This window comes from Protopterus annectens, chromosome 16.part0 (genome assembly GCF_019279795.1).
Source record: "Protopterus annectens isolate FY-2018-M chromosome 16.part0, PAN1.0, whole genome shotgun sequence".
Lineage (NCBI taxonomy): Eukaryota > Metazoa > Chordata > Ceratodontiformes > Protopteridae > Protopterus > Protopterus annectens.
Genome location: NC_056750.1, coordinates 620,061,199 through 620,205,377, shown reverse-complemented (window position 1 = coordinate 620,205,377; position 144,179 = coordinate 620,061,199).

Sequence of the window (144,179 nt, the reverse complement as noted above, 5' to 3'; positions counted from 1 at the left end):
CCTCTCGGTCTATGTCTTTCCTCCCCTACCGCTCATCATCCTTGAGGCCAGATGCCCTAACACCAGAAAGTCTTATGCAGATAAATGGAAAAGGTTCTGCACCTGGATCCAGGCTAAGGGGCCAATACGGCACAGCCCTCCATCCCTCTCATCCTGCATTACTTAGCTGACCTAATACACAGTGGTCTCTCTTTCTCCTCTATAAAACTTCCTGTGCTATTTCTGCTCATTTTCCCACTGAACAGCCCCTTTTGTCACACCCTTTGATCAAACAGTTCCTCAGAGGGGTTAGCAACTTGAGGCCCCCCAGAAGGGCACCAACACTAGCGTGGGACCTTAACTTTGTCTTGGAAAAGCTCACCCTGCCTCCTTTCAAACTGCAGAGCTAAAATTTCTATCCTGGAAGATCGCCTTCCTTCTGGCCATCGCCTCAGCCAGAAGAGTCTGAGCTGCAAGCACTCATGGCTGTGGAACCCTTCATCATCTTCCATGCAGACCGGGTATCCCTTAGGACTAACCCATCCTTTATGCCCAAGGTGGTGTCCAGTGTGGCTCTCAACCAATCCATTCATTTGCCCACCTTCTTTCCTAATCCCCAGAATGGGGGAAAGCATTCTTCACTCTCTAGATGTGCACAGACAGCTCAGATACTATCTGGACAGGACTAAACCCTTCAGAAATCTGATCAATTGCTGGTTAGCTTTGCTACAGGGGCAGAACGCAAAGCCATCTACAAGCAAACCATTTCCAAATGGGTAGCACACTGAATCCATTTCTGCTACAAACAGCATGGTAAGCCTCCCCCCAAGGGGGTCAGGACACGCTACACCAGAGCAGCCTCCACCTCTGCAGCTTTCCTCAGAGGAGTCCCCACCAGGGACATCCTGGAGACTGCCACATGGACATCTGTTCACACTTTTAGCAGGCCTTACCACCTGCCTCTCTTCTCCAAATCCAGGGCAGGGTTTGCCTCTACAGTCTTGCAGGGCATCCTAGCCAGCCCCTAGCTTCCTTGAGTGCCTCCATCCACTTTCTCAGCCTTGGGAATCTACCCAAATATGATGATTGCAACAGTGAAACATGTAGAACATTGTGCAGTTGTGTACACTTACCATAAATGTAGATGGTCGAGTGTATTCACTGTTGCAGTCCTGGTTTCCCTACCTCCATCCCCCTTTTTTCCCCTTCTCCTTTTGTTACCATTATTCCTTGTTGTTCTTTCCTTACAAGAGACATATTGGTATTTATTTTCAGCTACTCGGGTTCTTCCACCAAAATCTGGTCGTCTACTTTGGGAGCTCCTGACATGTTAGGGCATGGAAAACTGATGTAACGGCATTGGCTGCCTTCATTTATACCACTGACGACCTGAAATCAGTCCTCAAGCGACAGCAACTGATGCAGAAATATGTCTCTGGTATTCCGGCTGGCCGAGGGCTACCCTGGCACGGATAACCCAAATGTGATGACTGCAACAGTGAATGCACTCAGACATCTACATTTATCGTAAGTGTACACAACTTTACTTTACACCCCGTCTAAGCAATAAGGTTAATTGGGGCCCATATGGATACCACCCTGCAGGTTGCCAGAATTGAGAATTCTGGCAATAACCATTTTCTTTCATCAAAACCCCCCAGCAAGCTGAATATTATGACTCCTAGGGTCAATGGCAGCCCCTGTCACCCTAGTTCTTTAAGCCAGATTTTGCATAAGGGTTCTGCAGTGGATTTTTACAGTCCAGTGGTCAGTACAGTTTCAAACAATGCACTTATTTGCAGACAACCATGTTCAGTGGTGTTTAGACCCCCCCCCCCCAAGTTTCACAAGGTTGTCCTTTTGTTCTGTCATCTTCCCAGTTGGGTTGGAGGAGCATTTCATGGGAAAGACGGTCCAAGACACATGGTCCCCCACAGAGGCCAGTCTTCACATCAGTATGCTAGATGTACAGGAAGTCCTGCTGGTGTTGCAGGGTGTTCAGGACAGTCTCTCCTTGTGTGTGTGATCTTGATCCAAACAGACATTGTCATTGGTTTGGTACATCTGCAGGAAAGCGGGAGCACACACTTACTGTGTTGGAAAGCCATGAGGGGTTGGCAGTGGTTGATGTTTTTCCACCACTTTCTGGTAGCAATGCTTATCTTGGAGAAATCCAGTATCTTAGCAGACAAGCTGAGCCGGGTCCCTTAGAAGTGGTTTCTTCAATGAGTAGTGGCAGATCAAAATTTTCAGCCACTTGGGCCAGCCTTGCTACTTCCTGTGGCTACTCCATCCAACACCAAGTGCAACAGCTATTTTATCTTCATCTCCCAGGAGGGCAGTCCCCAAAAGATGTCCTTGATCAGAATTGGCCCCAGGGTCTTCTGTATGCATATCCTGTATGCATATCCTTTCATTCCCAAGTTTCTGCAGAAAAAAAGTGTGGACTGAGGCAAAAGTAATCCTCGTTGCACCTTTTGGCCTCAACAGGTTTGTTTTTCTACTCTTTGGCCTCATTTGGTATGCCCAGCTTGGGTGCTGTATCCCAGTTCAGACTCTCTCACCTGTCTGATGTGCTTCACCTGGATAGAGCAGCCTCAAGTTAGCAGCATGGTTTCTTCAGTTCCAGTGATGGCTAGGCAGTCCAAGCATTCATCTTAAGTTGTGCGTATTCTGACATCTTCACAGAAACCTACTAGAAAAGTGTATAAAAGCAAATGGAAGAGTTCTCTAAGTGCATCTAGCAGGGATATAGATCCTTTTTCAGCTTCTCTCCCTGCTATTTTATAGTTTTAGCTGTTTTTTTAACATGATGGCGCAAGTTACTCCACCATTAAGGTTCAAAGGTCTGCAATTTCAAATTTTCACATGGGGGATAACAGACTCCTATTGCTTCCTTGAAGTTATTTAAAACATTTTTATGGGATAATTTTCTCCTTTGTTCCCCCTTAAGAGATTCTGTTCCACCTTAGGACATTACCATTCTTTTCCAGACATTGACAAGACCCTCTTTAAAGTCCAAGGCTACTGTCCGCTTTAAATACCTTTCTTGGAAGACATTTGTTCTGATGGCCATTACCTCTAATCGAAGAATTTTAGAACTCCAAGCATTCTCCAGCAATCCAGCTTGCTTGTCTTTTTCACAAAGACAGGGTACCACTTATGACTAACCTTACCTTTCTTCCCAAGGTGGCTTTGGAGTTTACGTTGAGTCAAGCCATTAACCTTACTGTTTTCTTTCCACAGTTTTTCAATGAAGGAGAATACATTTTACATCTTATGGATGTTCACTGATAACTCGGAATGTTCTTTGTGTTTCAATGTTGCAGTCATCACATTTGGGTTATCCTGCCAGGGGTAGCCCTCAGCCTGCCCAAATACCAGAGGCTTAGTATTTCTGCATCGGTTGCTGTCACTACAGGACTGATATACGAAGTTACACCATAAAAAGTTTATTCGATAAAGCTTTTGGGTCTACACCCTTCATCAGTATAATTTTACAACAGTAATAACACATTTAAATAGGAGAATCAAATGAACACATGCTTCAGCCCAGCCCACTCAATCAACAAATTAGAAATAATTAAAATATTTAAAAGAGCAACACCATATGGCATAGAAATTATACATACTATAAGCTTAATATATCATTTAAATATAACTTAAAAACTATACAATTATATAAATATGCTTCATTAAATTTAATATAAACTATTATATATACCTATACTTGTGAATATATGCCTATAGTAACACAATATAAACATTCCAAATTCTAATACCCAACTTTTACATTTTACTTTGCTACTTCATAACTTTTCTCTCTGTTTCTTAACTAGTAAAGGCTTCAAGTTCACAGCATTATTTAAACCTGGACTTGCATCAGCTTGAAGCCTGATGATCCATTCCAGTTCTTTTAATTCTAGGAGATTATTAATATCTCCTTTTCTTATACTAATATTAACTGTTGCCAATACCCTAAATTTAAATACATGATTTATCCCTTTCTCCATGATATGTTTACTTAAAGCATTCGTTGGTATTTTTCTCCTAATCTCTGATTTATGTTCTATTATTCTTTCTTTAAGTTTTCTAATGGTTTTGCCTACATAAAATGAAGTGCAAGCTGAACACGTGGCTAAGTACACAATTTTTTCTGCATTACATGTTAATGTATTTATTTTAAAGGTTTGACCATCAATCGGGTGTTCAAAATAGTCTCTACCTTCAAATAAATCAACACAACAGGAGCAATTGTGGCATTTCCTTATACCTATCTCTTTCTTAACTGTAGACTTTACTTGAAAATCCTTATAGCATAGCTTTTGTTTTAAAGTTTCAGCACTTCTATACGCCAAACTGGGTTTAACTCCCACTATAGATTGAATTTCAGGCATAGCTAACAATATAGGCCAATTTTTTCTTAATATAGCATTCACATTATATGTATTAAGGTTATATGTGGTTATATACCTAACAAACTCCTTATCTTTATGTACTTTATCTCTTTCAGATGCTATGCCTCCTCTTAATATAGGTTTATATTTCCCTTCTCTCTCTATTATAACTTTACTTAATTCCTGATCAATAAATTCTTTAGGATATCCATTTGCTAAAAACTCTTGTGCTATGCTATCAACTTGCTCGATAAAACTCTCATCATCTGTATTTAACTTACACAGCCTGATGAACTGTGATTTCAAGATTCCTTTGTAAATATGAGGTGCATGCATACTGCTCTTTGTTATATATCTTAGAGTCAACCTCTTTCTTATACACCTTTGATATTAGTTTGTTATTCCTTTTTGAAAGTGTGACATCCAAAAAATTAATATTAGCATTGGATGCTTCCATTTTAAATCTCAAAAAGTCAGTTGTACCATTTAAATAATGTAGATATTTCTCAAGCTCTACTTGTGAGCCTTTCCATAACAAAAAACAGTCATCGACAAATCTTTTGTAAAAAATTGTTAAATGATTCAAAGGTCTATCCTTATGCATTAATACCTCCTTCTCCCATTCATATAATACTATATTAGCATAAGTATTTGCCACTGATGTACCCATTGCAACACCTTTGAGCTGTAAGAACAATTTCTGATCAAAAATAAATACATTATGCTTCAATACCACTTCTAAAAGTGCACATAGCGTTTCTATCTCCCTACTATGCATTTTTATCTCATTATTTAAAAAGTTTCTTATTGCACTAACTCCATATTCATTAGGTATTACTGTGAAGAGTGTTGTGATGTCCAAAGTAACCATAATACAATCATCCACATTGTTTTCAGATTGCCATCTATGCAGATTATCTATGGTGTAACTTCGTATATGGTTTGAGAATTGGTACTAGCACCACTGTTTTTCAAGACTACAGGACTGATGTCAGGTCATCAATGGTATAAAATCAGGCATCCAGCACCATTACATCAGTCTTTCTTGCTGAGGAGCCCAAAGCAGAAGCAGTTCGCATGAGTGCTGGTCAGCCACTACCTGAGTTTTCATTTCCGAGTTGAAGTTCAAGTCTTTTAGATCTATGTACCCCACTGGGGATCCTTTTTTCTTGCTCTAACCGATGTCAGAAAAAGTTAACAATTGTCTCATCTGTGGAAAGCAAATACCACACAGAGACTTCCATTCTTACTGCATCACCTGTTTAGGCCCAGACCACGACGTCCCTCACTGTTGCTTTTGTACTTCAACATCAGAACTATATATACCTCATTGGGCCCTTATTGTAGCTAGATATTTTCGCTCTCAGTCCTCGAATTCTGATATGGCTTCGGTAAGCCAGCCGACTACCGATCTTCTGAAAAAAACATAAAGATAAAGACAGACCACACAGATCCAAAACTGCCGATGACATTTCCGCTAAGCTAGTCGTCATTTCGGTCCTCAGGCGCTTTCACAGTCCCTGATGCCCTCTTCTGTGGATTCGCAAGCCACTACCCAAACCCTTTCAAAGTCAGGTATGCTGCGAGACTTCTTTAGCTAAGGATCCTGTGGATTTCTCTACCTTGGATGGTTCTGGAGCCGCTGAGCAGGCACCGGCTTATGAGGAAGTACTTGTCCTGGATGTTGTGGGTGGTGATGATATGGAATCCAGTTTGACTCCTGACATCCTTCCTCCTGCTCTCAGGAAACCTGACAGGTGCTACAGAGTCCGTGACTCTCTCAAATTCCTTTTCAAAAATCATACTGCTGACCAAGAGGTCATCTCTCAAGGACCTAAAGGAATTAAAGCAACCTCAGCTAAGGAATCCCACCCCCTCAGACAGAGATTCCCGAGCTTTAGACAAATAGGGTAAAAAAGTATACACCTCTACTATTCTTGCTATTAGAGCATTAAATTGTCAGTTCCACATGTTGAAATATGAGCAGCATACCATTGAACTCCTCAAACAACAAAATATCTTCCTTTCCTGCTTGTGCAGAAAATAAAAAATTACAAGAGCTTATGCATTCTGCAAGCCAAGTTACTAAGCACACCTTACAATGTGGCTTTGATGCCTTAGAGGCATCTTGCAGGGCAGCAGTCTCTGGTTCTGTCCTTAGAAGGCATGCTTGGCTTAAGGAACAGACCTTGCCAAACCATGTCAAATCCAAATTATTGGATGCACCATTGAACAAAGAGAATTTATTTGGCACCAAGGCAGAAGAGGTCTTAGAAAAGATGGAAGAAAAAGCTAAATCTCTGCAGACAGTTAAAGATGTCTTACAGGTCCAGCCTCCGAGGTTCAGTAGGCATTGCCCTTCCAAGCACTGGTCCTTTCCTTCCCCCTCCAGACCAGCTCAGCCCAGTCCCAGGGGAAGCAGACCCCCCTAACAGCAGCCCCAGGGAATGCAGAGATCTAAGCAATGGAGTTCCTCCTCTTCAAAAACAGGGAGTGCAAAGCCACCCCCTTATGGTAAGAACTCACAATGACTTTACACCTCCACCCCTTACCTCTGCCCACCTGCTTGTGCCCCTAGGAGGAAAACTCTCCTTCCATGCAAGCAACTGGGCCTCTATTACCACCGACCGATGGGTCCTCAACATAGTGTCTCGGGGATACAAATTTTATTTCTACACTCTGCCAATCCCAAAAGGGTTCCCAAATCTTCCTCCAAGCCAGTGGGCAGAGGCCAAAAAGCAAGTCCTTTCCCTGCTCTCCATGAGACCAATACAGCATGTTCCTGCAGAACAGATAGGCCAAGGTTTCTATTCCAGACTCTTCCTGGTACCCAGAAAAGAGGGCACCATTGCGCCCAATCCATGATCTATCCATTCTAAACACCTTTCTGGTGATACCAAAATTCAGAATGCTCACCCTCTAGCAGCTTCTTCCTATGCTATCCAAGGATGCTTGGTTAGCCACCCTAGACCTAAAAGAGGCCTACCTACACATCCCAATCAGAGAATCTTGCAGGCAATATCTACGTTTCAGGGCAGGAGCTGTACACTTTCAGTTCTCTGTGCTTCCCTTTGGCTTATCCACTTCTCCCAGAGTTTTCACAAAATGCCTGGCTCCAGCCATTGCTTTTTGCTGAGAAAGAAATATTCAGATTTACCCCTACTTAGATGATTTCCTAATTCAGGCAGACAGAAAAAGCTATTACAGCACCTGACCTTTGTAAAGGAACTACTGAACTCCCTGGGGATTACTATTAATGAAAAGAAATCAAAACTAGTCCCCGCATAAAAAAATGTATTCCTGGGAGCAAGCCTAGACACAGCATTCTAGATGGCATTCCTTACTACAGAAAAACAAGCCTATCTGACAGGCTACTTCTCTCAAATAGCCACCAGAATCCAGCTATCCACAAGGAAAATCCTGCAAGCTCTAGGGTTCATCTACTCATTCCATATGCCAGACTGGCCTAAAAAGCTTTTGGTATCAATGCTCTCAAGACCTGGAAACTATCATACCAATGATACCTTGTCTAAGGAAAGATTTTCTTTGCTGGGCAGCAGCATGCAACCACAACAAGGAACTTCCCTTCTCACAACCCCATGCTGCCCAGACCCTCACCACAAATACATCAGACTATGCCTGGGGTGCACACCTGGATGGCAGGTGCATTCAGGGCCATTGGAGCCCAAATCAAATACATCTGAACATCAACCACAAAGAGATGCTAGCTGTTAAGCACGCCCTGACAGCTTTCAGATTCCCTACTCTCCCCGGGGCCTCTACTGATCAAAACAGACAACACCACAGTGATGTGGTATATCAGCAAGCATGGAGGGACTCACTCTTTTCCTCTCTGCAGGCTTGCCATGACCCTTTGGCACACGGCCTCAGCCATTCAACTACACCTGCTAACACAATTTCTGCCAGGCTCCCTAAACTCTCTGGCAGACAACAAGCAGAAACCTGCTAGACCCACACGAGAGGCAGCTAGACCTCAGAACCTTCACCCTTGTAACCCAGAAATGGGGCACCCCGAAGGTGGACCTCTTTGCCTCCCATTCCAATCAGCAGCTCAGCAAATTCTGCATCAGGGAACCTCACAGCAAGGCCTGGAGAGTGGATGCTCTATCCATCCAGTGGGTAATCCTCTCAGTCTATGTATTTCCCCCTCTACCACTCGTATCAAGGGTACTGCTCAAAATAAGGGAGAAAAACTGAGGACAATCTTGATTTGCCCCAGACTGGCCACACCAGCACTGATACCCACTGCTGCACAGCCTGTCACCCCTGCCACCATGGCACCTACCTCAGATCCCAACACTCCTGACTCAGATGACTGGAGAATTCATGCAACCCCAATTGCAGACCCTCAACCTGGCAGCCTGGCTTATTCCCTAACCTCTCCTCAAGCTGCCAGCCTAAGCAAACAAGTCCTAGATGTTATACATGAGGCCAGATGCCCCAGCACTAGAAAATCCTATGCTGACAAGTGGAAAAGGTTTTGCACCTGGAGCCAGGCTAAGGGAACCAGAATGGCACAGCCCTCCTTACCTATCATCCTGGATTACCTAGTAGACCTACTACACAGGAGTCTATCCTTCTCTTCTATTAAAATTCATGCCTCTGCCCTCTCTGCTCATTATAGCACAGAGCCCCCTCTCTTCTCACACTCTCTTATCAAAGAGTTCCTAAGAGGGGCTAACAACTTAAGGCCACCAGAAGACCTCCTACCCTAGCTTGGGACCATAACTTTGTGTTGGAAAAGCTCACCCTTACCCCCCCTTTGAACCTGCAGCTTCAGCAGAATTGAAATTCCACTCTTGGAAGACCACCTTGCTTCTGGCCATCACTTCAGCTAGAAGAGTACCAGAGGTACAAGCACTCATGGCTGTAGAGCCCTTCATAATTTTTCATGCTGACAGGGTCTCCCTCAGGACTAACCCAAAAGTGGTGTCCAGTGTGGCTCAACCAATCCATTCATTTGCCCAAATATTTCCCTAACCCACAAAACAAGGGGGAAAGGATTTTGCACTCTATATGTGTACAGACAGCTCAGATTGTACCTGGACAGGACTAAATCTTTAAGAAAAACTGATCAGTTGCTAGTCAGCTTTGCTGCAGGAGCAGAGGGCAAGGCCATATCCAAACAATCTCCAAATGGATAGCACACTGCCTCTATTTCTGCTATAAACAACATGGGAAACCACCCCCAAAGGGGGTCGGGGCACATTCCACAAGAGCAACCTCCACCTCTGCAGATTTTCTCAGAGGGGTCCCCACCAGGGACATCCTGGAGGCTGCAACATGAACATTTGTTCATACCTTCACCAAGCATTACCACCTGCCTGTCTTCTTCAAATCCAGGGCAGGCTTTGCAACCGCAGTCTTGCAGGGTATCCTAGCCAACCCGCAGTCTTCTTGATTGCCTCCACCCTTTTCTTCAGCTTTGGGAATCAACCCAAATGTGATGACTGCAACAGTGAAACACGAAGAACATCGTACAGTAAATGTAGATGCTCGAGTGTATTCACTGTTGCAGTGCTGGTTTCCCCCCTCCATCCCCCATGTCTTTTTCTCTCTCTTCCTCTCTCCTTACAGGGAATTTTTGGTATTACTTTCTACTGGTGGTGTTCTTCCACCATAACCTAGCTCCCTATGTGGGGGCTCCTGACAAGGCAAGAAAAACAGATATAATGGTGTCAGCTGCCTGATTTTATACCACTAACGACCTATCGTCAGTCCTGGAGTGACAGCAACTGATGCAGAAATACTAAGCCTCTGGTATTCAGGCAGACTGAGGGCTACCCCTGGCAGGATAACCCAAATGTGATGACTGCAACAGTGAATACACTCGAACATCTACATTTATGGTAAGTGTACATAGCTGAACTTTCTACTTGCACCATCCTATAACTGTTTAGAAAGGCAGACCAATGTTTTTTGCATTTTTTTTCCCAATTTAATTGGGGAAAGGGGTGTCAGTAGTAACTCTCCAAGTGGCTATCTGAATGCATCTCGTGTATTTAAGAAAAAAGTCTGACATCGCCTGGTAATCCCAAAGCCTTGTCTACCAGGGTGGCTGCTACTTCTACAGATTACTTTTCAAGGGTAGTTATTTGCAGAACAGCTGCTTGGTCCAATGTGCATACATTTATATCCCATTACAAACGAGATTTACATTCTGGGTCTCAGGTTAACTTTGGTTCAGAAATCCTCCAAATTATCCTATGAGACCTCCCAAGGTTTGTAGTAGCTGTGGACTCTGAAGCATCAGTTGAGGATGGAAAGATGAGACTAAAGTTATGTACTTACCTTAACGATAGAGCAGTGTTGTTTTTCCTCTTCCTTCCTCCTCCTCAACTTTCCCCTCTGTCCTAATACCAAGTTGTCATTTTATCTTTTTACTCCGTTTTGAGTGCACTGCACCTACCAGAGCCTTGTCATACTACACCTGTAGTCTGTATTCCAGATATTTGTGTATTTTTGGATGCCTAGAAAAAAATATAAATTACATGTTTATAATGTATGGGGTCCTTTCAGAACATCGAACAGTCACAACATTGAACCGCATATGGCCAAGAAGAAAACATTGTTTCTTCACAGTGCAGCGGAAAAAAACAAATTCGGGTTCAATGTTGTGAAGAAACTATGTTTTCGTCTGTCATGTATGTGTTGACGTTGTGGCCTTTTGACTATCTGAATATTATATATATATATATATTTTTTTTTATCACTTCATTGAAATTTCACAGACACTCATTTTTCTGAGACCAAATCACCGAAAGTTCATTTCACCAACATGTAATTTCACCTAAAACACATTTCACTGACAAGTAGTACTCTAAGGCAAGTCAAAGGTTTATGTCCTTTTCCCCACTGTAGTGCGATCCTGGTGTTAGTATATATAGTTGGGGGGTGTGCGTAGCCCCCCCACCTAGCTGGGTTTTACTAAATAATGTAAAACCAAACCAGACAACAAAATACCAAATTAAGTGTGGGGCTATGCCACCAACACCCCCCTAACTATATATACTAACACTAAGATCGCACTACAGTGGGGAAAAGGACATATACCTTTGATTTGACTTAGAGTACTACTTGTCAGTGAAATGAGTTTTGGTGAAATTAAATTTTGGTGGAATGAACTTTAGGTGATTTGGTCTCAGTGGAATGAGTGTCAGTGAAATGGTCTTTCAATGAAGTGATATAAATCCATATATAGATAGTGAGAGGATGTGTATGTATGTTTCTGTAGTAGTCATGCAGATTCTGAGATATTCCAGGGGAGGAGTCTGAGCCTTAGAGCCAAAGTCTGGGAGCTACTGATATCTGATCCGATTGGATCAGAAGACCCATCAGTTGAAGAAGAGGAAAATAGAGATCTATCATTATAGTAAATACATAACTTTATTTGGGGAATGGTACTTCTTTCTTTCAAAGTGCCTACTACTATTGCTTCATGGTGTGGCAGTTCAACTCACTTAGATATGTTAGTCAAGACTTCCTATAAAAGTATCAGGTTAACAGTTCCATTAAAGGCCTCTTTCTCTTGGGTACTTCAACCTGTGCAAAAAAAGTTTCAGAATTTTTGATAGCAACAGGATAATTACTGTCACCAAATTTATTTCTTATTTTAGGGTACAGATTAACCTCTCAACAGAATATTTAAGGTCAGGCTGAGTTGACCATCATGAGATAGTACCAGATAGTGCTGGACAGTTAGATTTGCATAAGAAAGTTTGTGACTAAATTTCAGCTATAGTAGAGAAAAAAACACATTGGGGACTTTGTTAAAGGCCATCTTTGTGACAGAAGAGGGATGTGTGACATATTTTTTTAGGACATTCATGTGACCTATTTTTCAAATATATAATCATTTGTGAATTTAAATATCTGGGCAATTGAAACACCTAAAATCATTTCAGAGGAGATTTACTAATAACATCTGTCACACTTGAGTTAAGAAGAAAGATATCAACATGTAAAACTTTGTATTATCGATACTTTAGGGTAAATTAATATTAGCTTACAAAGCCTTTATGGTGATGTACTTGCTTTAAATTTACAAATCTATAAGTATAATAAAACTCATAGACACAACCTGAATTACTGTATTTACAGTAAGTCAAATTTAAGAGGATATTTGATTTCACAAGATTTTCCCGATGTTCTTCATTCCACATTGCTGCAGTCCTAACTATTGGGTAGTCCATCAGTCGGCGAATACCAAAGTATATGGCTGGCGTCGGTCAGGGCGCATGACGCGTCAATGCGTCAGGGTACTAATGCGCATGACGGCGTCATATCCTCAGTCTTTTTGCCGCATGGTCCGATGCAGAAGCAATTTGCGAGTGCAGGTTGGCGTTCTGAAAGTTTCTGAAGCCAGAGTTTCAGACCGAATCAAAGTTGGCTACCGTTGGGAATATTTTGTTTTTTCAGTATTTAACGGATGTCAGAAAAACTGTGAATAACTGTATTTCTTGTGGGAAACAGATACCTCATAGGGATTACCATACTTTGTGTATACCTTGTTTAGGGCCTCTTGTGCTAGATTTAAACTATTAAGAGAAGGTTAGACTGTGCCAGGTTAGTGGGAGCGTTGTAATTATAAGATGCGTCGGATGTTCCAACGCCGGCTAAACAAACGGCAAAGCCTAGAGTGGAGGAACCGACAGTCCCAGAAGTCGGTTCTTTAGAGGGCTCAGGCGGAGGTTTTGCCAGGTGTTTCTTTGGAGTCTCAGGGAGAGACTTTACTGTTACAGGATGTATCCTCTCAGGAAGTAGGCCAGGCTGAGGGGCTTCTCAGGTGGCTGTTCTTCCCTCTCTTCCTAAGGTGGTCAGAGCCTCCCCCTTCCAAGGCCTCTTTGAGGGGCAGGCGAGTTTTGCTTCAGTGGGAGTTTCTCCTAGTACTTCAGGGTCTTTGCCTATGAAACATATGCTTATAATGGCAGAGGATTTGATGACTATGATAACGGGTTCAATGGCCCCTCCTGATAAGAGGCCTGGAAATCTGAGTTTGAGAGTTTTGAGCAATGCTCGGAGGCTTCTGAGTCTTGGCTGAAGACTTGCAGGAGTTCCCTCTTATTCTGATTCTGATGTGGATGATTCTACTCCTTCAGCTTCCCTCCTTTTTTCATTTCAGAGACTCTGCATTCCATGAGGAGCATTTTTAAATGGGAAGGTCAAGATTTCTCTGATTAAAAGGCTTAGGGAATTCTTGTTTTACCCCAGCACAGGCCTTTACCTATACCTCCTGTTTTAAATGTGGTGGAAGATGTTTTTGCAGAGGCTTCCCTGTATCCGTTTTCTTTGCCTCCTGCCCCAGTTAAACCGGACAGGTATTATAGGGTGCCTGAAGCTCATAAGTATCTTTTAAGAGTCCAAGGGCAGACCGGAAACTGTCTCTCAGGGGCCTAAAGGTGTGAAGGCCTCAGTTGTTAAAAATCCTGTCCCTCCTGATAAAGAGGCTAGGGCTTTGGATAGATGGGGAAAGAAAGTGTATACTTCTTCCACTTTAGCCATGAGGGCGTTGAATTGTCAGTTTCACATGTTAAAATATCAGAATTATCTTCTTTCACAGTTGAAATCTAAGGTGGATGCTCTGGCGGAAGGCATTGAGTGTAAAGAGTTGCAGGATTTAGTTCATGTGTCTGAACAAGTGGGTAAACATTCCTTGCAATGTGGTTTTGATGCTGTGCAGGCCTCCTCCAGGTGGCTGCCACTGGTTCTGTTCTTCGTAGGCACGCCTGGTTGAGAGATCAGAACTTAGCTGAGCATGTTAAGACAAGGATTTTGGATGCTCCTTTACAGTCTGATGTGTTGTTTGGTTCACCTGTGGAAGCAGTTTTAAAGAAGATGGAGGACAAGGCTAAGTCTATGCAAACTGTTAAGGATTTTTTGCAGGTGCAGCCTCCAGTTTAGTAGAAATTGGCCTGCTAAGGGATGGACTTATCCTGCTTATGATTCCCAGTCTAGGGGTAGGTCTAGGCGTGGTAGGGGCAGAGCTCAAGGTGCTTTTAGGCCTAGGACAGGAGTTCACCTGCTCAGACTTCTGGTGAGGGCAGGGGTCAGTCCTTCGTAAGCAGACCCAATGACCTGCCTTTTCAGCTGCCAGTACCTTCTCGCCTGGCGGCACCTCTAGGAGGAAGACTGTCTCTTTCCAAAGAAAATTGGGATTTAATTACCCAAGACAAATGGGTTCTGGATATCATTCACCACGGTTACAGGTTTTATTTCCATACCTTGCCTCCTTTCAAAGGCATGCCAGACATTCCTCCTCTACAAAGACAAGAGGCTCACAAGCAAATTTCTCAGTTACTCCAAATAGGGGCAATTCAGCCGGTTCCTGTGCTAGAAAGGGGCCTAGGATTTTATTCTCGCCTGTTCCTAGTACCGAAGAAGGGGAACACGTGGAGACCAATTTTGGATTTATCTATCCTCAACACTTATCTGGACATTCCCAAGTTCAAAATGTTGACGTTACAACAGCTTTTACCTCTGCTGGGCAAGGATCACTGGATGGTAACTTTAGATCTCAAGGAAGCTTACCTTCATGTGCCTATAAGACTAAGTTGCAGAAAGTATCTGCGTTTTCGAGCTGGAAATTCTCATTATCAGTTCTCTGCATTGCCCTTTGGCTTATCTACTGCCAGAGTATTCACAAAGGTTCTGGCTCAGTGATAGCTTACTTCAGGCTAAAAGGAATTCAAATTTATCCTTACTTGGACGATTGCCTGATTCTGGCTCAAGAAAAGGAAGACCTTCTACAGCATTTGGAATATGTCATAGCAGTGCTAAGATGCCTAGGGTATTCTGTGAACGAAATAAAGTCCAGTCTAGTACCCTCTCAAGACATGTGCTTTCTGGGTGTGAGACTGAATACAGCAGCCCAGATGGCCCTTTTAACCCCGGACAAACAAAAGAATCTTTCCAGTTACTTCCATCAACTATCTCTTCAGTCCGGGCTGACTGCAAGGACAGTCCTTCAAGCCTTAGGGTTCATGGCATCTTGTATTCTGGTGCTTCCCAATGCCAAACTGCATATGAGGAAGCTACAATGGTATCTCAAAATGTATGGACACAGCACTGCCAGGATTTGGACACTGTCATTCAAATAATACCTTGCATTCAAAAGGAATTTTGTGGTGGGCTCAGGAATGTCACCTAAACAAGGACTCTCTGTGACCCGGCCAGAGGCGAGTCAAATTCTAACGACAGATGCCTCAGACATTGCTTGGGAGCTCATCTAAATGGAAAGTGGATACAAGACAAGTGGCCTGCCAGACTACAGCATCTACATATCAACATGAAGGAGATGTTAGCAGTCCAGTTTGCATTAATGGCTTTCAAGGAGTTACTTCTTCCAGGGCAGGTGTTGATTCTAACAGACAACACAACTGTCATGTGGTACATCAACAAACAAGGGGGAACACATTCTTACCCATTGTGCAGGCAAGCAATGATTTTATGGGAGACTAAGCTAAGCTTGCAACTAACTCTTCAGGCAAGGTTTCTGCCGGGAAGCACAGAACTCCTTAGCAGATGTGTTAAGCAGACAAATCATGGATCCCCACGAGTGGAAACTGGATCTTCATGTATTTCAAAAGTTGACAGTGTCCTGGGGAACTCCAGACATAGATCTGTTCGCTTCTCCACTAAACCACCAGCTGCCAAAGTTTTGCACAAAGAGGTTTCATCACACAGCTTGGAAAGTGGATGCTCTTTCTTTCAGTTGGAAAAATCTTCATGTGTATGTTTCCACCTCTGCCTCTTCTTCCAAAGGTGCTTCTAAAGTCAGACAAGACAAGCCAAGGATGATTTTAATAGCTCCAGATTGGCCTCGGCAGCACTGGTACCCATTACTGCGGAGTCTGGTAAAGAAGCCTCCATGGCCTTTACCCTTGATTCCACATCTGTTGTCTCAGAAGGCGGTCGTCTGCTCAATGTCAAGCTTCACTCTCTTCATCTAACAGCCTGGCATATTCTGTTTTGAAAGACAGCAGGTCTCAACTTCCTCAACAAGTTTTAAATGTGATTATGGAAGCCAGGAGACCTAGTACAAGGAAAGTGTAGAAAAATGGAAGAGATTTTTATTTTGGACTGCAGCAAAGAATTTGGAGATTTCGAGCCTAATTTGAGTGTGGCTCTTCAATATCTTACTGAGTTATTGGACAAAGGTTTGTCTTTCTCTTCCATTAAGATTCATGCTGCAGCAATTTCAGCTCACTATGATTGTGACCCACCATTGTTTTCACATCCTTTGTTCAAGCAATTTCTTAGAGGGCAAAGAATATAAGACCCCCATTAGAGCTCCTACTCCTGCTTGGGATCTCAATTTTGTGTTGGAAAAATTACACTACAACCTTTTGAGCCTGCAGCTACTGCTGAACTGAAATACTTGTCATGGAAGACTGCTTTTTGTTGGCCATTACTTCTGCAAGAAGGGTTTCTGAGTTACAGGCCCTTATGGCGGTTGAGCCTTTTTGATTTTCATAAGGATAGGGTATCATTACGTACTAATCCTTCCTTTATGCCTAAAGTGGTTTCTAGTGTGGCTTTAAACCAAACTATTCATTTGCCTACGTTTTATGCAGATCCCCAAAATAAAGGGGAAAAGATTTTGCACACTTCAGATGTACACAGGCAATTGCGTTATTATTTGAGCAGGACTAAGGATTTTAGGCAGTCTCAGCAGTTGTTTGTTTCTTTTGCTTTGAGTTCTCAGGGCAAGCCTGTGTCAAACTATTTCTAGGTGGATTGGGTTTTGCATTGCATTTTGTTATTCCCATCATGGCAAGGAGATTCCAGCTGGGATTAGGCCTCATTCCACTAGGGCTACTGCCACTTCAACAGCTTTTTTAAGGGGGGTGGCAACTAAGGATATTTTGGAGGCAGCTACTTGGAGTTCAGTGCATACTTTCTCTAAGCATTACCACCTTCCTCTCTACTCTAAGTCTAGGGCTGGTTTTGCCACAGCTATTTTGCAAGGCATGTTATCAGCTCCTGCTTCCTTATGATTTGCCAGCCTCCCTTACCTCTGCTTTGGGATTCTACCCAATAGTTAGGACTGCAGCAATGTGGAATGAAGAACATAGTACAGTTTTGTACCTACCATAAATGTAGATGTTCGAGATCCACATTGCTGCAGTCAATTACCCTCCTCCTTCCCCTCTGTGTTTAGGGGTGGTTGTGTAGGTGAGGTTATATTCTGCTAATTTTGTATGTTTTGTATATATATATATATATTTTGGTGCAGATATGTTGGGAGTTTTGGTTTTGGCCTTATCTTTTCAGGGTCTTCTGACATCTGGGGCAAGAAAAGACTGAGGATATGACGTCGGTCATGCGCATTAGTACCCTGACGTACTGACGTCAGTCTAATGCGCCCTGACCGACGTCAGCCATATACTTTGGTATTCGGGCCGACTGGACAGCGGACTACCCAATAGTTAGGACTGCAGCAATGTGGATCCTCGAACATCTACATTTATGGTAGGTACAAAACTGTACTTTATTTGGAAAAAGCTTTCTCTGTTTATTTGTAGTTCTGACTTACTTTCAAGAAAAGTTTGGATAATTAGATTGTCTGTAGTGTCTATAGTTATGACTTCAAGAGGTCAGGAAGATTACAATGAGAGGATATATGTATGTCTGCCAAATGTGCAACAACATTTAGAAGATTTAGGATTTTTGCTTGGAAATGTTTACACAGATATTTTCATACCCCAGGTAGACTCCAGAGAATTTTTCCTTGGGTAGATAGCAAATGTTGGAGGTGTGACTGGGAAGAAGGAGGTAATTGGGAACTTATTTTGTGGGAGTGCAGTGAGTTGGCAGACTTTAAGGATTCCCTGCAGGATGCAGTGTCTGAAATGCTGGGTGGGCAGATTCGTGTGATGAGGGAGATGATTTTTCTGAGTTATGATACACTATCAGAATTGCCTAGACATGGTAAGTCCTTACTGTGTCTAATTATGGTGGCTGCCAAAAAAGCAATTACTAGAAAATGGAAATCAAAATCTAAACCTACTATATTAGAAGTAGTGAATGTACTAACAGATAAAACAACTGGAAATGAGATTTTTAGAAAAGGGTAGGAACAAACTACATAGGTAAAAATGGGAATTGTGGGAACAGTACATACAGGGGAGGAATGAAGTTTAAAAGAAGGCAGGACTTAAATGAGCTGTGTAATTTTTGACTGAAAATTATTGGTTAGATCAGTAATGCATAATATTTGTATCTGGGAGTGGTCAGTATGGTTTGTGATGTAAAATGCTTGCAACTAGGATTGTGTTGGTGTGGTTTATTTTCATTTATATAGATGTATGATTGCTTATGTTGTAAGTGGATGGTTTAATAAAAATGTTTCTTGTTTAAAAAAGGGGCAGGCATTTAATAATTTATGTAATGTTGCTTGATATATAGCAGTATATGTGACACAATGTTAATTTTAACTTGTTAATACAGTTTGATTACTTTTATATAAGTGTAAATGTGTCTTTGTCGCAAGTGATAGTTCAATAAAGGTATTTAAAAAAATGTAAACTGAGAACATATATTCATATATTCTGGGAGTGTAATGGGTCAGCAGACTTTAAAATTTCCTCACAGAGTACTCTGTCTGGAATACTGGGTGAGCAAATGAATGAAATTAAGGAAATTAATTTTTGAGCTGAATTATCCAGGCATGGCAAGTCCTTATTAATTTTAATTCTGATGCCTGCCAAAAAAAAAGTTATTAGAAAATGGAAATCAAAATCTAAACCAACTATACTTGAAGTAGTGAATATTATAACAGAGAGGAGAGCAGGAATGGCGATTTGTGGAAAGGGGTAGGAGTAAATTACTTGGAGAGAAAGGGAAACTAAGGGAACAATACATGCAGGAAAAAATGTTTTGGAGGAGAAATGAGGTTTAAGAGAAGGCAGGAAATGAATGATTTATATAATGTATTGATTGAGAAATATAAAAATATATGTGATGCATAATGTTTGTAAATGTGAACTTGTAATACTTGAATAAATAAAAAATAAAATCCACTGCTCAGCAAGTAAACGCTGTGGTTCCGTAGAGTAAATGTAGTATAAATCACAAAGAAAACAGAGTACAGCAGAAGTAAGAACAAAACTCCAAATTTAATTCCAAGAATGTACACCTAAAACATACGGATGAGCGCTTTCACCATTACAGCTTCTTCAGATCCTTGTATAGAAATCACAATAGACCTCCCCTCATATAAGCAGCTCAATTTAATCAATTAAAAACAATGTTAGAAAATTTAAAGAACTCTCCCATATTTAAACATGCTGATGTAAAATGAGACAGAATATAAAAACATACATAATGACCTAAAAACATGTAAATAAACATGATGATAAGTGAATATTAATAGAATATTAAAAATATATATAATCAAAGACATATACAAATAGATTATGATTCATTTTATATTCCTGCGTTGTCTCAACTTAGGTTTTATAGAAGCTCTATCATTCAACCCATGCCCCCTGTCAGCTTTCAGACGGATGATCCAGTCAGTCTCCTTAGATTCCGTAAGATTCATAATATCACCACCCCTCTTATTGACAACAATTATCTCTAAAACCTGGAACAAAAAAGTATGATCATTATCATTGGAGGTTATATGTTTTGATAACGCATTGTGTAAGGTGCCCTTCCTCGTGGTAAATATGCATATTTACCACATGAGGAAGGACACCTTACACAAGGAGACTGACTGGATCATCCGTTTGAAAGCTGACAGGGGGCATGGGTTGAATGATAGAGCTTCTATAAAACCTAAGTTGAGACAAGGATCTGAAGAAGCTGTAATGGTGAAAGCGCTCATCCGTATGTTTTAGGTGCACATTCTTGGAATTAAATTTGGAGTTTTGTTCTTACTTCTGCTGTACTCCGTTTTCTTTGTGATTTGAACTTGTAATATTGTTTGATTACTTTTATATAAAATGCTATGTCACAAGTGATAATTCAATAAAGTGTTTAAAAAAAAAAGTGGTCAGGAAGATGGCCTCTGGGCCAGAACTATGTGATCAAAGTTATGCAACTACTAACTAAGCACCAAGAAAAAATTGCAGCAGGATAAATGGTGAAGAGTTTTGCCATGACAACCAGAGATTGTATGCTTGTTATTTTTCAGGAGATGTGCAGGCAGACCTAATAGCATGTGAGCAAAGCATAGGAATGAAAGCAGCAGCTAGGCGTTTGCTGTAGGAATGATGGCACAGGTATTAAAGGGCATAAGCTCTGCAGAGTTTGCATTTCTTAATTTGTCATGATGTTGAACAACACTCTTTGTTAACCCTAAGATGATTATCAAAGATGCATCTAAAGAGTTTAGCTGAACATTTTCAGTAGGAGATGAAGCTAGGGAAGTGATGCTAAGGTTTTTTTTTTTTTAAGTGTTAAGTGTATGGTTGTGATCTGTTATTGGTGAGGTGTGAAGGTTGAAATCATCAGGTTGTTGATTCTTAATTGCAGATAACATTGATTTAGTCTTATTGGCATTGTTATAATTCCATAGTGCTAAGTTATAAATGCAAGGAGAACTACAGTGTCTGTTAGAGGTAGCTGTCTCAGTTGTTTCAGATGCATGGATAATAGAGTCATCTGAACATTAGATCAACTATGTTTTCCCACCATGAATAATCATATTCAGAAAAAAAAAAAAAACAGAAGCTTCAGCAGTGATCCATGAGGAGTTCTAATGTAAACTGACAAGATAGAAGAAAGATGACACCAGACTGTCTGACCCACCTTCTTTCAGCTAGGTAGTTGTTAAACCACAATGGCACTGGTAGTAGGGTTGTAGCTAGCTAAGGTTCTCAATAAGCTTAGAATAACTGAACTTGTGAAATGCTTCAGAAAGTTGTTAAGTTAATCCAACACTTTTTGGCTTAGTTTGACAGAAGTCATACTCTACAACATGTAGAATGGCATTTTTAGTTTTGTAGTTTATCCTGAAACCCTGATGAGTAATTAGAATAAGACTGACATTTACTATGTTTTCATAAGTTATGAATGAACATATCTATGTAGAATTTTAGATAGTGGGTACAAAACAGCTATGGGTAAATTATTTAATCCACCTGAGGGTCCAACTTTATGACGATGTTCAGTGAGTGCATTTTTTTTCCAAATTGAGGGGACTTGCCAGTATTTTATGAGATGATTATTCTAAGGGAGTGTAGTGCATTTTTTTCATGAAACATTTTGTTGAGGAGATAAGTGTATTTGTTTGTTCCCTCTGATCATCTGTGCAAAGTTGTGTACCATTTTATTGATCATATTCACTGACAGAGGAGAAGCAGTTCTGCATGTAGAATACAGACCTCACTTTTCTTCATAATAATGTGCTTTTTGCTAAGTTAGTATTTTTATGTAGTCACTGGGTGTGAGACAGAGTCCCACATGGAGGGTGCTATGGGGCTTGACCTCCTGCAAAAATGCTTCCATCCTGCCTGTTGTTAAGCTTACAAGTTGAGATGTATCATTTCAACTTGTTAATGGGGACAGTCCTACTGACAGCTTTAACTCTATGAGCTTGTTCTCATCAAGTTGACTCTTGTAATAGTGGACCACATCTGTATGCAGTCAGTTTAAGTTCACTGTTCCTGTCATCTGTCCTGATGTTTGTATGCAATAAACTACTTAAACGAACACCCAAGCCTCAACGTCGTCTTATATACAAGACGAGCGAAGTGTTATCAGAATGTAATCCAGAGTCACAGCCATGAGGCAACTGGTTAGAAGTGGAGGAATATACAGCTGTAGATCATCCCAACTGCTCAAATGACTCGCAAACAGGTCAAAAACAAATTCCAGGTACTAAAACTTGCTTAAATGATTTCTTTCACTATGAATATAACGCAAAACATTCAGAATGCCTCAAAATTTCTTATTAAACAAAAAGTCTGAAACTGCTACATATTGATAAAAATATTCGAAATAATTAAATTAAAAAAATCTAAATCAATATCCGAATCACATAAAATGTACAAAAAAGGGAAAATGACCATTTTTTTTTTTGCAATATACTACTTTTTTTTGCATTAACTAAAGCTATTTGCAATATCCTAAGTGTGTGCAGTATTACAGTTATTTCAAAGAATGTATTGTGCACTTTAATATTATTACAAATACCTGGTGTGAATGCATGTTCATACATAATTATAAGGGTCAAGTTTGCATTGTTTTACTATAATCTGTGAGCATGGCAGAAAGATTTCGCAGACCTGCACCACTTGAGTTTGATAACAATATTGCAGAAAATTTAAAAGTTTTGAATATGAATGCAATATTTTCATACAGGCTGCTTTTCTGACAAAGGCACATGTACAAAGACATTTATTCTGCTTAATTTAGTTGGTTCAGATGCCACTGAAAGACGGCGTTCATTTGTGTATGTACCGGGTGTGTTTGCAGGGAAGAGGGGAGGCTGCCATATTTTGTGGTACTGGCTGAAATACGGGAAGTCCCCAAGTGGTTAAAACTTAAATTTAGAGAAATGTGTAACCCCCAAATTAATGTTACAATAGAAAGGTACTTATTGTACACAAGCGATCAAAAGCCTGATGAAACATTTGCAGCATATATGACTGACTTGAGAAATGAGGCTAAAAATGAGCAGATTTGATGACTTGAGAGATGAATTGATAAAAAGGCTTGTGTGTGGTATTAATAAAGACACAGTGAGAGAGATTTTGCTTCGAGACAGTGATATGATGTTAAATAAGGCCATTGAGATTTGTCAGATATATGAGATTACAGAGAGGCACAGAAGTATTCCAATGCCTATCACAACTCCTGTAGATAGTATGCAGCACAAGTTATAAGAGATACAGACTAAGGGTGTGACTGCCTCATCCCAAGCTTTAGCAAAAGCCACAGTATGAGCTTCAGCAAAACGCAGAGCAGCTTCAGTAAGGCCTAAGGTGCATGCAGCAAAGCACAGGGGTGACTCCGCAAAACCCATAGCTAACTTCATTTTCAGCTATTGTAATTGTGCTGGAAAACATGAACCCAAACAAGAAAGTGATTAGCTTTTGGTCAGCAGTGCCATTCTTGCAATAAGTGGAATCATTTCAAAAGGTTTTGTAAATCAAATAAGGCAGTATTTTATTAAAAGAGGGCATTCAAAGAGGCAAGCTGATCAAATAGAGAGCTGTGACCCTCTATGTTGATGACGTGTCTGTGCTTGGTGAAATGGTCAATGCAGTAGATTTGTGGGCAAAGAACAAAACCTTTTTTACAGTTTGGATTAATGTAAGTCCTGTAAAGCTCAAAGTACATACTGGCTCAAAGTGCAATGTTATGTCAGCAGAAATGTTTGCTAGAGTAAGAGCTGCAGAACAACTTGATTTGACAAAGTGTGCGAAGCTTGTTGCTTATGGTGTTATAGAAATTCAAACCGAAGGCTGAGTAGTGCTTTCATGTTACTCTGCTGGGAAAAGCTATGACTTGCAGTTTTATATAGTCAAAAGACACATGCAGTAAATTTTAGGTCTCAGAGACTTTCACTTAAAGAAGTCCACCATGTAAGCTTAAATGACAATGGCTCTAATTTCACTCAGACTATTTTATCTGAGTATGCTGATATTTTCACAGACTAACTAGGCAAACCAGAGGTCAGCCCAGTTATCAGACCAGCACAACAAGTTCTGGTAGCTATGCAGAACAGAGTCAAAGCTTATGACTTAGACAAAATGGTGCAGCTAGGAGTAATTTGTCCAGTAGAAGAACCAACTGAATGGGTATTCTCCAGGGAAATAGCTCACAAGAAAAGCTCAGATGGTATCAGAATATGTATTGATCCAAGAGACTTGAATAAAATATTAAAAATACCTCATCATCCTATGTGTACAGTCAGAGGTTATGGCCTCATGCCAAATGTCACTGTTTTATCTGTCTTAGATGAAGAGTGTTCATTTTGGCAAATTTCACTTGACCGAAAATCTTCTTTGTTAACTACATTCGGCATGCCATTTGGAAGATACAGATTTCTGAGAATGTCATTTGGAATAAATTCTGCCAGTGAAATCTTTCAAAGTGTGATGGAGCAAATTTTTTTTCTGGCTATCCATGTGCTATTATAGTAGATGATATTCTAGTTGGAGGCAATGGTGAAGTCAAACATGATAGAAACCTTAAGAAAGTTCTGGAAAGGGCATGTGAAGTGAATCTTAAGCTGAATCCTCAGAAGTGCAAATTCAGGCTACGAGAAGTTACTTATGTTGGTCAGTTTACCAGTTCAGGCTTACAACCAGATCCTTCCAAGCAAACAGCAATTCTCGAGATGTCAGCTCCAGACTATGCCCAAGCCCTGCAGCATTTTCTTGGCATGGTCAGCTATTTAGGCAAGTTCATTCCAGATTTAAGCCAACTTTCAGCACCACTAAGAGAGCTGGCATGCAAAGATGCAATTTTGTCAAGCTCAGAGCAACATCAAAGAGTTTTTGATGTCCTGAAACAGAAAATTACCAGTCCACCAACTCTCAGCTGTTATGATGTTCACAAGCCAGTTACTCTTTCCTGTGATGCTTCTAAGTTTGGTATTGGTTCAGTCCTTTGTCAAGAGGGTAGACCAATAGCCTATGCACCAATAACTTTTACCCAAACCAAGATGAGATATGCCCAGATTGAGAAAGAGCTTTTGGTACTGTGTTTGCATGTTTGATATTCCATGACTATATTTATGGTTGACCTATCCAGATAGAAACTGACCACCAACCTCTAGTTACTATTTTGAGAAAGTCAATGCACACAGCTCCTGCCACAGTGTAACACATGATGCTCAAATTAGAGAAGTACAATTTCAAGCTTGTTTACACAAAAGGTGAACTTCTTTATCTTGCTGATACCCTACCCAGATAGTCCAGGAAAACCACGCCAATGAGAAACCTGCTTTTGAAGTTATGGAAGTCAGAAATTTTTCTTCCACTGAGCTGAGAACTCATACAGCTTCAGATCCAATTCTCCAGAAGCTAAACCTCTTTATCAGTCGAGGATGACCTTCAAAGCACTCTTCTTTACCAGTAGATCAGTATTTTCCATACAGAGATGAGATTTTGTCAGACTATGGTATAATATTGAAAGGTCCAAAAGTGATTGTTCCAAAATCCTTACAACAGTACATTTAGATTTTGCATCATGGCCACCCAGGAACTGATTACACCAAAAGAAGGGCGAGAGGACTAGTATTTTAGCCTTCTTTGTCAAAATATATCAAGAAAGTACTTTCATGTTGTTCAGTATGTAATGGAACAAAGCTGCATCAACATAAGGAACCACTTCAGTTAAGCCAGGCTACCTTAGTCAACAGTAGCCACAGATATCTTCACGTGGAATGGTCAATGTTACTTGGTGTTAGTAGACTCTTATTTAAATTGGTTAGAGATTGACCTACTTCCTAACCTAACTTCCAATACTGTCATTACAATGATGGTGATACTTTTCTGTCCATGGTAGTCCACACAGAGTAACTTTTCTGTCCATGGTAGTCCACACAGAGTAATTTCTGACAGTGGTGCACAGTTTACAAGTCAGCAGTTCAAACAATTTGCCGAAGTGTGGGACTTTGTTCATATTACGAGTAGTCCTGAGTACCCGCAGTCAAACGGCTTGGCTGAACATGCAGTTCAAAGTACAAAACTGCTGTTAGAGAAATATAGATGTGACAATACTGATGTTTTTCTAAACTTGCTTAATCTCAGAAACATTCCTTGTGATAATCATCTTGGTTCACCTGCCCAGAGACTTATGTCGAGACAAACCAGAACCACATTACCAATCAGTAGTAATTTATTGGATCCATGTGCTAAAAACAACAAAGCAGTAAAAGCCTAAATGCAGAAAAACAATTTGTCCCAGATGTCCTACTATGATAAGACCAGCAAACCACTCAGTTCATTGAAAAAAAGGGAGATAGAGAGGATGCAGACGTCAAGGTTTTGATTGCATCAGATTTGTGAAAAGCTTGTGTCAAGAGCTGAAATTGTACATTGTGAAATCACAAGGAATGGAATTCAGATGAAATCAGAAGCATTTGTTACCAGTGTCTGAATCAGTGTTACAGCATCTTGCCTGTGCCAAAGACTCTAGTTCTCAGAGCGACTTGTCCAATGTTCCTGTTCCAGAGGACATTCTATTAGTAACCCCTGTTCTTGAGAAAGTCCCTGAGAGTCCTCAAGCAGAACATTCCCCAATGACTTTCCCTGTTGCTAAACTCAGTCCTAACTATTATGTAACAAGATCAGGTCGCATCTTCAAACCTAGTTCCAGGTACATGGCAACCGGGACATGACTTGTTGATTATTGTCTGTATAATTGCCTGCCTATTAAAATGTCATTACTTATATGAGACAGCTCAGTAAAGAGGGAGGATGTAGATAAGTGTGTGAGATGCACCTTTAAGAAGCTTTCCAGTCAGTGGGCACATCTATATGAGAACTGAGCATGTGCAAGCAAGAGTGCTATTTTGAGTGAGCAGCCAGAGTGTGAGCATGCATGTATGTAGTCAGTCAAAGTTCAATGTTCCTGTCATCCATCCTGATGTGTTTGCAATAAACTACTTAAATGAATACCCATGCCTCAACATCTTCTTCCTCAAGCTGAGCGACACTGACTGGAAACTGAGGTGGATTGCACACCATGGGTTTCTCTAGGTGTGGTGAGAGCAAAGTGAGATGATTTTACAGTCCCTGACATCAGTCAGTGTTAACCAAGGCATGTAGTACAGCTACTTTGCAGGCCATCAGACTGTCAGCTGCTAACATGCACTCCTGGACTGAAACCATCATGTCGTCAGCCAACTCTGAGGCCTTTCTGAGTGCCATAGTTCCCATCACTTGGCTTGCTACCAGCAAGGGAGATGACAATATTCCTTTAATTCTTGTTCATGAAGAGGTTCCTGAAGACTTTGTAGAGATTATGATGTTCCTCATGTTTCACTGTTGCAGTCATCACACTTGGGTTAAAGACAACACCACAGTGATGTGGTATACCAACAAGCAGGGAGGAAGTCACTCTTATCCTCTCTGCAGGCTCGCCATGATCCTTTGGCACATGGCTTCAGCCATGCAAATTCACCTGCTAGCACAATTCCTGCCAGGTTCCCAAAACTCACTGGCAGACAACTTAAGCAAAAACCTGCTAGACAGACACGAGTGGCAGCTAGACCACAGAACCTTCAACCTTGTAACCCAGAAATGGGGCACCCCGAAGGTGGACCTTTTTGCCTCCCACAACAATTACCAGCTCAGCAAATTCTGTACCAGGGAACCTCACAGCAAGGCCTGGAAAGTGGATGCTCTATCCTTCCAATGCGTAAACCTCTTGATCTATGCATTTCCCGTTCTACCATTAATTTCAAGGGTACTGCTCAAAATAAGGGAGGAAAAACCAAAGACAATCTTGATTGCCCCAGACTGGCCATGCCAGCACTGGTACCCACTGCTGTGGAGCCTGTCACTCCTGCCACCAACCTTAGACCCCAACACTCCTGACCAAGAATAATGGAGAATTCATGCATCCACAATTGCAGACCCTGAACCTGGCAGCCTGGCTTATTCCTTGATCTCTCCTCCAACTGCCAGCCTAAGAAAACAAGTCCTGGATGTTATACATGAGGCCAGATTCGTCAGCACTAGAAAATCCTATGCTTACAAGTGGAAAAGGTATTGCACCTGGATCCAGGCTAAAGGAGCTGAAACAGCACAGCCCTCCCTGCCTCTCATTCTGGATTACCTAGCAGACCTACTGCACAGGGGCCTTTCCTTCTCTTCTATTAAAATTCATGCCTCTGCCATCTCTGCTCATTACAGCACAGAGCCACCTCTCTTCTCTCACACTCTCATCAAACAGTTCCTAAGAGGGGCTAACAATTTAAGGCCACCTGAAGAGCCACTACCCCAGCTTGGGACCTTAACTTTGTGTTGGAAAAGCTCACCCCCCCCCCCTTTGAGCCTGCAGCTTCAGCAGAATTAAAATTCATCTCTTGGAAAACAGCCTTGCCTCTGGCCATCACATCAGATAGAAGAGTTTCAGAGCTACAAGCACTCATGGCTGTAGAGCCCTTCATCATTTTCCATGCTGACAGGGTCTCCCTCAACCAATCAATTCATTTGCCCACCTTTTTCCCTAACCCACAAAACAAGAGGGAAAGAATTCTGCATTATCTAGATGTGCACAGACAGCTCAGATTCTACCTGGTTAGAACTAAATCTTTTAGGAAAATTGACCAATTGCTAGTCAGCTTTGCAGCAGGGGCAGAGGGAAAAGTCATATCCAAACAATCTCCAAATGGATAGTGCACTGCATCCATTTCTGCTACAAACACCACGGGAAACCGCCCCCTAAGGGGGTCAGAATGCATTCCACCAGGGCAACCTAGACCTCTGCAGCTTTTGTCAGAGGGGTCCCTACCAGGGACATCCTGGAGGCTGCAACATGGACTTCTGTTCATAACTTCATCAAGCATTACCACCTGTCTATCTTCTCCAAATCCAGGACAGGCTTTGGAACTGCAGTCTTGCAGGGCATCCTAGCCAGCTCTCCAATTTTCTTGACTGCCTCCACCCTTTTCTTCAGCTTTGGGAATCAAGCCAAGTGTGATGACTGCAACAGTGAAACATGAAGAACATAGTACAGTTGTGTACACTTACCATAAATGTAGATGTTCAAGTGTATTCACTGTTTCAGTCCTGGTTTCCCACCCTCCATCCCCCTTGTCTCTCTCTTTCCCTCCCTCTTCCTTAATCCTTACAGGGAAATGTTGGTATTTACTTTCTACTGGTGGTGTTCTTCCACCATAACCTAGCTCCCTATTTGGGGCAAGAAAAACTGATGTAATGGCGTTGGCTGCCCGATTTTATATCACTGACAACCTGACATCAGTCCTGGATTAACACCAACCGACGCAGGAATACTAAGCTTGTGGTATTCGGGCTGACTGAGGGCTACCCCTGGCAGCATAACCCAAGTGTGATGACTGCAACAGTGAATACACTCAAACATCTACATTTATGGTAAGTGTACACAACTGCACTGTCTCATGCCTGCAAATTAAGGCATAATGGTATTTTCTCCAGAGAAGCTGAGGCGTAAAGCATTGAAGAAAAAGACTATGCCCACTAACTTGCTTTGCCCTAGGTTGAGCAGATCCTCCTTTCTATCCAGTTCCCAGGCTTCTTACCCATCAGTTATTCCAAATGGTTCAGGATTTTCTGAATTTCTTAATTACTAACAACCAACTATGGAAATTCCTGAGGTGTCAGGGATCCCCTGTAGAAGGAGGGCAGTAGAACCTCCATCCCTGGAGGAGTCTGATATCCCAGACTCTATGACAGAAGAGCTAGTGTATAGTGGGCTTTTCCCTTATGCACGCATTTGAAGTATTGAATATTGTAACAGAGATAAAAGAATTGGAAGTGGGATCTTTAAAAATGGTACAAGCAAGTAACATGGAACACAATGGAAAGTGTGGAAACATTACATACAGAATAATGTTTTGGAAGAGTGAGGTTTAAGGAAAAGTAGGAAATGGTCACTGTAATATTAGATTGATGATAATTATACAAAGGAATATATGTGATGTATTATTGCAACTGGGATTATGTTCATATGATTTGTTTTTTTATATAAATGTATATTTGCCTCTATATTAAGTGATAAATTAAGGTGATAAAAGGAAGAAAAGAAAAGCTGCAGTCTTCCTCCATGTACTTGCTGTCTCTTCTTCTGCAAGAGAAGTTCTAAGGGTTCTGGTGTTCATGGCAGCTTCCAGCCCCATGATTTCTTATGCTAAACTTTATTTAAGAAAGATCCAATGGTACCTAAAGTCGCTGTGGTCTCAACATTGCCATCCATTGATTACTCAAGATTCCACTTCTCCCTTTTCTATAAAGGGGAGTTAAATTGATGGATCTCTCAGATACAACTGAATTCAGCACTTCCATTCATGATATTTATTCCTACTCAGGAAATGCACACAGATCCATCAGATCTAGCTTGGGTGGCATGGACAGGCCCATTATCAGTTCAGGGCCAATTGACACCCAAGTCAAGGAAGGAACACATAAGTGCGAAATAAATCAGGGCACTAATTCAAGCTCTACAGGTTCTGTCACACTCCTAGACGCCAGGTCTCCTCAGAATTTTTACAGACAGCACAACGGTCATGATATATAAACAAACCGGGATGGAATAAAATCTTCCCAACAATGCCGACTGGATCTTTGGCACGGGACCAAGCTATAAAAACAAATCTGTCCCAATAAGCAGTTTACATTCTATCCCAGAACAGTGTGCTAGTGGATTCAGTAAACAGGTTACTGGAAGACCTTCATGAGTGGACGTTGAACAGGAGGGTCTTCCTAGACAGAATCTACAAATGGCGTATTCTCAAGATTGATCTGTCTCCACTCACAAGAAGCAGATCAGGCTGTTTTGGTCCAAGATCCCTTGCCTTCCAAGCCCAGAATATGGATACCATGTCTTTTTCATAGGATGAGTAGTATCTATATGCCTTTTCTGCACTACTCCTAACCCCAAAAGTTCTATTAAAGATCCAAAAGGACAGAACAAAAATCTTGCTGATGACTCCCTTTTGGACTAGGCAGTTTTGGTTACCCCTTCTTCATCATCTGGTCAAGGGCATCACCACAAGTTACCCCACAGTGTGGACTTGCTTACACAGAAAAAGAGTTCCATGATTCATCCTGGCTTGATAGCCCTCAACCTGACATTGCTGATAGAATTTTAATCCCTTTCAGACACCACTTTTCTGAGGATATGCTACAGGCTCTCCAGGAGGCAAGGAAACCTACTACTAGAAGATCTTGTATGTCAAAATTGAAAAGATTTTTGATTTGGTGTCACAAAAAAGAGAATTACACTTAAGCTGGTTCTCCCATTATACTTTCACAGTTGTAGTGCTCTTAAGAACTGGTCTAGCCTAACCCTATATCAGGGAATACAGCTGCAATCTCTGAGTGTATGCCCCTTGATCTCCCTCATACCCTCTATAATTGAGGTGAAACAGTTTCTGAAGAGTCTTCTACATCTGAACCTTCATATGAGGGCTATCCCCACTCCTTGGGACCTTAACTTTGTACTGGAAAAGCTTACACAGCCACCTTTCAAACCAGGGACTTCAGTATCGTTCCAGTTTTGCACTTGGAAAAATATTGCACTAGTAGCCATTACCTATGCTATAAGGGTCTTAGAGCTTCAAGCCCTAATGGCCAATTCCCCTCCCTTATTTTCCACAAGGATAGGGTATTTTAGGGTCACTCTCAACTTCATAACCAAAGTGGTCAACACGTTGCCTCTCAGACTATTAATATGTCTACTTTCTTTTCTAACCTTCAAAGCAATAGTGAAGGGCTTCTGCACTCAGTAGATATGCACTGACAACTCATATTCTCTTTGGACAAGACAAAAGACATTAGGATGGCAGACCACATGTTTTTCTTTCCAGGAAACTAATCTGGGGAATCCTGCTTCCACACTATTGCCAACTGGATTTCAAAATCAATTTCCTTTTATTTTCATCATGGCAAATCCTTATCTTCTTTGGTTAATGCCCTTTCCATTAGGGCAGTTTCTTCCTTTGGAGCCTTTTACATAGGCACTGATTCCAGTCCCATTTTAGAGGCAGTCACCTGTGCATACCATCAAAAAACAGTACATGGTAGATGCTTCCTCTAGGTGTATAGCTTATTTTGCTAGATCTGTGATATCTGGATCAATTGACAACCCCCTGTTCTTGGTCTGTACTCCCTGATAAGCTCAGGAGTTGTCAAATAGTATTGGAATACTACAACAGTGATATAAGGAAGGACATAGTACAGTTGTTTAAGAACTGATCATAAATGTAGCTGACCTATTGAACACTGTTATAGCATTACTTCCCACCCACATGCCCCCTTTTTATATTTATCCTATGAATGCTCATGGACTGATGGGGAACCATTTCCATGCTTTCCTCCTCTTAGCTAACCATTATCTTGTATTAGTTCTTTTGCTTAGGTATCTCTAGGTCCCTTGGCTTAGAGACAGTCTAAAGATCTTATGCTCATGTATCCGCTTATGAACCCTTGCACCCACAGGCTTAGGTAATACATGTGGACGTAAGGCTATATGAAAGGATTCTTGGCTGGCTGCATGGCAGGGAACATCAAAGAGATAACTCAATAGTATTGGAATGCTGCAGCAGTGATCAGTAGGACATCTGTTGTTATGGTAAGTTCTTACACAGCTGTACTTTATATCTTGCAATCTGGTGGAGGTTAGAGAGGTGCATTATACAACTTTCAGTTATAGTTTAGATTCCATTACCCTACTGAGTCAAGAAGACCTCAGGATATCATGTCTCATAGACTTTTGGCATTGAGGAGAGCCACCATAGATCAGCTCCTCTATGGGATACAACCTTAATTTTGCACAGATGACTTGGGTTTGATTAGTGGGTCCAGTCTCTAGTGGGGTCAGGTGGGGGATGGTGGAAAATGCACAGCAGTTGTCAACATACCCATCTGGGAAGGAAGGGCTGCAGCTGCCCTATTGGTAGGGCTCACGACCTCTCTTGCACTAGACTCATCTCACCTTCCAGGAATCCGCACATGTAGTGGCAGAAATGTGTATTTCACCAAGCAGGTACCTAGTGTAAGTCACAACTGTGTTATGGGAGGTGATGTTGAGAAAGGACTGACCTTGTCAGAATAATGGCCCAACCTCACAGCTTTCTGTCATTGGTGTGCGTAATAAATGCCCCTCTGGGCTCTCACTTGGGCCATGGAAGTAATTGGTTATAGGGTTCTTACCAGGGCCTGAATGAATGGGCTGTCTGTTGCCTGACACAGAATGAATTAGGCAGTTGGGAGTGGAGGAGCTTCTGTATGATAGTATGGTGATCTAAGTGTTTGGGCACGAATTAAAAAAAAAAAGAGAGAGAGACACACACAGCATAGTTTCATTATTAAACTCTCCAAAATAGTATGAAAACTGGTGTATAACTACCAAAACTAAACAAATAATACACCACAAAGGCAGATAATAAATTATTTGATTATGTTTTCTGAAGAAGTCATTTCAAGTGGATGAAAGTGCTAAATTGTCTGCCTTTGTGGTGTATTATTTGCATAATTTCATTATTCTTTGTATGTGTTAATTTGGTTTCTCAGTTCATTTTACAGTGTTTAAAATTGTATTGGGTGTGGCATATTTCTGTTCAGAAAGCAAGTATCTTAAATAAGAGAGGTAAAGCTGTCACCTGCAAAGCTGTATGGTGACCACACTTCCCCATCTATGTGAATACCCACTAAAACCTCCCTATTTAAACCATTTATTATATACCATAGCTATCTTTTTCTGTTTTTAGGATGTCATCTTTGGTAGGGACAGATCTCTCTCAACTTTGGAGCTCTTCCAGTTATCAGAAGGGATGTGGATGGTCTTGCTATATTGTCGTTCATCTTAGAGTGAAGTACTCCTACATCAACCCCCCAAAAGAAGACAGTGGATAGACTAAAGTTGGCCCTAGCACCTAATATTTTTTAGTCTCTTGGACACAGCACTAACTTTTGTCCAGAAGGAGACAGTGACTTGTAACTAGCTCTTTATTTAACTTCATACGTTGTCTAGACTGTTGAATTGCCAATGACTGTGGCATCACCACTTGAGAAAGCCTGGTGTACTAACCTTAAGGGATTTCTGATCTTAAGTGGTTTTGCTTATTGACATTGCTTCGACATCTGTGCAGTGATAGAGACCTGGTTCAAGGCTCCAGAGAGCACCCCTGCATTACCAGGCTATAATTCATACCACACCTTTTGGCCACCTAACCTGGACCAAAACACTAAAGGTGGAGGTGTGTCCATATTCATTAAGGATATCCACACCTCCAGGCTAGTTGCTCAGCATAATGCATCTGAGATTATCCAAGTGCAATTAACTCTGGGCAAGACCACAATCCAAATTGTAACTTGCTACAGATCTCCCACCATGCCCCAGGATTCCCACTCCTTATTTCTTGGTACACTGGAAAATATTAGGGTACAACCCAACACCCTCATAATGGATGATTTCAACTACCCCACCATTAACTGGGAAAACTACTCACGTACCAATTCTTTTGCTCAATGTTTTCTGGAATTCATAAATCCCAACGCCTTGGATCAACTTATCCACATCCCCACCAGGGGCAGCATCATCCTAGACCTGGTCATTATCAACATGGGTGACCGGTGTTCCACACCAGAGGTCAATTCCTTGTTGGTCAGATCCAACCACAAGCTAATCACCCTAGACATCCACATCCCGCTCCCAACCCCCATTAGGGAAACCACCGTAAAATATTTCTCCAAAGCCAACTTCACGCTTCTTAAGACAAAAGTGGCAAATTTCACGACACCCATGCAGATGGACAATAGAGGTATGACTGCTGAATCTTACTCAAATTCACTTAATAAGCACTTACACGAGTGCATGGATCGTGCTATCCCTAACAGAACCAAGATGCTATCCTACAAAAAAAGGAAGCCAATCTGGTGGTCCCCTGCCATAAACAAACTCTACAACAGAAGAAAGAAACTGTTGCAAAAAAGAGTAAAATCCCATGATTGGAGGAACTCCCTGGTCAGCCTCAGTAAGAAGCTGAGATCCCTCATAAAATCCTCCAAAGCTAGAATCTCAGTGGCAACACTCAGATTTACTCTGAGTTACCGCACAATGGTACTAAATATACAGAACCACCTGATATTGCCAACATCCTGACAGACAGGGTCAGGGCTAACTTTACCCCTCTCTCACCCCCTAAAGGGTCCATCTCTATACGGGAAGAATGCAAAGTTCCTGTAATCACGACTGCACAGGTAAAAACCACACTCTCCAAAGCCAAGAACACAGCATCCATGGAACCCGACAACATCCCAGGCTGCGTTCTACATGAACTACAGAATGAACTGGCACCCCACCTAACCACCATGTTCAATCATAGCCTCACCTCAGGCTTTGTGCCCACTGAATGGTGCACAGAGACAGTTATCCCACTCCACAAATGGGGAGCCACCATGGACCCTGGGAACTACCGCCCCATTAGTCTAACAAACCTGGTATGCAAGGCCATGGAATGTATCATCATGGAACTTATAAACAAAGACATTGGTAATCTCCAAACTCTAGACCCCACCCAGTTCAGGTTTGTAAATGGCAGATCATGTCTTCTAAACCTGATAGACTTCTTTGAAGCAGTCACCAAATCCGTAGACGAGGGTAAGGTGGTTCACACAGCCTATCTAGATCTCACCAAGGCTTTTGACACTATCCCCTGCTCTGGAATTATAGATAAACTATGTATAAATCCCTATGTCACAAGATAGGTTGCCAACTGGCTCACTAACAGAACCCACACTGTGAAAGCAGAAGACTCCAAATCTAGCTTCAGACCTGTGACAAGTGGAGTACCACAGAGTTCAGTCCTGGGTCCTCTCCTGTTTGGTATCTACTTTTCTGAAGTACAGGCTAACACAGAAGGTCTTTGGTTAATGAAGTTCGCAGATGACTGCAAACTAGAAGCCATAATCAAAACTCCTAATGTTGTGGACATCCTACAAAAGGGCCTCACTGAGACAGATGTCTGGCGTCAAAGCCATGGCCTAAAGCTCAATGCCAAAAAGTGCATTGTCATCCCCTTTGGTAAAAACTCTGTAACCATGAGCTACCACATAGGTGGTAGTCTACTTAACACCGAATGTGTGATGAGACCTTGGGACACGTGGACAGTAGTCTCTCCTTTGATAATCACATCACCACGGTAGTCAGGAAATCCTTCTATGTGGCACACCTCATCACAAAAGGTTTCTTATCCAGGAAAAAAAGAGGTTATTGTTCCCCTCTACTTGTCACTCATTAGACCCATTATAGAGTACAATGCCCCTTTTGGTATGTACCTCACAAGACATCTACAACAACTGGAAAGGCTGCAGAAATACCTCACAAAGGGGATTACCGGCCTCAAACAGATGCCCTATGCAGACCATCTCAAAAAACTCCAGCTTTACTCCGTCACATATCGCCTACTCAGAGGTAATCTCTGCCTAACATACAAAGCTATGTCAAACCCAGAGCTGTTGGACATGCTCCACTTAAAGAAATCCCCATCCCTCTGAGCTACATGCTCTAGGGACCTAAACCTTGTCACCACAATAAACAGAACATGCTGGAGGGATAGATTCCTGTCCCAGAGACTTCCCATACTCTGGAACAAACTACCTATTTATATCAAACAAAGCTCCTCATTAGCACTCTTCAAGAAAAATCTTGATGATTGGATGGGAAATAGGAAATTCACCCGGGGATCACCTCTGGGGCTCTGCTCAACAGGGTTACAGGAAAATAATTTTCTTGGGTGGCGAAAGCCAGGGTACCTTTTTGGCTAGGCTTATATAGACCCTAGGGCCACTAGCCTAGAACCTACCTATGAACCTATGGTGTTGGGCAGTTATATATGTTTGAGAATGTACTTGTCTGAGGTTCTTTTCTGCCTTGTTCAGAGGTTTTTATGGGTGAGTCTTTCATAAATGCATGCTAACATGTAGGGGAGGGCGATTGCTTAACAATATCTTCAAATGCTGAGAGGTTTGTCTTGAGCATGTTAATATTTATGCTTGTCATGAATGATGTGAGCAGCTAATAATACATTGCTGGCTCACCTGAGACAGTTGGTACTCTGTTTCAAGAGTTCTGTATTAAGGTCAGAAGAGGAGAGATTTTTGAGTGCCTTTATCCTTCCTTCATGTGTACTCAATAATTATCAGAAATCAGTGAAACAGTGTAAGTTTCTGTATGTTCAGTGTTCAATGTAGTGTTAGAACAAGCTCAAAACCTTATAGAGGTTATCTCAGTACTTGTATCCAATAGTTTGGATTATAAACGTTAGACCCACACTGGGTCAAGTTGCTTTTTAAATTAGGTAAGCTCATTGCTCCTCTTGTAGTCACAGACAAGAAACTCCAAACCTTTGCAATTTGTAAGAGGAAAAACATTTTCTTCAGTAAAGTGTTAGACTTGTTAACAGAATATTTCTAGTATTTACATCAGTATTTCTAAATGTCCCACCCATAGGGATGCTCATTATTCATTAAGACATTTCTTATTCCATGACACTTTTTTATGAAAGTGACATTGTTAATATATTTAAAGGAATTATATGCCAGGCCATAGAATGTATGATTGTAAAACTCATTTATGCAAAGATAGGCAACTTAACTGGTTTAGACCCCACTCAGTTTGGTTTTGTAAAGGGCAGATCCTGTCTCCTCAACCTAGTAATCAACTTTGAAAAGGTTACAAAGGCTCTAGATATTGGTCAATCTGTGTACCCTGCATATCTTAACTTGGCTAAGGCTACTGACAGTATTCTCCATGCTGGTACTAGAGAAAAGTTAGACAAATGTAACGTAAACCCTTGCATTGTCTGCTGGATTGCAAGTGGATATCCAACAGGCATCAAGTCAGAAAGTTGGTGCTACTCTCTCCAAATATAAAATTGTAACTAGTGGAGTATCACAGGGATCAGTATCAGGGTCCCCTACTGTTTGGCATTTAGTTTTGCAGACCTCCAAGCTGATATCCCAGAAGTGTGGTTGACCACGTTTGCAGATGACCACAAGCTGGGCACTGTTATATGCCCATTCAGTGATACTAAACGGCTCCAACAAAGGCTGGAATATGCACATACCTGATGTACAAAAATCTCAAGCTAAATGCAAAAAAGTGCAACATAGTAATGGTCAGCAAAAAAGTTGCTCCCATCTCTTATAAGTGTTACCATCTGTTCAGATGGATTCAGTCATACAACACCTAGGTGGACAACCCTCATTCAGTTACCTTGTTTCCACCACTGTCAGGGACTCCTTTATGACAAAATTTCTGGGGGAATATACTTAACATCGAAATATGTCATCTTACTACTCTACTTTTCCCTTATCTGACCAATCACTAAATACAGCGCCTCTTTGGTATGTATGTACAAATCCAAGCATATCACTCAACTGGAAAGCTCTCAGTTATTTGTAACCAATTCATCAACTATTTCATAGATTAGGACAAATCTCTTAATCCTAAATAGCATAATGATTGCTCAGAGATGACCTGTGTCTCATTTTTTAAGACATGAAAGACCCGATCTTATTTCATCCTTATTTTTTTTGCAAAGAAAGTGGTCCTACAGACACCTGTAGTAGGGACCTAAATCTACTCCAACTAACAGGACTCCTGAGGGTGAATGATTCCTAACTCAGTATATCCCAGCCTATGAAATAAGTTAGTACTACAGGTTAAGCGAAGTACTACTTTTGTCAGTATTTTAAAAATGGTCTTTGATTAGACGGGTAGACACCAGGGTTACCATGAATGGTCCTGCTGTATTTGGGAGGCGAGTACTATAAAGTGCATGGAACAGGTGGGAAGAACTTTTAAGAGTGCCTACTCTGTTATATGCTAAGCATCTTGTGGTTCCTATGATTGCCCCTTTTATTCTCTACATATATATTTATAGTGTTTCACTGGTGGTGGCAGTGGAACAGAGGAAAGGGACAAGACGTATAATTACCTTTGAAGTTGTAGGTTGAGATCTTATTCTGCAAAACAAATGGACTCCCTCTTCCAGAATTTTTCTGTAAAGTTGTGTTGTGTCCCAATAGGGCTGACTGCCAATATTCAGCATTTGGTGTGCTTGATAAGGGACAACGTGCTGGTGTTGAGAGAAGTGTCTCTGTCTAGAGAGGTACAGAGTTTCCATTGAGCCAGTAATGGTTTACAGGTCTAACAAACTAATTATTGATGAGATCTTACACCAAGATTCTCTGTAGTGGTTGTCTGATGACAGTCAGTACTGTAGGATGATTTTGCTGTGGCCTTGGGTTTTATGGATGATCAGGCAACAAAACTTCCAGGATGTAATATTTCTAAAATTTTAAAAGTAAAGTCCATACAGTGATCCCATGTAAGTGTTGTCTAGTTGTCTAGTGTGAGCACTTCTTTAATGACCTTCTGTGGTCTTGGTGCTGATCAGGCAATGAGATCATCTGGAGTATACTACTATACCTCAGAAAACAAGGTCCCTATGGTGGTTCCCAGTGGACACTTTCATTTTAACCTCCTTGTGGCTTGGATCAGGTAATGAAACCTTCAGAGTAGTAGTAGTACTACTACAGGTTAAAAACCCAGGTCTCTGTAGTGGCTTACTGGTGAGGACCTGTGCTAAGTGTAAACACCTTTGATGTGGCCTTCTTGTGTCTTGTTGCTCTGGTAACAAGACCTCTTTGTGTATTACTACTGCACTTCAAAACCTTGGTTGTCTGGAAAACTGCATACTGTAGTGGACAAGATGCTTCTCTCCACTTTGGGCATCCTTTCTTCAATGACACCCATTTCTCCTATGGGATGAATGGACCTGGTCATTGAAGTAGAGTCCTTTGGTTTAGCAGATGTTAGCATGGTCTTTTGGGTTATGGGGAGAATAATCTCTTGTCTTCAATTTTGTTTGAGAGTTAACACACACAGTTCCATGAGATCAGTTCCAACCCCAAATTTACGTGGCAGAGGGAGCATCCAAGCATCATCCATTTGAGACAACTTCTGCCACTTCTGACATGGGTGACAGGCAGAGGCAAACCCTTCAGTGGACACAGGCCAAGAGGCCCAGGAGGTCCCCACAGCCAAGAATATTGTGAGCTCTTTTTTCAACAGTCAACCTCACCCACTCTGAAGAGCTGTCTAACTTCTTCCTTCTGTAGGCAATTGGGGGTGATTTATCCCTCTACTCTCCTGAGTGACTGGTCATCATTCAGGAGAGATTAGTAAGAGGGATAGCATCAAGGGGCTATTCAATATGCTTTTCCTAGTCCTCACAAATTGAATATGACTCTTTCAGATGTACCATCCTATCAGTTAGAGGTGGCAAAAAGGGAAATTGTCTGCTTGCTTCAAAAAACAGCCATCTAGTAGGTCCCAGACAGGGTAAGGATTTTATTCCAGATTCTTTTTGCTTCTCAAGAAAACAAAGGATATCCCACCCATATTGGACTTCGGTCATCTGAACAGCAATGTTAAGGCCCAGTTCAGGATGGTCACAGTGCTGTCTTTTTTTTACCTTGCCTTGTGGAAGATTACTGGATGTGTTGTGTGGATCCTTAGGATACCAACCTCCACATCAAAATAGCCAAAGCAACTTGTATGTGTCTGTCTTGGACACCATCATTTTCAATTCAGAACACTGCCATTTGGTCTCATCACATTCCCCTGGGTGTAATGGCTCACCTGTGCCTTCAGGAAATCAATGTCTTTCCGTATCTGGATGACTGCTTCCCAGCTGTCCTGACAATGGCGTTTCTAGTCAGAAAAGCCAGAGACATTTTGCTCCATCTTTGTCTGTTCTTTGGGGATTTCAGTAAACTAACAGTAGTAATTTCTTCATCCAACTCAAATGATACCCTTTATTGGATGTCATTTGGACACAACCACTTTAATAATTTCTCTTCTGCCAGACAGAATTCAGTTATTGAAGTTGGACATCCAAAGCCTTCTCCAGCCTTACTCTCCCACAGCTGCATTAGCCCTCAAGGTCCTAGGGCTAATGGCTTTATCTGCCCTAATGGAACAATTTGCTGCCTATCATATGAGAATTCTACAGTGGCTTTTCAAATGTCAGTGGTTTCAGCTTTGCCAGCCCCACTTCACATCACCAGCAGCAATGGTTGTCATGGATGCTTCTTCCCTGGGATTGGTGCAAGGATTATGGAGTCCAGAAGAAGACAACATTCACATCAATATTCAGGAGATGTAGGCAGTTCTCCTAGCATTGCAGGAACTTCAGGACTACCATCCTCTGAGGTTGATTTCCATCCAGCCAGACAGTATGATGGTGGTTTGATATATCAACAGTCAAGGACCAGATGATATCCCCTAAGCAATGAAGATTTGGCAATGGGTGATAACCTTGCATCATTTTCTAGTGGCAACACACATCTGGGGGAGCTCAATTTCCTTGTGGACAGGCTAAGCAGGTAAATCCTAACACTTCCTGAGTGGTCTTTCAATCCATTGGTGGCACGGCAGATATTCCATCACTGGGGCCATCCTTGCTGCAGTCTTTTTGCTTCCCCATCTAGTGCCAAAGGTAGCAAGTACTTCAGCATGACCCCACCGTAAGGACAGTCCCTGAAATACTCGCTGGTAAAACCATGCCCCAGCAGACTACTGTAGGATTGTCCACCCTACCCCTAATTCCCAGGTTTCTACAAAAAGCAATCAAATGCAAGTCAACTGTCATTTGCATTGCCCTCTTTTGGACCAGGCAAATCTGATTTCATCCTGCTCAGGTGTTATCTCAGCCCCCCCCCCCCGATATTAGATTTGATACAATATTGCTTTCCCACCCTTTCAAGAAGCGTCACCTGGACCTTCTCAGTTTCACATTACTTGTTTGGTTTCTCCAATTCCAATGATGGCCAACAATCCAACCTTTTTGTCCAATGTAGTTAGGATTTTGTCCACTTCCCAGAACAAATCATCTTGCATAGTTGTACTGTGGAAAGTGGAAACATTTCATTATTTGGGCTTTTTCACAAGACATTGACCCCTTCTCAACCCCCATTCCAGACCTTTTTTTTTATTTCCTAGCATATATGTTTGATATGGGATCCAGTTTCTCTACCATAAATGTTCGGCTAGTAGCCATTTCTACTATTCACATGGGTCAGAACAAACACTCATTAGCTTTACATAAACTTTGTAAAGCCTTTCTCAAATGAGTTTTCTTTTTCACAACATTAATTAGAGAACCAATTCTTCCTTGGAAACTCAATTTTGTGCTAGAAGCTTTGACAAAACCTCCATTTGAACCAACTTCTACAACTCAGTTTAAATCTGCAAAAAGTGTATCAGAGCTTCCAGCACACTTTTCAGCAATACCTTATTTGACCTCCCACAATACAAATCTGTCTTTTGTACCCGAAGTGGCTTCTAAGGCAACAATGGTTCATCCACTTTACCTGTCAGTCTTTTTACCAAAGCATGCCAATAAGGAGAATATATCCAACATACATTGGACTCACTCTTTTCTTTCCCTCCCAGATAAATTAATTCAACTCTTTATTAATCATCTATAGCTTCTCCTCTGGTTGATAAAAATATACCTGACCTGTGTAGAAGACTAAAAGGACTACAAACATCTTCACTACTTGTACCTTACTATCCATAGCCATAAACAAGAGATTCCACCTACTCAGTTTTTGGATTATCTTTTTTTAGACTCTTCCTACATATCCTTAACTGCCATAACAGAATCACTTTTAATACTTAAACCTAAATACTTCATTATGTGATATCTCCATAAATATGGAAACTGCTGAACCAATTAATTTATGGGGCCATTGTTTACTGCTGCATCCTTTGTTTTATTTCCATTTGTTTTATATCCCTGAAGTAGCTGAACCTGTCTGTTTCACAACACCATAATGCCCTTTTCTGTATTTATCAAGTGCAAAATAATATCCACTGCAAACAAAGTTAACTTTTCATGTTTATCATAGCAGTTATATTCTTGAATGTCTGAGTCTCTCTTTATTTTCTTTGCTAATGGCGCTAAATATAAAACAAATAACAAAGGGACAAGAGGGCATATCTTATAGAGGACTTCATTAGTAACACATTTAGGTGATGTTTCTGGTTAGAAAGCACTACACAGTGAATCCTTGAATACATAGTCCCATTCAAAATTTAGGGAAAGAGGGACTAGATATGACATATTGTGGGCAAATATTTGGTGCTAGAACTGAAAAAGCAAGGTCAGTGGACTGCAGTTTATTGCATGGTGTAAGCAGGTTAGTGGTAAATAGGATGGGACTAAGGTTATAAAGCACTGACTGTACTATGACTCTTACAGCAAAAGAAGGAGACGGTGTTTAAATTGACAAGTTTAAATGTCATGGAGGTTATTAGGATTGATATGTTTCTGATAGCCAGTTAATCTTAACACGTGTGGTGCTATGGTGTGCTAGTGTGTTACATAGTTCGGCGTGTGGCTGGAATAAAGGGCTTCCCCAGCTAAATCATTGTCTTTAGAGTGGATAGTATGGTTTTGTTGAGTGTAGACTTCTGAGGGTTAGGTATGGTTGGAGGACACTTTTTAGAGTGGGACATTTGTTGGGCTCATGTATGAGTAAATTTTGGGCTACAACCAGTTGCGAGAACCTGAGGTGATGGTAGTTCTAGCCAGTTAAGGATTTTTTTTAAGCACAATTCAGTCATGGGCCCTAAAAGGGAGGTTGCAGGCAAACATGGCAATTTTACAATTTTATTATAGCATTGTTGTAGCTTGGAGGTTTGGTTGGCATGGAAATTTTCAAGTATATTGGAGGAATAAAGTAGTATTGGTAAAAGTTATGCATTGCTTTACTTTTTCAACTAGGTTCAGTGCAGTACTGCTTTATTCAGTATAATGTTCCAAATAGTTGCTGTCGTTTTGACTATGTTTTGTATAATTAGATCAAATATTAGGTTTTCATCTATGCTATCATCTAACAGCTTAGTGTATGTGTAAGCCTTTGAACTTGTGTGTTGTTTGTGATTCATTCGGGAGTCCAGACTAGTGTCTGAGTGACATTTATGAGTAAAGGGAAACTTTTTTTTTTTAAGGATTTAGCAGAAGTTGGGAGTGGTCTGATCTTTCTAGATAAAGGCTACTGGGCAATTATTTGGAGTTTAGACAGATTATCAGCTACACAGATGAGAGTCAAGCCATCTAAGTACTGAATACATGAAGTCTTTGTGAAGGTAAATTTATGAAAATATTAAATAGTAGGAGTCCTAAGATAGATCATTGAGGTACCCCAACAGTGACTGAAAGAAAGATAGACCTCACTGCCCTTTTACAACTTGGTGTTTGTGGTTAAATATCTGTTAAACCATGGCTGGAGTGTAGGAAAGGCATATATACTGTAGCTTTTGGAACAGTTTGTCAGGCGACATTATCAAATGCCTTTTGACAGTTTCAAGAATAGTTAAGAAACCATTTTGCTATTGTTAATATTAAGGTAGATGGCACTGACAAAGTCCAAATGAAGGTTGTTGTGCAGTGACTTGGTCTAAATTCATGTTTGATAGGAGACAGGACATTATCTGTGTGGTTTTATAGCAACTGAGAGTGAATACATTTTTCTAAGGAATTTTGAGAGGGGATGAATGCTACTAATTGGCTTGTAGTTTGATATCTCTGTGGAATTTCCCCCTTTATATAAGAGCAGAATGTAGGATTTTTTCCATATAGGTATAAAATAGTATCTGATGTTGTTAATCTTCATTCATTCCTTGCTGATGGGTGTCTGTTCAGTCCTCAGAACCAAGTCAGCCTTATAACAAGCTGGTGAGAGCCAAAAAACTCATGAGCTAAGCTTTTACCCACAGTACCCTTCTCCCTGTTACCTCAGATTTCATTTGCCACGTAGCCGTAAAGACGTGTCAAGCCAGCTCTCAGCTAAGTACTTCAAATTTTTTCATCTAAATATCCCTTTTCTTAATAATTGTCCTTGTCTTATACCTTAACATATTTCTTTAGTTATTGCTAACATTTACCCACTCTCTTAACATTTTTTGTCTAATGCCCTTACCTACTAGGTAATCCTTAAGTACCATTGTTGGTACAGACCCTTTCACTCTCTCTCTATCCCTTACCCTTTGAGGTATTTTTGATACCATTGTTGGTATTCCCTTTCTTTCTTTCTTTCTTCATATAAAAAAAAAAAAAAAAACTTTCCTCTATCTATCCTTTTTTAGAATTTGTACTAATAAGTTGATAATCTTGTTGTCCACTATGTTGGAGAATAAAGGAACATCAAGGTTTAAGCAATGCAACCTGTGTGGTCACAAAATGCCAAATTCTGACACCCATGTATCCTGTGTGTATTGTCTGGGTGTCCCGTCATCTCTCAGTTCAGCCTCCTTTTACTAGAGTTCAGCTCTCGAACCCTTAATGAGAGAAAAAAATAAGTTGATTTTGAAGGCTCTTCTCAAGACACCCTTCTCAGAGGCTATTTCTGGGTCAGAGGACTCACCACCTCCTAGTAAAGAGTACAAAAAGAGACCACACTTGGTTCCTTCCTCACCCTCTGGTGATAAGAAGCAGGAACCAAGACAAAAGATGCACCTAAATTGACTTCTTCGGTCCCAGGTCCAAATTGGCAACCATGACACCATCTTTGGTATTGACTTCGGTGCCATCTTCAAAAATTGTGACTTTGGCACCAGCCACGGCACTGACAATGTCTGTGGCACTGACTTTACCTAAATTGGTAATCTCTACCTTGGTGCCATCTTTTCAAATTGTGACTCTGACACCGACCACGGCACTGATCATGTCTACTGCACCAAGCCTGCCTCCAGTACCAGACTCCTTTTCCATACATGTCTCTAGTCTTGAGACCTAGGTGCTGATGGAACATTCTGCTCAGACCCGATACTCACTCATGGTGGATCCTTTCTTTGGGCAGCAATTTAGCCCTTTCTTAGAATGGCCTGACTCCCCATTGGGGATATTGACATGATCAACCAGGATCCTGTCTGAACTGGATGTGGTGCGTATTGTAGATCCACTGCTGATGGCTAGAGAGATTACACCACCTTCCAAAACTCCCCTCCTACTTGGAGTTAGGAGTTTATCCCCACGGACTCCCAACATATTCTCCTCCTTTGACCTCTGTGCAGGCATTAAATTCCTCAAATTCCTCGGCACCAATGCCTCTTTTGGTACCCATTTCTTTGGTTCCACTGGTGGAGCTCACCATGGTTCCATTGCCGACCCTTTGGTCTTTGGCTCACTTGGAGCCGGGCCATTCTCAAGATTGTGACTGGACTGTGGGCACTGTGGCACCTAGTATGGCACCAGTTTTTTCCACAGTGCCTTCTACTACGGTTTCAGGAGTTCTGACAGTATCTAGTCCTCTTGGGGTTCCAGTTCTGAGGTTGTCCTCAGTTCTGGGCTCCCATCCCTCTTCAGATGGGCCAGCTTTCTAAGTGATGGAGAAGGCCCTTGCCTCTGCAGGCAAACTGACGGCATCGAAATACCAGTTATGTCTTCCCTCTGAGCCACAGCTGACACAAGCCACTGCTTCAGGACATTGAGCACAAGAGCCTCAAGATACTCTACTGCAGGGTGCCCCCTCTTCAGAGTCTTCTTCAGAAGCCCCCACTGAAGAGCTACCATGCAAGAGGAAACACACTGACTCCCCTGAGGAGTCCCTCACCGAAGACATGGACTACGATGAAGGGGAGGGGTCCCCATGGTCACCCCCTGATATCTCCTTTGGAGACATACTGGAAATCCTAAAACAGTGGAGTGGCTGGAAGTCCACCAAATCCTCCTCTGAGTCCGTTTCCTTGCAGGCTTTTCATGCTCGACCCTCTACTTCCTGGGTGACCCCGCCTGCAGACAAGCTGGTACAACTCATTAAGCAGCATGCATGGAAGAGATCTGATACTGTTGAACCAATCCCTTGAAGGCCAGATAAAATTTTATCTCCTCCTGAGCAAAACCCACACTGGTCCAAGGGCTTCCCTGTAGATGCTATGGTGGCGGTGGCAGCCACCAGCAAGAAGCCCGCCGAAGAGACACAGACTGTCCACCCCCTGAAATAGAGAGTCTCAGGCAGTGGACAGGTTAGGGAAGTGAGTTTTTGCCTCACTGACCTTTGCCATTAGGTCTTTGAAATATTTGACACACTTCACTAGGCTTCAGAGAGACCTACTCTTGGAACACCTCCAAAACCTTAGCAGGAGCAGTTTCTGAAGAGGTACGTGACAAAGTTGCCTCACAGCTTGTGACCCTGGAATCCAGATCCAACTCCTCCATGCAGTTGATGTCTCACCCTACTGAAGGAGCGGCTAGAGTTGCGGGTTCAGGCATTGTCATGAGACGTCACGCCTGGATGCGCCTTTGTGACTTTGCAAACCCTTTTAAGTCTTCCTTTCTAAACGCTCCAGTGGAAGCTTCTCTTTTTGGCCTGAAATTGAAAGACACGGATAGGTGTGAAAAGGATGGCAAGACCCTGTCTGCCGTAGGCGTATGTTTTTCCACCACTCAATGACCCTACTCTAGGAATCAGAGGAGTGGAAAGATGTGGCACAAGAAATCTCAATGTCCTTTCCATGACACACTTGGCGAGTTTACTCCCCTGGGCAGAGGGGGTAACTCATCCAGAAGATGCCCCTGCAGAGGCAGAGGGGGGTCCATGTAACCAGGGGTTCAGAGAATTTTTCTCTGGGCAGCCCTACCAGCACTCCTGAAGAACAGCCCAATTGCTTTTCTCTGGAAGCAGTCGGGGGGCCGTTACTCTGCACCACCCTGCCTGAAAAACGATAACCACAGATTATTGGGTGCAGAAGATCATAGCCAGAGGTTACCACATACCATTCAACCTTTACCCAAGGTCATCAAGACAAATTCTCGACATTCCAACAAGTCAAAGGGAGGCAGCAGCTCAAGAATTACAAAAGCTGCTTCAAAAAAAGAGTCATCCAAACAGTCCCACCAGACCAAATAGGATATGGATTTTACTCAATATTCTTTTTAGTGCCAAAAAAGACAGGGGACTGGGGACCAATTTTGGATCTCAGCATCCTAAATAAATTTGTCAAACATGAAAAATTCTGGATGGTCACAGTTCAGTCTGTCCTTCTGTTTCTGGAGAAAGATGATTGGATGTGCTCAATAGATCTTCAGGATGCGTATTACCACATAAAAATTGACAAATGCTCCAGCAGATTCTTTCACTTCTAGCTAGAAGCCAATCATTACCAATTCTGTGCACTGCCCTTTGGACTCTCTGCAGTCCCCAGATTGTTCACCAAATGCATGGCAGTGGTAATAGCTCACTTGAGACTTCAAGGATTCTGGGTGTTTCCATATTTAGATGATTGGCTCCTCACCACCCCCACCAAGTGTCTACTGGAGATCACTCTAAACTACACTCTCTCACTGGCAGAATTTCTGGGAATCTTGATAAATTGGGGGAAATGCAAACTAACTCCATCTCAAACCTTGGAATTCATAGGAACAATTTTCAATATACATGCTTGTCTAGACTCTCTCCTAGATCACAGATTACAAAGGATGAGATTCCAACTTCGGGTGATACTCTGTCAAAACCAAGTCTCAGCTCAGGTGGTTCTTCAACTCCTGGGCTCGGTGGCAGCATCAATTACAATAGTTTCTTTAGCAAGACTACACATGCAACTTCTCCAATGGCTCCTACTGATGCAGTGGTATGCCTTGCACCATCCTATCTCCTTTCAAATCTGCATAACACAACAATGCAGACAAGATTTAATGTGGTGAATGAAGCCAGACGAGGAATTATGGAGATGCCCTTTCTCTCCTCTTCAACTCAGGGCCACAGTGACCACAAATGCTTCCCTGAGAGGGTGGGGGGCTTTTCCAGGGGAAGATGGTCAAAGGCACTTGGTCAGACATAGAGGCCAATCTGCATATCAATGTCCTAGAACTGAGGGCAGTGCTTCTGGCATTGCAAGGATTTCAATCTGTCCTTCCATCAGGGACAATTGGTATGCAGTCCAACAATGTCAGTAGTCTGGTACATCAACAAACAAGGAGGAGCCAAGTCCTATCTGTTATGTTGAGAGGCCATGAGAATTTGGCAATGGGCGATAGCTTCTGACCATTTTCTGATAGGAACATACATTCCTGGGATTTCCAACGTGATTGCAGACAAGCTGAGCAGATGTAACCTACTGCCTCATGAGTGGTCTCTCAATCCAGTCATGGCAGCAAAGATCTTCAGCTGCTGGGGATCTTTTCACTTCCCCAGCAAATCACAAATTCAGCAGCTACTATGCCCTAATCCCCCCAGAGGGGGAATCCCTGAGGGACTTTCTGATACATGATTGGCCCATGGACTTCTATATGCCTTCCTTCCCTTCCCTCTGATTCCCCTATTTCTAAAGAAGGCCCTTCATCTGAGAAGCAAAGTAATCCTCATTGACCCTTGCTGGCCACGACAAATTTGTTTTCCCTTCCTTTAACCTCACCTAGTATACCAACCTTGGATTCTGGATCCAACTCCAGAACTGATCTCGCATCCACAAGGGTTGACTCACCCCAACCTTCCCAGTCTCAAGCTGACAGCTTGGTTTCTCCACTTCCGGTAATAGCCAGGCAGAGTAACTTTATCTCTCCAGTACGTCATATTCTTCTGGCTTTACATAAACCATCCACCAGAAAAATCTGTCTCAGCAAGTGGAAGACATTTCTTATTTGGTCCCAACAAAGAAAACTATACCCCTTACTCAGCTCCTGCTAGTGTGGTTTTGGATTATTTGTCAGACCTTCTCCAAGCAGGAGCGGCAGTCTCCACCATTCAAGTCCATTTAGCTGCCATCTCAAGCTTCCATTATGGATCTCAAGACTCAACCTTAATCTCCCATCGCCCCTGTAAAACCTTTTTAAAGGGGTCTCACACATCAGACCACCCTTCAAAGAACCTATTGACCCTTGGAGTTTAACACTAGTATGGCAATCCCTGACACAACCACCTTTCGAACCTTCAAACACTTGCGATATGAAGTTCTTATCCTGGAAGTCAGTATTTTGGGTCTATGACTGCGGTGGTGGTGGTGCGGTAGCATTGTCGCCTCACAGTAAGACGTTGTTCTGTTCGATTCTCAGCTAGAGCGTCTTCTGTGTGGAAACATGTGTGAATGGGCGTACCTTCATTGAAGGTTGTGCATCAGGGCTGGCAACTCGGCAAGTAAAAATCTACTGCCAATCATTAGCGGACCGGAGTTCCACTGTGGTGACCCCGAACCGGGAAAAGCCGAAAGACACATTAGCTCCACGAATGCTTGAATGTTCAAATCTCTAAAGGTCGACCTTTAGAGATTGAACAGTTAAGCATTCGAATGTCTTTAAAAATTAAACAAAAAAAATCACAAGTGAAAAAAAAAACTAAAGGGTTTAAGCAGGGGGGCAAGTGCCCCCGCACCCCCCACTATTTAAATATACCAACTCCAAGATCGCTGTACAGTGTAGGGAATGGAAAATTTCCCATTTCTGCACTGTAGTTCACTGAAGTGCGATCTCGGAGTTGGTATATTTAAATAGTGGGGGTGTGGGGGGTGCAGGGAGACTTGTCCCCCTGCTATAACCCTTTCCTTGTATTTTTTTTTTTTATTTTTTTTTACAACTTCGAACGTTTAACTGTTTGATCTGTAAAGGTCGACCTTTACAGATTCGAACATTTAAGCGTTCGTCGTAATAAGGATCCAGTATTTTTAGTAGCCATCACCTCAGCAAGACGCATATCCGAGCTTCAGGCTTTATGCATCAAGCGCCCTTACATGGTCTTTCATAGGGATAGAGTATCACTCCAGACTAACCCTTCCTTTCTTCCAAAACTTATTTCAGAATTGACAGTTAACCAGACAATTGACCTACCTGTCTTTTTTCCTAACTACTCAAATAAAGGGGAATACTGCTTTCATTTGCTAGATGCACATAGGCGATTACAATTTTATCTGCACAGAACAAAATCAGTATGTAAATCAGACTATTTGTTTGTTTCCTTCTCAGGCCCTAAATTGGGAGACCCTGTCTCTAAAGTGACTTTATCGAAGTGGTTGAGAAACTGTATATCCTTTGTCTACCGACATAATAAAATTCCTCTACCGAGCAAGGTCAAAGCACACTCCAGATCAGTGGCGACTTCTTGTTTTTCATTCAAGGGCTTCAATGGATAATATCTGTGCAGCTGCAACTTGGTCTACCCCTCATACCTTTATTACTCATTAGAAATTGGATCTGGTCTCCAGGGAAAGAGCATCCTTTGGTTCAATGGTACTCAGGAACATTCTGCCATAAGGGCCTCCCACAACATAAAGTAGCTAGGGACTCTGTCCCATCAGTAAGGAATATCAGATAAAGAAGTTATGTTCTTACCATAACATTCCATCTGTGTATTTTTCATCTTCATTCATTCATTACATCCCACCCACCTTCCCCCTCCAGAGGCTCCTGGAGGATCAGATTGGGTCCTAATCCTGCATTAGGGTTTCTGCTCAGAAAAAGCCTCTGCTTTCCTTATCACGGGCAAACTCAATCTGAGGTAACAGGGAGAAGGGCACTGTGGGTAAAAGCTTAAGTTGAGAGTTTTTTGGCTGGCAAAAGCTTGTTATAAGGCTGACTCAGTTCCGAGGACAGAACCGACACCCATCAGTAATGAATGAATGAAGATGTTAAGAACATAACTTCGTTTTTCTTGAAATGAGCTATTGATTAATATGGATACTGGATAGGCTACTGCAATCAGTGGTGATTTTAAGGTATTCTTCTTGAATGTTATCTGTGGCTAGGGTTGTGGGTTTTAAGTCGAGTAGAAATTATTTGATTTTGGATTCAGGGATTGTTTTTAGAGTGAAAGGATTATTGTGGATGCCAATGTGCAGATAGCTAAGATGGTTAGTGTTTTTAATGAGTCTCGTAACAGTTTGGATGAGGTGAGAGTTAAAGTTGATGGTAATAATTTCTGAGGGATTGGTTGCTTAGCTCTGCTAGGGTATAGCAGCCTGTTCATTTGGTTAGATGGTATGGCGGTATTTTTTGTCTGCAATGACTTCACTTTTAGTAAGGTTACACAGTTGCCCAAATGTCTGGCAGCTCTTGTGTGTTTTCAGTTTTAGCTAGGATGTCTAGGCTTTATCTATTTCATGGATTAATTCTTTAGTTGTGTTAGCCATGGCATAGAATTTAACTTTATGCTAAGATGTTGCTTATTGCAATCCATCATTAATAAAATCACTAAGACATGAATGTAGTTCAAGGCAAAACATTTATTTTCAGAATAGATTAGCAGGATTAGCAGCACAGAATGAAGTCTGTCATACACTTCTAGTATGGCATAACTACTACATACCTTTATCTACATGAAATGGTATTCTGGAAAATACCTTCCGATATTCTACACTTTCTCATAACTATCATCGCAGTCCATAGCTGGCCTTAGGCATAGGCCGACAAGCCGGCCACCTAGGATTTGCTCTAGCAGGGGCACTTTTCCAGTATTTATTTGGTGTAGGTAGACCAGAATGGGGGCACCGGGTGGTGTGGAGGGGGTGCCATGGAGCCCTTTTGCCTAGGGCACCAGTTGACCTAAGGCCGTTCCTGCCGCAGTCACACAGACAAAGCCATATCCATCATGGAACATGACACAGAACAAGGTCAAACTATAATATTCCTTTGTTTCATAACAAAGGAGTACTATGAAGCTCGTCTATCTTGCTGTTGCTCTAAACATGTTTTGGTATGAAGTACAGAAATCAATTTTGGAAGTTGTAATTTCTGAAATAATTCTACTACGGAAATCCATTTTAACACTTATATTTTTTTTGATATTTCAATATTAGGTCTAGCAGCTTCCTATTTGATTTATCCTTTATCAATAAATCAAACTTTTATCTACATAAAGAAAGTGGGCTAAGAGATTTGAGTTTAATCTACTTCAGATAACCATCTGATCATGTTTAATCTTCAGATTTACACTGAGAAATAACGCCATATGATAGATATGTGGTGCAAGAAACAATTTGCACTCGGTTAAAAACACACCTACTGGTTGGAGTGCTCACTTCATAAATTTATATGCATGTGTATTCCATCATCATTATTAATATTTCTTAGTATCTTTTTTGTGCTAACCATGGTGGTGGTGCTGCGGTAGCGTTGTCGCCTCACAGTAAGATGCTGTCCGGTTCGATTCTCAGCTAGAGCGTCTTCTGTGTGGAGACATGCGTGAATGGGCGTACCTTCATTGAAGGTTGTGCGTCAGGGCTGGTAACTCGGCATGTAAAAATCAACTTACAATCATTAGCGGACTGGAGTTCCGCTGTGGCGACCCCTAACCGGGAAAAGCCAAAAGACACAACAAGTATCTTTTTTGTGCTATTTATTTAATGTCCTGCGTATGAAGCATAGCAAGATTAGAGTCAGAAACACTACAACGAAGAGCATTTTTAAAAAATCTCATTCCTCAGCTTTGGAAATAGATTGGTTATCCAAGCCATAATGAATGATTAACTCCTTTGTCATACTTCAATGGGTAAAGTGGGTGCATTTACAATTATTAAGATGTACCTAAATGATCTTCAAATTTTACTTCAGAACATAAAATGATTGTGCTGTATTTTATTTCATGCATTCTCTCATTTCTCACTAGGAATAAATACATTTCATTTATCTGTGCTAACTCGAGAAATACTTGTCTATTTAATGCCTCGTTAGAAAGGTCAGGACTTGACCTCTGAATTCTGCTGCATATAACAACCATTTTGCATTCACCTATTATTTGTTTACAACCACAAGCCAGTATGCAATGTTCATTTCCCTCTTTATGTCCTCAGATGTATTCAAATCTTTTATAGCTTGTTGTTTTTTTTAACAGATTCTGCAAGATCTTGTTAGTAGTTTTATTTTTCATATTCCATGACACTTTGCCCATTGAAGTCTGGTCTACAGAATTTTGAATTTCATTAAATAATCTTTATTGTTTGTTTCCTCAGATAGAAATCACACATTTTAACCCACGTTACAATGAACATGTCACTTTAAATTGATGTCTGAATACTGTCAGCTGTAAAGCTGTTTGGCCACACACCCATGCTGTCCATATTATGAAAAACATATACACAAATGTTATCCACATTCTGCATATATTGTAAAAAATATATACATATACTGCGCCTATCATAAAAACTGTCTGGTAAATGCAAACCTAAAATAACTGTATTTCCTATTAACAGAATTCTAAAGAAATGTTGTACCCTAAAGCAGCCATTTGCTGATCAGGTAGGTTCATTGTACATGAAGTTATTTTTTTTTTTTGAAACAATTTGACAGCAATGTCTGGTGAAGTGACTTCCTCAAGCTCACACAGTAGGTAAATGAGAATTGAGGGGATCAAACCCTTTTCCAGAGGTACTGTAATTCACAGCCTTGACCCTCTGTTCCAACTTCCAGTCTTATTGTTGATCCCCTTTTCTTCAAGAGACGAAAGCACTCAAATCTGTTTTATTAAATTAATTAGTCCCTTTATTACTGTAAAATAAAACTACAATCACTAAAGTTGTTTCACACTTCCTAAGTAACGTGTCCTGTTGCCTTTTGTTTTGTGATTTTCCATTATTTTCCCTAACGTATTGCAACTAGGTTTCCCTTTGTCCCTAATTAACCGATTAATCAATCAATTTAATCCTATTTGACTTATATTTTCCCAAAATGACTTGAAAATACATTATTAAACTCATGCAGGAAAAACATCTGAATATAAAAACTTCCTTTAAAATGTCATATAAACTTATACAACTAATCAAAATTCCTACTGGCTTCAACAATAAAAATAGCAAAGTTACTATAGCAAACTGGATTCTCAGTTCTATACTAGGTAAAATCTCTAATTCTGGGAACCCTCTTAGACTCTTTAAGTGACCATGTCCCTATATTTGCCATAAGAAAGTAAACAAAAATCCAGAAACATCACTTTAATGTGTCTCATAACTTGTCAAATTTCAGCCAAGACACATTCATCTAATACCTAAAACAGTATAACTGAACTAACCTAAAGCATCAACCACTAGATGATGCTGTATCTCACTTCAGTAACATATTCCTAAAATCCTAAATGAATTGGCCCCACTTATTAAAAAAAAGAGCTAAGTCAAATCCTGCCCCCTGGCTATGCAGTAGCATAAAATATTTCACAAAACTTAAGAGATGCTGCCTGGAAATCTTGGACCACAAACAAAACTCAGCTGAACTATCAGAAATTCAGAGAGCTTAGAAACAGAGCCAAATACCATTGTAAATTAGACAAAAAATACACTAACCTCCAAGATAAAAATGATCATAACACCAAATTATTCTGGTTTCTATAAATCAGCTTCTAAATCCTGGTCATTCAACACAGCCTTCACTTGCACTCAGATCTAATAACGCCGTTGACATTGCTAATGGATTTATCTTTATTGAATCAGTATGTCTCCTAACCAATAGCTCTGCACAAAACAATGCCATTAACACATTACAAACTCTAATAACTCCCCATTCTCTGGCTCTCCAGCCAGTCCTAACTCTTGTCATCAAAACAAATGCTACTTAAACTAAAATTTGCCTCCCTAGCACCAGGCAATTTACCTGGCAAATATCTAAAAATGCCAGCAGGGACCCATAATTTATCCTATCTCAATTCTAATAAATCACTCTTCAGGGAGTCTTATGAACCTTTACTATGGAAAAATGTTACATCCTTCCCATCCACAAGGATTATGATTTTATGGAACTCACCAACTATAGACCCATCACCATCCTCTCACTCTATCAAAAATACTTGAAAAGATCATTTAGGCCCAACTCCTACAGCATATCACACAAAATGCACTCTTCTCTCCTTCACAACATCTTTTTTGCCCCCCACTGCAGTACATCCACCACCCTCTTTAACTTCAGTAATTCTTCTTCTTTCAGCTTTTTCTGGTTAGGGGTCGCCACAGCAGATCACCTGTCCGCTCATGATTGGCAGTGGAGTTTTATGGTGTCGAGTTGCCAGCCCGACACCCAACCTTCCGCAGAACACACACACTCATGCCTAGGGCCAATTTAGAGTGTCCAATCCACCTAGAGTGTGTCTTTGGGATGTGGGAGGAAACTGGAGCACCCGGAGGAAACCCACACGACCACAGGGAGGACATGCAGACTCCACACAGAAGGCACCCCAGGCAAAGATCGAACCAGAGAACCTCTTGCTGTGAGGCAGCAATGCTAACCGTTGCACCAGCGTGGCCACCCTTCTTTAACTTCAGTAATATTGTTAACATATAGAGAAATGATGGTAAATTGTATCTGGTCTCTATGTTAATCTCTCCAAAGTTTTTGACACTGTTTCCAACTATATACTCTTAAAAACTCTCCAATCTAAGTGTTGACAGTTCCTCTCTATTCTGGTTTTCTAGTTATGTTTCTAACAGACTCCAGGGAGTAAAATGTCTCACTGACATCTCATTGTTTCTCCCTGTTGTAGTTGGGGTCTCACAAAGATCCATAGTGGACCCATCCTGTTCAGCTTCTTTATTAATAACCTTGATCTTGTTTCATAGAAAAGCAGTGCTATGGGTTTTAGCTAGCTTGCAGCATACAGTTGCTGTTTCTGGTCTGATGTACAAAAATCTATTTTGTCACTTGTAATGTCTGAAATCCGGATCCCAGATTTGTTGATTTCAGGACTTTAGTTCGTGTTTCTGAGTTGTCCAGACCTTATTGTGCTAGTGGGAAGTCTTTCTGCTTATCAGTGAGAGTGGTAAGCATTGAGTAGCCTATCTGTCACAAAAGGAGTTGTTTCCAGCTCTGAAATGGAACCTTATTGGCCATTTTGGGCTGATTTCTATCCTTTTCAACTTTCTGAGTTAAAAACCTTTGCGCGAATTTGTGCATCGCACAGCGCCGCTTAGCTAGGGTTGAACTATTCCCAGTACCATAAAGTCTGCTCTTCAGTTTTTCAGTTTTAGCACTTAAATTTGCTTCTTCATGCTCAGCACTTGTTCAGAACTTGTAAGCACTAAATAAGCTACAAGTTACTACAGCACTCAACCTTCCTCATTACCTAGACAAAAACAGTTCTTGTACTTACTTTCCTCACTGGTCTCGAGGAAAATAGTTTTTATTCAGGCATGTCCAAGGGACAGCTCCCAGTGTTCTCTCTTGTCTACCTGATGAATCCGGGCATCATGGAGCAATGTAGCAATTGTCTCATGTACACAGACAACCCTCTCCTCCCACCACCCAGCACTACAACCCGTGAGAGATGCACTTATCTAGCCAAACTAGAGGCAAAGATCTCTCCAACCAAGACTGAAGTTGACAGGAGGAGAAGGTAAACACTTGCACCACACCACACTCATCACATAGTCCCACTAAACATACACCACCAGAATCCACACATAGAAACACAAAAACATTCAGGGAAACTCTCAATAATAATCTGTCGAAGCAACAGAGACCTCCAAAGCAGAAACGCAAGCAACCTCCACCCCCCCAACACAACCCAAATGACACACAGCCCACAGACTCAGTGTGCCACTCAACCACAGCCCGTTAGGCAAAACCACATACCCAACACACTAGTCATAGGTGACTCTATAGTCAGGCACACTGATGTCCCACTCACCAGGCTAAACAAGGAGAAGGTTACTGTCAACTGCTTGTCAGGTGCCAGGATCTGCCACATAACCCACGCAGTCAGGTCACTCCACAACAAGTACAAATATGACTCTGTCATTGTTCATGTTGGTGTGAATGACCTGAGATATACTTCCCTGGACTACATGAAGAGAGATATGAAAGAGCTCTCCGATCTTGTAGCCCATGCAGGTAAGACCCTAGCCCTGAGAAGCATACTGCCATTGCCCAGAATGATACCGCAGTACGAGGACAAAATGATTGACTTCAACAATTGGCTAAGTTTCTGGTGTCATTCTAAGGGGATCCAGTAGCTGTCTGACTGGGATGACATGTTCAACAGACAATGATGCTTTGCCAGAAATGGCCTGCACATGTTACCCCTAGGATTCCAGATACTGGCTAAGGCTCTTGCCGCCCCTATAGTGCCTTTTTTAGGCAGGGTTCAAATGACAAATTCACCACCGTAACAGGTACAGGTAGGCAAAAACTGAGGGTAATGCTAGAAGTCTAAACCTCAAAATGCACTGCCTCCAGGCACTCCTTAAAATGGAGAACATCGATATTTGTGCAGTGACTGAGACCTGGTTGAAGGCTCCAGAGAGCACCCCTGCATTACCAGGCTATAACTCATTCCACACCTTTCAGCCATCTAACCTGGACCAGAACACCAAAGGTAGAGGTGTGTCCATATTCATTAAGGATATCCACACCTCCAGGCTAGTTGCCCAACATAATGTACCCAAAATTATCCAAGTGCAACTAACTCTGGGCAAGCCTGCAATCCAAATTGTAGCTTGCTACAGATCCCCCATCATGCCCCAGGATTCCCACTCTTTTCTTGATATACTGGAAAATATTAGGGTTCAACCAAACACCCTAATAATGGGCAATTTCAACTACCTCACCATTAACTGGGAAAACTAGTCATGTAACTATTCCTTCGCTCAAAGCTTTCTGGAATTCATAAACTCCAATGCCCTGGATCAACTTATCCACACCCCCCACCAGAGGCAACAATATCCTAGACCTAGTCATTACCAACATGAGTGACCAGTGTTCCACACCTGAAGTCAAGTCCTCATTGGTCAGATCCGACCATAAGATAATCAGCATAGATATCCACCCCCCCCCCCCGTTAAGGAAGCCACTGTAAAAAATTTCTCCAAAGCCAACTGCATGCTTCTCAAGACAGAAGTGGAGAACTTCATGACACCCATGCAGATGGACAGTAGAGTTACGACTGCTGAATCCTACTGAATCCTACACAAATGCACTCTATAAGTACTTGCAAGTGCATGGATCGTGCTATCCCTAACAGAACCAAAATGCTATCCTCCAAAAAAAGGAAGGTGGTCCCCTTCCATAGACAAACTCTACAACAGAAGGAAGAAACTGTTGCAAAAGAGAGTAAAATCCCATGAGTGGAGGAGCTCTCTGGTCAGCCTCAGTAAGAAGCTGAGATCCCTCATAAAATCCTCCAAAGCTAACTATAAAAACAAAATCATCACTGATTCGAAGGACAACTGCAAAGCATTCTATAGTTATGTCAAGAATTTCAATGGCAAGACCCAGATATGCTCTGAGTTACAGCACAATGGCATGAAAATTACAGAACCAACTGATATCGCCAACATCCTGGCAGACAGGTTCAGTGCTAACTTTACCCCCCCTCTGACCCCCTAAAGGGCCCATATTTATACAGGAAGAATCCAGAGTCCCTGTAATCACAACTATGCATATAAAAACTGCACTCTCTAAAGCCAAGAACACAGCATCCATGGGACCAGACAACATCCCAGGCTGTGTTTTACATGAACTTCAGAACGAACTGGCTCCTCACCTAAGCACTATGTTCAATCATAGCCTCACGTCAGGCTTTGTGCCCAATGAATGGTGCACAGCAACAGTTATCCCACTCCACAAAGGGGAAGCCACTACGTACCCTGGGAACTATCGACCTATTAGCCTGATGAGCCTGGTCTGCAAGGCCATCTAATGTATCATCATGGAACTCATAAACAAAGACATTGGTAACCTCCAAACTCTGGACCCCACCCAGTTCAGGTTTGTGAAAGGCAGATCATGCCACCTGAACTGATCGACTTCTTTGAGGCAGTCACCAGAGCCATAGATGAGGGTAAGGTGGTTCACACAGCCTGTCTTGACCTCCCCAAGGCTTTCAACACCATCCCTCATTTTGGAATTATAGATAAACTCACTAAATTGGGTATAAATCCCTATGTCGTAAGATGGGTTGCCAACTGGCTCACTGACAGGACCCACACTGTAAAAGTCGCAGACTCCAAATCTGACTTCAAACCAGTGACAAGTGGAGTACCACAAGGTTCAGTCCTGGGTCCTCTTCTGTTTGGTATCTACTTCTCTCAAGTACAGGCTAACACAGAAGGTCTCTGGCTAACAAAGTTCACAGATGATTGCAAATTAGGTGCCATAGTTGAGTCCCCAAATGACGTGGACATCCTACAGAAGGGGCTCACTGAGACAGATGCCTGGTGTCAGAGACATGGCTTTAAGCTCATTGCTAAAAAGTCCATTGTCATGCCCTTTGGTAAAAACTCTGTACCCATGAACTACCACAATGGCGGCAGTCTACTTAACACCGAATGTGTGATAAGATACCTTGGACCAAGGTGGGCAGTAGTCTCTCCTTTGATAATCACATCACCACAGTAGTCAGAAAATCCTTTTACGTGGCAGATCTCATCACGAAAGGGTTCTCATCCAGGAAAAAAGAGGTCATTGTTCCCCTCTATTCAGCTCTCATTAGACCCATTATAGAATACAATGCCCCTTTTGGAATGTACCTCACAAGACATCTGCAACAGCTAGAAAGGCCACAGAAGTACCTCACAAAGAGGATTACCAGACTCGAACAGATGCCCTATGCTGGCCATCTCAAAAAACTCCAGCTTTACTCCATAGCATATCACCTACTCCGAGGTGATCTCTGCCTAACATAAAAAGCTATGCCAAAACCAGAGCTTTTGGACATGCTACACCTAAAGAAATCCTGGTCTCTCTGAGCTACATGCTCTAGGGACCTAAACCTTCTCAGCACAATAAACAGAACATGCTGGAGGGATAGATTCCTGCCCCAGAGACTTCCCATACTCTAGAACAAGCTACCCAGCTATGTCAAGCAGAGTTTTTCATTAGCACCCTTCAAGAAAAATCTTGATGAGTGGATGGGAAATAGGAAATTCACCCTGGGGATCACTTCTGTGGCTCTGCTCGACAGGGGCACAGGAAAATGACTTTCTTGGGTGGCAAAAGCCAGGGAACCTTGTTGGCTAGGCTTACTTAGGCACTTGGGCTGATAGCCTAGTACCTACCCGTGAACCTATGAAATACTTCTACTAGATAAAATCTACTTTGATACTTATATTTATTTTTTGATATTTTAATATTATCTCTAAGACTTCAATCTCTTTTTCACATGGAGGCCATTTTATTGAGTATATTTAGAAAGATCTGGTTAAATTCCAGTCTTGCATCATCTAATGATAGGTATTTCAATGTGTTCCAGTTACATGTTTTTATGGTAGATATGGTTATTTATTAGATTTGCTGGTGGTGTAAACTATGTGATAATGCTGTTACTTCAGAACACATAAGGAAAATCTATAGGCATAAGTTGGTAGAGGGTCACTAAGAGAGCTTGAACGAGTGCTGGTGGATCCAATTTTACTAGGAACTAACGTTAGAATCCAGACTTTTATTTTAGTTATTTTATTATACTGGTGGGCGTAGTTATAAGTTGTATGAAACTATATAAGTTTACTGAATGTTGAGATGTGTTCATGGTGGCTGAATTTTAGTATATATTAAAGTCACCAAAGATAATTGTTTCCTGAAGGATGTTACTAACTACCCAGAAAAGTATATCTTCAACTGTAAGGATGTTATTGCCATCAACTTTCATTTATTTTATATAAATTATAACTCCTCACAACCTGCCAGTCCAACTTTTAGCTGACTTGCTCCTGTAGCCATTATGAGTTACATAAAATGCAGCCTGAGAAAGCACCTTAAAATGAATATTACACCAGTAGTAATCTTCAAACATTTATTAAATCTCTGTTGGTTTATTTATCTGAAACTTCACCACTGGACTTTGAAGTATGCTTTACATGTAGTGATCCCCAGTGTAACTACCTTACTTAGTGATGAAGATCTTGTTACCAACAAGTGACAGGAAATATTTGTAATCTTGGTAGTATTACTGTTTAATTATCATTTAGCATTTTGAGTAAAAATGTTTTTCAAGGTTAGCTTAGTCTTGTAAAGTTAAATCATTTTGTTCTAAAGAAATTGAGATCCTGTTAGGTAAATCATAGTTGCAGTCTATATTTGATTCCTTATACTTTGTTATTTTCTGTTGTTGTCAATTACTATTAAACCGTTGAGGGTATCTGTCATTGTACTTTATGTTTTTTTGCAATGCTTCTTTGTTTTGCATGTTCTGTAAACAAACTCAGCAAATAGCAGCAAAGACCAATAACCAAAAAAAAAAAAAAGAAAAACTGCCAAACAAAAGATAGTCAGGATAAAAATAAGTGATTTTATTAAGGTTTAGCATAACGCTTTAATTCAATAACAGAACTGCTTCAGAACTCATATTAACTATTCAATGGTCACATGATCTTTTCTGCTTGTGCTGTTAAATAAATGTGTTATGTTAAATCTGAATAAAATTATTTATTTTTATCCTGCTGTGGATTTTTCAGTTTTTGTGGTTCATGGCACTGTCTTTATTGATTGTTTACATGTTCTTCTGAGAAGGCAAATTCTTGTCGGTGTTTTCCTTTGTCTATTCCCATATTTAAGAAAAATAGAACTCAGTATTCTTGAAGGTTTCGAGTTATCTTATTGACCAGATGTTTCGTATGTTCTACTGAATATTTATGTATTGTTTTAAATTATTGAATGAATATTTGTAACTTGCCGCTGTTCTGTTTAATATTTATTGTTTTAACACTTATAGTTAGGAAAACCTGCTTGCATTTATTGTTTCCAGGGATAAACAAATAAAATTAAGCTGTTAATCCTTTCTGAGCCATATGTAAATGGTTTCTTCTGGCATAAGTTGGGCATCATAAAGAAAAATTGTAACAGCAATACTGTGCTTAAAACTATCTCAAAATGTGTTCAGTTATCCCATTTGAGGCATAAAGCCCCACCGATTAGTATCAATTACAGGCTTGAGCTTAGCTTGATGAAATGAAAAGCCAAATCTTCTATCTGAAGATTCAACAACTCTTGTAATACTTTTTCTGGCTTTTATTTCAAGTAAAAAAGAGAACAAGGTGGCTGCTTAAGTCTTCATCTCTGAAGACCACAGTTGGAAGAAACAAACAGTAGAGAGGCAGGAGAGGACCAAAATGTCCACAAGCACTAAATCGACTTGAAGCTCAGGCCATTAGTGACTGCTTTTATTCCTCCTATTAGTTCATTCAACAACAGAGTATCACTCCTTTGCTTAAAAGAACTGTAATTTATCATCTGGACAGTTGCAGTCCATGACCAGAATGTGATCCTACATACAAAGCATTTTTTTTCTCCTTTTCATGTTCAACATAGTGAATGGATCAGTGGAGGTATTTTATATGGCATTTGTTTACTGGGAAAGTCTGAATGGGATACTGTCTCCTTTTTAGCGGAGACCTAGGGAGAAAAACCCCACATTGACATAATATTGTAACAGTTAAAGTTATTACAAAACCTAATACAGAAGAACAATATATTAACTCATTAAAAACATTCAACTTCAGTTCACACAATATGAACCTACGCACACACACACACACACACACACACACACACATATACATATATATATATATATATATATATTGCAAATATTTGGCCAGATGTAATAAGTTGAAAAAGAACATTGTCAATAGCTAAATACTTAAGTTACAGCTCATAAAGATGGCATTAAGCACACTCTCTGCAACAGAGATGAATAGATAATATGGCCTATGCAAAATTACATTTGTCCCTTATCCAAGTAATATTTATAACTATTTTTGGACAGAAAGAATTAGAAAAAAAGTATGTTGGGGGTGGAAGGTTCTAGGGAAGAGCCTGGGGTAGTGCAGGGGTAGTCTTCCTCTCAGTTGTGGATGCCCTCCTCAAGTCTAACACCTTCAACTAGAATCCCATTTCTAGCAACTTCTGATTTCTCGTGAACTGTGTGAATGCTTCACAGTACATGTAGTGTCTAATCAGGGTCTGTAAATGTCTTCACCTGAGATGGAGATATTTAAGGAAAAGAAATAATCTGAACAGGCTGAAGAACGTTTTTATTGAATTCCAAATTAAAATTCCAAAGATTGTGTGAAAACAGTTGTAATAAGTGCTTATTACAACTGTTTTCACGCAGTTTTTGGAATTTTAATTCGGAATTCAATAAAGACGTTCTTCAGCCTGTTCGGATTATTTCTGTTACTTAGGTTTATCAGTGCTCTCATTACCTTGATATTTAAGGAAAAGGTTTGGTATATCAATTTAAAACAAAGATACTTAACTTTACCCCATCTTCCTTTTTATGACCACATAATGGTCTATGTCTGTGTACACTCTGAAACCTTTTATTTTTAATTTATTTTCGGTCTTCCACAAACAGGACAGAATCCCTTATTTTATAGAATAGGGCCTCCAACTGCAGGAAATATGGTGTATCTACTTATTCTGAGCTTATACTAGCAGGGACAAGTCTGATGAACTCATGCTACATTAATATTGTCCCCCATTAAGCCCATCTCTTTTACCAGTAGTATTTTTATAAATTGTTCTTAACTGATGCTGTTTTTCTTGGACTGTGATTTTTTTTTTTATTCCTGCTCTGTTCTGGTCACTCAGCTTTTTCTTTATTTATTTGAATTTGTTATCCAGGGTAGAGCACTGATCACAGTTGACAAATTTCAGTCTCAGTCCAGAAAAAACAGATGCAATCTGTTCAGTATTTGACAAGCATACAATGAAACATATATATGTATGGTTTACCTTCATGCTGGTTTGTAGGATGACATTGGTGATCAAGAAGAGGAGGATGAGTGTGAGGGCAGCACCAAGGATCAAATGGTGGAAACTGAAAAAAGGGTAATTGTGAGGTGATGTTCAGGGAAGAGTTAAGACAGGCACTGGGTGGCAGTGAAGAGTTACTGAATAGCTGGGTAACTACAGCAGAGCTAGTAAGAGAGATGGCTAGAAAGCTGCTTGGTGTGACATCTGGAAAGAGGAAGGAGGACAAGGAGACCTGGTGGTGGAATAAAGAAGTACAGGAGAGTATACAGAGGAAGAGGTTGGTGAAGAAGAAGTGGGATTGTCAAAGAGATGAAGAAAAGCTAGGTTAAGAAGGGAGGTGATGATTAGTGGTCAGCATTATGGTTTCATGCCAGGAAAGAGCACTACAGATGCGATGTTTGCTCTGAGAGTGTTGATGGAGAAGTACAGAGAAGGTCAGAAGGAGTTGCATTGTGTCTTTGTGTATTTAGAGAAAGCATATGACAGGGTGCCTAGATAGGAGTTGTGGTATTGTATGAGGAAGTCAGGAATGTCAGAGAAGTATATGAGTGGTACAGCATATGTATGAAGGTAGTGTGACAGCGGTGAGGTCTGCGGTGGGAGTGACGGATACATTTAAAGTGGAGGTGGGATTACATCAAGGATCAGCTCTGAGCCCTTTCTTATTTGCAATGGTGATGGACAGGTTGACAGATGAGATCAGACAGGAGTCCCCATGGACTATGATGTTTGCAAATGACATTGTGATCTGTAGTGAGAGTAGGGAACAGGTGGAGGATACCTTGGAGAGGTGGAGATATGCTCTAGAGAGAAGAGGAATGAAGATCAGCAGGACTAAGACAGAATATATGTGTGTGAATGAGAGGGGGGATAGAGGAATGATGAGGTTGCAGGGAGTAGAGGTGGCGAAGGTGGATGAGTTTAAGTACTTGGGAGCAACAGTTCAGAGTAATGGTGAGTGTGGAAAAGAGGTGAAGAAGAGAGTACAGGCAGGATGGAGTGGGAGAAGAAGGGTGTCAGGAGTGATTTGTGACAGATGCGTACCAGTAAGAGTGAAAGGGAAGGTCTACAAGAGGGTAGTGAGACCAGCTATGTTATATGGGTTGGAGACAGTGGCATTGACAAAAAGGCAGGAGTCAGAGCTTAACGTGGCAGAGTTGAAGATGTTAAGATTTGCACTGGGTGTGATGAGGATGGACAGGATTAGGAATAAGTATATTAGAGGGTCAGCCCAGGTTGGAAGATTTGAAGACAAAGCAAGAGAGGCAAGATTATGTTGGTTTGGACATGTGCTGAGGAGGGATGCAGAGTACATTGGGAAAAAGATGCTAAGGATGAAGCTGCCAGGTAACAGGAAAAGAGGGAGGCCTAAGATAAGGTTTATGGATGTGATGAGAGAGGACATGCAGGTGGTTGGTGTGACAGAGCAAGATGCAGAGGACAGGAAGAAATGGAAACAGTTGATCTGCTGTGGCGACCCCTAACGGGAGCAGCTGAAAGAAGAAGAAGACCTTCACATCGTCGATCCCAATATGGACGAAACCACTTCTGCAAATACCGAAGTGCGAACGTTTCCAATGTCGAATTCCACATAACCGAATGGCAAAACCTCGCTCCCTTTTTGACTCATGTTAGCACTGGTGTGGAGGTGTGGCATGGCTGGAAATATCGAAATTTTACATTATTTCGACATTTTGAAAGTTTCGCGGAAATGGTTCGATTAAGTGGCCAGTCGATCATGTCTGATCGATATGTAGGTAAACCTATAAATATATATATATATTTATTAGATTTGCTGGATCTATCTTAAAAGAAAATAAAACGTACAGCTTTTGACAGCTTTGACAAGCATATAGTTGTATATACATATGTACAGTAACATAATGCAAATGATAATTTAAAACATATAATATGGAGAAGTCCAGGGAGATTCACATATCAGCTAAAGTGGTTTTCACTTCTAAGGCTGCTAACTAACCTTTTAATTCCATATTTTTAGTAGTGAGGATAATATGTTGTGAATGGTCAGACAGGGTACTGTCAAATTCTTGATTTTTTATTGTTAGCTGTAATACATTCCTCTATTTCTGAGAATATTACCTCAGATTCATGAAATGCCTTATTTAATTATATTTCTATAGTAGCAGTCTCTGGTGAGTACCAGTCTCTCTCAAATTCTGTTGACTGGGACATATTGAGTATGGCTGGAATATATATTACTGTGCATGAATGTTTTATATTTTTGTCATATTTAGCCCTCTTCTTTGACTTTTTCATGTAGGCTGATCACTATCTGATCAGGACACTGTCAGAAAGAATGAGAAATGGAGATTAGGCCTAGTGCAACCCTCCTAGATTGAAGTTTGTTTTGGAAACGACCCTATCAGTCCCTCTGTGTTGTGAACTTATCCTCAGCTATTAAGAGATTGAGCATGTGCCTGTCTTCCAGTTTGGAGAACAATCAGACAGCCATGATGGTGGCATCACCCATCTTTTGTACAATTGTCTGTGTGGTAGGGATCATGTACATAACTGACATTATCGGAGATATTTGTCTCCTTGCCACCTGGTCATAGGTGTTTTGTACTCAAGACTAACAACATTTTTTATTGGGTCTCACTGAGGCCCAGTCATGTTTCTTTTGATCCCAATAGTGACCACTCACCCAGGCTGAGGTGAGGCTCATTGGATATTCCCATGCCAGGACTCATTGTTTAGGACATAGATTTCTGACTGATGTTTGAAGTTTGATAGAACCTGTCCACATAGATGCACAAATGCATCTTTATAGAGTATGGCCTGATGCCAGGATTGATCCAGATGCAGACATGTTCCTGAATGCCAGATCACTGTTGCCTGTTATCTGACACACGTATTTCCCTGCACAAGCATTGTATTTCCCTCATAAAATCCTCCAAGGCCAGCTTCGAGAGAAAAATTGCACAGGACACCAAAGACAATCATAAGGCTTTTTTCAGTTATGTTAGAAACCTGGGATGCAACTCCCAGACTTGTTCTGAGTTGATTCTAAATGACAAAAAAATACACTGAACCCACAGACATCGCCAATATCCTGGCAGACAGGTTCAGTGCAAACTTCTCCACCCCCTCCCCCCAAAAGAGCAAGTATCTATCCCGGCAGAGGGCTGCCTCCCAAGCATCTCAGATGCTCAGGTGAAGGCTGCCCTCTCCAAAGCAAAAAACACTGCTTCCATGGGACCAGATGGCATCCCAGGTTGCATCCTACATGAACTACAAGAGGAACTAATCCCTCAAATAAAATAGCTATACAGTCTCAGCCTCACTACAGGATATGTGCCCACAGAATGGCGTACAGCAACAGTGGTCCCACTCCACAAAGGTGGAGCCTCTACGGACCCTGGAAACTATCGCCCCATAAGCCTGACTAGCTTAGTCTGCAAGGCTATGGAGAGGATCATCATGGAGCTCATAAACAAAGACATTGGGGACCTACAGACACTAGATCCTACCCAGTTCGGCTTTGTCAAGGGCAGATCCTGCCTTTTGAACCTGGTTGACTTCTTTGAAACAGTCACCAAAGCCATAGATGAAGGGAAGGTAGTCCACACAGCCTATTTGGACCTTGCAAAGGCATTTGACACAATACCCCACTCGGGCAACATAGATAAGCTATCCAGCTTAAATATAAACCCCTATGTCACAAGATGGGTCACAAACTGGCTCAAAGACAGAACTTACAGAGTGAGAGTTGCTGGAGCCATGTCAGACTCAAAACCGGTCACAAGTGGCATCCCACTGGGTTCTGCCCTGGGACCACTCTTGTTCGGTATATACTTTTCCGAGGTACAGGCAAATGTGGGAGGACTATGGCTCACCAAGTTCGCAGATGGCTGCAAACTGGGCGCCATAATCAATTCTCCAGCTGACACAAACATCCTTCAAAAAGGTCTCACAGAGACAGATAACTGGTGCCAGCACCATGGTTTAAAGCTAAATGCCAAAAAATGTATAGTCATACCCTTTGGCAAAAACAATGTGCCCACAAATTACCACATAGGCGAAAACCCATTAAGTACAGAGAAAGTTATTAGGGACCTGGGGACCCAAGTTGATAGCAATCTCTCCTTTGAAAACCACATTGCCAAAGTGGTTAGAAAGACCTTCTACATAGCCCACCTCATCACAAAGGGTTTCACATCTAGATCAAGAGAGGTAATCGTGCCCCTTTATTCATCCCTCATCAGGCCCATCATAGAATACAATGCCCCTTTGGGATGTACCTTACCCGACACCTGCAGCAATTAGAAAGACCCCAAAAGTATCTCACCAAGAGGATCAAGGGTCTCAAACAGATGCCATATGCTGCACGGTTAAAAACTCCAGCTCTACTCAGTTGCATACCGTCTACTTGAGGCGATCTATGCCTGACATACAAAGCTATGTCAAATCCAGAATTAATGGACATGCTCCACCTCAGTAAATCTAAATCCCTTAGAGCCACACACTCGAGGGACTTGAACCTCAGCACAGAAATAAATAGAACTTGCTGGAGGGACAGGTTCATAACCCAGAGGCTCCCTTCGCTCTGGAATAGAATTCCAGTTCATGTGAGGCAGAGCACCTCACTGAATCTCTTCAAGAAGAATCTCGATAAGTGGATGGGGGATCGTAGGTTTGTCCCAGGGATTACTCCCGTGTCACTATTAGACAGAGGCACAGTAAACTAAACCTTAAAAAGGGCACAGTATACTCAAATCAAGGGGTGGCGTAAGCCATACAGAATCGGGCTAGGCTTATAATTGCCCCAGGGCAGATAGCCTAGTATAAACCTATGAACCTATGAACAAGCTGACCATACACAAACTTCTCCCTGCTGGGACCCAGGATCCTGTCAAGAGTCTGAGGACCTGGAGGCCATTATCTATAAGAAAGGCAAAGCCAATGACTCATCTCCACTTTGTAGTCCCTTCCCATTATGACACTTGTTTGTTGAAACTTTGGGGCTTATGAAGTCCCCACTGGACTCTCTCATGGCTTAGTCCTTGACTTCAGAAATGTCTTAACCAGCATCTGGGGAAGAAAGAGGAGGAGCCTTGGCTCATTTCTCCATTGGTTCTGATTATTAGTAATGCCAAAAGTATAGCTTAAGAGCATCTGAGCTCTGTTTTTTCTGGCCCCACTGAGTAAGATACTCATTGAAAGCCACCAGATGAGTGAAATGAGACACTGGCAGGCATTCTGAGACTGATTCCTGTGTACTCGCATCAGTTAAGCAGAGCGCTGAGAAATAGCATTTTATTACCTTGCTGCCAGGTTATGAATCTTAAACCTGGGACAGGGTTGATAAGGGAGTTCACTCTTCTTCCACATTGGGGCTGAGACCCAGTCCTCTCTAATGGGTCAAGCACCAGAAAAGAATGTCCTCCCTTCCAAAGGCTGGGATTAAGGAAACCATTCTTTGCACATGTTTTTTAAAATAGTTTCCAAGTTTTGACTGTACTATCACTATGCCTAGGGCCACAAATTCCAGAATTCTTCTCTATAGGAAGGCTTGGCTAAAGCTGTCCTCTCCTAAGAATGCATTTAGAACTTACTTACTAGATCCTCCTTTCAGGAAGAAAACATTCTGTAAGGCTTAGTCTATTTACATAGCAAACTAATGATTAAATAAATACATTTATCTTGGGACATTAAGACCAACATAAAGATGATTCTATTCCAACAAATTGCTGGGTACAGCCCAGATTCCAAAGAGAACTATAGTTTTAACATGTAATTTGCACAAAACTGTGATTGTATTTCAGACTTTCTTCCTGTTATGTGATCCACTCAGTTTTGTACGCATTAGCTTTAGGTGATTTGGTCTCATTGTTAATGTTGATGTTACACCCTGCCCATATCAGCATGAGAAAAGGGGGTTGACGATGATGGCTGATCCTGCAATGTTATGTGTAAAGACACACAATAAGTAATTAACACAAACATTTAATAAGCGTTTAACATTTAGAAACATAAAACAAAATATGCATTTGTATGTTACTTGTATAAACCTGATTTCCCCATGTCAGTAATAGCTCTAGGAGTTAGGTTGTTGCTCTAAGCTAATGTATTGTAGTCAACAAAAAGTATAAAAAAAGTAAGAGTAGCCATCAAGGAAGTTTGCTCAATTATATCTGGGTAGTAGAAGTAGTGGCATTATTTGAGGATGTTTAACAATGTAATTTTGAATTGTTTGTATTCTGAGAACTGGTAGAAAGGTATCCCCTCTTTTTGAGCCTAAACAGAAAGAGAATGACCGCTTCATGTTGCCTGTTCTTTTTGAGCAATAGTACTTAGGCATATGAAGCAAGATATTGCCCCCCCCCCCCAAAAAAAGTGAATGTTAACTTAATTTGGTAAATTCAATATGATAGTAAAGGGCCTCTGTAGCATTGTCACCTCACAGTTAGACATTGCCCGTTCGATTCTCAGTTAGAGCTTCTTCTGTGTGGCGACATGCATGATCGGGCGTTCCTTCATTGAAGGTTGTGTGTTAGGCCCGGCTAGCCAGCATGTAAAACTCTACTGCCAATCATTAGCGGACCAGAATTCCGCTGTGGCGACCCCTAACCGGGAAAAGCCGAAAGATACAAACAAGTAAAGGGCCTGGTATTGGTCTAGTCAGAGTCCAAGATATTTTAAATGGGTTGTGGTTGTAAGTTTGACACAGATATGTCAAGATATAGACACTGGTGGGGTGAATTTTACTAAGGCTGAAAATCAGGCCATATTAACTAAATCAGTTAATTTGTGGGTGTCTTTTTTTTAGGTTGTGTTATGAAGCACAGAGCAAGATGCTGGTTTTAGATGGGCTAAATAAAAGATATTAATAAAAAGAGCAACAATTAATGGTAGCTTGGGTAGAGCCTTGGGGCCACCTCTAAGGTAATGGGACTTTATTTGATAGCAGACAGTTTCAGCTGAGAATGATAAGCTATAGAGATAGCTTGAGTCCCATTTTGTACTTTCCACATTAAAACCTGGACTTTTTTTTTTTTTTAATTGTCAGTAGAAACACTGTGGCTTACTAGATCAATTAGCGTGAAAAGGCCTGTAAATATTGTTCCAGCAAACAGACCTCTGTGTTAGTAAACACATCACTGATTAATATCCTAGGCACTGTCAGAGTGCTTTATACTGCCCGCATACCATGCTTATGCCTGGAGAAAGTAACATATTTGTAAATGGGGGCACCCAAGGGAAAGGACATTATGATGCATTAGTGGTACTGAACTGCACAGAACTCTGGTTTTGAATGTAGTTATTGTGTTGTGGTTTATGTGGTGAACTATGTGCTAAGGACTAACAAAGTGAAACACTGGCTCGGCTTATTAAGTGACAGGCGCCACCTCAGTGGAGAAAATCTCCTTTATTTAAGCAGCTCACAGTGAAGATAAAGTCAAAGTCCCAGGGCAAGCAGAAGCAAAATGTATTTCACAAGAAGATCTTGCACTTTATGAACTCTACTATTATGTCTTTTTATGTGGAGCAAAATGGTGAAATGATAACTTGTCTACTTAATCAGTGGATAATGAAAAAGAAAGAATGTTGTAAACAACTACAATTTTTGAGGGTGAAACAATGGACTTAGACCAAAATCCCAACCTGCAAGTAAATGCGTATCAGCCACTCTTTTTCTTCAGCAAAATATAGGCACTGTGCTTTATTCTGCAATTATTTTTGTGGACAACTGTAATTGTTGGGCTACAGTAAAAAAAGAAAAAAACACCAGAAAATCTTAAATGTATTTCTGAACCTAGACGCATATTGGAAACTGCTTATTACAATGTAACTCATTTGTGTGCATAGATATTAAGATGTTGGATCACTACTTGTTAAGGATGAAGCATTTCAGGCTGTGCCAAAGGAGTTCAAATACATTAAAGCTCATTTTAATTAACAGGCTGAGATTCACTCATTACAGAATATGTACACTTCAAATAATTTTCAACAACAAAAATATTCCTCGCAAGAAAAAAATAGATTCGTAGTAATAAGGTAGAATGTTCAATTTGCATTTTTCAGGTATGTCAGTGCATAAGAATACCTAACATGTTGCAGCTACTGTACAAAAATCATTGAGATATTTAATGACAATTACAATATGAGTAAGGAGAAAATTATTGTCCATAGACTTGGCTGATCTAAACTGTGAGTGACTAGAACAATGATTGTAATGTTTACCACACTTTCAGAGAGGAATTATGTTTTTCAAACTTAAAAAAAAAAAAAAAATCTTGTTAACTGAGTTCCAATAATTGTACATTAGGGTTTGCATCCCCCTCCCCGCCTAAAGTTGTTACAATGAGGAAAACCTGTTCTCATTTAAAGAGGGTTATGGCACTAAGGAATTTTGACTAGCTTTAACTTTCCTTCTGTTCTGCAGCTTGAACAAAAAGACCTGACTCTTTGGAAGCAGAGATTGTGTTTTCAGCTCTGAAAATTATTTTCTAAGGTTCTGCTGGCCTTAGGATTGAGTATAGCAAGGACATGTTGGGTGTATTATTATTATTACTTTTCTTTTTCATTATTTCATTTAGTATTTTAGTTTTTCTACTTGTTAAGTTTCTGGTTGAAGTTGCACACTGGGTGAAAGGTGAGAGGATGACTTTCCTAAAGTCCATTATTATTTTGTTTCAATAATTGTATGTAGGTGCTGAGAATTACTTTAATAAGTACGATTGGTTTAAATCATAAAGTTAAAAGGCATAGCTTGATGAGATATTTATTTCATTAACAGCAATTACCTGCTAAAAGAACTCCATTTGCATGAGACATATTTTAGTGACAGCAAACAGGGCTTGGAAAAGGTCATTATAAAATCAAATAATAGCATATCAGGAGGAGTTTCAGTAATCTTACATATGAGTAATGCTGACATAAAAGGTCAAACCTGTGGTCAAGAAGGAAGACTATTTTTGTTGAATGTGAATTATACTGAAACATGTTTGGTGATTGGGTCTTTATATGCTCCTTTTGAAGCTTATACTATATTTTTTTACAAAACTGACTGAATTTATCCGTGCATTGTGTACTAAAAACATTATTTTACAAGGTGATTTCAGTGTATGTTTGGATATGGACCCACTCAGAGGTATTGTGAAAAAAATTACAGACTTTAATTTGTTACATGGTTTAATAGCCCATTGAGGACCCAGAAATGTGCAGTACAGTCAGGCTGTATGCATCTAGATCTTAGATACAAGACACATGCAAAATTAGACTTTTTTTGTGCTGTATGCATCTAGATCTTAGATACAAGACACATGCAAGATTAGACTTTTTTTGTAACTGCAAGTCTAATGAATAGTTAGAACAGTAAGTATAAATTTAGTGAGTCTTAACTTTTATTATGAAATTATTACTGATAATATAAAATAAATTCGGGAGGGAATTAAACATCAAACTGCCTCTGCAGTGCTGGTGTGGACATTTATATTAAATACTGGCTATTTCTACATGTATGCAGGAACAGTCTGCCTAGTTAAAGTTATATGGTCTCAGTTTGTAAGATAATTCTGGAAGGTAAATGAACAACAAACGTTATCCGAGCACTGACATGGGCAACATTATATCACAAACATTTGTAATTTATAAAACAGCTAATATGTATATTTAAATAATAATAAGCCATACAGACTGAAGTATATAGTTTACAAATGGAAATACCAGAGAGCCTTGATGTTAACTTTTGAAAACATTATTGATTTGTTCTGTCAGCTGGAGCAAAAAAATGTAAAACAATTGACAAACAATACACATGTTCAGGTAGTTCTTACAGGAAAAATGTATGTTACATTGCAGAATAGGATGAGAACATTTTTATAAATCTTTTCCAAAATAATTATTACATTAATTATATTGTTCACGTTATGAATAGAGGAAAGTCTAAAATTGATTCAGCTGAAATAGTTAATCCCTAGGATTCATGAAGCTCGGCGCAAGGCCGGCGTAAGGCTTGCGCCGGCCGTGCGGCATATATATGGAGTAGTCACGCCATATGCATATTAATGAAGGCGCGCAGCTGCCACAGCCATGTGCATAGGAAATGTGCACGAGTGCAAGGGGCGTATCGAAGTTGCGCAGGGAGGCATGTCAATGTCGGCTGTCGAGGAGCAACCTAAACTGCTGAATATTATATTCCGCCAGCAATAGTAATCGTACCTATCAGTGTCCGTGGAAACTGAAACGTATGCAAAGCATAGTCCCTGCGAACAGAAAATGAAGAATCAAACACAAATGCACGGTAGGAAATAACGGGTCCCTACCCTTGAACAAATGATATGAAAACCGTGTGCCCGTAGTCCAACGTAGTGTTGATAGCTATACCATGTGGAAGTGAAACGTATCATATCTTAGCGTGCCGCCAGTAGGTACATCCAGCCCAACGGAGAGGGTCACCAGCCGACCCATAATGTGAGGGAGGGAACATAGCTGTGCAGATGGGTCCATAACAAAATACACGAGGAGAAATGTAGATATATCTAGTGACCGTATGTCTGAATCCTATCCCAGAAGTCATGTAATGGTCACATACAAAAGGTATGTCCGTATTTCACATACCAAATGTGATACGAAATAGCATACGCATGTAAACGAAACAGAAGGAGCATATAAACAGCCATAACAAAACGGACACATGTAGGCTGAAAGGAACAGTATGATCCGTACCGTCGACCAAGATTACCACCTGTCCCACTTTGCGAGCGACAGTCCCTCTGTGGGCAGATGTGTCCTGACACAAACATGTAAAACTGGCAAATGTCCAGAGAATATAGGACATAATTCTTCTGTAGACATCATGCAATAGTTGCATTAAACATATTTCACTGAACGTATATTACATAAATGTCATAACAAACAGAATAAGATACTGAAATGCTACAAGAATAAACTTAGATATAGGCAAGAATTGTAAGTTCTATCTGCCGAACTGACCGTGGGTATGTGTCAGCCTGTAAAATATGCTGTGTTCACCGCAAATGTCACAGTAGGATTGCCACCTTTTCAAATGGCCAAAGTGGGACATGTTTGGTACAGACATCAGATTTTACAGGCCGACACATACCCACGGCCAGTACAAAGGCCAGAACTTAACTGTTTTGCCTACAGGAAAAGCGTATTCTTGTAGCATTTTAGTTGCTTATTCTGTTTCTCATAACATTTAGGTATTTCAGATACAGAATAACTGTTTAATGCAACTATCACATAAAATATAAGAAATAATTTTGTCCTAAAATCTCAGGTCATTTGCCATGTTTACAATTACATGTCAGGACACAACTGCCCAAAGAGGGACTGTCCCTCGCAAAGTGGGACAGGTGGTAATCCTATGCCACACTGTGGCCAATTGAAAAGGTGGAAACACAACCGTCGACTGTGGGGAGGCATTGTCCACAACAATTGGACATGTGTAAGGAATAGCTTGGACATAGGAAAAGGTGCCATCCTACCAATGAGTACAACAGACTGGCAGAATCCAGAAGGCAGCTATATAATCCGAACGTGTATGTGACACAGTCAAACGGGTAGTACTCGGATACACCAACCAAGTAATGAAAGTGACTTATGGGCGTGTACCTATGTATGTGAGGTATAGCATGTGGAAAGCAAACATGGCAGGGTAGTCCACACAACCATAAAGGTACCCAACACATGTAGGGTAGTCAATGTGTAACTCTGGCCGTGTCATGGGCCAACAACCAAATTAGTGCTCTATGGGGTGTGAGGAATTCGCGTGTGAGGGGTGGGTGTTTAATGGTAAATTCCTCAAAAGCGATACTGTGTCGTATGCAGAAAAGGTGAACCGGAGGTGTATGACGGGGCAGTGGGTGAAGTGGAAAGAAACACAACCACATGTAGAAACAGCTGCAAGACAAGCAGACAGGCCATAGTGTAGAACACAATCCCACAAGCATATGAATATGGAAATATGCGAGACAAATGTATAGATACATCACCGTCACATACCCATAGTTGGGTCCTGATGGAACTGGCCATAACAAACGCAACACACCTGGATGCATAATGGCCTACCCAGCATACCCAACACAACACATAACCTGCCATCATACCAGAACGTCCACAAAATCCAGCCATACTTGGTCCACTGGTTTGTTGCAGAAACAGCTACACACAGTGACCCCTATGCATATGTAGTAGGTATTGTCACCCTAGGCAGTGTCAGGATTGCAAACCATGTATCCCCTGCATGTAAAACCCCCTGCATGTTTTCATGAAGCCACAAAAATCTTCGTTATCTAACTTGTTTTGGTCTAGTCCAATTTTTGGGATATCCCTCATGGGATGACCAACTTGTGTAAATAGTAGAATGGGTATGACGACATGATGTCCAATCCAGTAGATATTTGGACACAAGTCAGAACGTGTAGGTCCATGACACTGTCCAGCTCTAAGTGGGCATGCATAACCTACCACCTAGGATAAAATACCTTCCCATGACGCACGTGTCCAGACACGAATAGGAGGGAGAATATAATGCACACATTTGCAAAGTGGAAAACGGCATGAGGGTGAGGAAGACACTGTCCTAAACAGGTCAACCCTGATCAAGTGTGAGGGACACTGACTGTGTGCAGTCGTGACCGACCATACCTGTCAACCTGTGTGAGCAAGATATCTGGATAGAGCCGTGAATATAAGTGAGACAAAGGTCCAAAAACAGGGACAATCTGTAAAGATAGCTCTTAGAAACATAGACATTTGATAGAATAACAGTTTGCACATTGGCATTAATGTCTGGAGTATGAAGTCTGAAACCCAACTGTCTGTCAGCACGTTCCGACTGCAGTCTTTAATGCTTGAGCTACTGCTGTGCCAGAACACAACAGCATATTACAGAGGTCCGTGCCATACCACTCAACTGTCTGGATATTCGCAGAATGACTAGGGTCACCACCTGTCCCACTTTGCGAGTAACAGTCCCTCTGTAGGCAGTTGTGTCCTGTGAAAAAAATCAAGACATAGCAAATGTCCTGAGAGTTTAGGACAAAGTTATTTCCTAATTTTCTTTAATAGTCGCATAAAACAGTTATCTTATATATGAAACTTCTATATGTTATGTGAAGTAGCATAAGCAATTCAAATGTTACTAGAATAAGCTATTATATGTACAAAAAAGGTTAAAGTTCTGTACTATGCATGGCTGTAGGTATGTTTTGTCCTGGAAAATCTGACATCTCTACAGAACATGTCCCACTTTGGGCATTTGAAAAGGTGGCAACCCTAAGAATGACCACAAGTTTGCCCCATAGTGTTGGTGTGTGCCTCCGACAATCTGCACCAGTGTGGTAAATAGCTGAGGATTGACGTCACTAAATAATGAGAAATATCCTGAGTTTAAGACTCCACAACCTGCAGAAAAGTCATGCTAATACAAAACCTAGTATTCTATCAACGTTCTAAGCTTGTAAGAGCAATCGTTAAAATGTGTCCCTAATTGTCCCCCCATCGTGTAGGTTTTGCACAGGTTTGGTGCTCTAAGAGGTTGAGAGGTATCATCCATACATATTTACAGTAACAACCCTTCACACTTGTGTAATGTACAAATGCATACCTGTAGTCACTTCATGTCCAAAATAATAATCCCCGTATGACTGTATACAGGTAATAGTCAAATGTGAATGGGAACACCCCTCACCGTGGAGTATGGACTGTAACAATCTCACCCATAATATGTAATGCCAATAGAATAAGCCACTGACAGGTGCCCAAACACCTGTGTCTATAAACACAGGTAAAACTTCAAAATAGGGAGATAATCCCTGTCCATATGCTTCGTCTGACATTTGAACTCGGCCAGGGAAGTTCCGTTTACCAGGTGGACAAGCCTAAACCCAGAACACTACATGAACACCCTGACAATCAGACCTCTAAGTGGCTGGACTATATGCCTTGGTGTTCTGCATATCCTCGGAGTGATTAACAATGCAGCCGGAGTCCACAGCAGTAGGCAATAGGGAATGTGTAATATGTAGTACCACCTTTTTCACAGCAGGAGAATGGATGCCTGTGTCGTAGGTGAAGCGGTGAGGCATATGTTGATGTAGCTAAGTACTATGAGTATGCATATCAATGAGGGAGAACACCAATAGAATAGTGATTCCGGCATCCGGCCAACATGAATGCAGTCCCGGTTGACCTACGACCACTGCACATATAACTTGAAAGTGTAATGAATGCATTCGAGCTGTACACACATTTAAATATGTAAAGGTGAACGTGTGTTTTGCAGCAGTCCATAAACTGGAATACAGATATGTAACTGTTACTGTCAGAATTATTAAAGTTCACGTAAGCACAATTATCTATGAAACATATGTAACCCACAATAAGGATATGCAAGTGCGCCTGCGTGTGTGTAATCCGCTCACAGAATAGAAAATGAATGGTGTTTTCTCCACGTTCTATGTACATGGGTCATACCTGTTAACCCCGTAAAGTACGAAACCGGACAAAGCCATGACAACAACTGGTACAAATAGGGACAATCCCCAGATATTGCCCTAACAAACATAGAAAGTGGATAGAATAACAGGTGTGTCACTAGCTTGGATTCTCTGAAGGGTATGAAGCCATAACCTGAAATGTTTGTCATTATTTACCAACGTCAGTCTTTAATGATATGCCACTAACTTGCCAGATAGACACAAGGTTATGAAAAACGGACCAAAGATAAGAGGCAAACAGCTGTACATGCAGTGGAAATCTGTACAGTTGAAAGGTATGATATGGAGATATATATACACATATATCCACAGACATAAACCAAAGCAAATTATGAGATGAGGAATGTACAGACATATGTATATATGTACATATATATATTTATACACACACGATACATGAATAGATATATACACAATAAACATATGTCCCTGTACATATAACACATGGCCATAAATAGGTCACGGTATAGCTATTATGGATAGACAGACATGCATGAAAGGAGAATACACCGATGCTTTCCAAACCATTGCCGAAAAGTACCAGTGTGACAGGGCCTGCAAGTTCTACACATTAAACATGAATATAGGTGTCCTTTGCAGGACCCCAGAAATTGATCCTGTATGAAGTGCGAACTGTCACTGATGCAAAAGAAGTCACAAGTGCAACTACGATATAGGTGTACATGCAACAGTAGCAGGTGCAAGGGTAATAACACATGGGTCGATAGAATGTATGACGTACGACCTGATATCCGCAAAGTGGGGAATGCTCGGAAGTGTCCTCACACTTTATTATCGCTCACATTAAACATGTCTAATGGGTACTGTGGAGGGGTGTCATGTATGGGAATCATGGGTATGCAGAAATGGGCCAAGGTGTTGGTTGGCACAGATCTATTAGGTACACCCCATGGGAGTGATCAATATACTTATGTGGGTATAGCACACGCCTATATTCTCCAAAAAGGTGCATCCCATCTACTGGATATTGTGTAAACCATTGGGGGAAGATGTAGGGACCTATATCAGTGTCATGTAGGCGATTATCATGGATGGACATGCGTACGACCAAGATGGTAACCATACCTGCCAAAATGTCAGAATAAGACAGCTGGACTAAGGCATAGTACATGAAAGACAAATAGGGACTATATTAAATATACCCCAGAAAAAGTCAGAACATTGATAGAATAATTGCGTAGTCAGGAATACGAATGTTATGAGGGTTAGTAATCATGAAATAGAAATGTCAGTCATGATTACCTAACCACACAGTCCGTCATGCCTTGCCAGCAATCTACCAGAAAGGCACATTATCATGACAAATGTAACAGAATCATAGGTCAAACCTCGGGGCATATACCCATAATGTGTACAGGTGAGAGGTATGAAGGTAACCCGTCCTAATTAAATGTACAGAACTAGTGATACTAGGTGGACAGGTGAGAAGAAAGACGTCAGGACAAATGACAAAACATGTACAAGTCAAAAGCATGTATTTCCACAAATGTGAATGACAACGTATGCCCTGTGAAAGTCAATGTGGAAGGTTAATAGACTCAAAAGACATGTGTCCCTCAGGGTGTCATGCAGTGTCACTGATAGAGTGTCCAGTCCCCCATACTTGTACGTGAGCTCTGCCACTGACGGAAAGTGCAAATACTGGCGTACACATAAGGTACATGATAGAATAATTAGTGTGGATAAGCACCTGTTGGCCTGTGTGAGGAATATAACCCTCTGGGTGGGTGTGTCCTGCAATAGGAATGTAATGGCGCCATGTATTGTGTGTATTGGTGTAAGAAAATTGATTTCCAGTATCAGAAACATACCTCTCAACTGTATGAATGTGCAGATGTATGCCTCGTATGTGTGGTGTGTTCCTCTTACAATCTATACCTGTCTGCCAAATACCTGAAAATTGACGTCATTAAATAATGATAAACATATGAGTTTAAGACCCCAAATCCCTCAGAAAGGTCATACTAATGCAAAACCTATAATACTGTCAACTATCTATGTTTGTAAGAGCAATATGTAGACTCTTCCCTATTTGTCCCCCCATCATGTTAGGCTTTGTACGGATGTTTTGCTCTAGGAGGTTGATAGGTATGATCAGAAACAGATACATGTCTGAGGAAACAGCATTATCGACCGCAAGATAACTCAGAAGGTATGAAAAGCACTGCAGTAGGAAGTTCAGTATTGGCCACAGGTATGTGCTGACATACATGTCAAATGACACAGCAGTCTACATGAAGTACCTATAGGGTGTCACCTTTACCACTGATGACAATGGGACATACCCACAGCCATGCATACACCACAAATAGACATAGCACACAGCAAAGCCTAGGCCATGATACACAAAGCCTCCGGCGTGTATGGATTGAGTGAGAGTACAGCAAGGAAAGATGACTGCCAAGCTATTCAGCAAACACCCGTAGGGGCGTGCAAGACCGCCCGTAACACGAACATTGCATGGACAATGTTGGGATTTGCAACATACCCCATTTGTATGTGTAAGCTATGCAAATTATGTAATTATGCGATACATGAAACAGTAAGCTGTCCGTGCAAGAGCAGAGTTATGTGCAGAAATGTGCCCGGATGTTATGCGACTAACGTTTTGCACGTTGCTAAACGGAGCAATGACAGCTGCAAATACAGTATGAATACTGTCGAAGAAGCATGCCAATGTCCAAGTCCAAGGCCAGTGGTGGCTTTGTCCATTGGATATCAATAAACCAGTAGTTGTCCTCCCCCGATCCCTGGTGTGGAAGCGTAGCGCAGCACCACTAGAACGCGCTGCTCTTCAAAACAAGACATATGGATAATATACATACAAAATGTAGGTTTAGTTAGATGTTAGTACGCCATACAGATGAATGGCAAGCTGGAGACAACATGGCTACTGCGTACTGGTTCTTATGTGTGGAAGCGCTCTGTCAGAGATGTAACAAAGCATTTGTAGGCAATGTGAGGCAAGTGAGGCTGAGGATAGTGAATCACAACATGTCATGCCATATGGGCCAAGCCTCTACAGTGTAGTGTAGGTTAAGGGGACTATTAGAGTAGAAGATAGGTGACAACATGAGTGTGTATGTATAAAACACTGTAACCTCACAGGAGCAGTGTCACATGTGTGCTGTCAGTACTCAGTGCAAGAGGCGTGTCATGAGCTATCCTAGAGAACGTCAGGAGACTGACGGTGTACGCCATGGATACCACCAATGTGACCTGCAAACCTGCCCACAGTGTGTCTGTGCCCGTGCGCGCCAGTAAGCATGTGTGCACGTGTGTTAGCACGTGTGGAGTGTGGAAGAATGACTAAGCTAGTGTACGAATGGTGAAGCTCGTGTACTACACACATCACACATGTACTGCACACATAGACACACATGCTGCCAATACTACATATATCAGTGAAATGGCACATGGATGGAGAATACATCATCAGAAGTAACAGTGCTGTAAACTATGCTACAGTGATGGTCATAGCTGCAATGCATCATGCCTGCTGATATACACCTGGAAGTAACACACTGTGTGTTAATAGCATGCTAACATCAATACAGTGGAATAAAGCCACCGTGTGCAGCAGCACCAGGTTATTCAGATCCTGCATCAATGATACACATCACAAGTGGTGGCACAGGTGACATCATATGCACAGGGTATGGTGTTAACATTTCCAGAGCTGTCATTGAGCCATCTAATGTACACTTAGGTGTTTGTGTGTGTGTGAGGGACAACGGTTATTGCATGGCCCAATGGTGGTGCAATGGGTGTGTGTATGTGAGAGCCATAGCTGTTTGTGGTAAGTGTGTGTGTCTGCATATACACAGGTACAGCATGTGTCAGCCATATACAGGAGGTTGTGGGACAGTCATAGACCACACCTGCCAGGCTGTAGAGATCCCCATTATTGGCCATGGACACCCCTCCATGCATCCAACACAACCCAGTCCTGCACCTGTCAATGTCTACACATGCAGTCCTTGGATCTGTACCACAACCTGTGGATAAACGTGAGTCTGTTATGTTAACCTGAGGTGCATAGAATTGTCTGTTACTACAGACGGATATGAGCCATACTCACACTCCAGTGTAATAACCACTGCTGACTGTTGCCGAGATCTGGATACGACCAGTCAAAGGTGCTGCACTAACATTGTTTCCAATACCCAGCAACACAATAACCGGTCACTACACATGTATAACCCACGATCACTACAGCACACAGTATGTGCACTATCACAGAGCCATAGCAGATTTACATACATCCATGGTGCTCACGTACAGATAATGCAGCACATTCAAGAGTGATAATCCCAACATACATATCTATATACAATATAAATTATATATATATATATATATATATACATATATATGTAGATAGATACACACACACACACACACACACACACACACACACACACACACACACACGTGGCAGAGTTGGGAGCAGAACACAAATGTAAGCACTGTACCACATGACAGCATTACGCAGTTACAGAATGCGGTACCGTGATCAGTGGATCACATGATTCACACAGGCACACATCTAGCCTGCAGACAGCAGCCTCAAAGGCAAAGACGCCGCACGGATGTTATGGAGAGTGAATACTGTAAAAGCAATGTACTGTTGTCATGCAGCTGGAAACATGCACACACACACACACACACACTTGGCAGGGCTGGGAGTCGAACATACACCTAACTACCCTAACACACTACAGTATTACGCATTTACAGAATGCGCTACCGAGATTACTAAGCACAGCAGTCCCAGAGGCAGACATCTAGGTGCGTGTCATCATCCGCAAAGGCAAATATATCGGGAGGAAACTTCTGTGGTGTGAGGCGTCTAAAAGCAAAATTGAGTCCCCGGGCAGAAGGGAGCATGCATGCAAACACACACGCACACATTTGGCAGGGCTGGGAGTCGAACATACACCTAACTACCTTAACACACTACAGCATGATGCAGTTACAGAATGCGCTACCGAGATTACTAAGCACAGCAGTCCCAGAGGCAGACATCTAGGTGTGTGTAATCATCCGCAAAGGCAAAGACGTCGGTAGGAAACTGCTGTGGTGTGAGGCGTCTAAAAGCAAGACTGAGTCCCCAGGCGGACGGGAGCTTGCGTGCAAAAACACACACACACACACACACTTGGCAGGGCTGGGAGTCGAACATACACCTAACTACCCTAACACACTACAGCATGACGCATTTACAGAACGCGCTACCGAGATTACTAAGCACAGCAGTTCCAGAGGCAGACATCTAGGTGCGTGTCATCATCTGCAAAGGCAAAGACGTCGGTAAGAAACTTCTGTGGTGTGAGGCATCTAAAAGCAAGACTGAGTCCCCAGGTGGACGGGAGCATGTGCGCAAACACACACACACACACACACACTTGGCAGGGCTGGGAGTCTAACATACACCTAACTACCCTAACACACTATAGCATGACGCATTTACAGAACACGCTACCGAGATTACTAAGCACAGCAGTCCCACAGGCAGACATCTAGGTGTGTGTCATCATCCGCAAAGGCAAAGACTTCGGTAGGAAACTGCTGTGGTGTGAGGCATCTAAAAGCAAGACTGAGTCCCCAGACGGACGGGAGCATGCGCGCAAACACACACACACACACACACTTGGCAGGGCTGGGAGTCGAACTTACACCTAACTACCCTAACACACTACAGCATGACGCATTTACAGAACGCGCTACCGAGATTACTAAACACAGCTGTCCCAGAGGCATACTTCTAGATGTGTGTCATCATCCGCACTGACAAGGACGCAGACAGGGATTGTATAGACAGTGATCAGTCTGAAAGCATACAGACATATTACTGACTCACGGTACATGTAGACAAACACACGGCAGTGGTGTGATTGTGGCAACGTAAGATTTACGGTGCACCACATCAACATGACATAGTCACGGGATGCCCCACAGACAGTACACCCTTCAAGATTGTCGACCAGTGTGTAGTCAGTAGGCATCCATCGTGACGTTGAAAATGGACATCTGTTGCCTGGATGACCACTATGTCTATACAGGATGTCAACGGCCATGCACAGAGGGACATCACCGACACAAGATGTCACTGGGCATGGCCACATGCTTAGTAATACACGTCCGTTCGGACTGTACTGTGTGTTGATCTACACAACGGTATACTGGGCATGCTCACACACTTAGCAGTTGCAAAGGGCCATCTTGCATGCAGACGGAGTCTCAACTCGCAAGGGCTCAGTTGGGACTGTCATATGTGTCCATCTACACAACAGCGTACTGGGCATGCTCACACACTTAGCAGTTGCAAAGGACCGTCTTGCATGCAGACAGAGTCTCAACTCGCAAGGGCTCAGTTGGGACTGTCGTGTGTCCATCAACACAACAGCGTACTGGGCATGCTCACACACTTAGTTGTAAAGGGCCATCTTGCATGCGGACGGAGTCTCAACTCGCAAGGGCTCAGTTGGGACTGTCATGTGTGTCCATCTACACAACAGCGTACTGGGCATGCTCACACACTTAGCAGTTGCAAAGGGCCATCTTGCATGCAGACGGAGTCTAGACACGGAAGGGCACAGTAAGGTATAACTGTCCCCACGCACAGAGCGGTCACACACATGCAGTAACCAGTACACACTCAGCTGCCATCACAGCTGTCACAGGTGCAGATCCCAGAAGTACACACCGCAGTCTACACTGTAGCCCTTGAGACATCACCATGTCATTGCTGCAGCAGTACACAGCCATACATTACCACAACACCATATGACACATGACCAGTGGACTGTACAGAGGTCTACAGCAACTGTGCAGGGTACACATGTACTGACAGGGTTCCAACAGGTGTTATGCATTGCAAGTATACCACTATACATGACCAGGTCAGCTGAAGACATACCAGGGGCCCCAGGTCTTACACAGCTGTGACAGATGAGTGTTGCTGTACACCAACGAACACACATGTTTGGATATGTCAAACATGTGATTGTAGTGGATGTGTGCATGGACCACACACACAACACATATGTACACAGCTAAGCCTTTGCTGTCCCCTGTGCAGAACAGTGGCCTAAGCAATCATACGCACACAAATGGAAGGTGGGTCCATGTCTGTTGAATGCTCACAGTACAGGAGGTAGCAATGTTGACGGAGGACATATTCCCCTGTAGTAGTCACCCATGACACCCATGATATCATACCACAGTCCATGTGTCATGTATGTCAACACACATGTCCACCAATAGCAATGCATAAAAACATGGCTACAGGAGACACATGTAGGACCAACGCACATGTACAATCTGTACTGTCCATGCAGCAACCATGCATGTGCAGTGGCCGATGTCTGTAACACAGCTGTGCCTAACTACAACATGCAGTCACAATGCAACCCCATCATTGACACCTGTATATGGTGACATACAGACAGTACAGTTGGTTGTACATCACGTATGGAGGGATCTGTGTACATAAAGTGGTGATCCACCTGTGTAGATTTATGTGTGCAGGGGATGGCTCACAGGTGTGTCACATGCCACCCTACCATGCCATGTGCAAACAGTACGCTATGTCACTGTTACTTGATGGTGATGACTTAACGCATACACATCGGTCAGGTGTAACAAACTGTATGTCAGGTAACACCTGTATCACTGACATCCTCCCGTGTGCACGTAGCCACACAATTGCCAGACATAGCATTGGTACACATACTGCGGATAGTACTGCTGCATATCTATCAAACGGATCATCATATGGCAGGTGTATCATTCCCAGCACTGCCATGTGTGTCTGCTTGTGTGACCACACATGCCACATATGGTGGGGACTACGTCCCAGATGTAACACATCCCTGTACACCATTGTAGAGATCTTTACATACTGCAGTGTAGAAAGCATGAGGTCGGCAGGTGTGCTGCATCACACACATCGGCTATCCGTACACACATATCTGGACACCACAGTGTTTGTGTGTGTATGTATGTATGTATGGCTGTCTGGTGCTTGGTGTGAGGGTGTATGCTACCATACTGTGGAAACAGGATCACTAACCCCTCATGGTGATGCAGTCTACTACCCTGTTGATGCCATCGGTCCCAGCCATACTGGCTACCTGTGCATGTCCCTTCTCTGTGCCACGTCATATGGGTGCAAAGTACTGCGAGGGTGATGACCACATAGGCAAGGGTCCACACATGAACACTATGGGGTGTGTTATAGTGCTCTAGACCCCATGAATGCGGCCATGTTCCTGTACTGTGACAGGGCATTACTGATGCACAGTGTGGCCTCATGCTATCAGGTGGCCTCTAACGTCATCATTGGCCTGACCGCTGTGTACAACCCCTGCACCATGTCAACATACCTGTAATGTTTCCCGGTATGTATGTCACATCTCTGTCTGCTGTAGCCTGTTCAACTGACCACATGCTTCAAGTGCAGTATATGTGCGGACATCTGTGTCATGTTTGACTGTCCAACAGTCAGGTTGAGGGTACGTTTAGCATGCTGATATTGCCATACGTGCCTGTGAGTACTCCACAGTTACACATGGGGGACTGCAAACACTGCTACCTGTAGGCACATGCCAGTACACCATAGGAGGGAACCAGGGCATTACCAACATGCTGTTACTGTTGTAACCGAGACACATACTGTGAACATATCACAATGCATGCTGCACCTGGACTACATGGTATGACTGGTGCATGTTGACAGTACACCACTGATGTCACATACACATCTCTCAGTATTCACACACGTCCAATGCAACATACACATCCCTCAATATGCATACACAAGTAATGTTAGATACACCTCTCACATCTCAGTATTCACACACGACCAATACAACATACACATCCCGCAATAAGCATACACAAGTAATGTTCACCCTGTGCATCAGACCATATGAGCATATCCCTGCACCGATAGTGTGGATGACAGGGATGCAGCACAGGCTTCATCATATGCACAGGTGATACTGTTTGCCAGGGGCATAGTCTGCTCCAATGGATGACATCATGTGTGCAGGTAAGGGCCAGTGATTTGAATGGACATGTCTGTTCCATATGCATGTGGGTGTTGTGGAGCCCTACAGTTGTGTTTGTTCTGTGCGTGTATGTGTGCACACAGTTCTGTCATTTGTGGGGCCTACACAAGGGTATTATGGACAGGTCCGGATTGTATAGACCAGGTTGTACAGCTCACTGTGACCGGACACGGCCACGTGTCCTGTGCCTGCCAGGGGTTGCACGGGCACTACCAGGCAGAGGTACAGAATGGCTACTGTCCAATGACACATGGCCACTGGAACTGTGCCCCCACCAGGAACGTCCAGGGCCACGTTCACGTGGCCTGCTGTGACCCGGTGTGGACATTGCAGCACCAGCTGCACTGCTACTGCTACCGGCACTATGGGAGTGGCCATGTGAGGTGGCATACTCACGTTGACCTGCACTAGGTGGTGTAGCTGGCCTACGTCCATGTGTCCTATGCCTCACCCCTACCAGATGTTCCAGCACAGACAGCTCACAGATTGCCATGTCATGGTCGAGGATTCTGACCATGTCACCCAATCACCTGTCCAGAACATCAGCAAGCTGCTGTTGAGCACCTGCCAATGCCTGGATGTTGTTTAGGGTACTGATAGCAGCCCTCTGCAGCCTCTGCCCTTCTCTGTTCTGCTGTTCAGCACGTGCCTGTGCAGCCATTACAGTCTGGAACATGCGTCTGGTGATCCCAGCTGCTACACTATGTCCAGCAGGTGCATGTCTGCCAGAGGTCCACCTACGAGCAGCACCAGCCACATGCCTGTGTGGCACATCTGCAGTCAGTCTACTGTCACCATGATGTGGAGACACACCTTCTGTAGCCACCACACTTTCCTGTTCAATGCTAACAAACGCTGACTGTCCTTCCTCTATGGCCACTGTAGATGCTGTATGTGTTGGCAGCTGAACTGTGTGTGGGGAAGAGGGGGACATAGCTGGGATGGCAACCATTGGCTCAGATTCTGCCCCTGACATCCCTGCCTGTACCTTGTGCATATGTTCATCACTGCTAGCATCTGTGGGGACCCTATCAGATGGACCGCAGGAGGGTAACGCACCTACATCACCTGTGAATGCAAAGAAATACTCTACATTACAATAGACACACACACACACTGACACACTGACACACACACACTGACACACTGACACACACACCAACACACACACTGACACACCATGCATGTGAGATGACACATGGCATGCAGCATGCTTGTGATAAAGCTGACAGCATGCAGCTCAGACATCAAAAGTGTTTGTAAGCATACCCCCTGGAATGCACACTACAGCAGGCAGGTGTCATATCATTATCCATGCAATTCACATGATCATGGTATTATGCATGCATCCCCGTGATACACCATGTGGACCAGAACAGGATAACAGTACACATGGCTGACGTGACCTTGACATGTAATCTGCTGACATGTTCATTAACATGCATGCATGCCTGACACAATGGTGTCATGACACATGTACAGCATCGTACTGGGTATCACATTGCAGTGTTGTCCATATGCCCTACAGATAGAATGCATGTTGAGCAAATGTGCATGGGCATGGTAGGGGACTGGGCCATCTACATTGCTGTACAGTGTGATGTACAGACACTGTGCCATTGCATGGCATCATGAGGCATCTATATTGCTAAACAGTGCATGTTATGTACACATTGCATATCCAGAACTGCATGCATACCCATGACATACCTGTGGATTGTGACCTACGATGCTGAGGTGTATACACACCCAACCATGCTGTGTCATGTGACAGGTCACTGGAGGACATACAGATGACACCCCTGCACAATGACTACAGAGTGTTAGCTGCCTGGCAACCATGTCCACACATAGCGGACCTGTCACGTCACCATTTCACACATGACATTGATGTACCACGCACACATGGTGCACAGCTAACAGTGATGTCCTATGGCAGGGGGGGGAAGTACAGTTTCTGTGGCCTGGTGTCACTGTCAGTGGAATCTGTGAAGGTGACTACCGTCATGCTATGACACAGACATCATGTTCAACACATCTTATGAGGTACATGTCACTGATACCTCCACTAGCTGTGCACAGATATTTATGATGTGCACCGTACCACATCACCTGTACAGTCGGTCTAGTATGGCTGTACTTGGACCATGTGTGGACAAAGTGGGACTTGGTGTATCCACATCCCGTCTTCTGTTTGGCTACATGTCTCTGGCCATCCCCCATGGCCATGTGTGCACATGTGTTGGTCATGTATGTGATGGCCATCTATCACACATGTCTGTGTTGTCCCATATGACATACACCCATAGATGTTGGTTATGTCACCATCCACAGGGCTATGCAGATAACAGGTGTATGTGTGGTATGTGGGGTATGGGTTATGGGAAATTGTGACAATATTGCAACCAAAACGCTACGTGTCTCAGACATGTTGGATGGAACATCACAATGTGTGAAAGCATTGCAGGGGCATATAACACAATGGTGATGCCTGTGGTCTGCCCATATCACTGCTCACTGTTCGGTACTGGTTTGTGTACCACACATTTCCTTCCACTATCGTACATATGCCTCCATTGTAGAACACCTCCACCGTTGTATGCACAGCTGGACACATATGTAGCATTGACAAATACTGTAGTTTCATGTCTGTGTATCATTTCAGTTGTATATATTGCACATGGGTGGCCTGTGTGGATGATGGGTGATGCGACCTGTATATCCATGTATTAACTGGCCACATGGCGAATAGATCTATGCTTTGACATGCATGATATTGATGATAGACTCACCTGCAATGGACTCTTGTCTGTGCGGCACGCCAGAGGTACCTGTATAGGGGGACACGGCAGTATGAACATTATCCATGACTGTATGACAGCCACAGGGTGCACAGTGCAGGTTAACACATTCGCCTGTACAATAGCATATAGTCAGCACATGTGTGAATACAATACCTCTCAACCTCTTAGAACAATAAATATGGACAAAGCCTACTATGATGGGGGACATATAGGGACAACTGTGACATATTGCTCTTACTAACCTGGATATTTGATAGACCAATAGGTTTGCATGCACATGGGTTTGCAATGGAATGTGCAGTCATAAACACAACTGTATGTCATTATTTAATGACTCCATTCCTCAGCTATTTGCCAGAAATGGACAGATATTAAGGGGAACACACCGACAATATGAGGCAGACACCTGGACATCCTGCAAATACCAGTACAATTCAGAGGTATGGTGCATACACAGGGTAGCATAAAGCATGTGTGTCCACATACGTTGTATATGTTGTTACATTACATGATGTACACTGACACATGCACGTACGTGGGATATACTGGCCATATGTTCAGTACTGACTTACCAGACAACTCCAGGCTCATTGGTTGGGAGACACCCACCTCCACGATGGCAGCTACTGTTTGTGGGGGCTGTTCCGAGGGTATTCCCAGACTGGCCAGTAGCTCCTCTGTGTGTGTGAGTAGAGGCCAGGTTGGTGGCCCACCACCCGTACCACCTTGTTCTCTGGCAATTGCAGTGGCACGCTGTTTTGCATGATGTATGAGGTCCGTGCAGTGTCTGTGCACCTGCTGGTAGGTGCAGTTGTGGCCACCCACTTTGTTGACCCTCCTGCGAAGATCCTGCCCCAGGTCATCCTGCTGCTGTGCATGCTGTGGCACGTGGCTAAATAACACCTCATAGTTCTCATGGAGGTATGGTATTACAACATCATCCTCCTGTCGGCTATATGCTGGTAGGCGTGTACGCGGCATTATCTGTAAGACATGATGAAGGTGACAGGTCACATTTACAGACATGTACAGTGATACTGCTGCACATACATTCTAGTACATTCGCACAGTTATCTTTGCAAATCAACATGACACTAACACGACTGGCATGTATGTGTCCCACACATGTAACACCCAGTATGCATTGGATACCATCCCCATATATGTGTGTCACCTCATTAGTGTTCCTACTGCATGTGACGTCAGTCTCCATGTGGACATGTCTGTTTGCATGCACTGGTGTTCTTACCTATCTACCCATGCCTGATGTATCCACGGTAATGCTGTTGACCTAGATGCTGTGGATATGTCACATATCAACACAGACATAGCCTTACTGGACTTGGGCAGTGACAATGCACCAAGTACACATGGAAACCTGTACATGCATCTGTCTTTCCATAGACATCTACACTGCACAGCTGTTCAACATCCTGCCACGGATCACCTGTGTTGCACATGTGATAGACATGGGACAATGGCTATTCAGACGTTATTCGCAGGTAAGGTTATTGGCTATAGCATGTACGGGCTGGGTTTCCTAGCTGTATCTGACACCCATTATGCCACCACAAGGGGCATCAGTGACACATTACTGATTCAGATAGATGATACTACATCTACCATACGGCCATCACACCATGTATGGCAGGGATGATATGTGCAGCTATGTGGACAGGGCTGCATGGTATGGCGAGAGTATGTCACAGGTATGGCACAGGGATCTGTCCAGCATGTGGCCATCCTAGTCGTAGGACGATGGTTGTCCATGATGTATATCTTTCAGATCAGGCTATGAACATGTAGCATGTCTAACAGCATAGTGTGGCATATGTCTGTATGCAAGGTGGATAGCATGCTGCATACTGGAGGTGAGTATTGTGGAGGCTGGTATTGGCCATCCACGCATGGGCCCTACCCCTGGAGGGTGATGTGTATTCCAATATTGGTCACATGGGTGCTGTGTATGTCTGTCCAATGATCTCCGTGCTCATGGATACCACCCTGTCATGTCATGGGTACCTCAGATGACTACCTAAAGGGCCAGGGAGATGTCTCCAGCTCAGGGAGGTGTACTACACTACACCATCCCTAACACAGTGTCCATACTGTTGACCACAGCCTAGGTGTTTCTTAATGGGTACAGGGGTATTCCCCTAGTGGTGTCATTGTTGATATCATCCACCAGAATGTGCACAAATGTCACACATATCACACACACAGCCCATTCTGTATGTTGTTCACAACACTGTGACAACAATTGCCCATAGGTCATGGCCATTCACATCATCACATACAGAGATGGCTGACATTTGTCTGTGTGGTTGGGCTACAATGTGGGTGGGGTACAACACATTAACCCTGGTTTACTGTAGCTGACACCGTGTGATATGCACATGTCACTGTAGCACCTTTGGTAGTTGTGAGTCTGTCAACAGGCCACTAGTAGAACACTCCTGTGACATACACAGGCATCTGTAGCCAAACATCCGTACTGTCTTGTACATCTGTACTGCTAACATCTACATTGATAATGGTTCATGGACCTGCAGACCATACCCGGCAGTGTTCTGATGCGGTGCGATAGCATATCAGGAGTAGTTTCAGTAAACTTACATATGAGTAATGCTGACATAGAAGGTCAAACCTGTGGTCAAGAAGGAAGACTATTTTTGTTGAATGTGAATTATACTGAAACATGTTTGGTGATTGGGTCTTTATATGCTCCTTTTGAAGCTTATACTATATTTTTTACAAAACTGACTGAATTTATCCGTGCATTGTGTACTAAAAACATTATTTTACAAGGTGATTTCAGTGTATGTTTGGATATGGACCCACTCAGAGGTATTGTGAAAAAAATTACAGACTTTAATTTGTTACATGGTTTAATAGCCCATTGAGGACCCAGAAATGTGCAGTACAGTCAGGCTGTATGCATCTAGATCTTAGATACAAGACACATGCAAAATTAGACTTTTTTGTGCTGTATGCATCTAGATCTTAGATACAAGACACATGCAAGATTAGACTTTTTTTGTAACTGCAAGTCTAATAAATAGTTAGAAAAGTAAGTATAAATTTACTGAAAAGTCAATACAACTGCTCTGCTGAGTAGATCTCCCATCAAAGACAAGGTGCAAAATGAAAAAACAGGAACAGAAGATCTAGCCACGAATATGAACCACAAATGACTCTTGAACACCAAGTTGAATCCAAAAAATGTAGAATATTTAATATATCAATATCTCAAAGATAAAGATGAGCGCTTTCGCGTAGTGTACCCTACGCTTCATCAGATAACAATACACAAAATGCAAAGCTCTTAAATATACCAATGTGCGGGAAAAAAGCATTTTAACAAGCAATTAGTATTTGTAATACATCCTGCTGAGATTCATTACAAAATGCATACTGCCATGCTAAATAGCATCAACAGTTGGTAAATGAATGAATAGCAAATACTAAAAACAAACTAAGACATAATACAGAACAAGTGATGTAAATCTGTTGTTTTCAAAACCAGATAAACTGGATATATACATGATAAAACTATTCATCTAGTGCAGACTCAATAATAATTATTGAGAACTGCATGTAACAACAGGCAAACCTTGCTTCTGTTAAATCAGCATGTCAAGACCCAATGGACACGATTAAATGCATAATATCAGTATTACACTGTAACACTAATATTTTCAACAATCAAAATTTCAATCTAATAAACGCCAATTGAAAAAATATAAAAAATATATAATAAGTGAATACATATAATAATGAGTCATATGTGAAAATAAAACATGAACTAAAAAGTAAAAAAAAATTTATGTACCCCAAGGTAATCATTTAACTAAAATATATAAACCATGTTAAAAACCCTTACGTTCAAGAACCGGTTTGATAGATACATAATTGTTCAAACCTGGGGGTAAATGTGCACTAAGTTTTAAAATCCATTTCAGCTCCACAGAAGCCAACTCATTATCAGAATCCCCACCCCTTGGGCTCTGTCCTACCACTTGTAGAGCCCTAAAGCAAAAAGTATGAGAGGGATATTCTATTACATGTTTAGCCAGAGCATTAGCCTCATTGCCTTTATGTATATCGTATAAGTGATTGTAAATTCTATCCTGTAGTCTCTTTTTAGTCAAGCCCACGTAAAAGGCTTGACATGCCACGCAATTGGCAAGATAAATAAGGTTTCTTGTATTGCAAGTTGCATGAAACTTAGGAGTAAATTTAAAATTAGTCGAAGGATGCTGATAGATTTGAGTACCTGGAGTCAGAGACGTGGAAATGTCAGGAGGAATTGAATTAATGTGATCATTACATAAAATTTGTTTAAGATTTTCACAGTTCTTGTATAGAAAACTAGGTCTACTGCCTATTAATTGTCTGGAATTAGAATCCATAATAAGGACATTCCAATTTCTGAAAATCACTTCTTGTATGCTCTTAATGTCACTGGAATATTTAATAGTGTATTTAACTACATTATCAATATTATATGAACCATATGTACCATTATGATTGCTATATCTCCTGGGTTTATAAGCTACTGTATCATGCTCAGTGTTAGGAGAATCCAAGTGACCCAGAACCCTATACCTAATGTCTCTCACCATATTGGGTTCATAGCCCCTATCTATAAAGAGGGATTCCATGAAATCAGCCTCTATTAGTAGGGACTGTCGCTCTCTACAGAGTCTCAGAAGTCTCACAAATTGACTTTTGACAATTCCATAAAATGTGTATCTTGGATGCATACTGTCAAAAGTAAGGATTGTGTTTTTCCATACCGGTTTCCTATACAAAGAGGAAACAATAGATCCACAATCTGTTAACCTCAGAGATACATCTAGAAAGTGTATCTCCGTTAGCGAGACGTCTTTCGTAAACCTAAGAAAGGAAGTAGTCGTTTCTAAGTAAAACAGAAACTGGTCAAAGTCCTGTTGGGAGCCTTCCCAGACAATAAGGATGTCATCCACAAAATGTTTGTACAGCTTGACAAACCTAAACATTTCATGCTCAAACAAATAAGTTTTCTCCCAATAAAAGACCACTAAATTTGCATAGGTATTGGCGCAGGGGGTGCCCATGGCAACCCCCCACTGTTGTAAATAGCGCTTACCTCCAAATAGGAAAACATTATTATATAACACAAGTTCAAGTAATTGACATATTAAAATATTCCTGTCATTACTGAAAGAGGTCTCACTAACTAATAGTTCTCTAACTGATTGTATACCTACATCATTCGGTATAGATGTAAACAGATTCTTTACATCTAAAGTAATGAGCAGATATTCATGTTCAACTACGTCAAGTGTTAAGGTACTTAAACTTTCCAATAGGTTGTAAGTGTCTTTCAAAATAGAGGAGAACTGGTCAACAACAGGTCTCAACAAATGCTCGAGAAAAATGGAAATGTTGGAAGTTATCCATCTCTCTCCTGAAACGATTGGTCTCATAGGTATGGGGAAGGTACCCTTATGTATCTTGGGTAACCCCTTGATAATAGGTGTTACTGGATGTTTTATTGAAAAATAATCAAAAATCTCTGAACTGATCTGTCTGCACATCAGCAGATCATATAAGGTGTCTTGTACATTACATATAATATTTTCGACCTCACTTTGGTCAATTTCTTTGTATGCAGCATGATCAGAGAGCATTGTCAACATGTGAGTTTCATAATCTAATGTGTTCAGTATTACTACCCCCCCCTCCTTTATCAGCAGGTTTTATGGTTACATCATTATTGTGTTTAAGGTCATAAAGAGACTTAGACTCCTGCTGTGTTAAATTGTAATACCTTCCTTTCTTATTTGTGTTTGAAAAAAGGACATAAAAATCACCTTCACATAGCTTAAGAAAACAATCAACATGGGGAAGCATTACTGGTGTAAAATAGCTACTGCGTTTAAACTGAGACAGTTGCAAACTATTTTCTGATAAAACAGGTTTGTCTAAGAAGAACAACTTCAAAGAGACCTGGCGACAAAAAAGTCTAAGATCTATGAGAGCTTCACTAAGGACTGCCGTATTGGCAGGAATAAAATTAAGCCCTCTATTTAGCAGGCTAATATGTGAAGCGTCCAACCTAAAATCAGAAAAATTAAACACCAAATTAGTCAATGCCTTGTCTTTCTGGTCTGGCCGAATCTCTCTCCTGACGATTTTCTTTTCCGTGGGCCTCTGCTGTTGGACTGTCCTCTGGTCTGCAATGTGAATTTCCTCTGATAAGGCAAAAAAGAAGAGTTGCCTGGATGAGCTACCTTAGGTATCGCTCCGGTAGCAGAGATAACCTGGTTACCAAAGAGGGCTTGTTGGTTAGGTGGAGGTGTGTCTGTAGCTAAATTATGAGTATTACTACAAACACCTGAAGGTAGTTCCAACAAGGATAAATTTAGTGAGTCTTAACTTTTATTATGAAATTATTACTGATAATATAAAATAAATTCGGGAGGGAATTAAACATCAAACGGCCTCTACAGTGCTGGTGTGGACATTTATATTAAATACTGAATATTTCTACAACTAATGCAAAAATGTATGCAGGAACAGTCTGCCTAGTTAAAGTTATATGGTCTCAGTTTGTAAGATAATTCTGGAAGGTAAATAAACAACAAACTTTATCCGAGCACTGACATGGGCAACATTATATCACAAACATTTGTAATTTATAAAACGGCTAATGTGTATATTTAAATAATAATAAGCCATACAGACTGAAGTATATAGTTTACAAATGGAAATACCAGAGAGCCTTGATGTTAACTTTTGAAAACAATATTGATATGTTCTGTCAGCTGGAGCAAAAAAATGTAAAACAATTGCCAAACAATACACTTGTTCAGGTAGTTCTTACAGGAAAAATGTATGTTACATTGCAGAATAGGATGAGAACATTTTTATAAATCTTTTCCAAAATAATTATTACATTAATTATATTGTTCACGTTATGAATAGAGGAAAGTCTAAAATTGATTCAGCTGAAATAGTTAATCCCTGGGATTCATGAAGCTCGGCACAAGGCCGGCGTAAGGCTTGCGCCGGCCGTGCGGCATATATATGGAGTAGTCACGCCATATGCATATTAATGAAGGCGAGCAGCCGCCACAGCCACGTGCATAGGAATTGTGCACAAGTGCAAGGGGCGTATCGAAGTTGCGCAGGGAGGCATGCCAATGTCGGCTGTCGAGGAGCAACCTAAACTGCTGAATATTATATTCCGCCAGCAATAGTAATCGTACCTATCAGTGTCCGTGGAAACTGAAACGTATGCAAAGCATAGTCCCTGCGAACAGAAAATGAAGAATCAAACACAAATGCACGGTAGGGAATAACGGGTCCTTACCCTTGAAAAAATGACATGAAAACCGTGTGCCCGTAGTCCAACATAGTGTTGATAGCTATACCATGTGGAAGTGAAACGTATCATATGTTAGCGTGCCACCAGTAGGTACATCCAGTCCAACGGAGCGGGTCACCAGCCGACCCATAATGTGAGGGAGGGAGCATAGCTGTGCAGATGGGTCCATAACAAAATACAAGAGGAGAAATGTAGATATATGTAGTGACCGTATGTCTGAATCATATCCCACAAGTCATGTAATGGTCACATACAAAAGGTATGTCCGTATTTCACATACCAAATGTGATAGGAAATAGCATACGCATGTAAACGAAACAGAAGGAGCATATAAACAGCCATAACAAAACGGACACATGTAGGCTGAAAGGAACAGTAAGATCCGTACCATCAACCAAGATTACCACCTGTCCCACTTTGCGAGCGACAGTCCCTCTGTGGGCAGATGTGTCCTGACACAAACATGTAAAACTGGCAAATGTCCAGAGAATATAGGACATAATTCTTCTGTAGACGTCATGCAATAGTTGCATTAAAAATATTTCACTGAATGTATATTACATAAATGTCATAACAAACAGAATAAGATACTGAAATGCTACAAGAATAAACTTAGATATAGGCAAGAATTGTAAGTTCTATCTGCCGAACTGATCGTGGGTATGTGTCGGCCTGTAAAATATGCTGTGTTCACCGCAAATGTCACAGTAGGTTTGCCACCTTTTCAAATGGCCAAAGTGGGACATGTGTGGTACAGACATCAGATTTTACAGGCCGACACATACCCACGGCCAGTACAAAGGCCAGAACTTAACTGTTTTGCCTACAGGAAAAGCGTATTCTTGTAGCATTTTAGTTGCTTATTCTGTTTCTCATAACGTTTAGGTATTTCAGATACAGAATAACTGTTTAATGCAACTATCACATAAAATATAAGAAATAATTTTGTCCTAAAATCTCAGGACATTTGCCATGTTTACAATTACATGTCAGGACACAACTGCCGAAAGAGGGACTGTCCCTCGCAAAGTGGGACAGGTGGTAACCCTATGTCACACTGTGGCCAATTGAAAAGGTGGAAACACAACCGTCGACTGTGGGGAGGCATTCCACAACAGTTGGACATGTGTAAGGAATAGCTTGGACATAGGAAAAGGTGCCATCCTACCAATGAGTACAACAGGCTGGCAAAATCCGGAAGGCAGCTATATAATCCGAACGTGTATGTGACACAGTCGAATGGGTAGTACCTGGATACACCAACCAAGTAATGAAAGTGAAGTATGGGCGTGTACCTATGTGTGTGAGGTATAGCATGTGGAAAGCAAACATGGCAGGGTAGTCCACACAACCATAAAGGTACCCAACACATGTAGGGTAGTCAATGTGTAACTCTGGCCGTGTCATGGGCCAACAACCAAAGTAGTGCTCTATGGGGTGTGAGGAATTTGCGTGTGAGGGGTGGGTGTTTAATGGTAAATTCCTCAAAGGCGATACTGTGTCATATGCAGAAAAGGTGAACCGGAGGTGTATGAGGGGGCAGTGGGTGAAGTGGAAAGAAACACAACCACATGTAGAAACAGCTGCAAGACAAGCAGACAGGCCATAGTGTAGAACACAATCCCACAAGCATATGAATATGGAAATATGCGAGACAAATGTATAGATACGTCACCGTCACATACCCACAGATGGGTCCTGATGGAACTGGCCATAACAAACGCAACACACCTGGATGCATAATGGCCTACCCAGCATACCCTCCACAACACACAACCTGCCACCATACCAGAACGTCCACCAAATCCAGCAGTACTTGGTCCACTGGTTTGTTGCAGAAACAGCTACACACAGTGACCCCTATGCATATGTAGTAGGTATTGTCACCCTAGGCAGTGTCAGGATTGCAAACCATGTATCCCCTGCATGTAAAACCCCCTGCATGTTTTCATGAAGCCACAAAAATCTTCGTTATCTAACTTGTTTTGGTCTAGTCCAATTTTTGGGATATCCCTCATGGGATGACCAACTTGTGTAAATAGTAGAATGGGTATGACGACATGATGTCCAATCCAGTAGATATTTGGACACAAGTCAGAACGTGCAGGGGAGGTCCATGACACTGTCCAGCCCTAAGTGGGCATGCATAACCTACCACCCAGGATAAAATACCTTCCCATGATGCACGTGTCCAGACACAAATAGGAGGGAGAATATAATGCACACATTTGCAAAGTGGAAAACGGCATGAGGGTGAGGAAGACACTGACCTAAACAGGTCAACCCTGATCAAGTGTGAGGGACACTGATTGTGTGCAGTCGTGACCGACCATACCTGTCAACCTGTGTGAGCAAGATATCTGGACAGAGCCGTGAATATAAGTGAGACAAAGGTCCAAAAACAGGGACAATCTGTAAAGATAGCTCTTAGAAACATAGACATTTGATAGAATAACAGTTTGCACATTGGCATTAATGTCTGGAGTGTGAAGTCTGAAACCCAACTGTCTGTCAGCACGTTCCGACTGCAGTCTTTAATGCTGAGCTACTGCTGTGCCAGAACACAACAGCGTATTACAGAGGTCCGTGCCATACCACTCAACTGTCCGGATATTTGCAGAATGACTAGGGTCACCACCTGTCCCACTTTGCGAGTAACAATCCCTCTGTAGGCAGTTGTGTCCTGTGAAAAAAATCAAGACATAGCAAATGTCCTGAGAGTTTAGGACAAAGTTATTTCCTAATTTTCTTTAATAGTCGCATAAAACAGTTATCTTATATATGAAACTTCTATATGTTATGTGAAGTAGCATAAGCAATTCAAATGTTACTAGAATAAGCTATTATATATACAAAAAAGGTTAAAGTTCTGTACTATGCACGGCTGTAGGTATGTTTTGTCCTGGAAAATCTGACATCTCTACAGAACATGTCCCACTATGGGCATTTGAAAAGGAGGCAACCCTAAGAATGACCACAGGTTCGCCCCATAGTGTTGGTGTGTGCCTCCGACAATCTGCACCAGTGTGGTAAATAGCTGAGGATTGACGTCACTAAATAATGAGAAATATCCTGAGTTTAAGACTCCACAACCTGCAGAAAAGTCATGCTAATGCAAAACCTAGTATTCTATCAACGTTCTAAGCTTGTAAGAGCAATCGTTAAAATGTGTCCCTAATTGTCCCCCCATCGTAGGTTTTGCAGGTTTGGTGCTCTAAGAGGTTGAGAGGTATGGTCCATACATATTTACAGTAACAACCCTTCACACTTGTGTAATGTACAACTGCATACCTGTAGTCACTTCATGTCCAAAATAATAATCCCCGTATGACTGTATACAGGTAATAGTCAAATGTGAATGGGAACACCCCTCACCGTGGAGTACGGACTGTAACAACCCCACCCATAATATGTAATGCCAACAGAATAAGCTGCTGACAGGTGCCCAAACACCTGCGTCTATAAACACAGGTAAAACTTCAAAATAGGGAGATAATCCCTGTCCATATGCTTCATCTGACATTTGAACTCGGCCAGGGAAGTTCCGTTTACCAGGTGGACAAGCCTAAACCCAGAACACTACATGAACACCCTGACAATCAGACCTCTAATTGGCTGGACTATATGCCTTGGTGTTTTGCATATCCTCGGAGTGATTAACAATGCAGCCGGAGTCCACAGCAGTAGGCAATAGGGAATGTGTAATATGTAGTACCACCTTTTTCCCAGCAGGAGAATGGATGCCTGTGTTGTAGGTGAAGCGATGAGGCATATGTTGATGTAGCTAAGTACTATGAGTATGCATTGCAATGAGGGAGAACACCAATTGAATAGTGATTCCAGCATCCGGCCAACGTGAATGCAGTCCCGGTTGACCTACGACCACTGCACATATAACTTGAAAGTGTAATGAATGCATTCGAGCTGTACACACATTTAAATATGTAAAAGTGAACGTGTGTTTTGCAGCAGTCAGTAAACTGGAATACAGATATGTAACTGTTACTGTCAGAATTATGAAAGTTCACGTAAGCACAATTATCTATGAAACATATGTAACCCACAATAAGGATATGCAAGTGCGCCTGCGCGTGTGTAATCTGCTCACAGAATAGAAAATGAATGGTGTTTTCCCCACGTTCTATGTACATGGCTCATACCTGTTAACCCCATAAAGTACGAAACCAGACAAAGCCATGACAACAACTGGTACAAATAGGGACAATCCCCAGATATTGCCCTAACAAACATAGAAAGTGGATAGAATAACAGGTGTGTCACTGGCTTGGATTCTCTGAAGGGTATGAAGGCATAACCTGAAATGTTTGTCATTATTTACCAACATCAGTCTTTAATGATATGCCACTAACTTGCCAGATAGACACAAGGTTATGAAAAATGGACCAAAGATAAGAGGCAAACAGCTGTACATGCAGTGGAAATATGTACAGTTGAAAGGTATGATATGGAGATATATATACACATATATCCACAGGCATAAACCAAAGCAAATTATGAGATGAGGAATGTACAGACATATGTATATATGTACATATATATATATATATATATATATATATATATATATATATATATATACACACACACACGATACATGAATAGATATATACACAACAAACATATGTCCCTGTACATATAACACATGTACATAAATAGGTCACGGTATAGCTATTATGGATAGACAGACAGACAGACATGCATGAAAGGAGAATACACTGATGCTTTCCAAACCATTGCCGGAAAGTACCAGTGTGACAGGGCCTGCAAGTTCTACACGTTAAACATGAATATAGGTGTCCTTTGCAGGACCCCAGAAATTGATGCTGTATGAAGTGCAAACTGTCATTGATGCAAAAGAAGTCACAAGTGCAACTACGATATAGGTGTACATGCAGCAGTAGCAGGTGCAAGGGTAATAACACATGGGTCGAAAGAATGTATGACGTACGACCTGATATCTGCAGAGTGGGGAGTGCTCGGAAGTGTCCTCACACTTTATTATCGCTCACATTAAACATGTCTAATGGGTACTGTGGAGGGGTGTCATGTATGGGAATCATGGGTATGCAGAAATGGGCCAAGGTGTTGGTTTGCACAGTCTATTAGGTACACCCCATGGGAGTGATCAATATACCTATGTGGGTATAGCACACGCCTATATTCTCCAAAAAGGTGCAACCCATCTACTGGATATTGTGTAAACCATTGGGGGAAGACGTAGGGACCTATATCAGTGTCATGTAGGCGATTATCATGGATGGACGTACGTACGACCAAGATGGTAACCATACCTGCCAAAATGTCAGAATAAGACAGCTGGACTAAGGCATAGTACACGAAAGACAAATAGGGACTATATTAAATATACCCCAGACAATGTCAGAACATTGATAGAATAATTGCGTAGTCAGGAATACGAATGTTATGAGGGTTAGTAATCATGAAATAGAAATGTCAGTCATGATTACCTAACCACACAGTCTGTCATGCCTTGCCAGCAATCTACCAGAAAGGCACATTATCATGACAAATGTAACAGAATCATAGGTCAAACCTCGGGGCGTATACCCATAATGTGTACAGGTGAGCGGTATGAAGGTAACCCGGCCTAATTAAATGTACAGAACTAGTGATACTAGGTGGACAGGTGAGAAGAAAGACGTCAGGACAAATGACAAAACATGTACAAGTCAAAAGCATGTATTTCCACAAATGTGAATGACAACGAATGCCCTGTGAAAGTCAATGTGGAAGGTTAATAGACTCAAAAGACATGTGTCCCTCAGGGTGTCATGCAGTGTCACTGACAGAGTGTCCAGTCCCCCATACTTGTATGTGAGCTCTGCCACTGATGGAAAGCGCAAATACCGGCGTACACATAAGGTACATGATAGAATAATTAGTGTGGATAAGCACCTGTTGACCTGTGTGAGGAATATAACCCTCTGGGTGGGTGTGTCCTGCAATAGGAATGTAATGGTGCCATGTATTGTGTGTATTGGTGTAAGAAAATTGATTTCCAGTATCAGAAACATACCTCGCAACTGTATGAATGTGCACATGTATGCCTCATATGTGTGGTGTGTTCCTCTTACAATCTGTACCTGTCTGCCAAATACCTGAAAACTGACGTCATTAAATAATGATAAACATATGAGTTTAAGACCCCAAATCCCTCAGAAAGGTCATACTAATGCAAAACCTATAATACTGTCAACTATCTACGTTGTAAGAGCAATATGTAGACTCTTCCCTATTTGTCCCCCCATCATGTTAGGCTTTGTACAGATGTTTTGCTCTAGGAGGTTGATAGGTATGATCAGAAACAGATACATGTCTGAGGAAACAGCATTATCGACGGCACGATAACTCAGAAGGTATGAAAAGCGCTGCAGTAGGAAGTTCAGTATAGGCCACAGGTATGTGCTGACATATATGTCAAATGACACAGCAGTCTACATGAAGTACCTATAGGGTGTCACCTTTACCAATGATGACAATGGGACATACCCACAGCCATGCATACACCACAAATAGACATAGCACACAGCAAAGCCTAGGCCATGATACATGAAGCCTCCTGCGTGTATGGATTGAGTGAGAGTACAGCAAGGAAAGATGACTGCCAGGCTATTCAGCAAACACCCGTAGGGGCGTGCAAGACCGCCCGTAACATGAACATTGCACGGACAATGTTGGGATTTGCAACATACCCCATTTGTATGTGTAAGCTATGCAAATGATGTAATTACGTGATACACGAAACAGTAAGCTGTCCGTGCAAGAGCAGAGTTATGTGCAGAAATGTACCCGGATGTTATGCGACTAACGTTTTGCACGTTGCTAAACAGAGCAATGACAGCTGCAAATACAGTATGAATACAGTCGAAGAAGCATGCCAATGTCCAAGTCCAAGGCCAGTGGTGGCTTTGTCCATTGGATTTCAATAAACCAGTAGTTTTCCTCCCCTGATCCCTCGTGTGGAAGTGTAGCGCAGTGCCACGAGAACACGCTGCACTTCAAAACAAGACATATGGATAATATACATACAAAATGTAGGTTTAGTTAGATGTTAGTATGCCATGCAGATAAATGGCAAGCTGGAGACAACATGGCTACTGTGTACTGGTACTTATGTGTGGAAGCACTCTGTCAGAGATGTAACGAAGCATTTGTTGGCAATGTGAGGCAAGTGAGGCTGAGGATAGTGAATCACATCATGTCATGCCATATGGGCCAAGCCTCTACGGTGTAGTAAAGGTTAAGGGGACTATTAGAGTAGAAGATAGGTGACAACATGAGTTTGTATGTATAAAACACTGTAACCTCACTGGAGCACTGTTACGTGTGTGCTGTCAGTACTCAGTGGAAGAGGCATGTCATGAGCTATCCTAGGGAACGTCAGGAGACTGACGGCGTATGCCATGGATACCATCGATGTGACCTGCAAACCTGCCCACAGTGTGTCTGCGCCCATGCATGCCAGTAAGCCCAAGTAAGCATGTGTGCGTGCGTGTTAGCCCGTGTGCGTGTGTGGAGTGTGGAAGAACGAGTAAGCTAGTGTACGAATGGTGAAGCCCATGTAATGTCGTGTATGCGTTTGTAAGCATGTATACATGTGTACTGCACACATCACACATATACTGCACACACAGACACACATGCTGCCAATACTACACACATCAGTGAAATGGCACATGGATGGAGAATACATCATCAGAAGTAACAGTGCTGTAAACTATGCTACAGTGATGGTCATAGCTGCAATGCATCATGCCTGCTGATATACACCTGGAAGTAACACACTGTGTGTTAACAGCATGCTAACATCAATACAGTGGAATAAAGCCACAGTGTGCAGCAGCACCAGGTTAGTCAGTTCCTGCATCAATGTTACACATCACAGGTGGTGGCACAGGTGACATCATATGCACAGGGTGTGGTGTTAACATTTCCAGAGCTGTCATTGAGCCATCCAATGTACACGTAGGTGTGTGTGAGGGACAATGGTTATTGCATGGCCCAATGGTGGTGCAATAGGTGTGTGTATGTGATAGCTGTAGCTGTTTGTGGTAAGTGTGTGTGTCTGCATATACACAGGTACAGTATGTGTCAGCCATATACAAGAGGTTGTGGGACAGTCACAGACTGTACCTGCCAGGCTGTAGAGATCCCTATTACTGGCCATGGACACCCCTCCATGCATCCAACACAACTCAGTCCTGCACATGTCAATGTCTACACATACAGTCCTGGGATCTGTACCACAACCTGTGGATAAACGTGAGTCTGTAATGTTAACCTGAGGTGCATAGAATTTACTGTTACTACAGAAGGATATGAGCCATAGTCACACTCCAATGTAATAACCACTGCTGACTGTTGCCGAGATTTGCATACGACCAGTCAAAGGTGCTGCACTAACATTGTTTTCAATGCCCGTGTAATACCCAGCAACACAATAACCGGTCACTACACATGTATAACCCACGATCACTACAGCACACAGTATGTGCACTATCACAGAGCCATAGCAGATGTACATACATCCAAGGTGCTCACGTACAGACAATGCAGCACATTCAAGCGTGATAATCCCACCATACATATCTATATATAATATACATTATATATATATATATATATATATATATCTATAGATTTATATATATATGTAGATAGATACATACACAGACACACACACACACACACACATGGCAGGGTTGGGAGCAGAACATAAACATAAGCACTGTACCACATGACAGCATTACGCAGTTACATAACACGCTACCGTGATCAGTGGATCACATGATTCATACAAGCACACGTCTAGCCTGCAAACAGCAGCATCAAAGGCAAAGACGCCGCACGGATGTTATGGAGAGTGAATACTGTAAAAGCAATGTACTGTTGTCATGCAGCTGGAAACACACACACACACACACACACACACTTGGCGGGGCTGGGAGTCGAACATACACCTAACTACCCTAACACACTACAGCATGACGCATTTACAGAATGCTCTACCGAGATTACCAAGCACAGCAGTCCCAGAGGCAGACATCTAGGTGCGTGTCATCATCTGCAAAGGCAAAGACGTCGGTAGGAATCTGCTGTGGTGTGCGGCGTCTAAAAGCAAGACTGAGTCCCCAGGCGGACGGGAGCATGCGCGCAAACACACACACACACACACACACACTTGGCAGGGCTGGGAGTCAAACATACACCTAACTACTGTAACACACTACAGCATGACGCATTTACAGAAAGCACTACTGAGATTACTAAGCACAGCAGTCCCAGAGGCAGACATCTAGGTGGGTGTCATCATCCACAAAGGCAAAGACATCGGTAGGAAACTGCTGTGGTGTGTGGCGTCTAAAAGCAAGACTGAGTCCCCAGGTGGACAGGAGCATGCACGCAAACACACACACACACACACACACACACACACACACACACACACACACACACACACACACACACACTTGGCAGGGCTGGGAGTCGAACATACAACCTAACTACCCTAACACACTACAGCATTACGCATTTACAGAATGCGCTACCAAGATTACTTAGCACAGCAGTCCCAGAGGCAGACATCTAGGTGCATGTCATCATCTGCAATGGCAAAGACGTCGGTAGGAAACTGCTGTGGCGTGAGGTGTCTAAAAGCAAGACTGAGTCCCCAGGTGGATGGGAGCATGCACGCAAACACACACACACACACACACACACACACACACACACACACATACTTGGCAGGGCTGGGAGTTGAACATACACCTAACACACTACAGCATGACGCATTTACAGAATGCGCTACCGAGATTACTAAACACAGCCATCCCAGAGGCATACTTCTAGGCATGTGTCATCATCCGCACTGACAAGGACGCTGACAGGGATTGTATAGAGAGTGATCAGTCTGAAAGCATACAGACATATTACTGTCCCACAGTACACGTAGACAAACACACGGCAGTGGTGTGATCATGGCAACGTAAGATGTACGGTGCACCACGACAACATGACATAGTCACGGGACACCCCACAGACAGTACACCCTTCAAGATAGTCGACCAGTGTGTATTCAGTAGGCATCCGTCGTGACGTTGAAAATGGACATCTGTTGGTTGGGTGACCACCATGGCTGTACAGGATGTCAACGGCCATGCAAAGAGGGACATCACTAACACAAGGCGTCACTGGGCATGGCCACACACTTAGTAATACACATCCGTTCGGACTGTACTGTGTGTCGATCTACACAACGGCGTACTGGGCATGCTCACACACTTACCAGTTGCAAAGAGCTGTCTTGCATGCAGACAGAGTCTCAACTCGCAAGGGCTCAGTTGGGACTGTCATGTGTGACCATCTACACAATAGTGTACTGGGCATGCTTTGGGACTGTCATGTGTGTCCATCTACACAACAGCGTACTGGGCATGCTCACACACTTAGCAGTTGCAAAGGGCTGTCTTGCATGTGGACGGAGTCTCAACTCGCAAGGGCTCAGTTGGGACTGTCATGTGTGTCCATCTACACAACAGCGTACTGGGAATGCTCACACACTTAGCAGTTGTAAAGGGCCGTCTTGCATGCGGACGGAGTCTCAACTCGCAAGGGCTCAGTTGGGACTGTCATGTGTGTCCATCTACACAACAGCGTACTGGGCATGCTCACACACTTAGCAGTTGGAAAGGGCCGTCTTGCATGCAGACGGAGTCTAGACACGGAAGGGCACAGTAAGGTATAACTGTCCCCACGCACAGAGCGGTCACACAGATGCAGTGACCAGTACACACTCAGCTGCCATCACAGCTGTCACAGGTGCAGATCCCAGACGTACACACCGCAGTCTACACTGTAGCCCCCGAGACATCACCATGTCGTTGCTGCAGCAGTACACAGCCATACATTACCACAACACCATGTGACACATGACCAGTGGACTGTACAGAGGTCTACAGGAACTGTGCAGGGTACACATGTACTGACAGGGTTCCAACAGGTGTTATGCATTGCAAGTATACCACTATACATGACCAGATCAGCTCAAGACATACCAGGGACCCCAGGTGTTGCACAGCTGTGACACATGAGTGTTGCTGTACACCAACGAACACGCATGTTTGGATATGTCAAACATGTGATTGTAGTGGATGTGTGCATGGACCACACACAACACATATGTACATAGCTAAGCCTTTGCTGTCCCCAGGGCAGAACAGTGGCCTAAGCAATCATACGCACGCAAATGGAAGGTGGGTCCATGTCTGTTGAATGCTCACAGTACAGGAGGTAGCAATGTTGATGGAGGACACATTCCCCTGTAGTAGTCACCCATGACACCCGTGATATCATACCACAGTCCATGTGTCATGTATGTCAACACACATGTCCACCAATAGCAATGCATACAAACATGGCTACAGGAGACACATGTAGGACCAATGCACATGTACAATCTGTACTGTGCATGCAGCAACCATGCATGTGCAGTGGCCGATGTCCTTAACACAGCTGTGCCCAACTACAACATGCAGTTGCAATGCAGCCCCATCATTGACACCTGTATATGGTGACATACAGACAGTACAGTTGGTTGTACATCACGTATGGAGGGATCTGTGTACATAAAGTGCTGATCCACCTGTGTAGATGTATGTGTGCCGGGGATGGCTCACAGGTGTGTCACACTCCACCCTACCATGCCATGTGCAAACAGTACTCTATGTCACTGTTATTTGATGGTGATGATTTAATGCATACACAGCGGTCAGGTGTAGCCAACTGTATGTCACGTGACACCTGTATCACTGACATCCTCCCGTGTGCACATAGCCACACAATTGCCAGACATAGCGTTGGTATACATACTGCGGACACTACCGCTGCATGACTATCAAACGGATCATCATATGGCAGGTGTATCATTCCCAGCACTGCCATGTGTGACCACACATGCCACATATGGTGGGGACTATTGTCCCAGATGTAACACATTCCTGCACACCGTTGTAGAGATCTGTACATACTGCAGCGTGGAAAGCATGAGGTTGGCAGGTGTGGTGCATCACTCACATCAGCTATCCGTACACACATATCTGGTCACCACAGTGTGTGTGTGTGTATGTATGTATATATGGCTGTCTGGTGCTTGGTGTGAGGGTGTATGCTACCATACTGTGGAAACAGGATCACTAACCCCTCATGGAGATGCAGTCTACTACCCTGTTTATGCCATCGGTCCCAGCCATTCTGGCTACCTGTGCATGCCCCTTCACTGTGCCACATCGTGTGGGTGCAAAGTACTGTGAGGGTGATGACCACATAGGCAAGGGTCCACACATGAACACTATGGGGTGTGTTATAGTGCTGTAGACCCTGTGAATGTGGCCATGTACTTGTACTGTGACAGGGTATTACTGCTACACAGTGTGGCCTCATGCTATCAGGTGCCCTCTAATGTCATCATTGGCCTGGCCGCTGTGTACAACCCCTGCACCATATCAACATACCTGTAATGTTTCCTGGTATGTATGTCACACCTCTCTCCGCTGTAGCCTGTTCAACTGACCACATGCTTCAGGTGCAGTATATGTGTGGACATCTGTGTCATGTTCGACTGCCCAACAGTCAGGTTGAGGGTGTGTTTAGCATGCTGATATTGCCATACGTGCCTGTGAGTACTCCACAGTTACACATAGGGGACTGCAAACACTGCTACCTGTAGGCACACCATAGGAGGGAATCAGGGCATTACCAACATGCTGTTACTGTTGTAACCGAGACACATACTGTGAACATATCACAATACATGCTGCACCTGGACTACATGGTATGACTGGTGCATGTTGACAGTACACCACTGATGTCACATACACATCTCTCAGTATTCAAACATGTCCAATGCAACATATACATCCCTCAGCATGCATACACAAGTAATGTTAGATACACCTCTCACATCTCAGTATTCACACATGACCAATACAACATACACATCCCGCAATATGCATACACAAGTAATGTTAGATACACCTCTCACTATTCTGTTCACCCTGTGCCTCAGACCATATGAGCATATCCCTGCACCAATGGTGTGGATGAAAGGGATGCAGCACAGGCTTCATCATATGCACAGGGTGATACTGTTTGCCAGGGGCATAGGCTGCACCAATGGATGACATCATGTGTGTGGGTAAGGGCCAGTGATTTGAATGGACTTGTCTGTTCCATATGCATGCGGGTGTTGTGGAGCCCTACAGTTGTGTTTGCTGTGTGCGTGTATGTTTGCACACAGTTCTGTCATTTGTGAGGCCTACACAAGGGTATTATGGACCGCTCCAGAATGTACAGACAAGGTTGTACAGCTCACTGTGACCGGACATGGCCACGTGTCCTGTGCCTGCCAGGGGTTGCACGGGCACTAACAGGCAGAGGTACAGAATGGCTACTGTCTGACAACACATGGCCACTGGAACTGTGTCCCCGCTGGGAACGTCCAGGGCCATGTCTATGTGGCCTGCTGTGACCTGGTGTGGACATCGCAGCACTAGCTGCACTGCTACTGCTACTGGCACTATGGGAGCGGCCATGTGAGGTGGCACGCTCACACTGACCTGCACTAGTTGGTGTAGCTGGCCTACGTCCATGTGTTCTACACCTCTCCCCTACCAGATGTTCCAGCACAGACAGCTCATGCTCACGGATTACCATGCCCCGCTCAAGGATTCTGACCATGTACCCAATTGCCTGTCCAGAACATCAGCAAACTGCTGAGCACCTGCCCAATGCCATCCCTCTGCAGCCTCTGCCCTTCTCTGTTTTGCTGTTCGGCACGTGCCTGTGCCACCATTACAGTCTGGAACATGCGTCTGGTGATCCCAGCTACTGTACTATGTCCTGCAGGTGCTTGTCTGCCAGTGGTCCTCCTACGAGCAGCACCAGCCACATGCCTGTGTGGCACATCTACAGTCAATATACTGCCACCATGGTGTTGAGACACACCTTCTGTAGCCACCACATGTTCCTGTTTAACGCTAACAAATGCTGACTGTCCTTCCTGTATGGCCACTGTAGATGCGGTATGTGTTGGCAGATGAACTGTGTGTGGGGAAGAGGGGGACATAGCTGGGATGGCAACCGTTGGCACAGATTCCACCCCTGACATCTCTGCCTGTACTTCGTGCATATGTTCATCACTGCTAGCATCTGTGGGGACACTATCAGATGGACCGCAGGAGGGTAACGCACCTACATCACCTGTGAATGCAAAGAAATACTCTACACTACAATAGACACACTGACACACACAAACTAACACACTGACACACTAACACACACTGACACACTGACACACCGACACACACACTGACACACCATGCATGTGAGGTGACAGATGGCATGCAGCATGCTTGTGATACAGCTGACAGCATGCAGCTCAGACATCAATTCCCCCTGGAATGCACACTACAGCAGGCAGGTGTCATATCATTATCCATGCAATTCACATGATCATGGTAGTATGCATGCATCCCCGTGATACACCATGTGGACCAGAACAGGATAACAGTACACATGGCTGACGTGACCTTGACATGTAATCTGCTGGCATGTTCATTAACATGCATGCATGCCTGACACAATGGTGTCATGACACGTGTACAGCATCATACTGGGTATCACATTACGGTGTTGTCCATATGCCCTACAGATAGAATGCATGTTGAGCAAATGTGCATGGGCATGGTAGGGGACTGGGCCGTCTAAATTGCTGTACAGTGTGATGTACAGACACTGTGCCATTGCATGGCATCATGAGGCGTCTATATTGCTAAACAGTGCATGTTATGTACACACTGCATATCCAGAACTGCATGCATACCCATGACATACCTGTGGATTGTGACCTACGATGCTGAGGTTTATACAAACCCAATCATGCTGTGCCATGTGACAGGTCACTGGAGGACATACAGGTGACACCTCTGCATGATGACTACAGAGTGTTAGCTGCCTGGCAACCATGTCCACACATAGCGGACCTGTCACGTCACCATTTCACACATGACATTGATGTACCACGCACACATGGTGCACATCTAACAGTGATGTCCTACGGCAGGGGGAAAAGTACAGTTTCTGTGGCCTGGTATCACTGTCAGTGGAATCTGTGAAGGTGACTACCATCATGCTATGACACAGACATCATGTTCAACACATCTTATGAGGTACATGTCACTGACACCTCCACTAGCTGTGCACAAGCAGTTATGATGTGCAGCGTACCACATCATCTGTACAATCGGTCTAGTATGGCTGTACTTGGACCATGTGTGGGCAAAGTGGGACAGGGTGTATCCACATCCCATCTTCTGTGTGGCTACGTGTCTCTGGCCATCCCCCATGGCCATGTGTGCATATGTGTTAGTCATGTATGTGATGGCTGTCTATCAGACATGTCTGTGTTGTCCCATATGACATACACCCATAGATTTTGGTTATGTCACCATCCACAGGGCTATGCAGACAACAGGTGTATGTGTGGTATGGGTTATGGAGAATTGTGACAATATTGTAACCAAAACGCTACGTGTCTTGGACATGTCAGATGGAACATCACAATGTGAGAAACCATTGCAGGGGCATATAACACAATGGTGATGCCTGTGGTCTGCCCATATCACTGCTCACTGTGCGGTACTGGTTTGTGTACCACACATTTTGTTCCACTGTATAATACATATGCCTCCATTGTAGAACACCTCCACCATTGTATGCACAACTGGACACACATGTAGCAATGACAAATACTGTAGTTTCATGTCTGTGTATCATTTCAGTTGTATATACTGCACATGAGTGGCCTGTGTGGATGATGGGTGATGCAACCTGTATATCCATGTATTAACTGGCCACATGGCGAATAGATCTATGCTTTGACATGCCTGATACTGATGATAGACTCACCTGCAATGGACTCTTGTCTGTACGGCATGCCAGAGGTACCTGTATAGGGTGACACAGCAGTATGAACATTATCCATGACTGTATGACAGCCACAGGGTGCACAGTGCAGGTTAACAAATTCACCTGTACAATAGCATATAGTCAGCACATGTGTGCATACCATACCTCTCAACCTCTTAGAGCAATAAATGTGGACAAAGCCTACTATAATGGGGGACATATAGGGACAACTGTGACATATTGCTCTTACTAACCTGGATATTTGATAGACCAATAGGTTTGCATGCACATGGGTTTGCAACAGAATGTGCAGTCATAAACACAACTGTATGTCATCATTTAATGACTCCATTCCTCAGCTATTTGCCAGAAAGGGACAGATATTAAGGGGAACACACCGACAATATGAGGCAGACATCTGGACATCCTGCAAATACCTGTACAGTTCGGAGGTATGGTGCATACACAGGGTAGCATAAAGCATGTGTGTCCACATACCTTGCATATGTTATTACATTACATGATGTACACTGGCACATGCACGTACGTGGGATATACTGGCCATATGTTCAGTACTGACTTACCAGGCAACTCCAGGCTCATTGGTTGGGAGACACCCACCTCCACGATGGCAGCTACTGTTTGTGGGGGCTGTTCCGAGGGTGTTCCCAGACTGGCCAGTAGCTCCTCTGTGTGTGTGTGGAGGCTGGGTTGGTGGCCCACCACCCGTACCACCTTGTTCTCTGGCGATTGCAGTGGCACGCTGTTTTGCATGACGTATGAGGTCCATGCAGTGTCTGCGCACCTGCTGGTAGGTGCGGTTGTGGCCGCCCACTTCATTGACCCTCCTGCGAAGATCCTGCCACAGGTCATCCTGCTGCTGTGCATGCTGTGGCACGTGGCTAAATAACACCTCATAGTTCTCATGGAGGTACGGTATTACAACATCATCCTCCTGTTGGCTATATGCTGGTAGGCGTGTACACGGCATTATCTGTAAGACATGATGAAGGTGACAGGTCACATTTACAGACATGTACAGTGATACTGCTGCACATGCATTCTAGTACATTCTCACAGTTATCTTTGCAAATCAACATGACACTAACATGACTGGCATGTATGTGTCCCACACATGTAACACCCAGTATGCCTTAGATATCATCCCCATATATGTGTGTCACCTGATTAGTGTTCCTACTGCATGTGATGTCAGTCTCCATGTGGACATGTCTGTTTGCATGCACTGGTGTTCTTACCTATCTACCAATGCCTGATGTATCCATGGTAATGCTGTTGACCTAGATGCTGTGGATATGCCACATATCAACACAGACACAGCCTTACTGGACTTAGGCAGTGACAATGCACCAAGTACCCATGGAAACCTGTACATGCATCTGTTTTTCCATAGACATCTACACTGCACAGCTGTTCAACATCCTGCCACGGATCACCTGTGTTGCACATGTGATAGACATGGGACAATGGCTAGTCGGACGTCATTCGCAGGTAAGGTTATCAGCTATAGCATGTATGAGCTGGGTTTCCTAGCTGTATCTGACACCAATTACACCACCACGAGGGGCATCAGTGACACATTACTGATCCAGATAGATGATACTACATCTACCATATGGCCATCACACCATGTATGGCAGGGATGATATGTGCAGCTATGTGGACAGGACTGCATGGTACGGCGGGAGTATGTCACAGCTATGGCACAGGGATCTGTCCAGCATGTGGCCATCCTAGTCGTAGGACGGTGGTTGTCCATGACGTATGTCTTTTAGATCAGGCTATGGACATGTAGCATGTCTAAAAGCATAGTGTGGCATATGTCTGTAAGCAAGGTGGATAGCATGCTGCATACTGGAGGTGAGTATTGTGGAGGCTGGTATCGGCCATCCACGCATGGGCCCTACCCCTGGAGGGTGATGTGTATTCCAATATTGGTCACACGGGTGCTGTGTATGCCTGTCCAATGATTTCTGTGCACATGGATACCACCCTGTCATATCATGGGTACCTAGGATGACTACCTAAAGGGCCAGGGAGATGTCTCCAGCTCAGGGAGGAGTACTAAACTACACCATCCCTAACACAGTGTCCATACTGTTGACCACAGCCTAGGTGTTTCCTAATGGGTACGGGGGTATTCCCCTAGTGGTGTCATTGCTGATATCATCCACCAGAATGTGCACATATGTCACACATATCACACACACAGCCCATTCTGTATGTTGTTCACAACACTGTGACAACAATTGCCCATAGGTCATGGCCATTCACATCATCACATACACAGATGGCTGAAATTTGTCTGTGTGGTATGGGCTACAATGCGGGTGGGGTACAACACATTAACCCTGGTTTACTGTAGCTGACACTGTGTGATATGTACATGTCACTGTAGCACCTTTGGTAGTTGTGAGTCTGTCAACAGGCCACTAGTAGAACACTCCTGTGACATACACAGGCATCTGTAGCCAAACATCTGTACTGTCTTGTACATCTGTACTGCTAACATCTACATTGATAATGGTTCATGGACCTGCAGACCATACCCGGCAGTGTTCTGATGCGGTGCCACCAATCATGACTGTTGTCAACACATGTGCGTTGATAGTATACAACACCCTATCTGTAATGTGTGGGCATGCTCAGCACTTGTTCAGAGCTTCTTGGCATATTATGAGCTACTACTTAGTTTAGCACCCATTTCACACCAGTCCTCACAGGTACACTGTCTTACCATACATTTCCAGCTTGATAACTGTACGACAGCTGTCGTACACACATCACTCACATACCTCGTGAGACATAGTGGTTTCTACGGCCTGTCCACCTGCCTCATACCACTTATATACAGGCATGTCCAACTGGCACGTACCAGTGCTATTGCCTGTCACTATGATGACTATGTTGTACATGTGGCAATAGAGCTATTCTCATGTCCACAGTCAATGCACACCTCCCAACATACAACAGTACAGCCTGTGGGGGATGCACATATGCAGCCCTGCTGGGGGTTATACTGTCACCAACCCTGACTGCACCTGACAGTCATGTGGGGTTATGCAACATTGGCAACGCACCCCACACATCGCATGGTCCCACATGATCCCCACCACAGGCCACACATATGGAGACACCTTGTACAGTTCCCCTCTATACTCTGTGGGCATCGACAATAGCCCACATCGTCAAACACAACCACACCAACCTATAGCCCACAGACACGTGTGCCCATCACATACAGCCTATAGGGTGTCATAACATACACAACACACCTGTCTTAGGTGACTGTTGGCAGTCACACTGCTGTTCCACTCAGCAGGCTACACAAAGCAATAGTCACTTACATCCTGCTGTCCAGTAACTGGTTCTGCAACATAACCTATGCAAGCATGCCACAAGTCAGCAGGTACGATGTGACTCTCCTTCCATGTTTGTGTGACAGATGTGGTCACTCAGGGCACAGACTACGTGTGCAGGGACATGCAATAGCCCACCAGTGTTGTCACCCTGATGGTGTGGTCCACACCCTGGGAAGCATTTTGCGGTCATCTGGACCTGTTACCACTGTACTATGAATGACTGTGTCACTCCCAACAGTTGTCCATGCTTCTGCTGTCATTCCACAGGCATCTAGTATACATCCACTTTGACAGACCCGGCCAAACAACATGATGCTGTGGCACAGTTGACCTGCACCTGTCAGCCCTGGGAGTACGGATCACATGTTGGACTTTTGCTGCTTTCATACTGCCTGTCTTGCACAGTGCCCAATAACAGTCACTACCAGAATGGGAACTGGCTAGCGAAGCATGTGGTCATCTCACACAATGCTTGACATCATCCTCTGTGATGCACACAGGCAAGGCACACCTGATACTGCACCACTGCATTATCTCTGCAGTGACTGGGACCTGCCTCTTGGCTCTGCAGAGCACACCTGCAATGACTGGGTATAGACAGACCATACCTCTCAGGCACGTACCTGTACTGGCACACCCACAGCTGAGGTGTCCCCATATTCCACTATGTTGTACACACATCCCAGATGGTTACTTCGCACAATGCACCACAGGTGCTCCATGTGCATATAACTGTGTCCGGAACTACTGCTGCTACTAATATGAGACTGACAGTAACCCACACCTAACTGTGATAGCCGCACATGTACTGACACATTAGGCGTACACTGTGCATGAGTCATAACCTCCACTCAGCTGGTTCTACCCATACACCACCTCCAAGACCAACAGTATCCTTGACATGGACACTACCAACATGTGACTGCTGTTCCACACCTGTGGTTATCCCCTCATTGGTGGAATCTGAACATCTGCTACCCACCCTTGTTAGCCACATACCGGCACCACACACTTCATGGCATACACAGTAGATGAGTACTACAACACCAACTACAGATGTCGTATGACAGCGGTAGTTGTTGTCGTGACACACGTGCAGGTGGACAATGCACATGCAAACGCTGAGACATACCCCAGTGCACTTCAATAGCACTTACACGACAATGTGGTTCATGCTATTTCACACAGAGCCGTGAAGGTACACACCAGAATACAGACAGCACTCTGGGGGTGCAGTCCCATGGACACAGTGGTGTACATTCCCATGGGCGGGGTGACTCACTGGTCAGCCTCGGTAGGGCCATAGGATCCCACATCACATACACCATAACTAGCTATGTACACATTACTGTGACACATTCCAAGATGTACCACAGGGCATTATGGTGGTATGTCAGTAGTCGTATGCAATACCCACATCTGCTCACATATACAACTGTCACTCTGGAACATGACAGTAACAGGTGATGTTGGCAACATGCTGTCTGATGGCTTCATTGCTAACATTACACGCTCTCACTCCCTGCAGGGCCACATTCCTTGCAGGTACATTGCGGTGTACCTGCAGTCACACCTACACAGTACTGACCTGCACTCTATATGTCCTAGGACACAGGCCCCTTGTCACCCTGCAATATCCCAGGCTCTGATGTCCACAGAACTCTGAACAGCATGTCTCCCCACTGGGACACCGTGTTCAGTAATAGCCTTGTACCAGACATTGTGGCCCCTGACTGGCACACAGCAACAGTAACACTCCTCACAGGTGGTGCCACACTGCACGACTGGGAGTTTTGCCCAACACACCTCACTAGTTTGTTATGCACGGCTATAGGGCACATCATCATGGACATCATTCGTCGAGTCTTTGTTGTGCTCCAGTCCTTTGATGCCAGCTGGGTTGGTCTTGTTGGGGCCACAGCATGCCTCCTACACCTGTTGCACACCTTTCCTACAGTCGCCAGAGTTGTTGATGATGACACGGGTGTCCACACAGCCTGCATTGTCCTCTCGCTGCCATTCAGCACCGTTCTCCATTCTGGTATTGACTACATACACATCCACCTGCACATCACAACATATGTCTCCGGATGGCTTACCACAGTCCTCAGTCATGGGGCCCTCATGTTCGGTATATGCTTCCCTGAGGTACAGGCTACCACTGAGGGGACTTCCCTGCTTACCTTTACAGACCACTGCATACCCAGCACCGTTGTTGCTCCACCAGATGATACAGACCCCATCCATACGGGTGTCACTGTGACAGATACCGATATGAACATCATGGCCTCTACCTGCATGACAGTTGGTGTGAACATCACCTTTGCAGTACACCATCCTCCCACTGGTTATCACATAGGTGTTATTCCCCTACATACATGTTGCATTGTACATGTGTGTAAGACACATGTATGTCGCACACACTCCTCTGATTACCACACTGCCACTGTGGTGTGGATATCCTTCTACATGTTCACACATGCCTGTCCTGGGTGTGTAGCTGGTACATAGGCACCCATTGTACCTCTGAATACCGGACGTATACACACATCCATGGGTACAACACCCCGCATAGGGTGTACCTTACACAACAGCTTTACATACCCCAACATTAAAATGCCATGATGTTTATTGAGCTACAACTGGTAATGTATGCGGCTTATGTACAGACACCATGTCTGTACTCATTTGCAGACTACATACTCAGGGGTGACGTCTGCTGCAAAGACAGGGCCCATGCCTGCAAATATGTTTATGGATATGCTCCGCATACATGACATACACAATAGCCACTATGACCATGATGGACCATGGATATGTGCACACACGCGACTGTGTGTGGCATGTGCTTGGGGTTGCATTCCCAGACCGGACACTCACCATGCTTTGGGACATGTTTCCTATGTAGATCACACATGGACAGTCAGTAGCAGTGTTCATGTGATACCTCACTTGCTGGATGGTGGACACATGTACGCCAGGGATCTCTGCAATGGCTGTACTGTGCAGTGATGCAGGTTACACATGGCTCTTCTGTTTACAGGACACTACCCTGGAGAGGTGCCACTGGTGTGCACACTGTAGTTGTTGTTACACATTGACTTGCCAGACTGCATGGTACACCACTATGAACCTGTGCAGCTATTACATGTCCTTTGTGCATGGTTACTGGTATAGCCCTTCCAATTAGATTGGCTGTCATGCTATTACAATGTCCCATGACTTCGGGCCATATGTATACTGTTATTGTACACACCAATCATGTTCATGTTTGTCTGTCACATCTCTTCTGCTATTCTAGTATGGGAGTAATGTTTGCATCCTTTGCAAATGCACAGAGTGGAGTACATAGTTATTTCATCATAACTGTTTATACATATCTTAATTACATACTAATCACATCACTATATGATACCTTTGTTATGCATCATATGCCTGTTCTCCTGTGTAACATATCTGATATATCAATCTACTATACTATATATTACACATGTTTTACATGGTATCCCATAATTCAACCGTTACTTGCACAGAGGGTCCACCTTAGACATGTCATTGACGTTATATGCCCATACACATGCGTACTGTTGCAGTATATCTACATATACTATCCCCTGCTATGGCATGTACTTATTGGACATACCCTGCCACTGATGGCGGGTCGTATGACATTGTTCTGTTTAACGCCGTCATGTTGCATCCCTTGTGGTGTCTGTGCTGTTTACCATGTGGCCCACTGCTGGACGCACATCTTCTACAAGCATTAGTACGATCAGCGAGACATCACTACATAAATACCATTCCCCACTTTATGCATGGCGGACACTGTTAATTACTGCAAACCAGGCTATGCATACACTGACATTACATAATACAGAACATACTATACATACAGTTAGTGTTATACATACCTTGATATCGTTCTGGTGTTTTGTCTCTATCTCGCTCCTCTGTATCACTCTTTCAACTGTTATTCAGTATGAGCATACAGTTTGCATATCTGGCAAGTCATCCTTATATACGTCTATACCTGCAACATGTGGTTTACTGCCGCCAATTGGTGGTCCGGTGTGACTAATTACGTGCACTTCAGCTGTGCAGCTACCCCATTCACCAGTTATGCGGCAGCAGTGGGGTATAATTGAATTCTCCACCTGGGTGTTGGCCATTTGCCCTGCCTTCGGGGAGACGGCCTGAATTGTGTTTTGTTGTGTGTAATTGCAACTGCTTTGTGTAGAGCCAAGTCTATTTTGGGGTCATGTCCCCCGTGGATTGTGTGTGATTCTACCTGTGACTGTACCTGTCATCCCACCCATCTGATAAAGGACTATTGCAAACACCTGTAACATCGCCGTTTGTCCCGTTATACGATGGATACAATTTTGCATGGCACCTTTAAATGTCTCTCACAAGGTATGTCAACGGTTCAGCAGATGTAATTGACTAACTAGATGTTTGGGCTGTGGTTACGGTCTGTATTGCTATTGTTTACAGTGTGGGGGATGTAGGCGGGTGTACATAGCATATACGGTTTTGTGGGGCTTGCGTTTCTACGTAGTCCACAGCAGTCACTACATGTCCTTACGCTCACGGTTCTACTGTTCCAGTACTGTGTTCTTTCTGTCTTTCATCCTCCTGGTTATGCGTGTCGGTGTTTGACACATTCCATAGTTGGCGGTATCCTGTTTATTTGTACCTCAAAGGTGTTTAGAATGTTGTCGACCTATCTAATATATTTGCAGATGCCAGTGACCCCTTGTATATCGACATATATCACACTATCGCCCTTTCTATCTGTATTATATATGTGTAGATATATATATATATATATATATATATATATATATATATATATATATACACACACACACACACACACATATCTCGGACAGGGGTGGTGACAGGCACGCTACGCCTTTCATTGTGTGTTTGTCAGTGTATACTGTGTTTCCTAGACTCCACACGTTTGTGTCTGTACCTGTCACATTACACACCTGCCATAGGTTAAGATTACCTCCCATCCCACTTTGCGAGGGACAATCCCTCTTTGTGCAGTTGTGTCCTGCGAAATATTTGTGAACATAACAAATGCCCTGCAACTTTGGGACAAACATATTCCCTATAGTTTATGTCATAGTTGCATGACACACTTATTCTGTATCTGACCCACCTACTTGTTACAGGACACGGAACACGTACCTGCGACCATTACTGGACTATAAGCTTTTTATCTATACAAAACACTGTCATTCTGGTTTTCGTCCTGGCCGGGTGTGTGTCATCCTGCTGACATCTGGCGTATGTCCCACATTGGTCATTTGAACTGTGGCAACCCTACCGTACGTACATCTTGCCTAGCAATAGTGTTGGGTGATTGTGTACATGACTGCCTGTTCCACTCCTGGCAGTGGTCGTTTTACCCTTCAGAGCAGGTGCTATTTGTTCAGGGGTGACTAATGCTGGTGTCACCTGTTTTGTACATCACTGACCGTGATCTGCGCAGTGGTTGGTGACACTTAGCCCTGTTTCACGCATATCCATATAGTTGTATTTAAACATCGCTTACCAGCTGTGGGCAACACTTATTCCCGCTAATGTGTGCTACACATATTCTGATGACCTGCATCCGGACTGCATTACCCGTGCCGTCGGGATTATGTTACATCCCTTGCGGGACATGGGACCAGGAACATGCATGACAGTCACTGCATGTACCACTTGGGCATCTGGGGGTTGTACACGAATTTTGTCAATTTGTATGTGCAGTACACTACAGCAGTTACTCCACACTACACTCACATGGATGACTCCATTAGTTTACAACTTGATGGGTCCAATTAATGGTATGTCCATGTGATGTTTACTGGCTGTATTCCAGCACTGGGTATGTATATCACAATTAGGTACACCCGATAATTTGCTACACCTTCATACGACTGTGGATGCAGCATGCCGGGGTGACTACTGCCTGTCATGGGTATATCCCCTGCCTTGACACTACATCCATGATTACATTTTGTGGAGCCCCTCAGTAACGCGGCGGGTAATCCATGATGACTGTGTGTAGGACAGTGATTACACACATGTGCTCCCGCGATTGCCTCTGCTCCAGTACGCGATAGTTGCTTACTCGATGTTGTGGCAACGGGTGTCACTGTTTGCCCCATTTGGTGTTTTGCCTCTGACAATGGGGCGTGTACCTACCGATGTACCTGGGAACCTATACACACAGCACCGACAGATGCTGATGGGCACATCTACTGTTCAGGTGTTGACAGTTCCGTGTTCCCATGGCTGTTGCGTGTACAATGTTTGAGGGCTGCCTATGTCGGATTCCACAGTGGGCCACCTATACATCACAATTTACAGGTAGTTGTGTTTGTGTGCCATCCATGTTACTGTGTGCAGGTGGGGAGGGGTGTCAGTCCGTGGGAGCCTACCCTGTCAAGGTATGTGCTATACGTTCCCTCTTTGCCAAGGCGTAGGCATATTGGGCATGCCTCCGTCTGCCTACTGGGGCTGGCACAGTGTGTCCGTAGTCTGGATCTCTCTGTGCCTGTGTCGGCCTTGGCACTTGCGGTGGGCTGTGAGGCCCTCCCCCATTATGACCCTGCTACAGCTGTTTCCTCAGGATCATATTATGTAGTATGGCACATACTATGAAGATGTGGGCACACATGCCTGGAGAGTACTGCAAGGCTCCACCAGATGTGTCCAGGCACCGGAACCGTGATTTCAGCATCCCGAACACACGCTCTATGATGATTCTGGTTTGTGCGTGTGCCTCATTATGGCATTCTTGCATTGGAATGTGTGCATGTCTGATGGGGGTCATCATCCACGGCACCGGTGCATAGCCAGCATCCCCCACAAGGTGACCTTGTGTGATGTCCCTCCTGACAAATACCTGATACAGCTGTGAGGCATGCCAGATATGGGAGTCGTGGTAGCTTCCAGGGCTGCCAGCACACACATCCATGATAATGCCCTGGGCATTGCACACGACCTGGCAGTTGATGGAGTGAAATCCCTTGAGGTTTATGTAGTGCCTACCATACTCACCGGTTGGTGACTTAATTTGTATTTGCGTGCAGTCTATCGCACCCAGTACCCCCGGGTAGTTTGCCACATGGTGGAAGTGATGCATATTGCTGGCCAACTCCTCCTGAGTTCGGGGGAAGTGTATATGCTCATTGGCATGTGGTAACATGGCATCCAGGAACTGGTGTAGTACCCTGGATGCCGATGCCTGTGAGATCCCCATTATATCTCCAGTTGGCCTTTGAAAGGTACCTGTGGCTAGTATTTGCAAACTTACACATACCTTCGTGTTCACTGGGATGGGTTCCCCTCTGTCGTTTCTGGTTCTCAGGCGTGGCCGGCACAGCTCTACTATTTACTGAAAGATGTCCCTGTCCACCCTGTAAAGCTCTATTATCTCCAGATCATGTAGCCCCTGGTAGGTTACCCCTGGTCTGAACAGTCTTCTCCTCCTCCAAGGCCTACGGTGGTTGTCGGCATCATCCTCCATAACACCATTGGTCTCTAACACATGCTGATGAATCACAGCTATGGCAGCTCCCAACATGTACATTTTAAAAGTTCCCTATCTGTTTACACCTATGGTGCGGTGTTTGGGAATACACAGGTGAGTGTTGGGTGCTTTCACACTTTATACTGTTCTGCTGTGAACACTGATGATGTCATAGGGTGTGTATGTACGATCGTGGCTACAGGGTATCTTCTGTGTTTTATTTACGAAACCGCTATTGTGCTGCCTTTGGTGTTGCATTACATTTGGATGCCATGAATTACCTCCTGCCCTTCCGTTTACATTTGTGCACATTACACCTACCATTTGCTGGCATGCATCCAGCTGCCTGCTTTCTTTTGTACTTTCCTAGACCTGGCTTATCTTGCGTAATGTGTGCTATTGCCGATCTACTGTGGGTTTGCTTTGCTCTGCTATGACAGTTCTCCTTTCTTTGCATTCCAGGTCCTCCACACCTTTCTTTGCAATCCTATGCCTCCCCTATCCTGTTTTTCAGGTTTCTGCATGCAGGCTTGTCTACTGCCGTCGATTGGTCGCTGTGTGTTGATTGGTGTTAATTGCTCATTAGTACGCCAATTACCCTGCTTTGGCATTTCCTTCTTTTCTTCCCCTGACCTTCCTGTTTGTGCTATTGTTCGCGACACGTGCATCCGCTTACCGGGTTTTAGGCACGAGTTCATCCCTGTACACATGCGCTTTTGGGCACCATGTGTGCTCTCTGCTAAACGGTTCTATACCCTCCTCCCCACCCCTGTCCTTCAGCTTTGCTTAGCAGTGGCCAGGCCAGATTTGCATTGCTCCAATGTGCTTACTGATACGGTGGCACACCCCTCTGCTGATGTCATGTATCACCTTTGATATACTCCTCAGTGTTATAGTGCTGCGCAGTCAGGTACATCCTTAATCCGGCAGGACATTTGCGATTCAGTATTACCTGCCTCATTTGCATGACATTGACTACTAATTCATAGTTTCAGTGCCGAACACTGTCGCGGGCCCCTGGCAACCCTTGCGCCTTGCTTGTGGTGTGTCATGCCTACCATTGCATATTATGGTGCAATCCTAATTTGTCTTTCATTGTGATTTTCTGCCATTTTTATATATTTCCTTTGTATTCCTGTTTGCACACACATGCCCTGCGGTTGTACTGTGCGTTACTGTGGACATGACATTAAATGTTGTTTTTTAGGTGTTGTGCATATTTTCTTGTGCCATTGGCTGTGTATTTCTCCATTGGCATATGTTAACTTTGTAATACATGCGTGTGGTCCGCTTCCATAACTCCAATGTTTTGCTTGGGAAAATGTAAACCGTGTTTTTTGGTTTACATTTCCATGGGCTGCACCACTTCGTGAATCACTGTATGCCTTCATTAGCATGGTGCGACACTGCACATGGGGTGATTTACATACCTATGCCGAGGGCTGCGTAGCTCTGGCATACGCTGGTAGTGCACGTGGGATTGGTTCGTAACTGAATCGCTCGGCGGACATATTTGGTGTTATGCCACCTACGCTACGCCTGCGCCTGGCACAAGCTTCATGAATCCAGGGGAGTGTGTAAATAACTTATCCCGAATTGTTGTCAGTAGATTGTAAAAAGGATCTAAACTGGGGGGGGGTCACTACAGTTACAAACTTATGACCAATCTGTTAGCTGTAATTCTGTTTCTAGTACACTGTAAAATTATAAGGTAGTGTGTGTTGCGGGGGAGCTAATTTTTAGAACTAGATGACTTAATTGTTTTAAGGCGGTATAATTGGGCAAAGTGTCATTAAGCTCATTCAGAGGGATTTCTAAATGTAATAACCTGTTGGGAATGCTTGAAATAATGACATAAATGTAGAAGAGGAATTCGATGAGTTTATTTACACCCTTGATCAGCTGGGCTGTGCTCATATGACTAAGAAGTCTTGGTAATGAGAGCTGCAGAAAAGATTTTTCAGTTGATGTTGAAATCACTGCAGATGATGAGTTTAACATCCTTAGTAAAATAAAGAACTTAAAGTATTTTTTCTAAAATAGTTAAAATAGCTGGAAGTGTTATGTAGATACCTATAAAACATTTTTTGAGTGTGAACTCTCACCATATAAGTACACATTTGGGATTGTATTCATTGATGCTTTCACATTTGCTAATTAATTTTAGTGAAAGTCTATTATTTTTTCTTAACCTTGGCAAAAGACATATAGTTTTACATAAAGTAGGGGGTGATTCAGGAGGAATCATTAAGTCAAATTTTGATAATTATCTTCTGTTTTGAGTTGTAGTAAGAAGCTCACATTTCTGTTTATTATTTATATTGCAAAAATTGCTGAAATAGGCAAGAGAAATATGTTTATGACTAATGGTATATGTAAGTAGAAGGAAAATTATTTAAATGAAAGTGAACGAATGATTATGAATGGAATAAAACAAAAAAATTCTGAATGTGCTAGAATTATTCCATCTAGAGAGAGTGCACATCTGAGTAATCTCTTTGATATTATTTTCTTAGATAAAAATACTTTCTGATATGAGAAATGCAGCCCATCTGATAAAGAAGATTAGATCTTTTACACTTTTATATATATTTTTATATTTTATACCATGTATTCCTTTTCTATAACACAAGTGCTTAGTAAAAATTGTAAAATAGTGTCTCATGCTGAAATATATAGGTATATAGATAGAGAAGCTTTAACTCAAAAAATTAACTTTGGGTAATAAATACTCTAAACAGGAGCAAATTAAAGTTGCATTTTGGTGAATGTCAGCCTTGGTTCATGATGATTATATACCTGTCTCAGTTGCCAACTTAAAAACTATTAACATAACTATATTTCAAGAAACTATGACATATATGTGGTATAAATTCAGATAGCGATATGTGTTTTGTAATTTTGGATTGTTTTTAATGGAGAGTATTTATTGGTTGTAATGGTGGATTGGTAAATAGTTTCCTAGTTAGAGGGACAGAAAAAAGTTTGTAATTGTCCCACCACACATTAATGGTAGGGGAGGAAGCAGATGGATTAGTCATAGTGAAGCTAGACTTACATGAACCAATGGTGTAAATGGGTGGTTGCATTTATGTATATAGATTAACAGACATAGAATAAACAATGAAAGTGGCCTACATTTCATGTAATGAACTGTTGGCAGTAGCAGAAAGATATACGAGATGTATTCTTTTAGGAACAGGTTAATTGGGTGAGAAATAGGGCTGTGTAGCTAACAGTATAAATATAAAGATAAAGAGGTGTTTGGAAGGGGAGAGAAGTAGTCGGGCAATCATCCAGAGGCAGTAGCCAATCAATGCATATTTCAGGACAACTGATTACTGGGCTTAATGAGAACAGGAAAGGTAAGTGTTGAGAAATGGCATTACAAAATAGTTTAATCTGATTATTAAAGAGTAAACCAGTTAAATTTGGAGCTTACTTGTGTGTTCTCTATTGGGTAACAGAGTTTCTAGCACTTTTATAAAAAAGGAATGCAGTATTATGACAATTATTGTGGTAAAGACAGATCTCGTTTACTCAATCGACTTCTTAAAATGTCAAAATTCACATGGTCGATACCATATGACTGACATTTTAAAACATTGAAAATCAAGAACATAGCATACATTGCATTTTTGCAGGGGGCCCACACCCCCTGCTAATTATATATACTAACTCTGAGATCACACTATAGTTGGGATAAAGGGCACATTCCCCAATCCCCACTGTACTGCAATCTCTGTAAAATTTGTTCGACACAGTTATTGAAACACTAGAAAAATACAAAATAGCTAACTACCAAAACAGTGGGAATGACAGCAAAACTAGGAGTTAGTGAAAGGGTGGGAATTCATCATAGTAGCTCTGACGGACAATATAGTTCTTATTATTAATATAGCTGAATTTCCCTGACTTAATTGTGAATATATATCATATACACATTATTTCATGCTTTGTAATATTAATTTCCAGTAATGAAGGCATCAGGGATATCCACTTTCTCCAGTACTTTCAATTTTAGCACTGGACACAGTGCTCACTACACTGCAAAAAGCAGTCAGGTAAAACCCATAAGTATAAAAGGAATTAAAATTATTTTATTGTATACTTAGGTGATTTCAATACATACAGTTTTGTGCCTACAAACTCATTGAAAGCTTTTTTTTTGAATTAGTTACAAATATAAGAGCAATAACAGGATACAAAACAGATTCAGAAATTTTTCATAATCATATGAATGTGCAAACAGTCACTACCCTAGTGCATTTGGCCTGGCACTATAAAGTCTAACCTAGTGCATTCTTTAGACTTATAATTACAAGGCACTTAACAAAATTTGGTAAGTCTGGCTGAAAAACAGGAATCTCTGAAACTTTCCTATATAAAGAGAATAAAATGTTATTCAAAAAATGAACAAATTAGCTGTTCGGTGTAAAAATGCATTGCTTCCACAATTTCAGTGGTATACAAAAGTCATGGGAGTTTGAAGGAAATTTATTTGCAGAAGTGGGCATCCATGAATATCTTCATCTACTTTCTGTTAAACCAAGGCCCCATCTGCCTGAACTAGGGATAGCTCAGATGAATGTAAATGATCCCATGAGACTTATCACAAAGAGTAGGGGTCCTTTACTCGTATACAAAAAGAACTCTTATTTATAACATATTTATAAATGTATAGATACACAAATCTTTTTACACACATTCATAATTTCCTTTATAATCCTACTATATTTTCATCCCTGTTAGACCTCCACTCATTTTTCCATAACCACCAACTGATTTTACTTCATCCATCCATCCACAATCCCTTTTCCCATTTTTGCACATGGGGTTGGGCTGTCACTTCAACAGTGACAATCATCTACAGCCAATGTTGGATGTTGCTGAAATCCATTTACCATTAAACATAATTTCATTTATTTTTTCATTCTATATAGCATAAAATAACTTTTTTGGCTATTCTTTTAACATATTCTTTACTTCTATTCTTACAATATCCATATTCAATCAATCTCATGTTTATTTTATCCACTTCTTTTATATCTTTGAAAAAAATATTTTTCACATAGTTTTCCTCATACCTCTTTTACTCTTTTACATGTCAAAACCACATATTTCATAATTTCTTCTTGACAATATGAACATATTCTATTGCTTTTCTTTTTATATGGCATATTTCCTTTTACTGGCAATTTATCTATATCCAGTCTCTACAAAAAATATTGATGTTCTACTTTCTGATTACACCATTTGCTTCTTATTTTTATAGATTTAATTTTGTTTTCATCTGTTAGATTTTCTCATGGTTGTATATAGTAATGTTTTAGCATTACATTCTTACACCATACTTTTCTATTTTTTCTATATCATCAATTTTTTTATTTTCCATAAAAATAGTTTCCTTTTGGTAACATTTTATTTTTTCATTTATACAGTCTTTTTTTCTTTTACTCTTTTTACCATACCCCAAAATTCATCAGATTTATATTTATACAAATTTCCTACTAATCTTTCATATTTTTACCCACTTTAACACTTTATACAAATTTAATGAGGCAGCATATACCAGTGGTATCTTAACTCTAAACCTCCTTCCTTTTTATTTGCATACAAAATTTCTCTTTTTACTGGATTTAATCTAGAACACCATATAACTGAAAAAATATATCTGCAATAATTCCTTTCCAAATACTGTTGGCAACATAAATGCACTTGCTAAGTATGCTGTTTTCCCATCAGTAATGACTTTATCAAATAAGCCTTTCTTTCTCAATGACAATTTATATATTCTCCAGAAAAGATGGGTTTGTTTCCTTTCTGCTATTATTTTTTTTTTCAGTTGAATTTGATTTGCATCTTTATTCTCAAATTTTGTACCTAACAGAAATTTCATTGCCATTGTAAAATATATACCCCCTATCTTTACTACATCACCTAAACCTTTACTTTTCTCTTTAAAGCCATCCCTATAACTTCTAGACAGTCATTTGTGCAAATTCTTACTTCCTTTCCAAATTTTGTTTTTTGCAATTATTATAACGTCATCTGCATTTGTTAACAGACCTGGAATTCTTAATGCTTCAGCTGTTATATACCCCTTCATTTTGTGATTTATTTACATACTATTACATTCATAAGTAATGCAAAGAATATGCAACTCATTCCACATCCCTTTCTTACACCACTGTTCATATGTACCTCTTGGCTTAACCAGCCATTTACATGTATTTTTACTTTATTATTACTATACACTGACATATATAATTTCTTAACTTTCTCATATTATATTCTTTCATTATTATCCATAAGATTTCATGGCCAGTTGTATAAAATGCCTTATTAAGGTCTGCTATCATGATTTTTGCTTCTTCTTTTATCTTCATAATATCAATCACAATTTCTCTATCATTAATAATTCTTGACAACCCTTCCCCTATACCGTACATACTATTTTCCATTTAATTTCTAATCTCTTTTCTATTATTTTCATAAAGATCTTATAATCATTATTAAACATTATCAGTCTCCAGTTTTCCAATTGTCGTCTGTCTTCCTTTCATATGAATTTAAGTATTCCACTACATAACTCTTTTTTCATAAAATCTTAATTTAACTATTCATTCAAAATCTTTACAAAATATATTTTTTTGGCAAATCCCTTAAATTTTAAATACGTCATACCCTATTCTATCTGGTCCTTAAGCTGAATGTCCTAAGCATTGTCCTAATACTTTAGCTCATTCAAGGAAATCTCTTTTTCCAAATCATTACTCTCTTTTTCTGTTAACGTTTCTAATTTCTATATTTTTTACTATCTTCTTTTTTCTTTAAACATTTCTTGTACATAACTTACTAAGTTATTCATAATCTTTTTCCTAAGTCTCCTTTTACATTTTTTTATTCCTCTCATTACACTATATAATATTGCAGTCCCAGCCACCAGTCCATAAACCCCTTTGTCATAAACTTTTGCAAAGTCAGTACTTCTTTACATATAGTTTTCAAATGTTCTTTCAAAGTATCTCTTTCTACCATGGTTCAAAATTGTAAATTAATGTTCTTTTTTGTTTCCCTGTAAATGCTTTAATCACTTAAAGATTCCATGGGTTACAGTCTTTCTTATTTCATGTTCTCCAAGAAACTTTTCCACTGAAAAAAAGTCTCAACTATAATGTCTCAAGATGTCTCTTTGTTAATAAGAATAAATGATTATAGAAGACCGAAGCAGCATGTGACCATGCAGCCTAAACTTGAAACTCAATAAAATCCACAACGGCTCACATAGTGCTGAAACTGCACCAGGAACACAAATCCTCAAAGCCAACTCTTCCAGTATAACTGGTTGACAAGTTTACCAAGCTAATTCCAAGGGTTTGGACATTACAGCAGCACCTTCTGATTTTTCAGAAGCTAATCTCAAAAATAATTACAAGATATGAAGAGATGCACTTCAAGACTACCAGACTTTCAGGGATGGTTACATAACGAACTGCATTTTCCTTCAGGCAAACACACTCAAACTTAATTTGGAATCAGAACCCTCCCCTCCTCAGAAAGTCCGAAAGGATTGAGAATCAGTATATAGATGTGGCTTTTTTATTAAATTCCCCGACCCAGCTTGGACTAAGTTACAGAGAACTGGGCAGGGGAAAGGTGAAGAGGAAAAACAATTGGAAGAATTAAAGAGTGAAACCTTTTTTTTTGGTTAGTCCCAAACAAAATGATTTGCCGGAATCATAAGTTCAAATGAAAGTATAATGTCTTATTGTGGATACAAAATATGCAATTATACTGATTTGGTAATTACTCCAGTGCATTTTTCTCTTTTCAGCAAAGGTTTTAAGTTTTTTTTCCTATGTCTAGGTTTGATATTGCAGATACTGTTATTAAAGTTAAATTATATACTTGTCAATTAATTTTCATGTTGAATATGGATGATAAAGGTAACAGTGAGAAGTGTGTTTCATTTGGCCAAAGTACTAGTAATATTTGTTAAGAAAAAGAGTTTGTATAACCCTCCTTTAAATCCCAAAAAGCCTGAGGGAGAGATTTGTATAATTTGAAACACTCTCAATTACCTTGTTATTTTTAACCTTACAAAGGAGGAAAAAAGTAATGAAATAACTTAGAGAAAAAACATCAATTAGAGCAATGAAACCAGATAAAGGAAGGGGGATAGTTATAGCGGACACATTTTAATACACATGTAATATCTCCAATATGCTACGGGACACTGATGAATATGAGACAGTGTCCAGAAATGAAATTTTTGAAGGATATAAAAAGATTGATTTGTTCCTCAATAATGCACTCTTACACGGGGTTATTGATATGGATACATAATATGTTTTTGGTTACCAAATCTCCCTAAATTCCTACCATATTTGGTATACCTAAAGTCCATAAGGACATTGGGTGCTCAACTTATTGGTTAATTGCAGCAGCAAACAACTCTAAACCTTATCATCTAGCAGTAAAGTTGGTCGAATATTAAAGGAGTGGATAAGCTCTGTAGATCGTATTTTAAAGGACTCCTGGGATTTTATTACTAAGATCAAACCACAATTTATTAACAATTTCACTAGATGTTCCACTGTGGGTGTTGTGGATCTTTTTATTTCTATATCTCATCAAACAGGTTTGGAGTTGTTTCACGAGGCCATCACTGAACTAAGTCAATTGGATGTCTCAACCATTCATTTTCTTACTGAATTGATGGAATTAATTTCACTTAACAGCTTTATGGTACTTGAGGGTGAGTACTACAGGCAGGTGAAAGGGGTAGCAGTGGGTGCAAGTTGTGCACCCATATACATGTACCTAGTGTTATATAGTTGGGAAAAGACCTTTGTCCTGGGAACCTTGTATTCTGAGAATTGGCACATATATTTGCACTTTTTGGATGACATTTTTATTTTATGGAAGGAACTTGATGCCAATATGCATTCAAGCTTTGTATCTTGTATAAATAATACCACACCTTTTTGGCCTTTACAGGCCATCGTGCTACAGATTCCATAGACTGTTTGAATGTGGCAGTTTTTAAGGACACTTGTAAAGGCTGCTTTGGTTGAAAGATTTACAGAAAATCCACTTTTTCTAATAGTTACCTTGACTCTCACAGTTGTCACCCAAAACACGTTAAAGGTAATATTTTCAAAGGTTATCTGGTTAGAGCAGCTTGGATGTGTTTAGATTTACATTATTTTAAGAAGCAAGTTGACTTTGTGACTAAGATGTTCTTAGAAAGAGGATATCCATCACAGTTGTTGAACATCATTAGTTCTGAAGTCACCCATCAGTGGGGTACTAGACACATACCATTGTTAGGATAAAACAACTGCAGAAAACCAGGGATAAATAACGGGTCACCCAATTTTCACACTCTTTAGTTGTGGCTTATAGTACATCTGTGAAAAACATAAAAGGTATTAAAAAATGGAGTATCTTTACGACTGATGCTTAGATTTATAAAACTCAAGGTATAACCCTTTGATTTGTGTTTAAAATGGGTAAAAATTTAAAGCAGTTATTTGAAAGTTAAAATAGAATTTCTCTTAAGGAAATATACAAGAGCACAAAAAGCATGGCTCATGTCATCAGTGCAGTTATGTTTTGGAGAAGACTGAAGTTATTGTGGGAAATCCACCCATTAGGATAACATTGGGTGATGGTAATTGTGCCACAAGTGGTTGGTTTATACAGCTATATGTCAAAAATGTTCTTGTTACTATGTAGGAAAAACAGAGCGGCAGTTTTGAAAAAGAATTTATGAGCATTTGTGCACTATTAGTAAAGGTAACACGAACAATTCATTGTGTATTTATACTCAGACATGCTAAATTTCAAAAGTTCATTTTTGACATTATAGAAATGCTGCCATTTGATAACAGAGGAGGTTCATGGGAAACAAAATTAGAAATGAGTGAGTTGTTATGGCAACTCAAACTGAATGTCTCTAATGATAAAGGTTTAAATGAAAATCTATTTCCCCGGTTTTAAAATTTAAAGCTGCTCAACTTTGAATGTGCTTATGCATTTGATATACACACATACACACACACACACACATATATATATATATATATATATATATATATATCTATATCTATCTATCTATATATATATATATATATATATATAGAAATAAAACTCCAGCAGTAGCAACCATGCGACAGTTCCACTAGTAATATTTCATTAAATCTTGAGCAAGATTAAAAATGTTCAAACCAACATCCAAACCATGAAGAAATGAGTTTGCCTTCATAAAGAGATCCACTGTTTCAGGTAAAAAACTTCTTTTAATGGGTAGTGCACTCTCAGTCAAAGGTAAGCGCTTTCACATTAGCTTCATCAGACCATGAAGGACTGAGTAGTAACAGATATTTAAAAACAAATACACCAATCAGATGCACACCTACTGTGTGACATCACATCCTCTAATTCATGCAGAGTCTCACTTTCAATTCAAGTGACTGAGATATCTTCTAACAGTGTATTAAAGTGCTAAAACACATATAAACTGATCTTATGTAAAATATAATTCTAAAAATCTAACCATAGGTTCATAGGTTCATAGATTAGTACTATGAATGCGTGAAGCAAGATTGCTTTAAAAATCATAGCATATAAAAATATGCACTTAAAAAAGGCATATTATAAAAATATAAATATGTTGCACTAAGATTCATGACATCTGCACGAACTCTAAACAGACCAATGCTACATCAAAAAATATATATAATAAGTAAGCAAAAATATATATAAATAAATCAACAAATAAATTTCTATATAAAACGCCAGACTCATGAGCCTTATATAAATCAAAAACATGAATACAAAAAAAAAAAAAAAAAAAAAATGAAAATGCTAAAACAAAATAAAATGAGAAAGACTACCAAACTTGACAGAATATGAAATGAACACTAAAAATATTGTGTATACAAAATATTATAGTCAATTGTTCAGAAAATCCATGATTCACAAAAACTGTCAGATGAACTACAAATGAAGTCAGAGACTCATTATGGTAGTAAAAACTTTCTGACTTCATAAAGTGTGAGAACAGGGAACAACAACACCAACAACATGTAAAGGTAGTCATTCTTACAGAAAGTATGTAACCAAACGTTGGTAAAAACACAGCATCACAGATAAAATACAATGAAAACTATTAAATATGATGAAAACTATTAAATAAGCCATATCCCAACCATGACCTAAAAGAAGAATGTTAAAATATAGAAAATTAGAGAAAGGACATAGAATGAATCAATGTTAGTTATCTAACTTTAAGACTTTTAATACGTAGTGCTGGTTTGATAGAAGTTCTATCATTCAACCCTTTACCTGCATCTGCCCTTAAGCGAATAATCCACTTCATTTCAATATCTTCAGTTAAATCCCTGACATTACCTCCCCTAATATTGGGCAGGATGGTGGCTATCACCATAAATTCAAAAGTGTGTGCAGGACCAGTTGTCTTTACATGTTTCGCAAGGGCATTGTTGTGTGCACCCGTTCTTATATTGTATAAGTGTTCTCTAATTCTACACTTCAGCTCTCTATCCGTCTTGCCTACATAAAATGAGTGGCATTGTAGGCATTGAGCCAGATAGACCACATGTTGGGTATCACAACTTGCTTTGCAATTAAAATTGTATCTTCTACCAGTGTCTGGGTGGACAAAACAATTGGAGCTATCAATAAGACTACAATAATTGCAATTTCCACATGGAAATGTACCTTTAGTGCTGAGAGCCTCTCTCTCATTCTTTGGATGGCATAGCATTCTCTTGATGTTCTTTCTATTCTTAAATCTGAATTTAGGTCTCTCACCTATAATTCCAGCTATTTTTGGATCAGTAAGTAAAACACCCCAGTGTTTACTAAAAATATCATAAATTCTACCCCTATCACTGGTATAGAACATGGGTATCTTAGTTTCCAGATTGAACTTCTCTCCGACCCTGGGAATACTTTCAGTACAAGCAGAAAAGTAGGGTTTCGCTCTATTGTTCCTCAGTGAGTATATGTCAACCATTCCTTCTTCTACATCTCTCTCTGAATAACCTCTCTTAGAAAACCTATCCTTAAGTTCTCTTAACTCTGAATCAAAGCCTACATGTGTATTATTAAGCCTTGAGGTCCGCATTGCTTGCCCCTTGACAACATTGTGAAACACATATTTGGGGTGCATGCTGCTTCGATGTAGTAAGGTGTTTCTATGACAATCCTTCCTATGAGTACTGGTACAAAGTGTATTGTCACTTAGTATCTCCACATTAATATCTAAGAAACTGATACGCTCGAAAGAATTAGTCATTGTAAATTTCAAAAAAGGAGTAGCCTGGTTCATGTACGCCACAAAAATATTTAAAGCTTCAGGGGTGCCGTCCCATAAAAGGAAGACATCATCGACGAAACGTTTGTAAAACGGAATATATGTGTTAAAGAGATCCTGCTTGTATAGATAATCCTCTTCCCAAAGGGCTAAAAACATGTTGGCGTAGCTATTGGCACAAGGTGTGCCCATAGCCACGCCATCATGTTGCAGGCATATAGTTTCACCAAACATAAATATATTGTTTTCCAAAACTGTAGTCAAAAATAAGCACAACAGTTCAATCAGGGTATCTGTGTAAGTACTATGTCTAGAGAGATAGCATCTAATATTTTCAACTCCTTCCACATTGGGAATTACAGTAAACAACGATTGTATATCCAATGTTACTAATAGGAAGTTCTTAGAACTATCCTTATTACTCTCATAGAAAGTATATAACTGTTGAAGAAACTGTTGCGAATCTCTTAAGATATTTAAACTGTCATTAACTAATGGTCTAAGGTGTTTCTCTATAAATACAGACAATGATTCTGTACACCAACCACGCCCTGAGACTATGGGTCTCATCGGTGGATTCACACCATTCTTATGGATCTTAGGCAGACCATTTATTATTGGAATCGCTGGGTTGTCAACTATCAAAAACTTGAATAGGTCATTAGTAATAGCATCTCTATTTAGTAAATCAGTAAGCATAGATTTGATACTATTAATCTTAAAATCTACTGTACTTCTATTTATGATCCCATAAAATCTTCTCTCACTTAACATGTTATACATAGATGTTTCATAAACTTCTGTGTTCATCAGAACAGTTGGTCCACCTTTATCAGCTGGACGTATGGTGATGTTTTTATCACTTTGTAGTTTTTTCAAAGCTGACCTTTCATTCACATTCAAGTTGTTATACTTACTTCTGGTGGTGCTACCTGATTCATTATCAAAATACCTATAAATATCATCTTCAACCAACTTATCAAAGGCATATATCAGTGGATGTAGACCTGGTATATATGTGCTTGCTCTCTTAAATTGTTTTGTACCATCATATTCATTCCCACCCAGATCTAACTTCAGCTGAACATTTCTAGTAAAAGTTTTCAGATCAATAATAATATCTGTGATGTCACTATATGTTGTAGGTATAAAGCCTAGTCCTTTATTAAGGACGAAGTCTCATATTGATCTAATGATTTATCAGAGATATTCCATATCAAATTGTCTCTCCTTGGTTCCACATTCTTTTATAGTTCTCCCATTCATCTTTTCGGGGACATTTTGCGTTTTTGTCTCCCTCGACTTGTTGAACGCCCTCTTTTCATGTTCCTCTCGAAAGTGGCTATCGGTAAAGGGAAATAACAAGAATTCCCATCCTGCCCTTTCATAATTGGGTTATTGGCTTTACGGCGCACATCCGGAGTTTGTAATCTGTCTTTAGGAGAGGGTTCTACTTCTAGTAAATCATCAGTATTTATCACAGAACAGTTAGATACAATAGGCTGACCTCTAGGCACAGCCTGTTCAGATGCAGTCTTGTTGTTACTGGCTGCTACTGAAACAGTGGATTCTCTATCAGGTTTACGCAAATTACTCAAGTTAGTTTTCAAACCTGTGTTGGATGTATTTTCATGTGGTATCTGATAAGTGTTGGAAGTGACAGTTCTATCAGCTGGATTAGGATTAACATTCCCCCTAGGCCAAGTGAAGACATGGCCTGACTGGAAGTCTTTAATGTCTCTGTCTAACTTACTTCTCTTTTGTATAAGCAGTCTTCTTTCAAACACTGAAATACTATCCATTAATGGCTCCAGCAAGGTGTCTACATTGCTCTTGTTAAATTGTGCAAACAAACTCTTCTGTTGCTGATTAATGGAATCCCTTAAACTATCCTCTTCAGGTTTAAAGAATTCATTTAGTAAAGTCATATATTTGGCACTCACCTCTAGATTTAACTGCTGCCATTTGGCCAAGAGTTCTGGGTATTGAGTCCCATAAGTTGGCATTTTTAACACTCTGAGTCCTCTGGGTACGATCTTTTTCTGGAGGCAGGCCTCAAAATGCTGCCTCTGTAGTTGCATACGCTTCAATTTCATAAAATCAAACTCCAGCCGTTCAATAGCCCTCTTCAGGTCACCATTCTCCATCTCATGAATCGATATTGGTGTATCATCATCGCATCCTTGGTACATTAATAGAACATTATTCTGTCCACTTATTAGAGTCCTAAATCTGTCCACAGGACAACGATTTACATGCTCTGAGATGGCTTCATTCATGCTGTTTATACGAAAATCATTTCTGTTATTTTCATCAGTTGAGTTAAGCTCTGATCTATAATTAAGTTCTACTGTCACCTTATTCCCTTCTGCCATGTCCTTCCGGGGTGCAGATATAACAATGAGTATAAAAACAATGAGAACAAAAGTAACTGCTCCCCTGTAGGCAAATGCTAAGCTGGAACAAACGCCAAACAGAAAATGTAGAAATAAAACTCCAGCAATAGCAACCATGCGACAGTTCCACTAATAATATTTCATTAAATCTTGAGCAAGATGAAAAATGTTCAAACCAACATCCAAACCATGAAGAAATGAGTTTGCCTTCATAAAGAGATCCACTGTTTCAGGTAAAAAACTTCTTTTAATGGGTAGTGCACTCTCAGTCAAAGGTAAGCGCTTTCACATTAGCTTCATCAGACCATGAAGGACTGAGTAGTAACAGATATTTAAAAACAAATACACCAATCAGATGCACACCTACTGTGTGACATCACATCCTCTAATTCATGCAGAGTCTCACTTTCAATTCAAGTGACTGAGATATCTTCTAACAGTGTATTAAAGTGCTAAAAACACATATAAACTGATCTTATGTAAAATATAATTCTAAAAATCTAACCATAGGTTCATAGGTTCATAGATTAGTACTATGAATGCGTGAAGCAAGATTGCTTTAAAAATCATAGCATATAAAAATATGCACTTAAAAAAGGCATATTATAAAAATATAAATATGTTGCACTAAGATTCATGACATCTACACGAACTCTAAACAGACCAATGCTACATCAAAAAATATATATAATAAGTAAGCAAAAATATATATAAATAAATCAACAAATAAATTTCTATATAAAACGCCAGACTCATGAGCCTTATATAAATCAAAAACATGAATACAAAAAAAAAAAAAAAAAATGAAAATGCTAAAACAAAATAAAATGAGAAAGACTACCAAACTTGACAGAATATGAAATGAACACTAAAAATATTGTGTATACAAAATATTATAGTCAATTGTTCAGAAAATCCATGATTCACAAAAACTGTCAGATGAACTACAAATGAAGTCAGAGACTCATTATGGTAGTAAAAACTTTCTGACTTCATAAAGTGTGAGAACAGGGAACAACAACACCAACAACATGTAAAGGTAGTCATTCTTACAGAAAGTATGTAACCAAACGTTGGTAAAAACACAGCATCACAGATAAAATACAATGAAAACTATTAAATATGATGAAAACTATTAAATAAGCCATATCCCAACCATGACCTAAAAGAAGAATGTTAAAATATAGAAAATTAGAGAAAGGACATAGAATGAATCAATGTTAGTTATCTAACTTTAAGACTTTTAATACGCAGTGCTGGTTTGATAGAAGTTCTATCATTCAACCCTTTACCTGCATCTGCCCTTAAGCGAATAATCCACTTCATTTCAATATCTTCAGTTAAATCCCTGACATTACCTCCCCTAATATTGGGCAGGATGGTGGCTATCACCATAAATTCAAAAGTGTGTGCAGGACCAGTTGTCTTTACATGTTTCGCAAGGGCATTGTTGTGTGCACCCGTTCTTATATTGTATAAGTGTTCTCTAATTCTACACTTCAGCTCTCTATCCGTCTTGCCTACATAAAATGAGTGGCATTGTAGGCATTGAGCCAGATAGACCACATGTTGGGTATCACAACTTGCTTTGCAATTAAAATTGTATCTTCTACCAGTGTCTGGGTGGACAAAACAATTGGAGCTATCAATAAGACTACAATAATTGCAATTTCCACATGGAAATGTACCTTTAGTGCTGAGAGCCTCTCTCATATTCTTTGGATGGCATAGCATTCTCTTGATGTTCTTTCTATTCTTAAATCTGAATTTAGGTCTCTCACCTATAATTCCAGCTATTTTTGGATCAGTAAGTAAAACACCCCAGTGTTTACTAAAAATATCATAAATTCTACCCCTATCACTGGTATAGAACATGGGTATCTTAGTTTCCAGATTGAACTTCTCTCCGACCCTGGGAATACTTTCAGTACAAGCAGAAAAGTAGGGTTTCGCTCTATTGTTCCTCAGTGAGTATATGTCAACCATTCCTTCTTCTACATCTCTCTGAATAACCTCTCTTAGAAAACCTATCCTTAAGTTCTCTTAACTCTGAATCAAAGCCTACATGTGTATTATTAAGCCTCGAGGTCCGCATTGCTTGCCCCTTGACAACATTGTGAAACACATATTTGGGGTGCATGCTGCTTCGATGTAGTAAGGTGTTTCTATGACAATCCTTCCTATGAGTACTGGTACAAAGTGTATTGTCACTTAGTATCTCCACATTAATATCTAAGAAACTGATACTGAAAGAATTAGTCATTGTAAATTTCAAAAAAGGAGTAGCCTGGTTCATGTACGCCACAAAAATATTTAAAGCTTCAGGGGTGCCGTCCCATAAAAGGAAGACATCATCGACGAAACGTTTGTAAAACGGAATATATGTGTTAAAGAGATCCTGCTTGTATAGATAATCCTCTTCCCAAAGGGCTAAAAACATGTTGGCATAGCTATTGGCACAAGGTGTGCCCATAGCCACGCCATCATGTTGCAGGTATATAGTTTCACCAAACATAAATATATTGTTTTCCAAAACTGTAGTCAAAAATAAGCACAACAGTTCAATCAGGGTATCTGTGTAAGTACTATGTCTAGAGAGATAGCATCTAATATTTTCAACTCCTTCCACATTGGGAATTACAGTAAACAACGATTGTATATCCAATGTTACTAATAGGAAGTTCTTAGAACTATCCTTATTACTCTCATAGAAAGTGTATAACTGTTGAAGAAACTGTTGCGAATCTCTTAAGATATTTAAACTGTCATTAACTAATGGTCTAAGGTGTTTCTCTATAAATACAGACAATGATTCTGTACACCAACCACGCCCTGAGACTATGGGTCTCATCGGTGGATTCACACCATTCTTATGGATCTTAGGCAGACCATTTATTATTGGAATCACTGGGTTGTCAACTATCAAAAACTTGAATACTTGAATCTCTTTAACACATATATTCCGTTTTACAAACGTTTCGTCGATGATGTCTTCCTTTTATGGGACGGCACCCCTGAAGCTTTAAATATTTTTGTATGCATATGAACCAGGCTACTCCTTTTTTGAAATTTACAATGACTAATTCTTTCGAGCGTATCAGTTTCTTAGATATTAATGTGGAGATACTAAGTGACAATACACTTTGTACCAGTACTCATAGGAAGGATTGTCATAGAAACACCTTACTACATCGAAGCAGCATGCACCCCAAATATGTGTTTCACAATGTTGTCAAGGGGCAAGCAATGCGGACCTCGAGGCTTAATAATACACATGTAGGCTTTGATTCAGAGTTAAGAGAACTTAAGGATAGGTTTTCTAAGAGAGGTTATTCAGAGAGAGATGTAGAAGAAGGAATGGTTGACATATACTCACTGAGGAACAATAGAGCGAAACCCTACTTTTCTGCTTGTACTGAAAGTATTCCCAGGGTCGGAGAGAAGTTCAATCTGGAAACTAAGATACCCATGTTCTATACCAGTGATAGGGGTAGAATTTATGATATTTTTAGTAAACACTGGGGTGTTTTACTTACTGATCCGAAGATAGCTGGAATTATAGGTGAGAGACCTAAATTCAGATTTAAGAATAGAAAGAACATCAAGAGAATGCTATGCCATCCAAAGAATGAGAGAGAGGCTCTCAGCACTAAAGGTACATTTCCATGTGGAAATTGCAATTATTGTAGTCTTATTGATAGCTCCAATTGTTTTGTCCACCCAGACACTGGTAGAAGATACAATTTTAATTGCAAAGCAAGTTGTGATACCCAACATGTGGTCTATCTGGCTCAATGCCTACAATGCCACTCATTTTATGTAGGCAAGACGGATAGAGAGCTGAAGTGTAGAATTAGAGAACACTTATACAATATAAGAATGGGTGCACACAACAATGCCCTTGCAAAACATGTAAAGACAACTGGTCCTGCACACACTTTTGAATTTATGGTGATAGCCACCATCCTGCCCAATATTAGGGGAGGTAATGTCAGGGATTTAACTGAAG